Below are 144,179 nucleotides of genomic sequence, written 5' to 3'. Positions count from 1 at the left end.
TTTCTCCATCACTCGCTCCCTCACATTGACGAATTAACACAGAAATTGCGTCACTATGAAATACTATGGGTTCTACGACATCTCCTTCTAAATGGAGTAACACTTCTATGGAAACGACAGGACTTTCTTATGGGATTCGAGTATCACCTTTCCGATGCACTATTCCTTCTTTACTGCATTCCTCGCGCCCTCACATTGACGAATTAACACAGAAATTGCGTCGCTATGAAATACAATGGGTTCTATGGCTTCCCCTTCTAAATCGAGTAACGTTTCTATGAAAACGACAATATTTTCTTTTGGGACACGACTGTCTCCTTTCCGATGCACTATTCCTTCTTTACTGCATCCCTCCCTCCCTCACATTGACGAATTAACACAGAAAATGCGTCGCTATGAAATACTATGGGTTCTATGACATTTCCTTCTAAATGGAGTAACACTGCTATTGAAACGACAGGACTTTCTTATGGGATACGAGTATCTCCTTTCCGATGCACTATTCCTTCTTTACTGCATTCCTCGCGCCCTCATATTGACGAATTAACACAGAAATTACGTCGCTATGAAATACTGTGTGTTTTATGACTTCTCCTTCTAAATCAAGTAACGTTTCTATGAAAACGAAAAGATTTTTCTCTGGGATACGACTATCCCCTTTCCGATGCATTATTCCCTCTTATCTGCATTCCTCGCGCCCTCACATTGAAGAATTAACACAGAAATTGCGAGGCTATGAAATACTATGGGTTCTATGAATCTCCTTCTACAGCGGGTATCGTTTCTATCGAAACGACAGGAATTTCTTTTGGGATACGACTATCTCCTTTCCGATGCACTAATTCTTCTTTACTGCATCCCTCGCTCCCTCACATTGACGAATTAACACAGAAATTGCGTCGCTATGAAATACTATGGGTTCAATAGCTTCTTCTTCAAAAACGAGTAACGTTTCTATGGAAACGACAGGGTTTTCTTTTGGGATACGACTATCTCCTTTACGATGCACTATTCCTTGTTTACTGCATCCCTCACTTCTACACTTTCACGAATTGACACTGAAATTGCGTAGCTATGAAATTCTATGGGTTCTATGACTTCTTCTTCTAAATAGAGTAATGTATCTATGGATACGACTGTATTTTCTTTTGGGATACGAATATCTCCCTTCCGATCTACTATTCCTTCTTTACTGCATCCCTCGCTCCCTCACATTGAAGTATTAACGCAGAAATTAAGTCGCTGTGAGATACAATGGGTTCTATGACATGTCCTTCTAAATCGAGTAACGTTTCTATAAAAACGAAAACTTTTTTTTTGGGATACGACTATCACCTTTCCGATGGACTTCTTTACTGCATCCCTCGCTCCCTCACATTGACGAATTAACACAGAAATTACGTCGCTATGAAATTCCATGAGTTCTATGACTTCTCCTTCTAAATCTAGTAACGATTCTATGGAAACGACAGGATTTTATTTTGGGAACGTGTATCTCCATTCCGATGCACTATTCCTTCTATACTGCTTCCCTCGCCCCCTCACATTGACGAATTAACACAGAAATTGCGTCGCTATGAAATACTATGTGTTCTATGATTTCTCCTTCTAAATCGAGTTCGTTTCAATGGAAACGACAGGATTTTCTTTTGGGTTACGACTGTCTCCTTTCCGATGCACTATTTCTTCTTTACAGCAACCCTCGCTCCCTCACATTGACGAATTAACACAGACATTGCGTCACTATGATAACAATGGGTTCTACTACATCTCCTACTAAATCGAGTATCGATTCTATGGAAACGACAGGATTTTCTTTTGGGACACGACTGTCTCCTTTCCGATGCACTATTCCTTCTTTACTGCATCCCTTGCTCCCTCACATTGGCGAATTAATACAGAAATTGCGTCGCTGCGTAATACTATGGGTTCTATGACTTCTCCATCTAAATCGAGTAACGAGTCTATGGAAACGGCAGGATATTCTTTCGGGATACGAGTACCTCCTTTCCGATGCACTATTCCTTGTTTACTGCATCTCTCGCCCCTCACATTGCCGAATTAACACAGAAATTGCGCCGCTATGAAAAACTATGGGTTCTAGGACTTCTTTTCTAAATCGTGTAACGTTTCAATGGAAGCGACAGGATTTTCTTTTGGGATACGACTGTCTCCCTTCCGATGCACTATTCCGTCTTTACTGCATCCCTCGCACCTTCACATTGAAGAATTAACACAGAAATTGCGTCGCTATGAAATACTACGAGTTCTATTACTCCTCCTACCTAAATCGAGTAACGTTTCTATGGAAATGACAGGATTTACTTTTGGGATACATGTATTTCTTTTCTGATGCACTATTAATTTTTTACTGCATCCCTCGCACCCTCACATTGAAGAATTAACACATAAATTGCGTCGATACGAGAAACTATGGGTTCTATGACTTCTCATTCTAAATCGAGTACGTTTCTATGGAAACGACTGTATTTTCTTTTGGGATACGAGTATCTCATTTCCGATGCACTATTCCTTCTTTACTGCAACCCTCGCTCCCTCACATGTACGAATTTACACAGAAATTGCGTCGCTATGAAGTACTGTGGGTTCCATGTCATCTCCTTCTAAAACGAGAACGATTCTGTGGAAACGATTGCATTTTCTTTTGGGATACGAGTATCTCCATCTAAAACGAGGACGTTTCTGTGGAAACGATTGCATTTTGTTTTGGGGTACGAGTGTCTCCTTCTTTACTGCATCCCTCGCTCCCTCACATTGACGAATTAACACAGAAATTACGCCGCTATGAAATTCCGTGAGTTCTATGACTTCTCCTTCTAAATCTAGTAGCGATTCTATGGAAACGACAGGATTTTCTTTTGGGATACGAGTATCCCCTTTCTGATGCACTATTCCTTCCATACTGCATCCCTCGCCCCCTCACATTGACGAATTAACACAGAAAATGCGTCGCTATGAAATACTATGGGTTCTATGACATATCCCTCTAAATCGAGTAACGTTTCTATGGAAACGAAAGGTTTTTCGTTTGGGATACGACTATCTCGTTTCCGATGCGTTATTCCTTCTTTACTGCATTCCTCGCACCCTCACATTGACGAATAACAAGAGAAATTGCGTCGCTTAGAAACATCGTGGGTTCTATGACTTCTGCTTGTAAAGCGGGTAACGTTTCAATGTAAACGACAAAATTTTCTTTTGGGATTCGACTATCACCTTTCCGATGCACTATTCCTTCTTTACTGCATCCCTCGCACCCTCACATTGTCGAATAAACACAGAAATTGCGTCGCTATGAAATACTATGGGTTCAATGGCTTCTCCTTCTAAATCGAGTAACGTTTCTATGGAAACGAAAGGATTTTGTATTGGGATACGACTACCTCCTTTACGCTGCACTATTCCATCCTTACTGGATCCCTCGCTCCCTCACATATACGAATTTACACAGAAATTGCGTCGCTGTGAAGTACTATGGGTACTATGACATCTTCTTCTAAATCGAGGACGATTCTATGGAAACGACTGTACTTTCTTTTGGGATACGAGTATCTCCTTTCCGATGCACTATTCCTCCTTTACTGATTCCCTCGCTCCCTCACATTGAAGTATTAACGCAGAAATTGCGTCGCTGTGGGATTCAATGGGTTCTATGACATGTCCTTCTAAATCGAGTAACGTTTCTTAGGAAACGACAGGATTTTCTTTTGGGATACGACTATCACCTTTCCGATGCACTATTCCTTCTTTACTGCATTTATTCGCTCCCTCACACTGACCAATTAACAAAGAAATTGCGTCGCTATGAAGTACTATAGGTACTATGACCTCCGCTTCTAAATCGAGTAATGTTTTTATGAAACGGCAGGATTCTCTTTTGGGATACGAGAATCTCAATTCCGATGCACTATTCCTTCTTTACTGCATCCCTCGCTCCCTCACATTGACGAATTAACACAGAAATTGCGTCGCTATGAAATACTATGGGTCCTATGACGTCCCCTTCTAAATCGAGTAACGAATTTATGGAAACGACAGGATTTTCTTTTGGGATACGACTATCTCCTATCTGATGCACTATACGTTCTTGACTGTCCTTCACACCCTCACATTGACGAAATAACACTGAAATTGCGTAGCTACGGTTTACTTTGGGTTCTATGACATCTCCCTCTAAAGCAATTAACGTTTCTATGGAAACGACTGGATTTTCCATTGGGATACGACTATCACCTTTACGATGCACTATTCCTTCCTTACTGCATCCCTCCCTCCCTCAAATTGACGAATTAACACAGAAATTACGTAGCTATGAAATACTATGGTGTCAATTACATCACCTTCTAAATCGAGTGACGTTTCTATGGAAACGACAGGATTTTCTTTTGGGATACGACTATCTCCTTTCCGATGCACTATTCCTTCTATACTGCATCCCTCGCCCCCTCACATTGACGAATTAGCACTGAAATTGTGTTGCTATGAAGTACAATAGGTACTATGACTTCTCCTTCGAAATCGAGTAACGTTTCTATGGAAACGACAAGATTTTCTTTTGGGATGCGACTGTCTCCTTTCCGATGCACTATTCCATTTTTACTGCATCCCTCGCTCCCTCACAATGACGAATTAACACAGTAATTGTGTAGCTACGATATACTTTGTGTTCTATCACATCTCCCTCTAAAGCAATAACGTTTCTATGGAAACGACAGGATTTTCTCTTGGGATACGACTATCTCCTTTCCGATGCACTATTCCTTCTTTACTGCATCCCTCGCTCCCTCACATTGACGAATTAACAGAGTAATTGCGTCGCTGTGAAGTACTATGGGTTCTATGACATCTCCCTCTAAATCGAGTAACGTTACTATGGAAACGACAGGTTTTTCGTTTGGGATACGACTATCTCCTTTACGATGCACTATTCCTTCTTTACTGCATCCCTCACTTCCTCACATTTACGAATTAACACTGAAATTGCGTAGCTATGAAATTCTATGGGTTCTATGACTTCTTCTTCTAAATCGAGTAATGTTTCTATGGATACGACTGTATTTTCTTTTCGGATACGAGTATCTCCTTTCCGATGCACTATTCCTTCTTTACTGCATCCTTCGCTCCCTCACAATGAAGTATTAACGCAGAAATTACGTCGCTATGAAATACTGTGTGTTTTATGACTTCTCCTTCTAAATCAAGTAACGTTTCTATGAAAACGAAAAGATTTTTCTCTGGGATACGACTATCCCCTTTCCGATGCATTATTCCCTCTTATCTGCATTCCTCGCGCCCTCACATTGAAGAATTAACACAGAAATTGCGTCGCTATGAACTACTATGGGTTCTATGAATCTCCTTCTACAGCGGGTATCGTTTCTATCGAAACGACAGGAATTTCTTTTGGGATACGACTATCTCCTTTCCGATGCACTAATTCTTCTTTACTGCATCCCTCGCTCCCTCACATTGACGAATTAACACAGAAATTGCGTCGCTATGAAGTACTATGAGTTCAATGGCTTCTTCTTCAAAATCGTGTAACGTTTCTATGGAAACGACAGGGTTTTCTTTTGGGATACGACTATCTCCTTTACGATGCACTATTCCTTGTTTACTGCATCCCTCACTTCCTCACTTTTACGAATTGACACCGAAATTGCGTAGCTATGAAATTCTATGGGTTCTATGACTTCTTCTTCTAAATCGAGTAAAGTTTGTATGGAAACGACAGGATTCTCTTTTGGGATACGACTATCTCCTTTACGATGCACTATTCCTTGTTTACTGCATCCCTCACATCCTCACTTTTACGAATTGACACTGAAATTGCGTAGCTATGAAATTCTATGGGTTCTATGACTTCTTCTTCTAAATCGAGTAATGTATCTATGGATACGACTTTATTTTCTTTTGGGATACGAATATCTCCCTTCCGATCTACTATTACTTCTTTACTGCATCCCTCGCTCCCTCACATTGAAGTATTAACGCAGAAATTATGTCGCTGTGAGATACAATGGGTTCTATGACATGTCCTTCTAAATCGAGTAACGTTTCTATGGAAACGAAAAATTTTTTTTTTTTGGGATACGCTTATCACCTTTCCGATGCACTTCTTTACTGCATCCCTCGCTCCCTCACATTGACGAATTAACACAGATATTGCGTCGCTATGATATACTATGGGTTCTATGACATCTCCCTCTATATCGAGTAACGTTTCTATGGAAACGACTGTATTTTCTTTTGGGATACGAGTATCTCCTTTCCGATGCCCTATTGCTTCTTTACTGCATCCCTCGCTCCCTCACATTTACGAATTAACACAGAAATTACGTCGCTATGAAATTCCATGAGTTCTATGACTTCTCCTCCTAAATCTAGTAACGATTCTATGGAAACGACAGGATTTTATTTTGGGAACGTGTATCCCCATTCCGATGCACTATTCCTTCTATACTGCTTCCCTCGCCCCCTCACATTGACGAATTAACACAGAAATTGCGTCGCTATGAAATACTATGTGTTCTATGATTTCTCCTTCTAAATCGAGTTACGTTTCAATGGAAACGACAGGATTTTCTTTTGGGTTACGACTGTCTCTTTTCCGATGCACTATTTCTTCTTTACAGCAACCCTCGCTCCCTCACATTGACGAATTAACACAGAAATTGCGTCACTATGATAACAATGGGTTCTACTGCATCTCCTACTAAATTGAGTATCGATTCTATGGAAATGACAGGATTTTCTTTTGGGACACGACTGTCTCCTTTCCGATGCACTATTCCTTCTTTACTGCATCCCTTGCTCCCTCACATTGGCGAATTAATACAGAAATTGCGTCGCTACGTAATACTATGGGTTCCATGACTTCTCCATCTAAATCGAGTAACGAGTCTATGGAAACGGCAGGATATTCTTTCGGGATACGAGTACCTCCTTTCCGATGCACTATTCCTTCTTTACTGCATCTCTCGCCCCCTCACATTGCCGAATTAACACAGAAATTGCGCCGCTATGAAAAACTATGGGTTCTAGGACTTCTTTTCTAAATCGAGTAACGTTTCAATGGAAGCGACAGGATTTTCTTTTGGGATACGACTGTCTCCCTTCCGATGCACTATTCCGTCTTTGCTGCATCCCTCGCTCCCTCACATTGACGAATTACAACAGAAATTGCGGGGCTATTAAATACTATGGGTTCTATGGCTTCTCCTACTAAATCGAGTACAGTTTCTAGGGAAACGACAGGATTTTCTTTTCGGATACAAGTATTTCTTTTCCGATGCACTATTACTTCTTTACTGCATCCCTCGCACCCTCACATTGACGAATTAACACAGAAATTGCGGATCTATGATATACTATGGGTTCTATGGCTTCTCCTTCTAAATCGAGTAAAGTTTGTATGGAAACGACAGGATTCTCTTTTGGGATACGACTATCTCCTTTACGATGCACTATTCCTTGTTTACTGCATCCCTCACATCCTCACTTTTACGAATTGACACTGAAATTGCGTAGCTATGAAATTCTATGGGTTCTATGACTTCTTCTTCTAAATCGAGTAATGTATCTATGGATACGACTTTATTTTCTTTTGGGATACGAATATCTCCCTTCCGATCTACTATTACTTCTTTACTGCATCCCTCGCTCCCTCACATTGAAGTATTAACGCAGAAATTATGTCGCTGTGAGATACAATGGGTTCTATGACATGTCCTTCTAAATCGAGTAACGTTTCTATGGAAACGAAAAATTTTTTTTTTTTGGGATACGCTTATCACCTTTCCGATGCACTTCTTTACTGCATCCCTCGCTCCCTCACATTGACGAATTAACACAGATATTGCGTCGCTATGATATACTATGGGTTCTATGACATCTCCCTCTATATCGAGTAACGTTTCTATGGAAACGACTGTATTTTCTTTTGGGATACGAGTATCTCCTTTCCGATGCCCTATTGCTTCTTTACTGCATCCCTCGCTCCCTCACATTTACGAATTAACACAGAAATTACGTCGCTATGAAATTCCATGAGTTCTATGACTTCTCCTCCTAAATCTAGTAACGATTCTATGGAAACGACAGGATTTTATTTTGGGAACGTGTATCCCCATTCCGATGCACTATTCCTTCTATACTGCTTCCCTCGCCCCCTCACATTGACGAATTAACACAGAAATTGCGTCGCTATGAAATACTATGTGTTCTATGATTTCTCCTTCTAAATCGAGTTACGTTTCAATGGAAACGACAGGATTTTCTTTTGGGTTACGACTGTCTCTTTTCCGATGCACTATTTCTTCTTTACAGCAACCCTCGCTCCCTCACATTGACGAATTAACACAGAAATTGCGTCACTATGATAACAATGGGTTCTACTGCATCTCCTACTAAATTGAGTATCGATTCTATGGAAATGACAGGATTTTCTTTTGGGACACGACTGTCTCCTTTCCGATGCACTATTCCTTCTTTACTGCATCCCTTGCACCCTCACATTGGCGAATTAATACAGAAATTGCGTCGCTACGTAATACTATGGGTTCCATGACTTCTCCATCTAAATCGAGTAACGAGTCTATGGAAACGGCAGGATATTCTTTCGGGATACGAGTACCTCCTTTCCGATGCACTATTCCTTCTTTACTGCATCTCTCGCCCCCTCACATTGCCGAATTAACACAGAAATTGCGCCGCTATGAAAAACTATGGGTTCTAGGACTTCTTTTCTAAATCGAGTAACGTTTCAATGGAAGCGACAGGATTTTCTTTTGGGATACGACTGTCTCCCTTCCGATGCACTATTCCGTCTTTGCTGCATCCCTCGCTCCCTCACATTGACGAATTACAACAGAAATTGCGGGGCTATTAAATACTATGGGTTCTATGGCTTCTCCTACTAAATCGAGTACAGTTTCTAGGGAAACGACAGGATTTTCTTTTCGGATACAAGTATTTCTTTTCCGATGCACTATTACTTCTTTACTGCATCCCTCGCACCCTCACATTGACGAATTAACACAGAAATTGCGGATCTATGATATACTATGGGTTCTATGGCTTCTCCTTCTAAATCGAGTAAAGTTTGTATGGAAACGACAGGATTCTCTTTTGGGATACATGCTTTTTTTTCCGATCCACTATTTCTTCTTTACTGCATCCCTCGCTCCCTCACATTGACGAATTAACACAGAAACTGTCCTTCGAAATAGGGTAACGTTTCTATGGAAACGAGAAGATTTTCTTTTGGGATACGACCATCTCCTTTCCGAAGCAATATTCCTTCTTTACTGCATCCCTCGCACCCTCACATTGAAGAATTAACACAGAAATTGCGTCGCTATGAAATACTATGGGTTCTATGACTTCTCAATCTAAACCGAGTAACGTTTCTATGGAAACGACAGGATTTTCTTTTGGATTACGACTGTCTCCTTTCCGATGCACCATTTCTTCTTTACTGCATCCCTCGCTCCCTCACATTGACGAATTATCACAGATATTGCGTCGCTATGATATACTTTGGATTCTATGACCTTTCCTTCGAAATCGAGTAACATTTCTATAGAAACGAGAAGATTTTCTTTTGTGATACGACCGTCTCCTTTCCGATGCACTATTCCTTCTTTACTGCATCCCTCACTCCCTCACATTGACTAATTGACACAGAAATTGCGTCGCTATGAAATACTGTGGTTCTATGACATCTCCTTCTAAATCGAGTAACGTTTCTATGGGAGCGACAGGATTTTTTTTGGGATACGACTGTGGCCTCTCCGATGCACTATTCCTCCTTTTCTTCATCGCTCGCTCCCTAACATTGACGAATTAACAGAGATTTTGTGTCGCTATGAAATACTATGGGTTCTATGACTACTCCTCCTAAGTCGAGTGACGTTTCTATGGAGATGACAGGATTTTCTTTTGGGATAGGACTATCTCCTATACAATGCACTATTCCTTCTTTACTGCATCCCTCGAACCCTCACATTGAAGAACTAACACAGAAATTGCGTCGCTATGAAATACTATGGGTTCTATGAATTCTCCTTCTAAATCGAGCAACGTTTCTATGGAAACGAACGGATTTTCTTTTGGGATACGACTGTGTCCTCTCCGATGCACTATTCCTTCTTTTCTCCATCACTCGCTCCCTCACATTGACGAATTAACACAGAAATTGCGTCACTATGATAACAATGGGTTCTACTGCATCTCCTACTAAATCGAGTATCGATTCTATGGAAATGACAGGATTTTCTTTTGGGACACGACTGTCTCCTTTCCGATGCACTATTCCTTCTTTACTGCATCCCTTGCTCCCTCACATTGGCGAATTAATACAGAAATTGCGTCGCTACGTAATACTATGGGTTCCATGACTTCTCCATCTAAATCGAGTAACGAGTCTATGGAAACGGCAGGATATTCTTTCGGGATACGAGTACCTCCTTTCCGATGCACTATTCCTTCTTTACTGCATCTCTCGCCCCCTCACATTGCCGAATTAACACAGAAATTGCGCCGCTATGAAAAACTATGGGTTCTAGGACTTCTTTTCTAAATCGAGTAACGTTTCAATGGAAGCGACAGGATTTTCTTTTGGGATACGACTGTCTCCCTTCCGATGCACTATTCCGTCTTTGCTGCATCCCTCGCTCCCTCACATTGACGAATTACAACAGAAATTGCGGGGCTATTAAATACTATGGGTTCTATGGCTTCTCCTACTAAATCGAGTACAGTTTCTAGGGAAACGACAGGATTTTCTTTTCGGATACAAGTATTTCTTTTCCGATGCACTATTACTTCTTTACTGCATCCCTCGCACCCTCACATTGACGAATTAACACAGAAATTGCGGATCTATGATATACTATGGGTTCTATGGCTTCTCCTTCTAAATCGAGTAAAGTTTGTATGGAAACGACAGGATTCTCTTTTGGGATACATGCTTTTTTTTCCGATGCACTATTTCTTCTTTACTGCATCCCTCGCTCCCTCACATTGACGAATTAACACAGAAACTGTCCTTCGAAATAGGGTAACGTTTCTATGGAAACGAGAAGATTTTCTTTTGGGATACGACCGTCTCCTTTCCGAAGCAATATTCCTTCTTTACTGCATCCCTCGCACCCTCACATTGAAGAATTAACACAGAAATTGCGTCGCTATGAAATACTATGGGTTCTATGACTTCTCAATCTAAACCGAGTAACGTTTCTATGGAAACGACAGGATTTTCTTTTGGATTACGACTGTCTCCTTTCCGATGCACCATTTCTTCTTTACTGCATCCCTCGCTCCCTCACATTGACGAATTATCACAGATATTGCGTCGCTATGATATACTTTGGATTCTATGACCTTTCCTTCGAAATCGAGTAACATTTCTATAGAAACGAGAAGATTTTCTTTTGTGATACGACCGTCTCCTTTCCGATGCACTATTCCTTCTTTACTGCATCCCTCACTCCCTCACATTGACTAATTGACACAGAAATTGCGTCGCTATGAAATACTGTGGTTCTATGACATCTCCTTCTAAATCGAGTAACGTTTCTATGGGAGCGACAGGATTTTTTTTGGGATACGACTGTGGCCTCTCCGATGCACTATTCCTCCTTTTCTTCATCGCTCGCTCCCTAACATTGACGAATTAACAGAGATTTTGTGTCGCTATGAAATACTATGGGTTCTATGACTACTCCTCCTAAGTCGAGTGACGTTTCTATGGAGATGACAGGATTTTCTTTTGGGATAGGACTATCTCCTATACAATGCACTATTCCTTCTTTACTGCATCCCTCGAACCCTCACATTGAAGAACTAACACAGAAATTGCGTCGCTATGAAATACTATGGGTTCTATGAATTCTCCTTCTAAATCGAGCAACGTTTCTATGGAAACGAACGGATTTTCGTTTGGGATACGACTGTGTCCTCTCCGATGCACTATTCCTTCTTTTCTCCATCACTCGCTCCCTCACATTGACGAATTAACACAGAAATTGCGTCACTATGAAATACTATGGGTTCTACGACATCTCCTTCTAAATGGAGTAACACTTCTATGGAAACGACAGGACTTTCTTATGGGATTCGAGTATCACCTTTCCGATGCACTATTCCTTCTTTACTGCATTCCTCGCGCCCTCACATTGACGAATTAACACAGAAATTGCGTCGCTATGAAAAACTATGGGTTCTATGACTTCTCATTCTAAATCGAGTAACGTTTCAATGGAGAAGACAGTATTTTCTTTTGGGATACTACTGTCTCCTTTCCGATGCACAATTCCGTCTTTACTGCATCCCTTCGCTCCCTCACATTGACAAATTAACACAGAAATTGCGGGGCTAGGAAACACTATGGGTTCTATGGCTTCTCCTTCTAAATCGAGCAAAGTTTCTATGAAAACGACAGGATTTTCTTTTGGGATCCAAGTTTTTCTTCTCCGATGCACTATCACTTCTTTACTGCATCCCTCGCACCCTTACATTGAAGAATTAACACAGAAATTGTGTCGCTATGAAATACTATGGGTTCAATGGCTTCTCCTTCAAAATCGAGTAACGTTTTTATGGAAACGACAGGATTTTCATTTGGGATACGACTGTCTCCTTTACGATGCACTATTCCTCCTTTACTGCACCCCTCACTTCCTCACATTTACGAATTAACACAGAAACTGCGACGCTATGATATACTATGGTGTCTATGACCTGTCCTTCGAAATCGAGTACCGTTTCTATGGAAACGAGAAGATTTTCTTTTGGGATACGAGTATTCCCTTTCCGATGCACTATTCCTTCTCTACTGTATCCCTCGCTCCCTCACATTTACGAATTAAAACAGAAATTACGTCGCTATGAAATTCCATGACTTCTATGACTTCTCCCTCTACATCTAGTAACGATTCTATGGAAACTACAGGAGTTTTTTGGGGGGTACGAGTATCTACTTTCCGATGCACTGTTCCTTCTATACTGCACCCCTCGCCTCTCACATTGACGAATTAGCACAGAAATTGCGTCGCTATGAAATACTATGCGTTCTATGACTTCTCCTTCTAAATCGAGTGACGTTTCAATGGAACAGACAGGATTTTCTTTTGGGATACTACTGTCTCCTTTCCGATGCACAATTCCGTCTTTACTGCATCCCTTCGCTCCCTCACATTGACGAATTAACACAGAAATTGCGTCACTATGATAACAATGGGTTCTACTACATCTCCTACTAAATCGAGTATCGATTGTATGGAAACGACAGGATTTTCTTTTTGGACACGACTGTCTCCTTTCCGATGCACTATTCCTTCTTTACTGCATCCCTCGCTCCCTCACATTGACGAGGTAACACAGAAATGGCGTCGCTGTGATATACCATGGGTTCTGTGACATCTCCCGCTATATCGAGTAACGTTGCTATGGAAACGACAGGATTTTCTTGTGGGATACGACTATCTCCTTTACAATGCACTATTCCTCCTTTACTGCATCCCTCGCTCCCTCACATTGGCGAATTAATACAGAAATTGCATCGCTATGAAATACTATGATTTCTATGACTTCTCCCTCTAAATCGAGTAACGACTCTATAGAAACGACAGGACTTTCTTTCGGGATACGAGTATATCATTTCCGATGCACTATTCCTTCTTTACTGCATCCCTCGCCCCCTCGCATTGCCGAATTAACACAGAAATTGCGTCGCTACGAAAAACTATGGGTTCTATGACTTCTCATTCTAAATCGAGTAACGTTTCAATGGAACAGACAGGATTTTCTTTTGGGATACTACTGTCTCCTTTCCGATGCACAATTCCGTCTTTACTGCATCCCTTCGCTCCCTCACATTGACGAATTAACACAGAAATTGCGTCACTATGATAACAATGGGTTCTACTACATCTCCTACTAAATCGAGTATCGATTGTATGGAAACGACAGGATTTTCTTTTTGGACACGACTGTCTCCTTTCCGATGCACTATGCCTTCTTTACTGCATCCCTTGCTCCCTCACATTGGCGAATTAATACAGAAATTGCGTCGCTACGTAATACTATGGGTTCTATGACTTCTCCATCTAAATCGAGTAACGAGTCTATGGAAACGGCAGGATATTCTTTCGGGATACGAGTACCTCCTTTCCGATGCACTATTCCTTGTTTACTGCATCTCTCGCCCCCCACATTGCCGAATTAACACAGAAATTGCGCCGCTATGAAAAACTATGGGTTCTGGGACTTCTTTTCTAAATCGAGTAACGTTTCAATGGAAGCGACAGGATTTTCTTTTGGGATACGACTGTCTCCCTTCCGATGCACTATTCCGTCTTTGCTGCATCCCTCGCTCCCTCACATTGACGAATTAACACAAAAATTGCGGGGCTATTAAATACGATGGGCACTATGGCTTCTCCAACTAAATCGAGTACAGTTTCTAGGGAAACGACAGGATTTTCTTTTCGGATACAAGTATTTCTTTTCCGATGCACTATTACTTCTTTACTGCATCCCTCGCACCCTCACATTGACGAATTAACACAGAAATTGCGGATCTATGATATACTATGGGTTCTATTGCTTCTCCTTCTAAATCGAGCAAAGTTTGTATGGAAGCGACAGGATTCTCTTTTGGGGAAACATGCTTTTTTTACCGATGCACTATTTCTTCTTTACTGCATCCCTCGCTCCCTCACATTGACGATTTAACACAGAAACTGTCCTTCGAAATCGGGTAACGTTTCTATGGAAACGAGAAGATTTTCTTTTGGGATACGACCGTCTCCTTTCCGATGCACCATTCCTTCTTTACTGCATCCCTCACTCCCTCACATTGACGAATTGACACAGAAATTGCGTCGCTATGAAATGCTGGGGTTCTATGACATCTCCTTCTAAATCGAGTAACGTTTCTATGGGAGCGACAGGATTTTTTTTGGGATACGACTGTGTCCTCTCCGATGCACTATTCCTCCTTTTCTTCATCGCTCGCTCCCGAACATTGACGAATTAACACAGAATTTGTGTCGCTATGAAATACTATATGTTCTATGACTTCTCCTTCTAAGTCGAGTGACGTTTCTATGGAGATGACAGGATTTTGTTTTGGGTCAGGACTATCTCCTATACAATGCACTATTCCTTCTTTACTGCATCCCTCGCTCCCTCACATGGACGAATTAACGCAGAAATTGCGGGGCTTATGAAATACTACTGGATCTATGACTTCTCCTTCTAAATCGAGTAACTTTTCTATGGAAACGACAGGATAATCTTTTGGGATACAAGTATTTCTTTTCCGATGCAATATTCCATCTTTAATGCATCCCTCGCTCCCTCACATTGACGAATTAACACAGAAACTGCGTCGCTATGAAATACCATGAGTTCTATGACTTTTCCTTCTAATTCTAGTAACGATACTATGGAAACGACAGGACTTTCTTTTGGGATACGAGTATCTCCTTTCCGATGCACTATTCCTTTCTTAATGCATCTCTCGCCCCCTCACATTGACGAATTAACTCAGGAATTGCGTCGCTATGAAATACTATGGGTTCTTTGACTTCTCCTTCTACATCGAGTAACGTTTCTATGGAAACGAGAGAATTTTCTTTTGGTTTACAAGTATTTCTTTTCGATGCACTATTACTTCTTTACTGCATCCCTCGAACCCTCACATTGACGAATTAACACAGAAATTGCGTCGCTATGAAATACTATGGGTTCTATGAATTCTCCTTCTAAATCGAGTAACGTTTCTATGGAAACGAACGGATTTTCTTTTGGGATACCACTGTGTCCTCTCCGATGCACTATTCCTTCTTTTCTTCATCACTCGCTCCCTCACATTGACGAATTAACACAGAAATAGTGTCGCTATGAAATACTATGGGCTCTATGACTTCTCCTTCTAAATCGAGTAACGTTTTTATGGAAACGACAGGATTTTCCTTTGGGTTACAAGTATTTCTTTTCCAATGCACTATTACTTGTTTACTGCATCCCTCGCACGATCACATTGAACAATTAACACAGAAATTGCGTCGCTATGAAATACTATGGGTTCTATGACATATCCTTCTAAATCGATTAACGTTTCTATTGAAACGAAAGGATTTTCTTTTGGGTTACGACTGTCTCTTTTCCGATGCATTATTACTTCTTGACTGTATCCCTCGCTCCCCCACATTGACGAAATAACACAGAAATTGCGTCGCTATGAAATACCATGAGTTCTATGACTTTTCCTTCTAATTCTAGTAACGATACTATGGAAACGACAGGACTTTCTTTTGGGATGCGAGTATCTCCATTGCGATGCACTATTCCTTTCTTAATGCATCTCTCGCCCCCTCACATTGACGAATTAACTCAGGAATTGCGTCGCTATGAAATACTATGGGTTCTATGAATTCTCCTTCTAAATCGAGTAACGTTTCTATGGAAACGACAGGATTTTCTTTTCGGATACAAGTATTTCTTTTCCGATGCACTATTACTTCTTTACTTCATCTCTCGCACCCTCACATTGAAGAATTAACACAGAAATTGCGTCGCTATGAAATACTATGGGTTCAATGACATATCCTTCTAAATCGGGTAACGTCTTTCTGGAAACGACAGGATTTGCTTTTGGGTTACGACTGTCTCCTTTCCGATGCACTATTTCATTTTTACTGCATCCCTCGCTCCCTCACATTGGTGAATTAACACCGATATTGCGTCGCTATGATATTCTATGGGTTCTATGACCTTTCCTTCGAAATCGAGTAACGTTTCTATGGAAACGAGTAATTTTTCTTTTGGGATACGACTATCTCCTCTACGATGCACTGTTCCTTCTTTACTGCATCCCTTGCTCCCTCACATTGTCGAATTAACACATACATTGCGGGGCTATGAAATACTATGAGATCTATGACTTCTCCTTCTAAATCGAGTAACGTTTCTATGGAAACGGCAGGATTATCTTTTGGGATACAAGTATTTCTTTTCCGATGCACTGTTCAATCTTTACTGCATCCCTCGCTCCCTCACATTGACGAATTAACACAGAAACTGCGTCGCCATGAAATAGTGTGGGTTCTATGACATCTCCTTCTAAATCGAGTAACGTTTCTATGGAAGCGACAGGATTTTCTTTTGGGATACGACTGTGTCCTCTCCGATGCACTATTCTTTCTTGTCTTCATCCCTCGCTCCCTCACATTGACAAAATAACACTGAAATTGTGTCGCTATCAAATACTATGTGTTCTATGACTTCTCATTCTAAATCGAGTAACGTTTCTATGGAGACGACAGGATTATCTTTTGGGATACAAGTATCTCTTTTCCGATGCACTATTCCATTTTTACTGCATCCCTCGCTCCTTCACATAGACGAATTAACACAGAGACTGCGTCGCCATGAAATAGTGTGGGTTCTATGACATCTCCTTCTGAATCGTGTGTCGTTTCTGTGGAAACGACATGATTTTCATTTGGGATACTACTGTGTCCTCTCCGATGCACTATTCCTTCTTTTCCTCATCCCTCGCTCCCTCACATTGACGAATTGTGTCGCTATAAATTACTATAGGTTCTATGACTTCTCCTTCTAAGTCAAGTAACGTTTCTATGGAAACGACAGTATTTTTAATTGGGATACAAGTATCTTTTTTCCAATGCACTATTTCTACTTAACTGCATCCCTCGCACCTTCACATTGAAGAAGTAACACAGAAATTGCGTTGCTATGAAATCCAATGGGTTCTATGACGTATCCTTCTAAATCGAATAACGTTTCTTTGGAAACGATAGGATTTTCTTTTGGGTTACGACTGTCTCCTTTCCGATACACTATTTCTTCTTTACTGCATTCCTCACTCCCGCACATTGACGAATTAACACAGAAATTGCGTCGCTATGATATACTATGGGTTCTATGACCTTTCCTTCGAAATCGAGGAACGTTTCTATGGAAACGAGAAGATTTTCTTTTGGGATACGACCGTCTCCTTTCCGATGCACTATTCTTTCTTTACTGCATCCCTCGCTCCGTCTCATTGACGAATTAACACAGAAAGTGCGTCGCTATGATATACTATGGGTTCTATTACATCTCCTTCTAAATCGAGTAACGTTTCTATGGAAACGACAGGATTTTCATTTTGGATACGACTGTCTCCTTTCCGATGCACTATTCCTACTTTACGGCATCCCTCGCTCCCTCACATTGACGAAGTAACACAGAAATGGCGTCGCTATGATATACTTTCGGTTCTCTGAAATCTCCTTCTAAATCGAGTAACGTTTCATTGGAAGCGACAGGATTTTCTTTTGGGATACGACTGTCTCCTCTCCGATGCACTATTCCTTCTTTACGTCATCCTCGCTCCCTCACATTGACGAATTAACACAGATATTGCGTTGCAATGATATACTATAGGTTCTATGTTTTCTCCTTCTAAATCGAGTAACGTTTCAATGGATTAGACAAGAATTTCTTTTGGGATACAAGTATTTCTTTTCCGTTGCACCATTACTTCTTTACTGCATCCCTGGCACCTTCACATTGAAGAATTAACACAGAAATTGCGTCGCTATGAAATACTATGGGTTCTACGACTTCTCCTTCTAAATCGAGTAACGTTTCAATTTGAACGACAGGATTTTCTTTTGGGATACAAGTATTTATTTTCCGATGCACTATTACTTCTTTACTGCATCCCTCGCACACTAATATTGAAGAATTAACACCGAAATTTCGTCGTTGTGAAATACTATGGGTTCTACGACATACACTTCTAAATCGAGTAACGTATCTATGGAAACGACAGGATTTTCTTTTGGGATACGACTATCTCCTCTACGATGCACTATTCCTTCTTTACTGCATCCCTTGCTCCCTCACATTGTCGAATTAACACAGAAATTGCGGGGCTATGAAATACTATGAGATCTATGACTTCTCCTTCTAAATCGAGTAACGTTTCTATGGAAACGGCAGGATTATCTTTTGGGATACAAGTATTTCTTTTCCGATGCACTATTCCATCTTTACTGCATCCCTCGCTCCCTCACATTGACGAATTAACACAGAAACTGCGTCGCCATGAAATAGTGTAGGTTCTATGACATCTCCTTCTAAATCGAGTAACGTTTCTATGGAAGCGACAGGATTTTCTTTTGGGATACGACTGTGTCCTTTCCGACGCACTATTCCTTCTTTCCATCATCCCTCACTCCCTCACATTGAAGAATTAAGAAAGAAGTTGCGGTGCTATGAAATACTATGGGTTCTAAGACTTCTCCTTCTAAATCGAGTAATGTTTCTATGGAAACGACAGAATTTTCTTTTGGGATACACGTATTTCTTTTCCGATGCACTATTACTACTTTACTGCATCCCTCGCACCCTCACATTGAAGAAATAACACAGAAATGGCGCCGCTATGAAATACTATGGGTTCTATGACATCTCCTTCTAAATCGAGTAACGTTTCCATGGAAACGACAGGATTTACTCTTGTAATACGAGTATCTCGTTTCCGATGCACTATCACAACTTTGCTGCATCCCTCGCTCCCTCACTTTGACGAATTAACACAGAAATTGCGTCGCTATGAAATACTATGAGTTCCATGACATCTCCTACTAAATCGATTAACGTTTCTATGAAAACGAATGGATTTTCTTTTGGGATACGAGTATCACCTTTCCGATGCACTATTCCTCCTTTACTGCATCCCTCGCTCCCTCACATGGACGAATTAATACAGAAATTGCGTCGCTATGAAATACTGTGTGCTCTATGACAGCTCTTTCTAAATCGAGTGACGTTTCAATGGAAACAACTGGATTTTCTTTTGGGACACGAGTATCTCCTTTCCGATGCACTATATCTTCTTTACTGCGTTCCTCGCTAACTCACATTGACGAATTAACACAGAAATGGCGTCGCTATGAAATACCATGTGTTCAATGACATCCCCTTCTAAATCGAGTAACGTTTCTATGAAAATGACAGGATTTTCTTTTGGGATACGACTGCCTCCTTTCCGATGCATTATTCCTTCTTTACTGCATCCCTCGCTCCCTCACATTGACGAATTAACACAGATATTGCCGGGCTATGAAATACTATGGGTTCTATGACTTTTCCTTCTCAATCGAGTAACGTTTCAATGGAAACGACAAGATTTACTTTTGGGATACAACTATTTCTTCTCCGACGCACTATTCTTTCTATATTGCATCACACGCTCCCTCACATTGACGAATTATTACAGAAATTGCGTCGCTATGAAATACTATGGGTTCTATGACATCTCCTTCTAAATCGAGTTACGTTTCTATGGAAACTAAAGGATATTCTTTTGGGGTACGACTGTCTCCTTTCCGATGCACTATTCAATCTTTACTGCATCCTTCGCCCCCTCACATTCACAAATTAACACTGACATTGTGGCGCTATGATATACTATATGATCTATGCCTTCTCCGTCTAAATCGAGTAACGTATCTATGGATGCGACAGGATTTTATTTTAGGATACGAGTATCTCCTTTCCGATGCACTATTCCATCTTTACTGCATCCCTTGCTGCCTCACATTGACTAATTAACACAGGAATTGCGTCGCTATGAAATACTATGGGTTTTATGACTACTCCTTCTACATCAAGTAACGTTTCCATGGAAACGACAGGTTATTCTTTGGGATACGACTTTCGCCTTTCAGATGCACTAGTCCCTCTTTAGTGCATCCCTCGCTCCCTCACATTGACGAATTAACACAGTAATTGCGTTGCTATGAAATTCTGTGGTTTCTATGTCATCTCCTTCTAAATCGAGTAACGTTTCTATGGATACGACAGGATTTTCTGTTGGGATACGGTTGTTTCCTTTCCGATGAACTATTCCTTTTTTACTGCATCCCTCGCTCCCTCACATTGACGAATTAACACTGAGATTGTGTCGCTATGATATACTATGGGTTCTATGACTTCTCCTTCTAAATCGAGTAATCTTTTTATGGAAACGAAAGGATATTCTTTTGGGATACGACTGTCTCCTTTCAGATGCATTATTCCTTCTTTACTGCATCCCACGCTCCCTCACATTGACGAATGTACACAGAAATTGCGTCTCTATCATATACAATGTTTTCTATGACTACTCCTTCTAAATCGAGTAAGGTTTCTATGGAAACGACAGGATTTTCTTTTGGGATACGAGTATCTCATTTCCGGTGCACTATTCCATCTTTACTGCATCCTTCGCTCCCTCACATTGACGAATTAACACAGAAAATGCGTCGCTATGAAATACAATGGGCCCTATGACTACTCCTTCTAAATCGAGTAACGATTCTGTGGAAACGACAGAAATTTCTTTTGGGATACCACTGTCTCCTTTCCGATGCACTAAACCTTCTTTACTGCATCTCTCGCTCCCTCACATTGATAAATTGACATTGAAATTGTGTCGCTCTGAAATGCTATGGGTTCTATGACATCTCATTCTAAATCGAGTAACGTTTCTATGGAAACGACTGGATTATCTTTTGGGATTCGAGTAACTCTTTCCGATGCACTATTCCTTCTTTACAGCATCACTCGATCCCTCAGATTGACGAATTAACACAGAAATTGCGTCGCTATGAAATATTATGCGTTCTATGACATCTCCTTCTAAATTGTGTAACGTTTCTATGGAAACGACTGAATTATCTTTTGGGATACGACTGTCTCCTTTCCGATGCACTATTCCTTCTTTGTTGCATCCCTCGCTCCCACACATTGACGAATTAACGCAGAAACTCCGTCGCTGTTATGTACCATGTGTTCAATGACATCTCCTTCTAAATCGAGTATCGTTTCTATGGAAACGACTTTATCTTCTTTTGGGATACGACTATCTCCTTTACGATGTATTATTCCTCCTTTAATGCATCCCTCGCTCCCTCACATTGACGAATTAACACAGAAAATGCGACGCTATGAAATGCTATTGTATCTATGACAACTCCTTCTAAATCGAAAATCGTTTCTATGGAAACGACACGATTTTCTTTGGGATACGAGTATCTCCTTTCCGATGCACTATTCCTTCTTTACTGCATCCCTCGCTCCCTCACCTCGTCGAATTAACACAGAAATTGCGTCGCTATGAAATACTACGGGTTCAAGAATACTCCTTCCAAATCGAGTAACGTATCTATGGATACGACAGGGATTTATTTTAGGATACGAGTATCTCCTTTCCGATGAACTATTCCTTCTTTAATGCGTCCCTCGCTCCCTCATATTAACGAACTAACACTGAAATTGCGTCGCTTTGGAGTAATATGGGTTCTATGACTTCTCCTTCTAATTCGAGTAACGTTTCTATGGAAACGACAGGATTTTCATTTGGGAGTCGAGTATCTCCTTTCCGATGCAGTATTCCTTCTTTACTGCATCCCTCGCTCCCTCACATTGAAGAATTAACACAGAAATTTTGTCGCTATGAAATACTATGTGTTCCATGACATCTCATTCTAAATCGAGTAACGTATCTATGGAAACGACTGGATTTTCATTTGGGACTCGAGTAACTCCTTTCCGATGCACCATTCCTACTTTACAGCATCACTCGCTCCCGCAGATTGACGAATTAACACAGAAAATGCGTCGCTATGAAATATTGTGCGTTCTATGATATCTCCTTCTAAATTGAGTAACGTTTCTATGGAAACGACTGAATTATATTTTGGAATACGAGTATCTCCTTACCGATGCACTATTCCTTCTTAACTGCATCCCTCGCTCACTCACATTGACGAATTAACACAGAAATTGCATCGCTATGAAATACTATGGGTTCCATGACAACCCATTCGAAATCGAGTCACGTTTCTATGGAAACGACAGGATTTTTTTTTTTTTTTGGGATACAAGTATTTCTTTTCCTATGCACTATTCCTTCTTTACTGCATTCCTCGCACCCTCACATTGACGAATTAACACAGAAATTGCGTCGCTATGAAATACAATTGGTTCTATGACGTCTCCTTCTAAACCGAGTAACGTTTCTATGGAAACGTCAGGAATTTCTTATTGGATACGACTGTCTCCTTTCCGATGCACTATTCCTTCTTTACTGCATCCCTCGCTCCCTCACATTGACGAGTTAACACAGAAATTGCGGCGTTATGAAATAGTATGGTTTCTATGACTTCTCCTTCTAAATCGAGTAACGTTTCTGTGGAAACGACAGGATTTTCTTTTGGGATACAAGTATTTCATTTCCGAAGGACTATTCCTTCTTTACTGCATCCTTCGCTCCCTCACATTGACGAATTAACACAGAAAATGCGTCGCTATGAAATACAATGGGCCCTATGACTACTCCTTCTAAATCGAGTAACGATTCTGTGGAAACGACAGAAATTTCTTTTGGGATACCACTGTCTCCTTTCCGATGCACTAAACCTTCTTTACTGCATCTCTCGCTCCCTCACATTGATGAATTGACATTGAAATTGTGTCGCTCTGAAATGCTATGGGTTCTATGACATCTCATTCTAAATCGAGTAACGTTTCTATGGAAACGACTGGATTATCTTTTGGGATTCGAGTAACTCTTTCCGATGCACTATTCCTTCTTTACAGCATCACTCGATCCCTCAGATTGACGAATTAACACAGAAATTGCGTCGCTATGAAATATTATGCGTTCTATGACATCTCCTTCTAAATTGTGTAACGTTTCTATGGAAACGACTGAATTATCTTTTGGGATACGACTGTCTCCTTTCCGATGCACTATTCCTTCTTTGTTGCATCCCTCGCTCCCACACATTGACGAATTAACGCAGAAACTCCGTCGCTGTTATGTACCATGTGTTCAATGACATCTCCTTCTAAATCGAGTATCGTTTCTATGGAAACGACTTTATCTTCTTTTGGGATACGACTATCTCCTTTACGATGTATTATTCCTCGTTTAATGCATCCCTCGCTCCCTCACATTGACGAATTAACACAGAAAATGCGACGCTATGAAATGCTATTGTATCTATGACAACTCCTTCTAAATCGAAAATCGTTTCTATGGAAACGACACGATTTTCTTTGGGATACGAGTATCTCCTTTCCGATGCACTATTCCTTCTTTACTGCATCCCTCGCTCCCTCACCTCGTCGAATTAACACAGAAATTGCGTCGCTATGAAATACTACGGGTTCAAGAATACTCCTTCCAAATCGAGTAACGTATCTATGAATACGACAGGGATTTATTTTAGGATACGAGTATCTCCTTTCCGATGAACTATTCCTTCTTTAATGCGTCCCTCGCTCCCTCATATTAACGAACTAACGCTGAAATTGCGTCGCTTTGGAGTAATATGGGTTCTATGACTTCTCCTTCTAATTCGAGTAACGTTTCTATGGAAACGACAGGATTTTCATTTGGGAGTCGAGTATCTCCTTTCCGATGCAGTATTCCTTCTTTACTGCATCCCTCGCTCCCTCACATTGAAGAATTAACACAGAAATTTTGTCGCTATGAAATACTATGTGTTCCATGACATCTCATTCTAAATCGAGTAACGTATCTATGGAAACGACTGGATTTTCATTTGGGACTCGAGTAACTCCTTTCCGATGCACCATTCCTACTTTACAGCATCACTCGCTCCCGCAGATTGACGAATTAACACAGAAAATGCGTCGCTATGAAATATTGTGCGTTCTATGATATCTCCTTCTAAATTGAGTAACGTTTCTATGGAAACGACTGAATTATATTTTGGAATACGAGTATCTCCTTACCGATGCACTATTCCTTCTTAACTGCATCCCTCGCTCACTCACATTGACGAATTAACACAGAAATTGCATCGCTATGAAATACTATGGGTTCCATGACAACCCATTCGAAATCGAGTCACGTTTCTATGGAAACGACAGGATTTTTTTTTTTTTTTGGGATACAAGTATTTCTTTTCCTATGCACTATTCCTTCTTTACTGCATTCCTCGCACCCTCACATTGACGAATTAACACAGAAATTGCGTCGCTATGAAATACAATTGGTTCTATGACGTCTCCTTCTAAACCGAGTAACGTTTCTATGGAAACGTCAGGAATTTCTTATTGGATACGACTGTCTCCTTTCCGATGCACTATTCCTTCTTTACTGCATCCCTCGCTCCCTCACATTGACGAGTTAACACAGAAATTGCGGCGTTATGAAATAGTATGGTTTCTATGACTTCTCCTTCTAAATCGAGTAACGTTTCTGTGGAAACGACAGGATTTTCTTTTGGGATACAAGTATTTCATTTCCGAAGGACTATTCCTTCTTTACTGCATCCCTCGCCCCCTTATATTGACGAATTAACACAGATATTGCGTGTCTATGAAATACTACGGGTTCTATGACTACTCGTTCAAAATCGAGTATCGTTTCTATGGCAACGACATCATTTTCTTTTGGGATACGTTTATCTCCTTTCCGATGCACTAGTCCTTCTTTAGTGCATCCCTCGCTCCCTCACAATGACGAATTAACACAGAAATTGCGTCGCTATGATATACCATGGGCTAAATGACATCTCCTTCTAAATCCGGTTACATTTCTATGGAAACGACAGGATTTTCTTTTGGGATACAAGTATTTCTTTTCCGATGCACTATTCCTTCTTTACTGCATCCCTCGCCCCTCACATTGACGAATTAACACAGAAATTGCGTCGCTATGAAATACTATGGGTTCTATGACATCTCCTTCAAAACTGAGTAATGTTTCTATGGCAACAACGGGATTTTCTTGTTTAATACGACTATCTCTTTCCGATGCACTATTTCCCCTTTACATCATCCCTCGCTCTTTCACATCGACGAATTGACACAGAAATTGCGTCGCTATGAAATACTATGGGTTCTATGACATCTCCCTCTAATTCGAGTAACGTTTCTATGGAAACGTCTGGATTTTCGTTTGGGATACGAGTATCTCCTTTCCGATGCACTATTCCTTCTTTACTGTAACCCTCGCTCCTTCACACTGACGAATTAAGATAGAAATTGCGTCGCTATGAAATACTGTGGGTTCTATGACATCTCCTTCTAAATCGACTAACGTTTTTTTGGAAACGCCAGGATTTTCATATTGGATACGACTGACTCCTTTCCAATGCACTATTCCTTCGTTACTGCATCACTCGCTCTCTCACATTGACGAATTAACACAGAAATTGCGGGGCTATGAAATACTATGGGTTCCAAGACTTCTCCTTCTAAGTCGAGTAAAGTTCCCATGGAGACAACAGGATTTTCTTTAGGGATACATGGCCCGCATCTCGTGGTCGTGCGGTAGCGTTCTCGCTTCCCACGCCCGGGTTCCCGGGTTCGATTCCCGGCGGGGTCAGAGATTTTCTCTGCCTCGTGATGGCTGGGTGTTGTGTGCTGTCCTTAGGTTAGTTAGGTTTAAGTAGTTCTAAGTTCTAGGGGACTTATGACCACAGCAGTTGAGTCCCATAGTGCTCAGAGCCATTTTAGGGATACATGTATTTCTTTTCCGAAGCACTATTCCTTCTTTACTGCATCACTCGCTCGCTTACATTGACGAATTAACACAGAAATTGCGTCGCTATGAAATACCATGGGCTCTATGACATCTCTTTCTAAATCGAGTAACGTTTCTATGGAAACGACAGGATTTTCTTTTGGACTCCGACGGTCTCCTCTCGGATGCACTATTCCTTATTTACAGCATCACTCTCTCCCTGACATTGACGAATTAACACAGTATGTGCGTCGCTATGATATACTTTGGGCCCTGTGACATCTCCTCCTAAATCGAGTAACGTTCCTACGGAAACGACAGGATTTTCTTTTGGGATACGACTCTCTCCCCTCCGATGCACTATTCCTTCATTACTTCATCCATCGCTACCTCACATTGACGAATTAACACAGAAGTTGCGTCGCTATGATATACTACGGTTTCTATGATTTCACCTTCTAAATCGAGTATCGTTTCTATGGAAACGATGGGATTTTCGTTTGGGATACGACTATCTCCATTATGATGCACAGTTCCTACTATACTGCATCCCTCGCTCCCTCACGTTGACGAATTAACACAGATATTGCGTCGCTACGAAATTCTGTGCGTTCTATGACATCTCCTTCTAAATCGGGTACGTTTCTTTGGAAACGACTGGATTTTCTTTTGGGATACGAGTATCTCCTTTTCGATGCACTATTCCTTCTTTACTGTAACCCTCGCTCCCTCACATTGACGAATTAACACAGAAATTGCGTCGTTGTGAAATACTATGAGTTACATGACATCTCCGTCTACATTGTGTAACGTTTCTGTGGATACGACGCGATTTTCTTTTTTGATACAACTATCTCCTTTGCGATGCACTATTCCCTCTTTACTGCATCCCTCGCGCCCTCACATTGACGAATTAACACAGAAATTGCGTCGCTATGAAATTCTATGGGTTCTATGACATCTCCTTCTCAATCGGGTACGTTTCTACGGAAAAGACTGGATTTTCGTTTGGGATACGAGATTCTCCTTTCCGAAGCACTATTCCTTCTTTACTGCATCCCTCGCTGCCTCACGTTGAGGAATTAAGACAGATATTGCGGCGCTATGAAATACTATGGGTTCTGTGACATCTCCTTCTAAATCGGGTAGCGTTTCTGTGGAAACGACTGGATTTTCTTTTGGGATACGAGTAACTCCATTCCGATGCACTATTCCTTCATTACTGCATCCCACGCTCCCTCACATTAATGAATTAACACAGAAATTGCGTCGCTATGAAATTCTATGGGTTCTATGATTTCTCCTTCTCAATCGGGTACGTTTCTATGGAAAAGACTGGATTTTCTTTTGGGATTCGAGTATCTCCTTTCCGTTGCACTATTCCGTCATTACTGCATCCATCGCTCCTTCACATTGACGAATTAACACAGAAATTGCGTTGCTATGAAATACTATGGGTTATATGACATCTCCTTCTAAATCGAGTGACGTTTCTATCGAAACGACGGGATTGTCTTTTTTGAAACAACTGTCTCCTTTTCGATGCTTTATTTTATCTTTACTTCATCCCTCGCTTCCTCGCATTGACGATTTAACACAGAAATGGCGTTGCTATGAAATACTAAGGGTTCTATGACATCTTTTTCTAAATCGAGTGACGGTTCTATGGATAGGAAAGGATTTTCTTTTGGGATACGACTGTCTCCTTTCCGATGCAGTATTCCTTCTTTACTGCATCCCTCTCTCCCTCACATTGACGAATTAATACAGAAATTGTGTCGCTATGAAATATTATGTGTTCCATGACGTCTCCGTCTACATCGAGTAACGTTTCTATACAAGCTACATGATTTGCTTTTGGGATACAAGTATTTCTTTTCCGATGCACTATTCCTTCTTTACTGCATCCCTCGCTTCCTCACATAGACGAATTAACACAGAAATTGCGTCGCTATAAAATCCAATGTGTTCTATGACGTCTCCTTCTAAAACGAGTAACGTTTGTATAGAAACGCAAGGATTTTCTTATTGGATACGACAGTCTCCTTTCCGATGCAATATTCCTTCTTTACTGCATCCCTTGATCCCTCACATTGACAAATTAACACAGAAATTGCGGGGCTATGAAATATTATGGGTTCTATGACTTCTCCTTCTAAATCGAGTAACGTTTCTATGGAAACGACAGGATTTTCTTTTGGGATACAAGTATTTCTTTTCCGATGCACTATTCCTTCTTTACTGCATCCCTCGCCCCTCACATTGACGAATTAACACAGAAATTGCGTCGCTATGAAATACTATGGGTTCTATGACATCTCCTTCAAAACTGAGTAATGTTTCTATGGCAACAACGGGATTTTCTTGTTTAATACGACTATCTCCTTTCCGATGCACTATTTCCCCTTTACATCATCCCTCGCTCTTTCACATCGACGAATTGACACAGAAATTGCGTCGCTATGAAATACTATGGGTTCTATGACATCTCCCTCTAATTCGAGTAACGTTTCTATGGAAACGTCTGGATTTTCGTTTGGGATACGAGTATCTCCTTTCCGATGCACTATTCCTTCTTTACTGTAACCCTCGCTCCTTCACACTGACGAATTAAGATAGAAATTGCGTCGCTATGAAATACTGTGGGTTCTATGACATCTCCTTCTAAATCGACTAACGTTTTTTTGGAAACGCCAGGATTTTCATATTGGATACGACTGACTCCTTTCCAATGCACTATTCCTTCGTTACTGCATCACTCGCTCTCTCACATTGACGAATTAACACAGAAATTGCGGGGCTATGAAATACTATGGGTTCCAAGACTTCTCCTTCTAAGTCGAGTAAAGTTCCCATGGAGACAACAGGATTTTCTTTAGGGATACATGGCCCGCATCTCGTGGTCGTGCGGTAGCGTTCTCGCTTCCCACGCCCGGGTTCCCGGGTTCGATTCCCGGCGGGGTCAGAGATTTTCTCTGCCTCGTGATGGCTGGGTGTTGTGTGCTGTCCTTAGGTTAGTTAGGTTTAAGTAGTTCTAAGTTCTAGGGGACTTATGACCACAGCAGTTGAGTCCCATAGTGCTCAGTGCCATTTTAGGGATACATGTATTTCTTTTCCGAAGCACTATTCCTTCTTTACTGCATCACTCGCTCGCTTACATTGACGAATTAACACAGAAATTGCGTCGCTATGAAATACCATGGGCTCTATGACATCTCTTTCTAAATCGAGTAACGTTTCTATGGAAACGACAGGATTTTCTTTTGGACTCCGACGGTCTCCTCTCGGATGCACTATTCCTTATTTACAGCATCACTCTCTCCCTGACATTGACGAATTAACACAGTATGTGCGTCGCTATGATATACTTTGGGCCCTGTGACATCTCCTCCTAAATCGAGTAACGTTCCTACGGAAACGACAGGATTTTCTTTTGGGATACGACTCTCTCCCCTCCGATGCACTATTCCTTCATTACTTCATCCATCGCTCCCTCACATTGACGAATTAACACAGAAGTTGCGTCGCTATGATATACTACGGTTTCTATGATTTCACCTTCTAAATCGAGTATCGTTTCTATGGAAACGATGGGATTTTCGTTTGGGATACGACTATCTCCATTATGATGCACAGTTCCTACTATACTGCATCCCTCGCTCCCTCACGTTGACGAATTAACACAGATATTGCGTCGCTACGAAATTCTGTGCGTTCTATGACATCTCCTTCTAAATCGGGTACGTTTCTTTGGAAACGACTGGATTTTCTTTTGGGATACGAGTATCTCCTTTTCGATGCACTATTCCTTCTTTACTGTAACCCTCGCTCCCTCACATTGACGAATTAACACAGAAATTGCGTCGTTGTGAAATACTATGAGTTACATGACATCTCCGTCTACATTGTGTAACGTTTCTGTGGATACGACGCGATTTTCTTTTTTGATACAACTATCTCCTTTGCGATGCACTATTCCCTCTTTACTGCATCCCTCGCGCCCTCACATTGACGAATTAACACAGAAATTGCGTCGCTATGAAATTCTATGGGTTCTATGACATCTCCTTCTCAATCGGGTACGTTTCTACGGAAAAGACTGGATTTTCGTTTGGGATACGAGATTCTCCTTTCCGAAGCACTATTCCTTCTTTACTGCATCCCTCGCTGCCTCACGTTGAGGAATTAACACAGATATTGCGGCGCTATGAAATACTATGGGTTCTGTGACATCTCCTTCTAAATCGGGTAGCGTTTCTGTGGAAACGACTGGATTTTCTTTTGGGATACGAGTAACTCCATTCCGATGCACTATTCCTTCATTACTGCATCCCACGCTCCCTCACATTAATGAATTAACACAGAAATTGCGTCGCTATGAAATTCTATGGGTTATATGATTTCTCCTTCTCAATCGGGTACGTTTCTATGGAAAAGACTGGATTTTCTTTTGGGATTCGAGTATCTCCTTTCCGTTGCACTATTCCGTCATTACTGCATCCATCGCTCCTTCACATTGACGAATTAACACAGAAATTGCGTTGCTATGAAATACTATGGGTTATATGACATCTCCTTCCAAATCAAGTGACGTTTCTATCGAAACGACGGGATTGTCTTTTTTGAAACAACTGTCTCCTTTTCGATGCTTTATTTTATCTTTACTTCATCCCTCGCTTCCTCGCATTGACGATTTAACACAGAAATGGCGTTGCTATGAAATACTAAGGGTTCTATGACATCTTTTTCTAAATCGAGTGACGGTTCTATGGATAGGAAAGGATTTTCTTTTGGGATACGACTGTCTCCTTTCCGATGCAGTATTCCCTCTTTACTGCATCCCTCTCTCCCTCACATTGACGAATTAATACAGAAATTGTGTCGCTATCAAATATTATGTGTTCCATGACGTCTCCGTCTACATCGAGTAACGTTTCTATACAAGCTACATGATTTGCTTTTGGGATACAAGTATTTCTTTTCCGATGCACTATTCCTTCTTTACTGCATCCCTCGCTTCCTCACATAGACGAATTAACAAGAAATTGCGTCGCTATAAAATACAATGTGTTCTATGACGTCTCCTTCTAAAACGAGTAACGTTTCTATAGAAACGCAAGGATTTTCTTATTGGATACGACAGTCTCCTTTCCGATGCAATATTCCTTCTTTACTGCATCCCTTGATCCCTCACATTGACAAATTAACACAGAAATTGCGGGGCTATGAAATATTATGGGTTCTATGACTTCTCCTTCTAAATCGAGTAACGTTTCTATGGAAACGACAGAACTTTCTTTTGGTATACAAGTATTTCTTTTCCGATGCACAATTCCTCCTTTACTGCATCCCTCGCTCCCTTATATTGACGAATTAACACAGATATTGCGTGTCTATGAAATACTACGGGTTCTATGACCACTCGTTCAAAATCGAGTAACGTTTCTATGGCAACGACAGCATTTTCTTTTGGGATACGACTATCTCCTTATCCGATGCACTAGTCCTTGTTTAGTGCATCTCTCGCTCCCTCACAATGACGAATTAACACAGAAATTGCGTCGCTATGATATACCATGGGCTCAATGGCATCTCCTCCTAAATCGAGTTACATTTCTATGGAAACAACAGGATTTTCTTTTGGGTACGACTCTCTCCTCTCCTATGCACTATTATTTCTTTACTGCATCCCTCGCTCCCTCACATTGACGAATTAACACAGAAATTACGTCGCAACGAAATACTATGGTTTCTATGATTTCTCCTTCTAAATCGAGTAACGTTTCTATGGAAACGCCAGGATTTTCTTTTGGGATACGACTATCTCCTTTCCGATGCACAATTCCTTCATTATTGCATCCCTCGCTCCCTCACTTTGACGAATTAACACAGAAATTGCGTCGCTATGATATACTATGGGTTCTATAACATCTCCTTCAAAATTGAGTATCGTTTCTACGGAAACGGCGGGATTTCTTTTTTTTTTTTTGATGCGACTATCTCCTTTCCGATGCACTATTTCCCCTTAACTTCATCCCTCGCTCCCTCACATCGACGAATTAACACAGATATTGCGTCGCTGTGAAATACTATGTGTTACATGACATCTCCTTCTACATTGAGTAATGTTTCTGTGGATACGACGAGATTTTCTTTTTTGATACAACTATCTCTTTGCGATGCACTATTCCTTCTTTACTGCATCCCTCGCTCCCTCACATTGACGAATTAACACAGAAATTGCGTCGCTATGAAATTCTATGGGTTCCATGACATCCCATTCTAAATCGAGTCACGTTTCTATGGAAACGACAGGATTTTGTTTTGGGATACAAGTATTTCTTTTCCGATGCACTATTCCGTCTTTACTGCATTCCTCGCTCCCTCACATTGACGAATTAATACTGATATTGCGTCGCTATGATATACTATGTGTTCTATGACATGTAACGTTTCTATGGAAACGACATGATTTTCTTTTGGGATACAAGTATTTCATTTCCGATGCACTATTCAGTCTTTCCTGCACTGCTCGCTCCCTCTTATTGACCAGTTAACACAGAAATTGCGTCGCTATGAAATACAATGGATTCTATGACATCTCCTTCTAAATCGAGTAACATTTCTATGGAAACGTCAGGAATTTCTTATTGGATACGACTGTCTCCTTTCCGATGCACTATTCCTTCTTAACTGCATCCCTCGCTCCCTCACATTAAAAAATTAAACAGAATTTTCGTCGCTATGAAATACTATGGGTTCTAGGACTTCTGCTTCTAAATCGAGTAACTTTTCTATGGAAACGACTGGATTTTCTTTTAGGATACGAGTATGTTATACCGAAGCACTATTCCTTCTTTACAGCATCACTCGCTCCCTCACATTGACGAATTAACACAGAAATTGCGTCGCTATGAAATTCTATGGGTTCTATGACATCTCCTTCCAAAACTAGTAACGTTTCTATGGAAGCGACTGGATTTTCTTTTGGGATACGACTGGCTACTTTCCGATGCACTATTCCTTCTTTACTTCATCCCTCGCTCCCTCAAATTGACGTATTAACACAGAAATTGCGTCGCATTGAAATACTATGTGTTCTATGACATCTCCTTCTAAATCGAGTAACGTTTCTATGAAATGGTATGGGTTCTATGACATCTCCTTCTAAATCGAGTAGCGTTTCTATGGAAACTACAGGATTTTCTATTTTCTTTTGGGATACGAGTATCTCCTTTCCGATCCACTATTCCTTCTTTACTGCATCCCTCGCTCCCTCACATTGGCGATTTAACACCAATATTGTGTCCCTATGAAATACTATGGATTCAATGACATCTCCTTCAAAGTCGAGTAACGTTTCTATGAAATGACAGGATATTTCTTTTTTTTTTTGGCATAAGAATATCACCTTTCCGATGCACTATTCCTTCTTTATTACATCACTGGCTCCCTCACATTGACGAATTAACACTGAAATTGCGTCGCTTTGAAATACTATGGGTTCTATGACATCTCCTTCTAAATCAAGTAACGTTTCTATGGAAACGACAGGATTTTCTTTTGGATTACGAGTATCTCCTCTTCGATGCACTATTCCTTCTTTACTGCATCCCTCGCTCCCTCACATTGACGAATCAACACAGAAATTGCCACGCTATAAAAATACTATGGTTTCTATGACATCTCCTTCTCAATCGAGTAACGTTTCTATGGAAACGTCAGTATTTTCTCTTGGGATACGAGTATCTCCTTTCCGATGACCTATTCCTTCCTTACTGCAACCCTCGCTCCTTCACATTGCCGTGTTAACACAGAAATAGCGTCGCTATGAAATACTATGGGTTCTATGTCATTTCCTCCTAAATGGAGTAACTTTTCTATGGAAACGACAGGAATTTCTTTTGGGATTTGAGTATCTCCTTTCCGATGCACTCTTCCTTCTTTACTGTATCCCTCGCTCCCACACATTGACGAAATAACAAATGAAGTTCATCGCTATGTATTACTATGTGTTCTATGCCATCTCCCTCAAAATCGAGGAACGTTTCAATGGAAACTACAGGATTTTCTTATCGGAAACGACGATCTCCTTTCCGATGCCCTATTCGTTCATTACTGCATCCCTCGCTTTCTCACATTGACGAATAAAATCAGAAATTGCGTCGCTATGTAATACTATGGGTTCTAAGACAGCTCCTTCTAAATCGAGAAACGTTTCGATGGAAACGACAGTATTTTCTTTTGGAATACGACTATCTCCTTTCCGATGCACTCTTCCTTCTTTACTGCATCCCTCGCTCCCTCACATTGACGAATTAACACATAAAGTTCGTCGCTATGAATTACTATGTGTTCTATGCCATCTCCTTCTAAATTGAGTAACGTTTCTACGGAAACTAAAAGATTTTCTTATCGGAAATGAGGATCTCCTTTCCGATGCACTCTTCCTTCTTTACTGCATCCCTCGGCCCCTCATATTGACGAATTAACACAGAAATTGCGTCGGTTTGAATTACTATGGGTTCTATGACAGCTCCTTTTAAATCGAGTAACGTTTCGATGGAAACGACAGGAGTTTCTTTGGGATACGAGTATCTCCTCTCCGATGCACTATTCCTTCTTTTCTGCATCCCTCGCTCCCTCACATTGACGAATTAACACAGAAATTTCATCACCATGAAATACTATGGGTTCTATGACATCTCCTTCTAAATTGAGTAACGTTTCTATGGAGAAGACAGGATATTCTTTTGGGATACCACTTGTAACGCTACCGCCCTGCTCGGACGTACGTTAGCTCTATAAAGCCTGTACTGCAATAAGTTCACGAGCTTATAAACAAGGATTTTAGTACATTAATTGACCGCGTGTACCTAATAGAAGCAAGATCGGACTTATACTCAGTCAGTAACTACAGTGATGCATCAAGCAAAAGTAAAGTATAATTACTCTTTCGCATGGACTAGAAGTACACACAGTAGATGCTACCTATAATTAATAATTCGGTCGCCAGCCTACTTAGGCAATGACTGAGTTTTTCGTTGTACAAGTGGGTGCATGTACCAGCATAGCAACACGTAGTAATGATGTGTTATATGGCAAAGTTTGGAACCAGAAAAATCCACTGAACTAAAGTTTTCTCTTTTTGTACTAGTTTGGGCGAGCTAAATTTACACAACACCACACAGCAATGATTACTACGAACTGCATTTTGTATATTGATCAGACTGAAATCGGCCGTAGAATGCCCTAGCATCGACAATCTTGAAAGTAAACACACAATGTCACTATTAAGGATGGAAAAACACTAATACACTTAGGATTAATATAGAATTTAGCTTTACTGGTCAAGTCTGATCAGCACATTTCAAGGTTTGAAAAAATGGACAAAAGAAGGGGGGGGGCCTGAAACTGTTATGGTCGTTATACTGAAACTATTAACTTCTGAAGGCAAATTAACACTCAAAATTATCAATCTATGGATAACTACTCTTTTGTCTTACTTCTGAATAATTTAACTGTCATTATTTCTGTCTCAAATTAATTAAATAACATCGCTAACTCAATCCAAAGAAAAACCTCTCTTCCAATTTAGTCATACTTTTGTTCTTTACCAACAATTGTAATATCACACAGAACTGTAAACTTCTTAATAGCAAAGGTTTGACTGCTGATTAATCTTATTGACACTAATTTTAAACTTTTAGTTCAGGATACTCGGGTTGCACAATACGAGGTAAGGATCCTGTCTAGGTCAGTGGTCAGGATAAGTCACGGCTAAGGCAATTCTGGTAAAAGTCACGTTATTATTGAACAGTTAGCAACAGTTTCGACATTGGTCCACACAGATACACTTCTAAAGATGAAATAAATGTTTGACCTGTGCTAGTCGGTGTGGCGGTTGGCGGGCATCGAGATAGCGGGCAGCACGGCGCACATACAAGCACGGCTAATGCTCACACTACATCGGCACTTTCCATCTTCTTAGCGTCGTAATCATTCCAATTTTGTGCCTCAGAATATAGCCATGCCAAGTAGTCGTTGGAATCGGTTCATCCGAGGCTCAATGGAATCCACTTTTCCTGGATAGCCGCCTCGGTAAAGTACGTGTTCCTCTGACCGATTCCCAACTCCGACTGTTGCTCGCCTCCGACTGTTATACTGAGCCCGTCGTGCCGAACCGCGCCCAGTGTGCGTTTTCCCGCCTCGCCTGCCTCCACCTGCTCCCGCTCCCCTACAGGTAGGGTATTCACCACAGGTTTTCTACTACACATATCCTACTGCATTACCTACGTATGGACCAAGTGTATAAATTACAATTTTCACATCTTACAATAGTTTTAACATTAAGTACTCTTAATTTTGATTATCACATTGCTTGAAATCTAACATAAATAACAACATTCATTTTCAAAAGTTGCTCACAGTTTCTTTAACATAACGATACGAACCGAAGAAGATGTTCAAAACATTGCTTACATTAATTTATCTAAATACATAAAGAAAAAAAAATTTTTTATATGTACAGTTGTCGTTACACATTATGTCCATTCCGATGCTCTACTCCTTCCTTACTGCATCCGTCGCTCCCGCACATTTACGAGTTAACACATAAATTGCGTCGCTGTGATATACTATGGGTTCTATGACTTCTCCATCTGAATCGAGTAACGTTTCTATGGAAACGAAGGATTTTCTTTTGCGGTACGAGTACCTCCTTTCCGATGCACTAATTCTTCTTTACTGCATTCCTCGCTCCCTCACATTGACGAATTAACACAGAAATCGCGTCGGTATGAAATACTATGGGTTCTATGACATCTCCTTCTAATTCGAGTAACGTTTCTATGGAAACGACAGGATTTTCAATTGGGTTACGTCTATCTCTTTTCCGAGGCATTATTCCTTCTTTACTGCATCTCCTTTACGATGCACTACTGCTCGTCTCTGCAGCCCTCGCTCCCTCACATTCACGAATTAACACAGAATTTGCGTCGCTATGAAATACTATGGGTTCTGTGACATCTCCTTCTAAATCGAGTAACGTTTCTATGGAAACGACCGGATTTTCTTTTGGGATACGAGTATCTCCTTTCCGATGCACTATTCCTTCAGTACTATATCCCTCGCACCCTCATATTGACGAATTAACACAGATATTGCGCCGCTATGAAATACTATGTGTTCTATGACATCTCGTTCTAAATCGAGTAACGTTTCTATGGAAACGATAGGATTTTCTTTTGGGATAGGGCTACCTCCTTTCCGATGCACTATCCTTTCTTTACTGCAGCCCTCGCTCCCTCACATTGAGGAATTAACACAGAAATTGCTTCGCTATGAAATACTATGGGTTCTATGTCATCTCCTTCTAAATCGAGTAACGTTTCTATGGAAACGACACGATTTTGTTTTGGGATACGACTAACTCCGTTCCGATGCACTATTCCTTCTTTACAGCAATCCCAAAGAAAGCAGGTGTTGACAGATGTGAAAATTACCGAACTATCAGTTTAATAAGTCACATCTGCAAAATACTAACGGGAATTCTTTACAGACGAATGGAAAAACTGGTAGAAGCGGACCTCGGGGAAGATCAGTTTGGATTCCGTAGAAATGTTGGAACACGTGAGGCAATACTGACCTTACGACTTATCTTAGAGAAAGATTAAAAAAAGTCAAACCTACGTGTCTAGCATTTGTAGACTTAGAGAAAGCTTTTGACAATGTTAACTGGAATACTCTCTTTCAAACTCTGAAGGTGGCTGGGGTAAAATACAGGGAGCGAAAGGCTATATACAATTTGTACAGAAACCAGATGGCCGTTATAGGAGTCGAGGGGCATGACAGGGATGCGGTGGTTGGGAAAGGAGTGAGACAGGGTTGTAGCCTGTCCCCGATGTTATTCAATCTGTATATTGAGCAAGCAGTAAAGGAAATAAAAGAAAAATTCGGAGTAGGTATTAAAATTCATGGAGAAGAAGTAAAAACTTTGAGGTTCGCCAATGACATTGTAATTCTGTCGGAGGCAGCAAGGGACTTGGAAGAGCAGTTGAACGGAATGGACATTGTCTTGAAAGGAGGATATAAGATGAACATCAAAAAAGGAAACGAGTATAATGGAATGTAGTCGAGTTAAGTCGGGTGATGCTGAGGGAATTAGTTTAGGAAATAAGACACTTAAAGTAGTAAAAGGAGTTTTGCTATTTAGGGAGTAAAATAACCGATGATGGTCGAAGTAGAGCGGATATAACATGTAGACTGACAATGGCAAGGAAAGCATTTATCAAGTAGAGATATTTGTTATCATCGAGTATGGATTTCAGTGTCAGGAAGTCGTTTCTGAAAGTATTTGTATGGAGTGTAGCCATGTGTGGAAGTGAAACATGGAAAATAACTAGTTTGGACAAGAAGAGAATAGAAGCTTTCGAAATGTGGTGCTACAGAAGAATGCTGAGGACAAGGTGGGTAGATCATGTAACTAATGAGGAGGAATTGAATAGGTTTGGGGAGAAGAGATGTTTGTGGAACAACATACCTAGAAGAAGGGATCGGTTGGTAGGACTTGTTTTGCGGCATCATGGGATCACAAATTTGGTATTGGAGAGCAGCGTGGGGGGTAAAAATCGTAGAGGGAGACCAAGTGATGAATACACTAAGCATATTCAGAAGGATGTAAGTTGCAGTAGGTACTGGGAGATAAAGAAGCTTGCTCAGGATAGAGCAGCATGGTGAGCTGCATCAAACCAGTCTCAGGACTGAAGACCACAACAACAACAACATGAAATACTATGGATTCTATGACTTCTCCATGTAAATCGAGTAACGCTTCTACGAAAACGACAGGATTTTTTTTTTGGGATACGAGTATTTCCTTTCCGATGAACTATGCCTTCTTTACTGCATCCCTCGCTCCCTCACATTGACGAATTAACACTGAAATTGCGTCGCTATGAAATACTGTGGGTTCTATGACTTCTCCTTCTAAATCGAGTAACGTTTCTATGGAAACGACAGGATTTTCTTTTGTGATCCGAAAATCTCCTTACCGATGCCCTATTCCTTCTTTACTGCATCCCACGCTCCCTCACTTTGACGAATTAACACAGAAATTGCGGGGCGATGAAATACTATGAGTTCTATTACTTCTCCCTCTAAATCGAGTAACGTTTCTATGGAAACGACAGAATTTCCTTTGGGACACGACTATCTCCTTTCCGATGCACTATTCCCTCTTTACTGCATTCCCTCGCTCCCTCACATTGACAAATTACCATAGAAATTGCGCTGCTGTGAAATACTATGGGTTCTATGACATTTCCTTCTAAATCGAGTAACGTTTCTATGGATACGACAGGTTTTTCTTTTGGGATACGAGTATCTCCTTTCTGATGCACTATGCCTTCTTTACTGCATCCCTCGCTCTCTCTCATTGACGAATTAACACTGAAATAGCGTCGCTATGAAATACTGTGGGTTCTATGACATCTCCATCTAAATCGAATGACGTTTCAATGGAAACGACAGGATTTTCTATTGGGATACGACTATCTCCTTTCCGATGGACTATTCCTTCTTGACTGCATCCCCCGCTCTCTCACATTGACGAATTATCACAGAAATAGCGTCGCTATGAAGTACTATTAGTTCTATGACATCTCCTTCTAAATCGAGTAACGTATCTATGGAAACGACAGGATTTCCTTTTGGGATACGAGTATCTCCTTTCCGATGCACTATTCCTTCATTACTGCATCCCTCGCTCCCTCACCTTGACGAATTAACACAGAAATTGCGGGGCTATGAAATACTATGGGTTCAATTACTTCTCCATCTAAATCGAGTTACGTTTCTATGGAAACGACAGGATTTTCTTTCCGGATACTACTATCTCCTTTCCGATTCACTATTCCTTCTTTACTCCATCCCTCGCTCCCTCACATTGACGAATTATACTGAATGTTGCGTCAGTATGAAAAACTATGGTTTCTATGACATCTCCTTCTAAATCGAGTAACGTTTCTATGGAAACGACAGGATTCTGTTTTGGGATACGACTATCTCCTTTGCGATGCAGTATTCCAACTCTACTGCATCCCTCGCTCCCTCACATTGAAGAATTAACACAGATATTGCGTCGCTATGAAATAATTTGGGTTAAATGACATCTCCTTCTAAAGCGAGTAACGTTTCTATGGAAACGACAGGATTTTCTCTTGGGATATGGCTATGTCCTTTCCGATGCACTATTCCTTCTTTACTGTATCCCTCGGTTCCTTACATTGACGAAATAAAAAAGTAAGTGCGGTTCTATGAAATAGTTTGGGTTCTATGACTTCTCCATCTTCATCGAGTAACGTTTTCATGGAGACGACAGGATTTTCTTTTGGGAAAACACTATCTCATTTCCGATGCACTATTCCTTGTTTACTGCATCCCCCGCTCCCTCACATTGACGAATTAACAGAGACATTGCGTCACTATGAATAACTATGGGTTCTATGACATCTCCTTCTAAATCGAGTAACGCTTCTATGAAATGAGATGCTATTTTTTTTTTTTTTTTTTTTTTTTTGGAATACGAATATCACCTTTCCGATGCACTATTTCTTCTTTACTACATACTCGCTCCCTCACATTTACGAATTAACACAGGAATAGCGTGGCGATGAAATATTATGGATTCTATGACATCTCATCCTAAATCGACTAACGTTTCAATTGAAACGAGAGGATTTTCTTTTGGGATACGTGTATTTCCTTTCCGATGCACTATTCCTTCTTTAGTGCATCCCTCGGTCCCTCACATTGACGAATTAACACAGAAACTGCGTCGCTATGAAATACTATGGGTTCTATGACATCTCCTTCTAAATCGAGTAACGTTTCTATGGAAACGACAGGATATTCCTTTGGGATACGAGTATCTCCTTTCCGATGCACTATTCCTTCTTTACTGCATCCCTCGCTCCCTCACATTGACGAATTAACACAGAAATTGCGTCGCCATGACGTACTATGGGTTCTATGACATTTCCTTCTAAATCGAATAACGTTTCAATGGAAACGACAGGATTGTCTTTTGGAACGCGATTACCTCCTTTCCGATGCACTGTTCCTTCTTTTTTGCATCCCTCGCTCCCCCACATTGACGAATTAACACAGGAATTGTGTCGCTAAGAAATACTATGGGTTCTATGACTTCTCCAACTAAATCGAATAACGTTTCTATGGAACCTACAAAATTTTCTTTTGGGATACGGCTATCTCCTTTCCAATGCACTATTCCTTCTTTACTGCATTCCTCGCTCCCTCACATTGTCGAATTAACACAGAAAATGCGTCGTTATGAAATACTATGGGTTCTATGACATCTCCTTCTAAATTGAGTAACGTTTATATGGACACGACAGGGTTTACCTTTGGGATACGAGTATCTCCATTCCGATGCACTATTCCCTCGTTTCTGCATCCCTCGCTCCCTCACATTGACGAATTAACACAGAAATTGCGTCGCTATGATATACTATGGTTTATATGACATCTCCTTCCAAATCGAGTAACGTTTCCATGGAAACGACAGGATTTTCTTTTGGGATACGAGTATCTCCTCTCCGATGCACTATTCCGTCTTTACTGCTTCCCTCGCTTCAGCACATTGACGAATTAGCACAGAAATTGCGTCGCTATGGAATGCTATGGGTTCAATGACATCTCCTTCTACATCGAGAAACGATTCGATGGAACGACAGGATTTTCTTTTGGGACACGACTATCTCCTTTCCGATGCACTCTTCCTTCTTCACTGCATCCCTCGCTCCCTCACATTGACGAATTTATACTGAAATTGCGACGCTATGAAATACTATGGGTTCTACGACATCTCCTTCACAATCGAGTAACGTTTCTATGGAAACGACAGGAATTTCTTTTGGGAAACGAGTATCTCTTTTCCGATGCACTATGCCTTCTTTACTGCATCCCTCGCTCCCTCACATTGACGAATTAACTCAGATATTGTGTTGCTATGATATACTATGACATCTCCTTCTAAATCGAGTAACGTTTCTATGGAATCGACAGGATTTTCTTTCGGGAGACGACTATCTCCTTTCCGATGCCCAATTCCTACCTTACTGCATCCCTCTCTCCCTCACATTGACGAATGAACACAGAAATTGCGTCGCTATTAAATACTATGGGTTCTATGGTATTTCCTTTTTTTGGGATACGTCTATCTCCTTTCCGATGCACTATTCCTTTTTTACTGCATCCCTCGCTCCCCCACATTGACGAATGAACACAGTAATTGCTTCCCTATGAAATACTATGTGTTCAATGACATCTCCTTCTAAATAGAGTAACGTTTCAATAAAAACGATATGAATTTTTTTTTGTGATACGAGTATCTCCTATGCGATGCACAATTCATTCTTTACTGCAACCCTCGCTCTCTCACCTTGAGGAATCGACACTGAAGTTCCGGGGCTATGAAATACTATGGGTTCTATGACTTCTCCATCTAAATCGAGTAACGTTTCTATGGAAACGACAGGACCATCTTTTGGGATAAGACTATCTCCTTTCCGATGCACTATTACATCTTTACTGCATCCCTCGCTCCCTCATATTGACGAATTAACACAGAAATTGCGGCGCCATGAAATACTATGTGTTCTATGACATTGCCTTCTAAATAGAGTAACGTTTCAATGGAAACGACAGTCTTTTGGGAGACGACTATCTCCTCTCCGATGCACAAATCCTTCGGTACTGCAACCCTCGCTCCCTCACACTGAAGAATTAACACAGAAATTGCGTCGCCACGATATCCTATGGGTTCTATGACATCTCCTTCTAAATCGAGAAACGATTCGATGGAAACGACACAATTTTCTTTTGGGAAACGACTATCTCCTTTCCGATGCACTCTTCCTTCTTCACTGCATCCCTCGCTCTATCACATTGACGAATTAATATAGAAATTGCGGCGATATGAAATACTATTGGTTATATGACATCTCCTTCACAATCGAATAACGTTTCTATGGAAACGACAGGATTTTCTTTTGGGACACGACTATCTCCTTTCCGATGCACTCTTCCTTCTTCACTGCATCCCTCGCTCCCTCACATTGACGAATTTATACTGAAATTGCGACGCTATGAAATACTATGGGTTCAATGACATCTCCTTCTAAATCGTGTAACGTTTCTATAAAAACGACAGGATTTTTTTTTTTGGGGGCGGGGGGGGATACGAGTATCTGCTATCCGATGCACAATTCATTCTTTACTGCATCCCTCGCTCCCTCACCTTGACGAATTGACACTGAAATTGCGGGGCTATGAAATACTATGGGTTCTATGACTTCTCCATCTAAATCGATTAACGTTTCTATGGAAACGACAGGATTTTCTTTTGGGATACGAGTATCTCCGTACCGATGCACTATTCCTTCATTACTGCATCCCTCGTTCCTCCACATTGACGAATTAACACAGAAATAGCGTCGCTATGAATTACTATGTGTTCTACGAAATCTCGTTCTAAATCGAGTAACGTTTCTATCGAAACTACTGGATTATCTTTTGGGATACCAGTATCTCCTTTCCGATGCACTATTCCTTCTTTACTGCATCCCTCGCTCCCACACATTGACGAATTAACGAGGAAATTGCGTCGCTATGAAACACTATGTGTTTTATGACTATTCCTACTAAATCAAGTGAAGTTTCTATCTAAGCGACAGGATTTTCTTTTGGGATACGAGTATCTCCTATCCGATGCGCCATTCCTTCTTTACGGCATCCCTCCTTCCCTCACATTGACGAATTAACACAGAAATTGCGTCGCTATGTAATATTATGGGTCAATGACATCTCATCCTAGATCGAGTCTCGTTTCTATGGAGACGACAAAATTTTCTTTTTGGATACGACTAACTCCATTCCGATTCACTATTCCTTCTTTTCTGCAACTTTCGCTCCCTCACATTGACGAAACAACACAGTATTTGCGTCGCTATAAAATACTATGGGATCTGTGACATCTCTTTCTAAATCGAGTAACGTTTGTATGGAAACGGGAGGATTTTCTTTTGGGATACGAGTATCTCCTCTCCGATGCAGAATTCCTTCTTTACTGCATCCCTCGCTCCCTCACATTGACGAATAAACACAGAAATTGCGTCGCTATGATATACTATGGGTTCTATGACATCACCTTCTAAATCGAGAAACGTGTCGATGGCAACGACTGGAATTTCTTGTGGGATACGACTAGCTCTTTCTGATGCACTCTTCCTTCTTTACTGCATCCCTCGTTCCTTCACATTGACGAATTAACACAGAAATTGCGTCGCTATGTTATACTATGGGTTCTATGACATCTCCTTCTAAATCGAGTAACGTTCCTATGGAACGACAGAATTATCTTTTAAGATACGGCTATCTCCTTTCCGATGCACTATTCCTTCGTTACTGCATCCCTCGCTCCCTCACATTGACGAATTAGCACAGAAAATGCATCGTTAAGAAATACAATTGGTTCTATGACATCTCCTCCTAAATAGAGCAACATTTCTATGGAAACGAAAGGATTTTCTTTTGGTATTCGACTATCTCCTTTCCGATGCACTATCACTTCTTTTACGGCATCCCTCGCTCCCTCACATTGACAAATTAACACAGTAATTGCGTCGCTATGAAATGCAATGGGTTCTATGACATCTCCTTCAAAATCGAGTTACGTATCAATGGAAACGAAAGGATTTTCTTTTGGGATTCAACTACCTCCTTTCCGATGCACTATTCCTTCTTTACTGCATCCCTCGCTTCCTCACATTGACGAATTAACAAAGAAATTGCGTCGCTATGAAATATTATGTGTCCTATGACTTCTCCTCCTAAATCGTTTGAAGTTTCAATGGAAGCGACAGGATTTACTTTTGGGATACGAGTATCGCCTATCCGATGCGCTATTCCTTCTTTACTGCATCCCTCGCTCCCTCAAATAGCAGCGTTAACACAGAAATTTGGTCGTAATGAAATACTAAGTGTTCTATGACGTCTCCTTCTAAATCGGGTAACGTTTTTATGCAAGCGACAGGATTTTCTTTTGGGATACGACTGTCTCCTTTCCTATGCACTATTCATTCCTTACTGCATCCCTCCTTCCCTCACATTGACGAATTAACACAGAAATTGCGTCGCTATGAAATACTATGGGTTCTATGACATCTCTTTCTAGATCAATTAACGTTTCTATGGAAACGACAAAATTTTCTTTTGGGATACGACTAACTCCTTTCCGATTCACTATTCCTTCTTTTCTGCATCCCTCGCTCCCTCACACTGACGAATTAACACAGAAATTGCGTCGCTATGAAATACTATGGGATCTATGACATCTCCCACTAAATCGAGTAACGTTTCTATGGAAACGACAGGATTTTCTTTTAGGATACGACTATCTCGTTTCCGATGCACTATTCCATCGTTACTGCATCTTTTGCTACCTCACATTGACGAATTATCACAGATATCGCGGGGCTAATAAATACTATGGGTTCTATGACTTCTCCATCTAAATCGAGTAACGTTTCTATGGAAACGACAGGATCTTCTTTTGGGATACGACTGTCTCCTTTCCGATGCACTATTCCTTCTTTACTGCATCCCTCGCTCCCTCCCATTGACGAATTAACACAGAAATTGCGTCGCTATGAAATACTGTGCGTTCCGTGACATCACCTTTTAAATCGAGAAACGTGTCGATGGAAACAACTGGATTTTCTTGTGGGATACGACTATCTCCTCTCCGATGCACTCTTCCTTCTTTACTGCATCCCTCGTTCCTTCACTTCGACGAATTAACACATAAATGGCGTCGCTGTGAATTACTATGGGTTCTATGACATCTACTTGTAAATCGAGTAACGTTCGTATGGAAACTACAGGATTTTCTTTTGGGTTACGATTATCTCATTATCCCCTATCCGATGCACTATTCCTTCTTTACTGCATCCCTCGCTCCCTCACATTGACGAATTAACATAGAAATTAAGTTGCTATAAAATAATATGGGTTCTATGACTTCTCCTCCTAAATCGTGTGACGTTTCTATGGAAACGAGAAAATTTTCTTTTTCGTTACCTCTAACTCCTTTCCGATTCACTATTCCTTCTTTTCTGCATCCCTCTCTCCCTCACATTGCCGAATTAACACACAAAATGGCGGTGCTATGAAATACTATGGGATCTATGACATCTCCTTCTAAATCGAGTAACGTTTCTACGGAAACGACAGGATTTTCTTCTGGGATACGAGTATCTCCTCTCCGATGCACAATTTGTTCTTTACTGCATCCCTCGCTCCCTCACATTGTCGAATTAACACAAAAATTGCGTCGCTATGAAATACTATGGGTTCTAGGACATCACTTCTAAATCGAGAAACGTGTTGATGGAAACGTCTGGATTTTCTTGTGGGATACGACTATCTCGTTTCCGATTGACTCTTCCTTCTTTACTGCGTCCCTCGTTAATTCACATTGACGAATTTACACAGAAATTGCGTCGCTGTGAATTACTATGGGTTCTATGACATCCACTTGTAAATCGAGTAACGTTTGTATGGAAACTACAGAATTCTCTTTTGTGTTACGATTATCTCATTATCTCCCATCCGATGCTCTATTCCTTCTTTACTGCATCCCTCGCTCCCTCATATTGACGAATTACACAGAAGTAGCGTCGCTATGAATTACTATGGGTTCTATGACATCTCCTTCTTAATCGAGTAACGTTTCTATGGAAACTACAGGATTTCCTTTTGGGATGCGAGTATCTACTTACCAATGCACTATTAAATCTTTACTGAAACCCTCGCTATCTCACATTGACGAATTAACACAGATATCGCGGGTGTAAGAAATACTATGGGTTCTATGACTTCTCCATCTAAATCGATTAACGTTTCTATGGATACGAAAGGACTTTCTTGTGGGATACGACTATCTCCTTTCCGATGCACTATTCCTTCTTTACTGCTTCCCTCGCTCCCTCAGATTGACGATTTAACACAGAAATTACGTCGCTATGAATTACTATGGGTTCTATGACATCTCCTTCAACAACGAGTAACGTTTCTATGGAAACGACAGGATTTTCCTTGGGGATACGAGTATCTCCTTTCCGATGTACCATTCCTTCATTACTGCATCCCTCGCTCCCCCACATTGACGAAATAACACAGAAACTGCGTCGCTATGAGATACTATAGGTTGTATGACATCTCCTTCTAAATCGAGTAACGTTTTTATGGAAAATACTGGATTTTCTTTTGGGTTACGAGTATCTCCTCTCCGATGCAAAGTTCCTTCTTTACTGCATCCCTCGCTCCCTCACATTGACGAATTAACACAGAAATTGCGTCGCTATGAAATACTATTGGTTCTATGACATCACCTTCTATATCGAGAAACGTGTCGATGGAAACGACTGGATTTTCTTGTGGGATACGACTATCTCCTTTCCGATGCACTCTTCTTTCTTTACTGCATCTCTCTTTCCTTCACTTTGACGAATTAACCCATAAATTGCGTCGCTGTAAATTACTATGGGTTCTGTGACATCTACTTGTAAATCGAGTAACGTTTGTATGGAAACTACAGGATTTCCTTTTGGGTTACGATTATCTCATTATCCCCTATCCGATGCACTATTCCTGCTTTACTGCATCCCTCGCTCCCTCACATTGACGAATTAACACAAAAATTGGGTCGATATGGAATACTATGGGTTCTATGACATCTCCTTCTACATCGAGTAACGTTTCTATCGAAACTACAGAATTTTCTTTTGGGATACAAGGATCTCCTCTCCGAAGCACAATTACTTCTTTACTGCACCCTTCGCTCCCTCACATTGTTGAATTAACACAGAAATTGCGTCGCTATGAAATACTATTGGTTCTATGACATCACCTTCTCAATCGAGAAACGTGTCGATGGAAACGAAAGGACTTTCTTTTGGGATACGACTATCTCCTTTCCGATGCACTATTCCTTCTTAACTGAATCCCTCGCCCCCACACATTGACGAATTAACACAGATAATGCGTCGCTGTGAAATACTATGGGTTCTATGACATCTCCTCCAGCAACGAGAAACGTTTCTATGGTTACGACAGGATTTTCCTTGGGGATACGAGTATCTCCTTTCCGATGCACTATTCCTTCATTACTGCATCCCTCGCTCCCCAACATTGACGAAATAACACAGAAATTGCGTCGCTATGAGATACTATAGGCTGTATGACATCTCCTTCTAAATCGAGTAACGTTTCTAAGGAAAATACTTGATTTTCTTTTGGGTTACGAGTATCTCCTTTCCGATGCACCATTCCTTCTTTACTGCACCCCTTGCTCCCTCACATTGACGAATTAACACAAAAATTGGGTCGCAATGAAATACCACGGGCTCTATGACATCTCCTTCTAAATCGAGTAACGTTTCCAAGGAAACGACAGGATTTTCATTTGGGAAACGAGTATCTCCTCTCCGATTCACAATTCCCTCTTTACTGCATCCCTCGCTCCCTCACATTGACGAATTAACACAGAAATTGCGTCGCTAGGAATTACTATGGGTTCTATGTTTTCTCCTTCTAAATCGAGTAACGTTTCTATGGAATTGACAGGATTTTCTTTTCGGATACGAGTATCTCCACCCCGATGCAAAATTCCTTCGTTACTGCATCTTTTGCTACCTCACATTGACGATTTATCACAGATATCGCGGGGCTAAGAAATACTATGGGTTTCATGACTTCTCCCTCTAAATCGAGTAACGTTTCTATGGAAACGACAGGATTTTCCCTGGGGATACGAGTATCTCCTTTCCGATGCACTATTCCTTCATTACTGCATCCCTCGCTCCCCCACATTGACGAAATAACACAGAAATTGCGTCGCTATGAGATACTATAGGTTGTATGACATCTCCTTCTAAATAGAGTAACGTTTCTATGGAAAATACAGGATTTTCTTTTGGGCCACGATTATCTCTTTATGCCCTATCCGATGCACTATTCCTACTTTACTGCATCCCTCGCTCCCTCACATTGACGAATTAACACAAATTTTGTGTCGCTATGATATACCACGGGCTCTATGACATCTCCTTCTAAATCGAGTAACGTTTCTTTGGAAACGACAGGATTTCCTTTGGGGAGACGAGTATCCCGTCTCCGATGCACAATTCCTTCTTTACTGCTTCCCTCGTTCCCTCACATTGTCGAATTAACACAGATATTGCGTCGCTATGAAATACTATGTTTTCTACGACATCACTTCCTAAATCAAGAAACGTGACGATGGAAACGACTGGATTTTGTTGTGGGGTACGACTATCTCCTTTCCGATGCACTCTTCCTTCTTTACTGCATTACTCGTTCCTTACCTTTGACGATTTAACACATAAATTGCGTCGCTGTGTATTACTATGGGTTCTATGACATCTACTTGCAAATCGAGTAACGTTTATATGGATACTACAGGATTTTCTTTTGGGTGACGATTATCTCATTATCTCCTATCCGATGCACTATTCCTTCTTTACTGCATCCCTCGATCCCTCACATTGACGAATTAACACAGAAATTGCGTCGCTATGAAATACTGTGGGATCTATGACATCGCCTTTTAAATCGAGTAACATTTCTATGGAAACGACAGGATTTTCTTTTGGGATACAAATATCTCCTTTCCGATGCACTATTCCTTCGTTACTGCATCTTTTGCTACCTCAAATTGATGAATTAACAAAGAAATTGCGTCGTTATGAAATACTATGTGTTCTATGACTTCTCCTCCTAAATCGTGTGAAGTTTCTATGGAAGCGCCAAGATTTTGTTTTGGGATACGACTATCTCCTTTCCGATGCACTAATCCATCTTTACTGCATCCCTCATTCCCTCACATTGACGAATTAACACAGAAATTGCGTCGCTATCAATTACTATGTGCTCTATGACATGTCTTTCTAGATCGAGTAACGTTTCTATGGAAACGACAAAATTTTCTTTTGGGATACCTCTAACTCCTTTCCGATTCACTATTCCTTCTTTTCTGCATCCCTCGCTCCCTCACATTGACGAATTAACACAGAAATTGCGTCGCTATAAAATACTAAGGGATCTATGACATCACCTTATAAATCGAGAAACGTATCGATGGCAACGACTAAATTTTCTTGTGGGAAACGACTATCTCGTTTCCGATGCACTCTTCCTTCTTTACTGCATCATTCGTTCCTTCACATTGACGAATTAACCCAGAAATTGCATCGCTGTGAATGACTATGGGTTCTATGACATCTACTTGTAAATCGAGTAACGTTTGTATGGAAACTACAGGATTTTCTTTTGGGTTACGTTTATCTCATTTTCTCCTATCCGATGCACTAATCCTTCTTTACTGCTTCCCTCGCTCCCTCATATTGACGAATTTACACACAAATGGCGTCACTATGAAATACTATGGGTTCTATGACATCTTCTTCTAAATCGAGTAAGGTTTCTATGGAAACGACAGGATTTTCTTTTGGGGTACGAATATCTCCTTTCCGATGCACTATTCCTTCCTTGCTGCATCTTTTGCTACCTCACATTGACAAATTATCACAGATATCGCGGGGCTAAGAAATACTATGGGTTCTATGCCTTCTCCATCTAAATCGAGTAACGTTTCTATGGAAACGAAAGGACTGTCTTTTGGGATACGGCTATCTCCTTTCCGATGCCCTATTCCTTCTTTGCTGCATCCCATGCTCCCTCACATATACGAATTATAACAGCAATTGCGGCGCTTTTAAGTACTATGGGTTCTATGACTTCTCCTTCTAAATCGAGTAACGTTTCTATGGAAACGAAAGGACTGTCTTTTGGGATACGGCTATCTCCTTTACGATGCCCTATTCCTTCTTTGCTGCATCCCTTGCTCCCTCACATTTACGAATTATAACAGCAATTGCGTCGCTTTTAAATACTATGGGTTCTATGACTTCTCCTTCTAAATCGAATAACGTTTCTATGGAAACGACAGGATTTTCCTTGGGGATACGGGTATGTCCTTTCCGATGCACTATTCCTTCATTACTGCATTCCTCGCTCCCCCAGCTTGACGAAATAACACAGATATTGCGTCGCTATGAGATACTATAGGTTGTATGACATCTCCTTCTAAATCGAGTAACGTTTCTATGGAAAATACGGGATTTTCTTTCGGGTTACGATTATCTCATTATCTCCTATCCGATGCACTATTCCTTCTTTACTGCATCCCTCGATCCCTCACATTGACGAATTAACACAGAAATGGCGTCGCTATGAAATACTATGGGTTCTATGACATCTTCTTCTAAATCGAGTAACGTTTCTATGGAAACGACAGGATTTTCTTTTGGGATACGAATATCTCCCTTCCGATGCACTATTCCTTCGTTACTGCATCTTTTGCTACCTCACATTGACAAATTATCACAGATATCGCGGGGCTAAGAAATACTATGGGTTCTACGACATCTCCTTCTAAATCGAGTAACGTTTCTATGGATACGACAGGATTTTCTTATGGGTTACGAGTATCTCCTTTCCGATGCACCATTCCTTTTTTACTGCACCACTTGCTCCCTCACATTGACGAATTAACACAAAAATTGGGTCGCTATGAAATACCACGGGCTCTATGACATCTCCTTCTAAATCGTGTAACGTTTCCATGGAAACGACAGGATTTTCATTTGGGATACGAGTATCTCCTCTCCGATACACAATTCCTTCTTTACTGCTTCCATCGCTCCCTCATATTGACGAATTAACACACAAATGGCGTCGCTATGAAATACTATGGGTTCTATGGCATCTTCTTCTAAATCGAGTAACGTTTCTATGGAAACGACAGGATTTTCTTTTGGGATACGAATATCTCCTTTCCGATGCACTATTCCTTCGTTACTGCATCTTTTGCTACCTCACATTGACAAATTATCACAGATATCGAGGGGCTAAGAAATACTATGGGTTCTATGACTTCTCCATCTAAATCGAGTAACGTTTCTATGGAAACGAAAGGACTGTCTTTTGGGATACGGCTATCTCCTTTCCGATGCCCTATTCCTTCTTTGCTGCATCCCTTGCTCCCTCACATTTACGAATTATAACAGCAATTGCGTCGCTTTTAAATACTATGCGTTCTATGACTTCTCCTTCTACATCGAGTAACGTTTCTATGGAAACGACACGATTTTCCTAGGGGATACGAGCATGTCCTTTCCGATGCACTATTCCTTCATTACTGCATCCCTCGCTCCCCCAGCTTGACGAAATAACACAGAAATGGCGTCGCTATGAGATACTATAGGTTGTATGACATCTCCTTCTAAATCGAGTAACGTTTCTATGGAAAATACAGGATTTTCGTTTGGGTTACGATTATCTCATTATCACCTATCCGATGCACTATTCCTTCTTTACTGCATCTCTCGCTCCCTCAGATTGACGAAATAACACAAAAATTGGGTCGCTATGATGTACCACGGGCTCTATGACATCTCCTTCTAAATCGAGTAACGTTTCAATGGGAGCGACAGGATATCCTTTGGCGAGACCAGTATCCCCTCTCCGATGCACAATTCCTTCTTTACTGCTTCCCTCGTTCCCTCACATTGTCGAGTTAACACAGAAATTGCGTCGCTATGAAATACTCTGGGATCTATGACATCGCCTTTTAAATCGAGTAACATTTCTATGGAAACGACAGGATTTTCTCTTCGGATACGAGTGACTCCTCCCGATGCACTATTCCATCTTTACTGCATCCCTCGCTCACTCACATTGAAGAATTAACACAGAAATTGCGTCGCTATGAAATACTATGTGTTCTATGACATCACCTCCTAAATCGAGAAACGTGTCGATGGAAACGACTGGATTTTCTTGTGGGGTTCGACTATCTCCTTTCCGATGCACTCTTCCTTCTTTACTGCATTACTCGTTCCTTACCTTTGACGATTTAACACATAAATTGCGTCGCTGTGTATTACTATGGGTTCTATGACATCTACTTGTAAATCGAGTAACGTTTATATGGAAACTACAGGATTTTCTTTCGGGTTACGATTATCTCATTATCTCCTATCCGATGCACTATTCCTTCTTTACTGCATCCCTCGATCCCTCACATTGACGAATTAACACAGAAATTGCGTCGCTATGAAATACTCTGGGGTCTATGACATCGCCTTTTAAATCGAGTAACATTTCTATGGAGACGACAGGATTTTCTCTTCGGATACGAGTTTCTCCTCCCGATGCACTATTCCATCTTTACTGCATCCCTCGCTCACTCACATTGAAGAATTAACACAGAAATTGGGTCGCTATGAAATACTATGGGTTCTATGACATCTCCTTCTAAATCGAGAAACGTTTCGACGGAAACGATGGGATTTTCTTTTGGGATACGAGTATCTCCTTTCCGATGCACTATTCCTTCTATACAGCATCCCTCGCTCCCTCACATTGGCGAATTAACGAAGAAATTGCGTCGTTATGAAATACTATGTGTTCTATGACTTGTCCTCCTAAATCGTGTGAAGTTTCTATGGAAGCGACAAGATTTTGTTTTGGGGTACGACTATCTCCTTTCCGATGCACTAATCCATCTTTACTGTATCCCTCCTTCCCTCACATTAACGAATTAACACAGAAATTGCGTCGCTATCAAGTACTATGGGCTCTATGACATGTCTTTCTAGATCGAGTAACGTTTCTATGGAAACGACAAAATTTTCTTTTGGGATACCTCTAACTCCTTTCCGATTCACTATTCCTTCTTCTCTGCATCCCTCGCTCCCTCACATTGACGAATTAACACAAAAATTGGGTCGCTATGAAATACCACGGGCTCTATGACATCTCCTTCTAAATCGAGTAACGATTCCATGGAAACGACAGAACTTTCATTTGGGATACGAGTATCTCCTCTCCGATACACAATTCCTTCTTTACTGCTTCCCTCGCTCCCTCATATTGACGAATTAACACACAAATGGCGTCGCTATGAAATACTATGGGTTCTATGACATCTTCTTCTAAATCTAGTAACGTTTCTATGGAAACGATAGGACTAACTTTTGGGATACGACTATCTCCTTTCCGATGCCCTTTTCCTTCTTTGCTGCATCCCTCGCTCCCACACATTTACGAATTATAACAGCAATTGTGTCGCTTGTAAATACTATAGGTTCTATGACTTCTCCCTTTAAATCGAGTAACGTTTCTATGGATACGACAGGATTTTCTTATGGGTTACGAGTATCTCCTTTCCGATGCACCATTCCTATTTTACTGCACCCCTTGCTCCCTCACATTGACGAATTAACACAAAAATTGGGTCGCTATGAAATACCCCGGGCTCTATGACAACTCTTTCTAAATCGAGTAACGTTTCAATTGAAACGACAGGATTTTCATTTGGGATACGAGTATCTCCTCTCCGATACACAATTCCTTCTTTACTGCATCCCTCGCTCCCTCACATTGACGAATTAACACAGAAATTGCGTCGCTATGAAATACTATGGGTTCTATGTTTTCTCCTTCTAAATCGAGTAACGTTTCTATGGAAACGTCAGGATTTTCCTTTCGGATACGAGTATCTCCACCCCGATGCAAAATTCCTTCGTTACTGCAACTTTTGCTACCTCACATTGACGAATTATCACAGATATCGCAGGGGCTAAGATATACTATGGGTTCTATGACTTCTCCTTCTAAATCGGGTAACGTTTCTATGGAAACGACAGGATTTTCCTTGGGGATACGGGTATGTCCTTTCCGATGCACTATTCCTTCATTACTGCATCCGTCGCTCCCCCACATTGACGAAATAACACAGAAATTGCATCGCCATGAGATACTATAGGTTGTATCACATCTCCTTCTAAATCGAGTAACGTTTCTATGGAAAATACAGGATTTTCTTTTGGGTTACGATTATCTCATTATCACCTATCCGATGCACTATTCCTTCTTTACTGCATCCCTCGCTCCCTCAGATTGACGAATTAACACAAAAATTGGGTCGCTATGATATACCACGGGCGCTATGACATCTCCTTCTAAATCGAGTAACGTTTCTATGGGAGCGACAGGATATCCTTTGGGGAGACGAGTATCCCCTCTCCGATGCACAATTCCTTCTTTACTGCTTCCCTCGTTCCCTCACATTGTCGAATTAACTCAGAAATTGCGTCGCTATGAAATACTATGTGTTCTATGACATCACCTCCTAAATCGAGAAACGTGTCGATGGAAACGACTGGATTTTCTTGTGGGGTACGTCTATCTCCTTTCCGATGCACTCTTCCTTCTTTACTGCATTACTCGTTACTTACCTTTGACGATTTAGTACATAAATTGCGTCGCTGTGTATTACTATGGGTTCTATGACATCTACTTGCAAATCGAGTAACGTTTATATGGAAACTACAGGATTTTCTTTTGGGTTACGATTATCTCATTATCTCCTATCCGATGCACTATTCCTTCTTTACTGCATCCCTCGATCCCTCACATTGACGAATTACCACAGAAATTGCGTCGCTATGAAATACTGTGGGATCTATGACAACGCCTTTTAAATCGAGTAACATTTCTATGGAAACGACAGGATTTTCTTTTGGGATACAAATATCTCCTTTCCGATGCACTATTCCTTCGTTACTGCATCTTTTGCTACCTCAAATTGATGAATTAACAAAGAAATTGCGTCGTTATGAAATACTATGTGTTCTATGACTTCTCCTCCTAAATCGTGTGAAGTTTCTATGGAAGCGCCAAGATTTTGTTTTGGGATACGACTATCTCCTTTCCGATACACTAATCCATCTTTACTGCATCCCTCATTCCCTCACATTGACGAATTAACACAGAAATTGCGTCGCTATCAAGTACTATGGGCTCTATGACATCACCTTATAAACCGAGAAACGTATCGATGGCAACGACTAAATTTTCTTGTGGGATACGACTATCTCGTTTCCGATGCACTCTTCCTTCTTTACTGCATCATTCGTTCCTTCACATTGACGAATTAACCCAGAAATTGCATCGCTGTGAATTACTATGGGTTCTATGACATCTACTTGTAAATTGAGTAACGTTTGTATGGAAACTACAGGATTTTCTTTTGGGTTACGTTTATCTCATTTTCTCCTATCCGATGCACTAATCCTTCTTTACTGCTTCCCTCGCTCCCTCATATTGACGAATTTACACACAAATGGCGTCGCTATGAAATACTGTGGGTTCTATGACATCTTCTTCTAAATCGAGTAAGGTTTCTATGGAAACGACAGGATTTTCTTTTGGGATACGAATATCTCCTTTCCGATGCACTATTCCTTCCTTACTGCATCTTTTGCTACCTCACATTGACAAATTATCACAGATATCGCGGGGCTAAGAAATACTATGGGTTCTATGCCTTCTCCATCTAAATCGAGTAACGTTTCTATGGAAACGAAAGGACTGTCTTTTGGGGTTACGGCTATCTCCTTTCCGATGCCCTATTCCTTCTTTGCTGCATCCCTTGCTCCCTCACATATACGAATTATAACAGCAATTGCGGCGCTTTTAAGTACTATGGGTTCTATGACTTCTCCTTCTAAATCGAGTAACGTTTCTATGGAAACGAAAGGACTGTCTTATGGGATACGGCTATCTCCTTTCCGATGCCCTATTCCTTCTTTGCTGCATCCCTTGCTCCCTCACATTTACGAATTATAACAGCAATTGCGTCGCTTTTAAATACTATGGGTTCTATGACTTCTCCTTCTAAATCGAGTAACGTTTCTATGGAAACGACAGGATTTTCCTTGGGGATACGGGTATGTCCTTTCCGATGCACTATTCCTTCATTACTGCATTCCTCGCTCCCCCAGCTTGACGAAATAACACAGATATTGCGTCGCTATGAGATACTATAGGTTGTATGACATCTCCTTCTAAATCGAGTAACGTTTCTATGGAAAATACAGGATTTTCTTTCGGGTTACGATTATCTCACTATCTCCTATCCGATGCACTATTCCTTCTTTACTGCATCCCTCGATCCCTCACATTGACGAATTAACACAGAAATGGCGTCGCTATGAAATACTACGGGTTCTATGACATCTTCTTCTAAATCGAGTAACGTTTCTATGGAAACGACAGGATTTTCTTTTGGGATACGAATATCTCCTTTCCGATGCACTATTCCTTCGTTACTGCATCTTTTGCTACTTCACATTGACAAATTATCACAGATATCGCGGGGCTAAGAAATACTATGGGTTCTATGACTTCTCCTTCTAAATCGAGTAACTTTTCTATGGATACGACAGGATTTTCTTATGGGTTACGAGTATCTCCTTTCCGATGCACCATTCCTTTTTTACTGCACCACTTGCTCCCTCACATTGACGAATTAACACAAAAATTGGGTCGCTATGAAATACCACGGGCTCTATGACATCTCCTTCTAGATCGAGTAACGTTTCCATGGAAACGACAGGATTTTCATTTGGGATACGAGTATCTCCTCTCCGATACACAATTCCTTCTTTACTGCTTCCCTCGCTCCCTCATATTGACGAATTAACACACAAATGGCGTCGCTATGAAATACTATGGGTTCTATGGCATCTTCTTCTAAATCGAGTAACGTTTCTATGGAAACGACAGGATTTTCTTTTGGGATACGAATATCTCCTTTCCGATGCACTATTCCTTCGTTACTGCATCTTTTGCTACCTCACATTGACAAATTATCACAGATATCGAGGGGCTAAGAAATACTATGGGTTCTATGACTTCTACATCTAAATCGAGTAACGTTTCTATGGAAACGAAAGGACTGTCTTTTGGGATACGGCTATCTCCTTTCCGATGCCCTATTCCTTCTTTGCTGCATCCCTTGCTCCCTCACATTTACGAATTATAACAGCAATTGCGTCGCTTTTAAATACTATGGGTTCTATGACTTCTCCTTCTAAATCGAGTAACGTTTCTATGGAAACGACACGATTTTCCTAGGGGATACGAGCATGTCCTTTCCGATGCACTATTCCTTCATTACTGCATCCCTCGCTACCCCAGCTTGACGAAATAACACAGAAATTGCGTCGCTATGAGATACTATAGGTTGTATGACATCTCCTTCTAAATCGAGTAACGTTTCTATGGAAAATACAGGATTTTCGTTTGGGTTACGATTATCTCATTATCACCTATCCGATGCACTATTCCTTCTTTACTGCATCTCTCGCTCCCTCAGATTGGCGAAATAACACAAAAATTGGGTCGCTATGATGTACCACTGGCTCTATGACATCTCCTTCTAAATCGAGTAACGTTTCTACAGGATATCCTTTGGGGAGACGAGTATCCCCTCTCCGATGCACAATTCCTTCTTTACTGCTTCCCTCGTTCCCTCACATTGTCGAATTAACACAGAAATTGCGTCGCTATGAAGTACTATGTGTTCTATGACATCACCTCCTAAATCGAGAAACGTGTCGATGGAAACTACTGGATTTTCTTGTGGGGTTCGACTATCTCCTTTCCGATGCACTCTTCCTTCTTTACTGCATTACTCGTTCCTTACCTTTGACGATTTAACACATAAATTGCGTCGCTGTGTATTACTATGGGTTCTATGACATCTACTTGTAAATCGAGTAACGTTTATATGGAAACTACAGGATTTTCTTTCGGGTTACGATTATCTCATTATCTCCTATCCGATGCACTATTCCTTCTTTACTGCATCCCTCGATCCCTCACATTGACGAATTAACACAGAAATTGCGTCGCTACGAAATACTCTGGGATCTATGACATCGCCTTTTAAATCGAGTAACATTTCTATGGAAACGACAGGATTTTCTCTTCGGATACGAGTGACTCCTCCCGATGCACTATTCCATCTTTACTGCATCCCTCGCTCACTCACATTGAAGAATTAACACAGAAATTGCGTCGCTATGAAATACTATGTGTTCTATGACATCACCTCCTAAATCAAGAAACGTGTCGATGGAAACGACTGGATTTTCTTGTGGGGTTCGACTATCTCCTTTCCGATGCACTCTTCCTTCTTTACTGCATTACTCGTTCCTTACCTTTGACGATTTAACACATAAATTGCGTCGCTGTGTATTACTATGGGTTCTATGACATCTACTTGTAAATCGAGTAACGTTTATATGGAAACTACAGGATTCTCTTTCGGGTTACGATTATCTCATTATCTCCTATCCGATGCACTATTCCTTCTTTACTGCATCCCTCGATCCCTCACATTGACGAATTAACACAGAAATTGCGTCGCTATGAAATACTCTGGGATCTATGACATCGCCTTTTAAATCGAGTAACATTTCTATGGAAACGACAGGATTTTCTCTTCGGATACGAGTTTCTCCTCTCGATGCACTATTCCATCTTTACTGCATCCCTCGCTCACTCACATTGAAGAATTAACACAGAAATTGGGTCGCTATGAAATACTATGGGTTCTATGACATCTCCTTCTAAATCGAGAAACGTTTCGACGGAAACGATGGGATTTTCTTTTGGGATACGAGTATCTCCTTTCCGATGCACTATTCCTTCTATACAGCATCCCTCGCTCCCTCACATTGGCGAATTAACGAAGAAATTGCGTCGTTATGAAATACTATGTGTTCTATGACTTGTCCTCCTAAATCGTGTGAAGTTTCTATGGAAGCGACAAGATTTTGTTTTGGGGTACGACTATCTCCTTTCCGATGCACTAATCCATCTTTACTGCATCCCTCCTTCCCTCACATTAACGAATTAACACAGAAATTGCGTCGCTATCAAGTACTATGGGCTCTATGACATGTCTTTCTAGATCGAGTAACGTTTCTATGCAAACGACAAAATTTTCTTTTGGGATACCTCTAACTCCTTTCCGATTCACTATTCTTCTTCTCTGCATCCCTCGCTCACTCACATTGACGAATTAACACAAAAATTGGGTCGCTATGAAATACCACGGGCTCTCTTGACATCTCCTTCTAAATCGAGTAACGATTCCATGGAAACGACAGGACTTTCATTTGGGATACGAGTATCTCCTCTCCGATACACAATTCCTTCTTTACTGCTTCCCTCGCTCCCTCATATTGACGAATTAACACACAAATGGCGTCGCTATGAAATACTATGGGTTCTATGACATCTTCTTCTAAATCGAGTAACGTTTCTATGGAAACGACAGGATTGTCCTTGGGGATACGAGTATGTCCTTTCCGATGCACTATTCCTTCATTACTGCATCCCTCGCTCCCCCACATTGACGAAATAACACAGAAATTGCGTCGCTATGAGATACTATAGGTTGTATGACATCTCCTTCTAAATCGAGTAACGTTTCTATGGAAAATACAGGATTTTCTTTTGGGTTACGATTATCTCATTATCACCTATCCGATGCACTATTCCTTCTTTACTGCATCCCTCGCTCCCTCAGATTGACGAATTAACACAAAAATTGGGTCGCTATGATATACCACGGGCTCTATGACATCTCCTTCTAAATCGAGTAACGTCTCTGTGGGAGCGACAGGATATCCTTTGGGGAGACGAGTATCCCCTCTCCGATGCACAATTCCTTCTTTACTGCTTCCCTCGTTCCCTCACATTGTCGAATTAACACAGAAATTGCGTCGCTATGAAATACAATGTGTTCTATGACATCACCTCCTAAATCGAGAAACGTGTCGACGGAAACGACAGGATTTTCTTTTGTGATACGAGTATCTCGTTTCCGATGCACTCTTCCTTCTTTACTGCATCATTCGTTCCTTCACATTGATGAATGAACACACAAATGGCGTCGCTATGAAATACTATGGGTTCTATGACATCTTCTTCTAAATCGAGTAACGTTTCTATGGAAACGACAGGATTTTCTTTTGGGATACGAATATCTCCGTTCCGATGAACTATTCCTTCGTTACTGAATCTTTTGCTACCTCACATTGACAAATTATCACAGATATCGCGGGGCTAAGAAATACTATGGGTTCTATGACTTCTCCATCTAAATCGAGTAACGTTTCTACGGAAACGAAAGGACTGTCTTTTGGGATACGGCTATCTCCTTTCCGATGCCCTATTCCTTCTTTGCTGCATCCTTTGCTCCCTCACATTTACGAATTATAACAGCAATTGCGGCGCTTTTAAATACTATGGGTTCTATGACTTCTCCTTCTAAATCGAGTAACGTTTCTATGGAAACGAAAGGACTGTCTTTTGGGATACGGCTATCTCCTTTCCGATGCCCTATTCCTTCTTTGCTGCATCCCTTGCTCCCTCACATTTACGAATTATAACAGCAATTGCGGCGCTTTTAAGTACTATTGGTTCTATGACATCTCCTTCTAAATCGAGAAACGTTTCGACGGAAACGACAGGATTTTCTTTTGGGATACGTGTATCTCCTTTCCGATGCACTATTCCTTCTATACTGCATCCCTCGGTCCCTCACATTGACAAATTAACACAGAAATTGCTTCGCTACGAAATACTATGGTTTCTATGGCTTCTCCATCTAAATCGAGTATCGTACCTATGGAAACGACAGGACTTTCTTTCGGGATACGAGCATCTTGTTTCCGATGAACTATTCCTTCGTTACTGCATTCCTCGCTCCCTCACATCGTCGAATTCACACAGAAATTGGGTCGCTATGAGATACTATGGGTTCTATGACTTCACCTTCTAAATTGAGTAACATTTCTGTGGAAACAACAGGATTTTCTTTTGGGATACGAGTATCTCCTTTCCGATGAAGTATTCCTTCTTTACTGCATCCCTCGCTCCCTCTCATTGACGAATTAACTCAGAAATTGATCGCTACCATATACTATGGTTTCTATGACTTATCATTCTGAATCGAGTAACGTTTCTATGGAAACGACAGAATTTTCTTTTGGGATACGAGTATTTCCTTTCCGATGCACTATTCGTTCTTTACTGCATGATTCGTTCCTTCACATTGACGAATGAACACACAAATGGCGTCGCTATGAAATACTATGGGTTCTATGACATCTTCTTCTAAATCGAGTAACGTTTCGACGGAAACGACAGGATTTTCTTTTGGGATACGTGTATCTCCTTTCCGATGCACTATTCCTTCTATACTGCATCCCTCGGTCCCTCACATTGACAAATTAACACAGAAATTGCGTCGCTATGAGATACTATGGTTTCTATGACTTCTCCATCTAAATCGAGTATCGTACCTATGGAAACGACATCTCTTTCTTTTGGGATACGAGTATCTTGTTTCCGATGAACTATTCCTTCGTTACTGCATTCCTCGCTCCTTCACATCGTCGAATTCACACAGAAATTGCGTCGCTATGAAATACTTTGGGTTCTATTACTTCACCTTCTAAATTGAGTAACATCCCTATGGAAACGACAGGATTTTCTTTTGGGATACGACTATCTCCTTTCCGATGCACTATTCCTTCATTACTGCATCCCTCGCTCCGTCACATTGATGAATGAACACAGAAATTGGGTAGCTATGAAATAGTATGGGTTCCATGACATCTCCTTCTAAATCGAGTAACGTTACAATGGCAACGACGGGAAATTGTTTTGGGATTCGAGTATCTCCATTCCGGTGCACCATTCCAACTTTACTGCACAACTCTCTCCCTCCCATTGACGAATTACCACAGAATTTCTTCGCTATGAAAAACGATCGGTTCTATGTCTCCCCCTGCTAAATCGCGTTACGTTTCTATGGAAACTAGAGGATTTTCGTTTGATATACGAGTATCTCCTTTCCGATGCACTATTCCTTCATTACTGCATCCCTCGGTCCCTCACATTGACAAATTAACACAGAAATTGCTTCGCTATGAAATACTATGGTTTCTATGACTTCTCCTTCTAAATCGAGTATCGTTTCTATGGAAACGACAGGATCTTGTTTTGGGATACGAGTATCTCCTTTCCGATGTACTATTCCTTCTTTACTGCATCCCTCCCTCACATTGACTATTTAACGCAGATATTGCCTCGCTATGAAATACTATGTGTTCTATGACTTCTCCTTCTAAATCGAGTAACGTTTCTATGGAAACGACAGGAGTTTCTTTAGGGATACGAGTATCTCCTTTCCGATGCACTATTCCTTCTTTACTGCATCCCTGGCCTTCTCACACTCACGAACCAACACAAAAATTGCGTCGCTATGAAATACAATAGGCTCTGTGACTTCTCCTTCTAAATCGAGTAACGTTTCTATGGAAACGACAGGATCTTCTTTTGGGATACGAGTATCTCATTTCCGATACACTATTCCTTCTTTACTGCATCCCTCGCTCCCTAACACTGTCGAATTAACACAGAAATTGCGTCGCTAAGAAATACTATCGGTTCTATGGCCTCTCCTTCTAAATCGAGTAACGTTTCTACGGAAACGACAGGATTTTCGTTTAGGATACGAGTATCTCCTTTCCGATGCACTATTCCATCTTTACTGCATCACTCGCTCCCTCACATTGACGAATTAACACAGAAATTGCGTCGCAATGAAATACTATGTGTTCTAAGACTTCTCCTTCTACAAAGAGTAACGTTTCTATGGAAACGTCAGGATTTTCTTTTGGGATACGAGTATCTCCTTTCCGATGCACTATTCCTTCTTTACTGCATCCCTCCCTCACATTGACTATTTAACACAGATATTGCGTCGCTATGAAATACTATGTGTTCTATGACTTCTCCTTCTAAATCGAGTAACGTTTCTATGGAATCGACAGGATTCTCTTTTGGGATACAAGTATGTCCTTTCCGATGCACTATTCCTTCTTTACTGCATCCCTCGCTTTCTCACACTGACGAATCAACACAAAATGCGTCGCTATGAAATACAATGGGCTCTGTGACTGCTCCTTCTGAATCAAGTAACGTTTTTATGGAAACGACAGGATCTTCTTTTGGGATACGAGTATCTCATTTCCGATGCACTATTCCTTCTTTACTGCATCCCTCGCTCCCTCACACTGGCGAATTAACACAGTAATTGCGTCGCTATGAAATACTATCAGTTCTATGGCTTCTCCTTCTAAATCGAGTAACGTTTCTATGGAAACGACAGGAGTTTCTTTAGGGATACGAGTATCTCCTTTCCGATGCACTATTCCTTCTTTACTGCATCCCTCGCTTTCTCACTCTGACGAATCAACACAAAAATAGCGTCGCTATGATATACAATGGGCTATGTGACTTCTCCTCCTAAATCGAGTAGCGTTTCTATGGAAACGACAGGATCTTCTTTTGGGATACGAGTATCTCATTTCCGATGCACTATTCCTTCTTTACTGCATCCCTCGCTCCCTCACACTGGCGAATTAACACAGTAATTGCGTCGCTATGAAATACTATCAGTTCTATGGCTTCTCCTTCTAAATCGAGTAACGTTTCTATGGAAACGACAGGAGTTTCTTTAGGGATACGAGTATCTCCTTTCCGATGCACTATTCCTTCTTTACTGCATCCCTCGCTCCCTCACATTGACGATTTAACACAGATATTGCGTCGCTATGAAATACTATGTGTTCTATGTCTTCTGCTTCTAAATCGAGTTACGTTACAATGGAAACGACAGGATTTTCTTTTGGGATACGAGTATCTACTTTCCGATGCACTACTCCTTCTTTACTGCGTCCCTCGCTTTCTCACACTGACGAAACAACACAAAAATTGCGTCGCTATGAAATACAATGGGCTCTGTGACTTCTCCTTTTAAATCTAGTAACGTTTCTATGGAAACGACAGGACCTTCTTTTGGGATACGAGTATCTCCTTTCCGATACACTATTCCTTCTTTACTGCATCCCTCCCTCACATTGACTATTTAACACAGATATTGCGTCGCTATGAAATACTATGTGTTCTATGACTTCTCCTTCTAAATCGAGTAACGTTTCTATGGAAACGACAGGATTCTCTTTTGGGATACAAGTATCTGCTATCCGATGCACTATTCCTTCTTTACTGCATCCCTCGCTCTCTCGCACTGACGAATCAACACAAGATTGCGTCGCTATGAAATACAATGGGCTCTGTGACTTCTTCTTCTAAATCGAGTAACGTTTCTATGGAAACGACAGGATTCTTTTTGGGATACAAGTATCTCCTTTCCGATGCACTATTCCTTCTTTACGGCATCCCTCGCTCCCTAACACTGTTGAATTAACACAGAAATTGCGTCGCTAAGAAATACTATCAGTTCTATGGCCTCTCCTTCTAAATCGAGTAACGTTTCTATGGAAACGATAGGATTTTCGTTTGGGATACGAGTATCTCCATTCCGATGCACTATTCCATCTTTACTGCATCACTCGCTCCCTCACATTGACGAATTAACACAGAAATTGCGTCGCTATGAAATACTCTGTGTTCTAAGACTTCTCCTTCTACAAAGAGTAACGTTTCTATGGAAACGTCAGGATTTTCTTTTGGGATACGAGTATCTCCTTTCCGATGCCCTATTCCTTCTTTACTGCGTCCCTCGCTCCCTCACATTGACGATTTAACACAGATATTGCGTCGCTATGAAATACTATGTGTTCTATGACTTCTCCTTCTAAATCGAGTAATGTTTCTATGGAAACGACAGGATTCTCTTTTGGGATACAAGTATCTCCTTTGCGACGCACTATTCCTTCTTTACTGCATCCCTAGCTTTCCCACACTGACGAATCAACACTAAAATTGCGTCGCTATGAAATACAATGGGCTCTGTGACTTCTCCTTCTGAATCGAGTAACGTTTCAATGGAAACGACAGGATCTTCTTTTGGGATACGAGTATCTCATTTCCGATGCATTATTACTTCATTACTGCATCCCTCGCTCCCTCACACTGGCGAATTAACACAGAAATTGCGTCGCTATGAAATACTATCAGTTCTATGGCTTCTCCTTCTAAATCGAGTAACGTTTCTATGGAAACGACAGGAGTTTCTTTTGGGATACGAGTATCTCCTTTCCGATGCACTATTCCTTCTTTACTGCATCCCTCCCTCACATTGACGAATTAACACAGAAATTGATCGCTATGAAATACTATGTGTTCTATGACTTCTCCTTCTAAATTGAGTAACGATTCTATGGAAACGACAGGATTCTCTTTTGCGATACAAGTATCTCCTTTGCGATGCACTATTCCTTCTTTACTGCATCCCTAGCATTCCCACACTGACGAATCAACACAAAAATTGCGTCGCTATGAAATACAATGGGCTCTGTGACTTCTCCTTCTGAATCGAGTAACGTTTCAATGGAAACGACAGGATCTTCTTTTGGGATTCGAGTGTCTCATTTCCGAAGCACTATTACTTCTTTACTGCATCCCTCGCTGTCTCACACTGACGAATCAACACAAAAATTGTGCCGGTATGAAATACAATGGGCTCTGTGACATCTCCTTCTAAATCGAGTAACGTGTCTATGGAAACGACGGGATCTTCTTTTGGGATACGAGTATCTAATTCCGATGCACTATTCCTTCTTTACTGCATCCCTCCCTCACATTGACTATTTAACACAGATATTGCGTCGCTATGAAATAACATGTGTTCTATGACATCTCCTTCTAAATTGAGTAACGTTTCTATGGAAGCGACAGGACTCTCTTTTGGGATACAAGTATTTCCTTTCCGATGCACTATTCCTACTTTACTGCATCCCTCGCTTTCTCACACTGACGAATCAATACAAAATTGCGTCGCTATGAAATACAATGGGCTCTGTGACTTCTCCTTCTGAATCAAGTAACGTTTCTATGGAAACGACAGGATCTTCATTTGGGATACGAGTATCTCATTTCCGATGCACTATTCCTTCTTTACTGCATCCCTCGCTCCCTCACACTGGCGAATTAACACAGTAATTGCGTCGCTATGAAATACTGTCAGTTCTATGGCTTCTCCTTCTAAATCGAGTAACGTTTCTATGGAAACGACAGGAGTTTCTTTAGGGATACGAGTATCTCCTTTCCGATGCACTATTCCTTCTTTACTGCATCCCTCGCTCCCTCACATTGAGGATTTAACACAGATATTGCGTCGCTATGAAATACTATGTATTCTATGACATCTCCTTCTAAATCGAGTTACGTTTCAATGGAAACGACAGGATTTTCTTTTGGGATACGAGTATCTACTTTCCGATGCACTACTCCTTCTTTCCTGCATCCCTCGCTTTCTCACACTGACGAAACAACACAACAATTGCGTCGCTATGAAATACAATGGGCTCTGTGACTTATCCTTCTGAATCAAGTAACGTTTCTATGGAAACGACAGGATCTTCTTTTGGGATACGAGTATCTCATTTCCGATGCACTATTCCTTCTTTACTGCATCCCTCGCTCCCTCACACTGGCGAATTAACACAGTAATTGCGTCGCTATGAAATACTATCACTTCTATGGCTTCTCCTTCTAAATCGAGTAACGTTTCTATGGAAATGACAGGAGTTTCTTTAGGGATACGAGTATCTCCTTTCCGATGCACTATTCCTTCTTTACTGCATCCCTCGCTCCCTCACATTGACGATTTAACACAGATATTGCGTCGCTATGAAATACTATGTGTTCTATGACTTCTCCTTCTAAATCGAGTAACGTTACTATGTAAACGACAGGATTTTGTTTTGGGATACGAGTATCTCCTTTCCGTAGCACTATTCCTTCTTTACTGCATACCTCGCTTTCTCACACTGACGAACCAACAAAAAATTGCGTCGCTATGAAATACAATGGACTCTGTGACTTCTCCTTCTAAATCGAATAACGTTTCTATGGATACGACACGATCTTCTTTTGGGATACGAGTATCTCATTTCCGATGCACTATTCCTTCTTTACTGCATCCCTCGCCCCTTCACACTGGTGAATTAACACAGAAATTGCGTCGCTATGAAATACTATCAGTTTTATGGCTTTTTCTTCTAAATCGAGTAACGTTTCTATGGAAACGACAGGATTTTCTTTTGGGATACGAATATCTCCTTTCCGATGCACTACTCCTTCTTTACTGCATCCCTCGCTCCCTCACATTGACGATATAACACAGATATTGTGTCGCTATGAAATACTATGGGTTCTAAGACTTCTCCTTCTATAAAGAGTAACGTTTCTATGGAAACGTCAGGACTTTCATTTGGGATAAGAGTATCTCCTTTCCGATGCACTATTCCTTCTTTACTGCATCCATCGCTCCCTCACATTGACGATTTAACACAGATACTGCGACGCTTTGAAATACTATGTGTTCTATGACTTCTCCTTCTAAATCGAGTAACGTTTCTACGGAAACGACAGGATTTTCTTTTGGGATACGAGTATCTCCTTTCCGATGCACTATTTCTTCCTCACTGCATCCCTCTTTCCGTTACACTGACGTAATAACACAGAAATTGCGTCGCTATGAAATACTATGTGTTCTATGACTTCACCTTCTAAATATAGTAACATTTCTATGGAAACGACAGGATTTTCTTTTGGGATACGAGTCTCTCCTTTTCGAAGCTCTATTCCTTCTTTTCTGCATCCCTCGCTCTCTCAAATTGACGAATTAACACTGAAATTTTTTGCTACGATATACTATGGGTTCTATGTCTTCTCCTTCTAAATCGAGTAACGTTTCTATGGTAACGACAGAATTTTCTTTTGGGATACGAGTATTTCCTTTCCGACGCACTATTCGTTCTTTACTGCATCCCTCGCTCCCTCACATAGACGAATGAACACAGAAATTGCGTTGCTATGATATAGTATGGGTTCTATGACGTCTCCTTCCAGCTCGAATAACGTTTCTATCGAAACAACAGGATTTCCTTTTGGGATGCGACGATCTCCTTTCCAATGCTCTATTCCTTCTTTACTACATCCCTGGCTCTCTCACGTAGACGAATTAACACAGAAATTGATCGCTATGAGATACTATGGGTTCTCTGTCATCTCCTTCCAACTCTAGTAACGTTTCTATGGAAACGACAGGATTTTTTTTTGCGATACGAGTATCTCCTTTCCGATGCACTACTCCTTCCTTACTGCATCCCTCGCTGACTCGCATTGACGAATTATCACAGAGATTGCATCGCTAAGAGATTCTATGGGTTCTATGACATCTCCTTCTAAATCGAGTAACGTTTCTATGGATGCGACAGGATTTTCTTTTGGGATACGAATATCTCCTTTCCGAAGTACTATTCCATCTTTACTGCATCACTCGTTCCCTCACATTGACGAATTAACACAGAAATTGCGTCGCTGTGAGATACTAAGGGTTCTATGACTTCTCCTTCTAAATGGAGTAACGTTGCTATGGAAACGACAGGATTTTCTTTGGGGATACGAATATCTTCTTTCCGCTGCACTATTCCTTCATTACTGCAAACCTCGCTACCTTACATTGACGAAATAACGCCGAAATTGCGTCGCTATGAAATACTATGTGTTCTATGACATCTCCTTCTTAATCGAGTAACGTGTCAATTGAAAGGACTGGAGTTTCTTTCGGGATACATCTAACACCTTTCCGATGCTCTATTCTTTTTTTACTGCATCCCTCGCTCCTTCAAATAGACGGATTAACACAGAAATTGATCGCTATGAAATACGATGGGTTCTATGATTTCTCCTTCAAAATCGAGTAACGTTTCAATGGAAACGACAGGATTTTCTTTTGTGATACGAGAATCTCTTCTCCGATGCACTATTCCTTCTTTACTGCATCCCTCGCTCGCTCACATTGTCGCATTAACACATAAATTGCGTTGCTATGAATTACTATGGGTTCTATGACATCTCATTCCAACTCGAGTAACATTTCTATGGAAGCGACAGGATTTTCTTTTGGGATACGACTATCTCCTTACCGATGCACTAGTCCTTCTTTACTGCATCTCTCACTCCCGCACATTGACGAATTAACACAGAAATTGCGTCGTTTTGAAATACTATGGGTTTTATGACTTCTATTTCTAAATCGATTAACGTTTCTATGGAAACGACAGGATTTTCTTTTGGGATACGAGTATTTCCTTTGCAATGCACTATTCGTTCTTTACTGCATCACTCGCTCCCTCACATTGACGAATGAACACAGAAAATGCGTTTATGTGAAATGCTATGGTTTCTATGACAACTCCTTCCAACTCGAGTGACGTTTCTATGGAAACGACTGGTCTTTCTTTTGGGATACGACTAATTCCTTTCCGATGCACTATTTCTTCTTTACCGCATCCCTCGCTGTCTCACACTGACGAATCAACACAAAAATTGCGTCGCTATAAAATACAATGGGCTCTGTGACTTCTCCTTCTAAATCGAGTAGCGTTTCTATGGAAAAGACAGGATTTTTTTTTTGGGATACGACTATCTACTTTCCGATGCACTATTCCTTCTTTACTGCGTCCCTCGAGCCCTCACATTGACGAATAAACACATAAATTGATCGCTATGATACACTATGGGTTCTAAGACTTCTCACTCTAAATCGAGTAACGTTTCTATGGAAACGACAGAATTTTCTTTTGGGATCCAATTTTTTTTTTCCGATTCTCTATTCGTTCTTTACTGCATCCCTCGCTCCATCACATTGTCGAATTAAACCATACATTGCGTCGCTATGAAATGCTATGGGTTCTACGATTTCTCTTTCTATATCGAGGAACGTACCTATGGAAACGACAGGATTTTCTTTTGTGATATTAATATCATCTTTCCGATGCACTGTTCCTTCTTTACTTCATCCCACGCTCCCTCACATTGACGAATTAACACCGAAATTGCGTCGCAATGAAATACTATGGATTCTATGACATCTCCTTCTAAATCGAGTAACGTTTCAATGGAAAGGACTGGATTTTCTTTTGGGATACGACTATCTCCTTTCCGATGCTCTATTCCTTCTTTACTGCATCCCTCGCTCCCTCACATTGACGAATTAACACAGAAAATGCGTGGCTATGAAGTACTATGGGCTCTATAACTTCTCCTTCTAAATCGAGCAAGGTTTCTATGATAACGACAGGATTTTCTTTTGAGATACGACTATCTCCTTTCCGATGTACTATTCCTTCTTCACTGCATCCCTCGCTCCCTCACATTGACGAATTAACACAGAAATTGCGTGGCTATATACTACTATGGGTTCTATGACTTCTCCTTCTAAATCGAGCAAGGTTTCTATCATAACGACAAGATTTTCTTTTGAGATACGACTATATCCTTTCCGATGCACTATTCCTTCTTCACTGCATCCCTCGCTCCCTCACATTGACGAATTAACACAGATATAGCTTAGCTATGAAATACTATGGGTTCGGTGACTTCTCCTTCTAAACCGAGTATCGTTTCTATGGAAACGACAAGATTTTCTTATGGGATACGACTATCTCTTTTCCGATGCACTATTCCTTCTTTACTATATCCCTCGCCCCTCACATTGACGAATGAACACCGAAATTGCGTCGCAATGAAATACTATGGGTTCTATGACTACTCCTTCTAGATTGAGTAACGTTTCTATGGAAGCGACAGGATTTTCTTGTGGGACACGAGTATCTCCTTTCCGATGAACTATTCCTTCTTTATTGCATCCCTCATTCCCTCACATTGTTAAATTAAACCAGACATTGCGTCGCTATGAAATGCTATGGGTTCTACGACTTCTCTTTCTATATCGAGGAACGTTTCTAAGGAAACGACAGGATTTTCTTTTGTGTTATTAATATCACCTTTCCGATGCACTGTTCCTTTTCTACTTCATCCCACGTTAGCTCACATAGACGAATTAACACCGAAATTGCGTCGCAATTAAATACTATGGGTTCTATGACTTCTCCTTCTAAATCGAGTATCGTTTCTATGGAAACGACAGGATTTTCCTTTAGGATACGACTATCTCTTTTCCGATGCACTATTCCTTCTTTACAGGATCCCTCGCTCTCTCACATTGACGAATGAACACAGAAATTGCGTCGCTATGAATTACTATGGGTTCTATGACATATACATGTAATTCGAGTAACGTTTCTGTGGAATCGATAGGATTTTCTATTTGGGATACGACTATGTCCTTTCCGATGTACTATTCCTTTTTTACTGCATTCCTCGCTCCCTCACATTTTCGAATTAACAGAGAAATTGCGTCGTTATGAAATTCTATGGGTTCTACGACTTCTCTTTCTAAATCGAGTAACGTTTCTATGGAAACGACAGGATTTTCTTTTGTGATATTAATATCACCTTTCCGATGCACTGTTCCTTCTTTACTTCATCCCACGCTACCTCACATTGACGAATTAACACCGAAATTGCGTCGCAATGAAATGCTATGGGTTCTATGACATCTCCTTCTAAATCGAGTAACGTTTCAATGGAAAGGCCTGGATTTTCTTTTGGGATACGACTATCTCCTTTCCGATGCTCTATTCCTTCTTTACTGCATCCCTCGCCCCCTCACATTGACGATTTAACACAGAAATTGCGTCGCTATGAAATACTATGGGTTCTATGACTACTCCTTCTAAATCGAGTAAGGTTTCAATGGAAACGAAAGGATTTTCCTTAGGGATACGAGTATCTCCTTTCCGATGCACTATTCCATCTTTCCTGCATCCCTCGCTCCCTCATATTGACGAATTAACACAGAAATTGCACCGCTATGAAATACTACGGGTTCTACGACTTCTCTTTCTAAATCGAGTACCGTTTCTATGGAAAGGACTGGATTTTCTTTTGGGATACGACTATCTCTTTTCCGATGCACTATTCAATGTTTACAGGATCACTCGCTCTCTCACATTGACGAATTAACACAGAAATAGCGTGGAGATGAAATACTATGGGTTCTATGACAAATACATCTAATTCGAGTAACGTTTCTATGGAATCGATAGGATTTTCTTTTGGGATACGAGCATCTCCGTTCCTTTGAACTATACATTCTTTACTGTATCCCTCGCTCCCTCAAATTGACGAATTAACACAGATATTAGGTCGCTATGAGATACTAAGTGTTCTATGACTACTTCTTCTAAATCGAGTAACGTTTCTATGGAAACGATAGGATTTTCTTTTGGGAAACGAGTATCTTTATTCCGATGCACTATTCCTGCTTTACTGCATCTCTTGCTCCCTCACATTGACGAGTTAACACAGATATTGTGCCGCTATGAAATACTTTGGTTCTTATGACATCTCCTTCTAAATCGAGTAACGTTTCTATGGAAACGACAGGATTTTCTTTTGTGATACGAGTATCCCCTTTCCGGTGCACCATTCCTCCTTTACTGCATCCCTAGCTCCCTCACACTGATGAATTAAAACAGAAATTGCGTTGCTATGAAATACTATGTGTTCTATGACTTCTCCTTCTAAATCGAGTAACGTTTCTATGGGAACGACAGGATTTTCTTTTGGGATACGACCATCTCTTTTCCGATGCACTATTCCTTCTTTACTGCATCCCTCGCTCCTTCACATTGACGAATTAACACAGAAATTGCATGGCTATGAAATACTATGGGTTTTATAAGTTCTCCTTCTAAATCGAGTAACGTTTCAATGGAAACGACAGGACTTTCTTTTGGGATACGACTATCTCCTTTCCGATGCACTATTCCATCTTTACTGCATCCCTCGTCCCTCACATTGACGAATTATCACAGAAATTGCGTCGCTATGAAATACTATGGGTTCTATGAGTTCTCCTTCTAAATCGAGTATCGTTTCTATGGTAACGACAGGATTTTCTTATGGGATACGACTATCTCTTTTCCGATGCACTATTCCTTTTTTACTACATCCCTCGCCCCTCACATTGACGATTTATCACAGACATTGCCTCGCTATGAAATACTATGGGATCGATGACTTCTCCTCCTAGACTGAGTAACGTTTCTATGGAAACGACAGGATTATCTATTGGGTAACGAGTATCTCCGTTCCTATGTACTAAAACTACTTTCCTGATCCCTCGCTAACTCACATTGTAGAATTAACACATAAATTACGTCGCTATGAGTTACTATGGTTTCTTAGACTACTCCTTCTAAATTGAGTAAAGTTTCTATGGAAACGACAGGATTTTCTTGTGGGATACGACTATTGCCTTTCCGAATAACTATTCCTTCTTTACTGCATCCCTCGCTCCCTCAAATTGACGAATTAACACAGTCATTGCGTCGCTATGAAATACTATGGGTTCTACGACTTCTCTTTCTAAATCGAGTAACTTTTCTATGGAAACGAGAGGATTTTCGTTTGGGATACGAATATCACCTTTCCGATGCACTGTTCCTTCTTTACTGCATCCCTCGGTCCATCACATTGACGATTTAACACAGAAATTACGTCGCTATGAAATACTATGGGTTCTATGACTTCTCCTTCTAATTCGAGTATCGTTTCTATGGAAACGAAAGGCTTTTCTTTTGGGATACGACTATCTCCTTTCCGATGCACTATTCCTTCTTTACTGCATCCCTCGCCCCCTAACATTGACGAATTAACGCAGATATTCCGTCGCTATGAAATGCTTTGGGTTCTATGACTTCTCCTTCTAATTCAAGTAACGATTCTATGGAGACGACAGGATTTTCTTTTGGGATACGACTTTCTCCTTACCGATGCACAATTCCTTCTTTACTGCAACCCTCGCTCCCTCACATTGACAAATTAACACATAAATGCGTCGCTATGAAATTCTATGGGTTCTATGACATCACCTTCTAAATCGAGTAACGTTTCAATGGAAACGACAGGATTTAGTTTTGGGATACGAGTATCTCCTTTCCGATGCACTTTTCCTTCTTTACTGCATCCCTCGCTCCCTCACATTGTCGAATTAACACAGAAATTGCGTCGCCATCAAAAACAATGGGTTCTATGTCTTCTCCTTCTAAAACGAGTAACGTTTCTATAGATACGACAGGATTTTCTTTTGGGATACGACTAAATCCTTTCCGATGCACTTTTCCTTCTTTACTGCTACCCTCGCTCCCCCACATTGACAAATTAACACAAAAATGCGTCGCTATGAAATTCTATGGGTTCTATGACATCACCTTCTAAATCGAGTAACGTTTGAATGGAAACGACAGGAGTTAGTTTTGGGATACGAGTATCTCCTTTCCGATGCACTTTTCCTTCTTTACTGCATCCCTCCCCCAATCACATTGTCGAATTAACACAGAAATTGCGTCGCTATGAAATACTATGTGTCCCATGACTGCTCCTTCTAAATCGAGTTACGTTTTTATGGAAACGACGGGATTTCCTTTTGGGTTACGAGTATCGACATTCCGATGGTCTATTCCTTCTTTACTGCATCCCTCGCTCCCTCACATTGACGGATTAACACAGAAATTGCGTCGCTATGAAATAGTATGGGTTGTACGACTTCTCCTTCTAAATCGAGTAACGTTGCTATGGCACCGACAGGATTTTCATTTGGGATACGAGTAACTCCGTTCCGATGCACTATTCCTTCTTTACTAAATCCCTCCTTCCCTCACATTGACAAATTAACATAGAAATTGCGTCGCTATGAAATACTATGCGTTCTATAACATCTCCTTCGACATCGAGTAACGTTTCTATGGAGACGACAGGATTTTCTTTTGGGATACGACTTTCTCCTTACCGAAGCAATATTCCTTCTTTACTGCACCTCTCGAACCCTCACTTTGACAAATTAACACAGAAATTGGGTCGCTGTGAAATACTGTGGGTTCTATGACTCCTCCTTCTAAATCGAGTAACGTTCCCATGGAAACGACAGGATTTTCTTTTGGGATACGAGTATCACCTTTCCGATGCACTATTCCCTCTTTACTGCATCCCTCGCTCCCTCACATTGACGAATTACCACAGATAATGCGTCGCTATGAAAAACTATGGGTTCTATGGCGTCTCCTTCTAAATCGAGTAACGTTTCTATGGTAAAAACAGGATTTTCTTTTCGGATACGACTATCTCCTTTCCGGCGCACTATTCCTTCCTTACTGCATTTCTCGCTCCCTAACATTGACGAATTAACACAGAAAATGCGTCGCTATGAAATACTATGTGTACTATGACTTCTCCTCCTAAATCGAGTAACGTTTCTATGGAAACGACGGGATTTTCTTTGCGATACGACTAAATCCTTTCCGATGCACTATTCCTTCTTTACTGCATCCCTCGCGCCCTCAAATTGACGAATTGACACAGAAATTGCGTCGCTATGATATACTATGGGTTCTATGACTTCTCCTTCTAAACCGTGTATAATTTCTCTGGAAACAACAGGATTTTCTTTTGGGATACGACTTTCTCCTTACCGATGCACTATTCTTTCATTGCTGCATAACTCGCTCCCTCACATTTACAAATTAACACAGATTTTTGCGTCGCTATGATATACTATGGGTTCTATGACTTCTCCTTCTAAGGCGAGTAACGTTTCTATGTAAACGACTGGATTTTCTTTTGGGATACGAGTATCTCCTTTCCGATGCACTATTCCTTCTTCACTGCATCCCACGCTCCCTCTCATTGACGAATTAACACAGATATTGCGTCTCTATGAACAACTATGTGTTCTATGGCCTCTCCTTCAAAATCGGTAACCTTTCTATTTAATCGACAGGATTCTCGTTTGGGATACGAGTAACTCCTTTCCGATGCACTACTTCTTCTTAGCTGCCTCGCTCGCTCCCTCACACTGACGAATTAACACAGAAATTGCGTTGTTATGAAATGCTATGGGTTCTATGACATCTCCTTCTTACTCCAGTAACGTTTATGGTAACGACAGGTTTTTCTTTTGGGATACGATTATCTCCTTACCGATGCACCATTCCTTCTTTACTGCATCCCTCGCTCCCTCACATTGACGAATTAACACCGAAATTCCGTCGCTATGAAATACTATGGGTTCTATGACATCTCCTTCTACATCGAGTAACGTTTCTATGGAGACGACAGGATTTTCTTTTGGGAGACGACTTTCTCCTTACCGAAGCACTATTCCTTCTTTACTGCATCTCTCGCCCCTTCACTTTGACAAATTAACACAGAAATTGCGTCGCTATGAAATACTATGTGTTCTATGACTCCTCCTCCTAAATCGAGTAACGTTCCCATGGAAACGACAGGATTTTCTTTTGGGATACGAGTATCTCCTTTCCGATGCACTATTCCCTCTTTGCTGCATTCCTCGCTCCCTCACATTGACGAATTACCACAGATAATGCGTCGCTATGAAAAACTATGGGTTCTATGGCGTCTCCTTCGAAATCGAGTAACGTTTCCATGGAAAAAACATGATTTTCTATTGGGATACGACTATCGCCTTTCCGATGCACTATTCCTTCTTTACTGCATTTCTCGCTCCCTAACACTGATGAATTAACACATAAAAGGCGTCGGTATGAAATACTATGGGTTCTTTGCCTTTTCCTACTAAATCGAGTAGCGATTCTATAGAAAGGACAGGATTTTATTTTGGGATGCGAATTTCTCCTTTCTGATGCACTACTCCTTCTTAACTGCATCCATCGCTCCCTTACACTGACGAATTAACACAGAAATTGCGTCGCTATGAAGTGCTATAGGTACTGTGACAACTCCTTCTAATCGAGTAACGTTTCAATGGATACGACAGGATTTTCTTTTGGGATACGACTATCTCCTTACCGATGCACTATTCTTTCTTTACTGCATAACTCGCTCTCTCACCTTTACAAATTAACACAGATTTTTGCGTCGCTATGATATTCTATGGGTTCTATGACTTCTCCTACTAAATCGAGTTACGTTTCAATGGAATCGACAGGATTTTGATTTGGGATACGAGTATCACCTTTCCGATGCACTATTCCTTCTTTACTGCATCCCTCGCTCCGTCACATTGACGAATTAACACAGAGATTGCGTCGGTATGAAAAACAATGGGTTCTATGACAACTCCTTCTAAATCGAGTAACGTTTCTATGGAAACGACGGGATATTCTTTGGGATACGACTAAATCCTTTCCGATGCACTATTCCTTCTTTACTGCATCCCTCGCGCCCTCACATTGACGAATTAACACAGAAATTGCGTCGCTATGATATACTGTGGGTTCTATGACTTCTCCTTCTAAACCGGGTATCATTTCTATGGTAACAATAGGATTTTCTATTGGGATACGACTATCTTCTTTCCGATGCACTATGCCTTCCTGACTGCATCCCTCGCTCCATCACATTGACGAATTAACATAGAAATTCCGTCGCTATGAAATACTATTGGTTCTATGACTTCTCCTTCTAAACTGAGTAACGTTTCTACGGAAACGACATTATTTTCATTTGGGATGCGGGTTTCTCCTTTTCGATGCACTATTCCTTCTTTACTGCATCCCTCGCCCCCTCATTTTGACGAATTAACACAGAAATTAATCGCTATAAAATACTATGGGTTCTATGACCTCTCCTTCTAAATCGAGTAATGTTTCTATGGAAACAACAGGACTTTCTTTTGGGATGCGAGTATTTCCTTTCCGATGCACTATTCCTTCTTTACTGCATCCCTCGCTCCCTCACATTGTCGAATTAACACAGAAATTGCGTCGCTATCAAAAACAATGGGTTCCATGTCTTCTCCTTCTAAATCGAGTAACGTTTCTATAGATACGACATGATTTTCTTTTGGGATACGACTAAATCCTTTCCGATGCACTATTCCTTCTTTACTGCATCCCTCGCTCCCTCACATTGACGAACTAACACAGAAATTGCGTCGCTATGATATATTATGGGTTCTATGACATCTCCTTCTAAACCGGGTATCATTTCTATGGAAACGACAGGATTTTCTATTGGGATACGACTATCTTCTTTCCGATGCACTATTCCTTCCTTACTGCATCCCTCGCTCACTCACATTGACGAATTAACATAGAAATTCCGTCGCTATGAAATACTATTGGTTCCATGACTTCTCCTTCTAAATCGAGTAACGTTTCTATGGAAATGACATTACTTTCATTTGGGATACGGGTTTCTCCTTTTCGATGCACTATTAATTCTTTACTGCATCCCTCGCCCCCTCACATTGACGAATTAACACAGAAATTAATCGCTATGAAATACTATGGGTTCTTTGACCTCTCCTTCTAAATCGAGTAACGTTACTATGGAAACGACAGGATATTCTTTTGGGTTACGAGTATCTCCTTTCCGATGCACTATTCCTTCTTTACTGCATCCCTCGCCCAATCACATTGACGAATTAATACAGAAATTGCGTCGTTATGAAATACTATGTGTTCCGAGACTGCTCCTTTTAAATCGAGTTACGTTTCTACGGAAACGACGGGATTTCCTTTAGGTTACGAGTTTGACATTCCGATGCCTTATTCTGTCTTTACTGCATCCCTCGCTCCCTCACATTGACGAATTAACACAGACATTGCGTCGCTATAAAATACTATGGGATCTATGAATTCCCCTTCTTCATCGAGTATCGCTTCTATAGAAAGGAATGGAATTTCTTTTGGGATTCGACTATCTACTTTCCGATGCACTATTCCTTCTTTACTGCATCCCTCGCGCCCTCACATTGACGAATTAACACAGAAATTGGGTCGCTATGGAATACTATGGGTTCTATGACTTGTCCTACTAAATCGAGTAATGTTTCTATGGAAACGACAGGATATTCTTTTGGGATACGAGTATCTCCTTTCCGATGCACTATTCCTTCTTTACTGCATTCTTCGCCCCCTCACATTGACTAATAAGCACAGAAATTGCGTCGCTATGAAATGCTATGGGTTCTATGACTTCTCCTTCTAAAGCGAGTAACGTTTCTATGGAAACGACAGTATTTTCTTTTGGGATACGAGTATCTCCTTTCCGATGCACTATTCCTTCTTCACTGCATCCCTCGCTCCCTCACATTGACGAATTAACACAGAAATTGCGTCGCTATGAACTACTATGAGTTCTATGACTTCCCCTTCCAAATCGAGTAACGTTTCTATGGAAACGTCAGGACTTTCTTTTGGGATACGAGTATCTCCTTTCGGATGCGCTATTCTGCGTCGCTGTGAAATACTGTGTGTTCTATGACATCTCCTTCTTAATCGAGTGACGTTGCTATGGCACCGACAGGATTTAGATTTGGGATACGAGTATCTCCATTCCGATGCACTATTCCTTCTTTACTAAATCCCTCCTTCCCTCACATTGACGAATTAACATAGAAATTGCGTCGCTATGAAATACTATGCGTTCTATGACACCACCTTCTAAATCGAGTAACGTTTCAATGGAAAGGACAGGATTTTGTTTTGGGATACGAGTATCTCCTTTCCGATGCACTTATCCTTCTTTACTGCATCCCTCGCTCCCTCACATTGTCGAATTAACACAGAAATTGCTTCGCTATCAAAAACAATGGGTTCTATGTCTACTCTTTCTAAATCAAGTAACGTTTCTATGGAGACGACAGGATTTTCTTTCGGGATACGACAATCTCCTTTCCGATGTACCAACCCTTCTTTACTGCATGCCTCACTCACTCACATTGACGAATTAACTCAGATATTGCGTTGCTATGAAAAACTATGGGTTCTATGGCTTCTCCATCTAAATCGAGTCACATTTCTATGGAAACGACAGGATTTTGTTTTGGGATACGACTATCTTCTTTCCGATGCACTATTCCTTCCTTACTGCATCCCTCGCTCACTCACATTGACGAATTAACATAGAAATTCCGTCGCTATGAAATACTATTGGTTCCATGACTTCTCCTTCTAAATCGAGTAACGTTTCTATGGAAATGACATTACTTTCATTTGGGATACGGGTTTCTCCTTTTCGATGCACTATTCCTTCTTTACTGCATCCCTCGCCCCCTCACATTGACGAATTAACACAGAAATTAATCGCTATGAAATACTATGGGTTCTTTGACCTCTCCTTCTAAATCGAGTAACGTTACTATGGAAACGACAGGATATTCTTTTGGGTTACGAGTATCTCCTTTCCGATGCACTATTCCTTCTTTACTGCATCCCTCGCCCAATCACATTGACGAATTAATACAGAAATTGCGTCGCTATGAAATACTATGTGTTCCAAGACTGCTCCTTTTAAATCGAGTTACGTTTCTACGGAAACGACGGGATTTCCTTTAGGTTACGAGTTTGACATTCCGATGCCTTATTCCTTCTTTACTGCATCCCTCGCCCCCTCACATTGACGAATTAACGCAGATATTGCGTCGCTATGAAATATTTTGGGTTCTATGACTTCTCCTTCTAAATCGAGTAACGTTTCAATGGAAACGACAGGATTTGGTTTTGGGATACGAGTATCTCCTTTCCGATGCACTTTTCCCTCTTTACTGCATCCCTCGCTCCCTCACATGACGAATTAACACAGAAATTGCGTCGCTATGTTATACTATGGGTTCTAAGACTTCTCCTTCTAAACCGGGTATCATTTCTATGGAAACCACAGGATTTTCTTTTGGGATACGACTATCATCTTTCCGATGCACTATTCCTGCCTGACTGCATCCCTTGCTCCCTCACATTGACGAATTAACATAGAAATTCCGACGCTATGAAATACTATTGGTTCTATGACTAATCCTTCTAAATCGAGTAACGTTTCTATGGAAACGACAGGACTTTCTTTTGGGATACGAGTATTTCCTTTCCGATGCACTATTCCTTTTTTACTGCATCCCTCGCTCCCTCACATTGACGAATTAACACAGAAATTGCGTCGCTATGGAATACTATGGGTTCTGTGACTTGTCCTTCCAAATCGAGTAATGTTTCTATGGAAACGACAGGATATTCTTTTGGGATACGAGTATCTCCTTTCCGATGCACTATTCCTTCTTTACTGCATCCTTCGACCCCTCACATTGACTAATAAGCACAGAAATTGCGTCGCTAAGAAATACTATGGGTTTATGACGTCTCCCTCTAAATCGAATAACGTTTCTATGGAAACGAGAGGATATTCTTTTGGGAAACGAGTATCCCCTTTCCGATGCACTACTCCTTTTGTACTGCTTCCCTCACTGCCTCACATTGACGAATTAACTCAAAAATTGCGTCGCTATGAAAAACTATGAGTTTTATGACTTCTCCTTCTAAATCGAGTATCGTTTCTATGGAAAGGACTGGATTTTCTTTTGAAATACGACTATCTCCTTTCCGATGCACTATTTCTTCTTTACTGCATCCCTCACCCCCACACATTGACGAATTAACGCAGATATTGCGTCGCTATGAAATACTTTGGGTTCTGTGACTTCTCCTTCTAAACCGAGCAAGGTTTCTATGGAAACGACTGGATTTTCTTTTGGGATTCGAGCATCTCCTTTCCGATGCACTATTCCTTCATTACTGCTTCCTTCGCTCCCACACATTGTCTAAGAAACCCAGAAATTGCGTCGCTCTGAAATACTATGGGTTCTATGACTTCTCCTTCTAAAGCGAGTAACGTTTCTATGGAAACGACAGTATTTTCTTTTGGGATACGAGTATCTCCTTTCCGATGCACTATTCCTTCTTCACTGCATCCCTCGCTCCCTCACATTGACGAATTAACACAGAAATTGCGTCGCTATGAACTACTATGAGTTCTATGACTTCCCCTTCCAAATCGAGTAACGTTTCTATGGAAACGTCAGGACTTTCTTTTGGGATACGAGTATCTCCTTTCGGATGCGCTATTCTGTCTTTACTGCATCCCTCGCTCCCTCACATTGACGAATTAACACAGACATTGCGTCGCTATAAAATACTATGGGATCTATGAATTCCCCTTCTTAATCGAGTATCGTTTCTATAGAAAGGAATGGAATTTCTTTTGGGATTCGACTATCTACTTTCCGATGCACTATTCCTTCTTTACTGCATCCCTCGCGCCCTCACATTGACGAATTGACACATAAATTGCGTCTCTATGATATACTATGGGTTCTGTGACTTCTCCTTCTAAACCGGCTATCATTTCTCTGGAAACAACAGGATTTTCTTTTGGGATACGACTATCTTCTTTCCGATGCACTATTCCTTCCTGACTGCATCCCTCGCTCCCTCACATTGACGAATTAACATAGAAATTCCGTCGCTATGAAATACTATTGGTTCTATGACTTCTCCTTCTAAATCGAGTAACGTTTCTATAGCAACGACATTATTTTCATTTGGGATACGGGTTTCTCTTTTTCGATGCACTATTCCGTCTTTACTGCATCCCTCGCTCCGTCACATTGACGAATTAACACAGAAATTGCGTCGGTATGAAAAACAATGGGTTCTATGATCTCTCCTTCTAAATTCTAGTAACGTTTCCTTGGGAAACGACAGGACTTTCTTTTGGGTTGCGAGTATTTCCTTTCCGATGCACTATTCCCTCTTTACTGCATCCCTCGCTCCCTCACATTGACGAATTAACACAGAAATTGGGTCGCTATGGAATACTATGGGTTCTATGACTTGTCCTACGAAGTCGAGTAATGTTTCTATGGAAACGACAGGATATTCTTTTCGGATACGAGTATCTCCTTTCCGATGCACTATTCCTTCTTTACTGCATCCTTCGCCCCCTCACATTGACTAATAAGCACAGAAATTGCGTCGCTATGAAATGCTATGGGTTCTATGACTTCTACCCTCTAAATCGAGTAACGTTTCAATGGAAACGTCAGGACTTTCTTTTGGGATACGAGTATCTCCTTTCGGATGCGCTATTCTGTCTTTACTGCATCCCTCGCTCCCTCACATTGACGAATAAACACAGAAATTGCGTCGCTGTGAAATACTGTGTGTTCTATGACATCTCCTTCTTAATCGAGTGACGTTGCTATGGCACCGACAGGATTTAGATTTGGGATACGAGTATCTCCATTCCGTTGCACTATTCCTTCTTTACTAAATCCCTCCTTCCCTCACATTGACGAATTAACATAGAAATTGCGTCGCTATGAAATACTATGCGTTCTATGACACCACCTTCTAAATCGAGTAACGTTTCAATGGAAACGACAGGATTTTGTTTTGGGATACGAGTATCTCCTTTCCGATGCACTTTTCCTTCTTTACTGCATCCCTCGCTCCCTCACATTGTCGAATTAACACAGAAATTGCTTCGCTATCAAAAACAATGGGTTCTATGTCTACTCTTTCTAAATCAAGTAACGTTTCTATGGAGACGACAGGATTTTCTTTCGGGATACGACAATCTATTTTCCGATGTACTAACCCTTCTTTACTGCATGCCTCACTCACTCACATTGACGAATTAACTCAGATATTGCGTTGCTATGTAAAACTATGGGTTCTATGGCTTCTCCATCTAAATCGAGTCACATTTCTATGGAAACGACAGGATTCTCTTTTGGGATACGAGTAACTCCTTTCCGATGCACTATTCCTTCATTACTGCAACCTTCGCTCCCTCACATTGACAAATTAACACAGAAATGCGTCACTATGAAATGCTATGGGTGTTATGACATCACCTTCTAAATCGAGTAACGTTTCATTGGAAACGACAGGATTTTCTTTTCGGATACGTGTATCTCCTTTCCGATGCAGTATTCCCTCTTTACTGCATCCCACGCTCCCTCTCATTGACGAATTAACGCAGATATTGCGTCGCTATGAAAAACTATGGGTTCTATGGCTTCTCCTTCTAAATCGAGCTTCATTTCAATGGAAACGACAGGATTTTCTTTTGGGATACGAGTAACTCCTTTCCGATGCACTGTTCCTTCTTAGCTGCATCGCTCACTCCCTCACACTGACGAATTAACACAGAAATTGCGTCGCTATTAAATTCTATGCGTTCTATGACATCTCCTTCTAAATCGAGTAACGTTTATGGTAACTACAGGTTCTTCTTTTGGGATACGACTATCTCCTTACCGATGCACTATTCCTTCTTTATTGCTACTCTCGCTTCCTCACATTGACAAATTAACACAAAAATGGCGTCGCTATGAAATACTATGGGTTCTATGACAACTCTTTCCGACTCGAGTAACGTTTCTATGGAAACGACAGGAATTTCTTTTTGGATACGAGTATCTCCTTTCCGATGCTCTTTTCCTTCTTTACTGCGTCCCTCGCTCCCTCACATTGACGAATTAACACAGAAATTGCGTTGCTATGAAATGCTATGGGTTCTATGACATCTCCTTCTAAATCGAGTAACGTTTCTATGGAATCGACGGGATTATCATTTGGGATACGAGTATCGCCTTTCCGATGCACTACACCTTCTTAACTGCATCCCTCGCTCCCTCACACTAACGAATTAACACAGAATTTGCGTCGCTATGAAATACTATGGGTTCTATGACTCCTCCTTCTAAATCGAGTAACGTTGCCATGGAAACGACAGGTTTTTCTTTTGAAATACGAGTATCTCCTTTCCGATGCGCTATTCCTTCTTTACTGCATTTCTCGCTCCCTAACATTGACGAATTAACACAGAAAATGCGTCGCTATGAAATACTATGGGTTCTTTGCCTTTTCATACTAAATCGAGTAGCTATTCTATGGAAACGGCAGGATTTTGTTTTGGGATGCGAGTTTCTCCTTTCCGATGCAGTACTCCTTCCTAACTGCGTCCCTCGCTCCCTCACACTGACGAATTAACACAGAAATTGCGTCGCTATGAAGTACTATGAGTACTGTGACAACTCCTTCTAATCGAGTAACGTTTCAATGGATACGACAGGATTTTCTTTTGGGATACGACTATCTCCTTACCGATGCACTATTCCTTCTTTACTGCATAACTCGCTCCCTCACATTTACAACTTTACACAGATTTTGGCGTCCCTATGATATTCAATGGGCTCTATGACTTCTCCTTCTAAATCGTGTTACGTTTAAATGGAAACGACAGGATTTTGAATTGGGATACGTGTATCTCCTTTCCGATGCACTATTCCTTTTTTACTGCATCCCTCGCTCCATCACATTGACGAATTAATACAGAAATTGCGTCGGTATGAAAAACAATGGGTTCTATGACTTCTCCTTCTAAACCGGGTATCATTTCTATGGAAACGACAGGATTTTCTTTTGGGTACGACTATCTTCTTTCCGATGCACTATTCCTTCCTGACTCCATCCCTCGCTCCCTCACATTGACGAATTAACATAGAAATTCCGACGCTATGAACTACTATTGGTTCTATGACTTCTCCTTCTAAATCGAGTAACGTTTCTATGGAAACGACAGGATATTCTTTTGGGATACGAGTATCTCCTTTCGGATTCACTATTCCTTCTTTACTGCATCCCTCGCTCCCTCACATTGACGAATTATCTCAGATATTGCGTTGCTATTAAATGCAGTGTGTTCTATTACATCTTCATCCAACTCGAGTAACGTTTCTATGGAAACGACAGGATTTTCTTTTGGGATACAGCTATCTCTTTTCGGATGCACTATTCGTTCCTTACTACATCACTAGCTCCCTCGCATTGACGAATTAACGCAGGAATTGCGTCGCTATGAAATACAATGTGTTCTATGACTTCTCCTTCGAACTCGATTAACGTGTCTATGGAAACGACCGGATTTTATTTTGGGATACGAGTATCTCCTCTCCGATGCACTATTCCTTCTTAACTGCATCCCTCGCTCCCTCACACTAACGAATTAACACAGAAATTGCGTCGCTATGAACTTCCATGGGTTCTATGACTTCCCCTTCTAAATCGAGTAACGTTTCCATGGAAACGACAGGATTTCTTTTGGGATACGGATATCTATTTCGGATGCGCTATTCCGTATTTACTGCATCCCTCGCTCCCTCACATTGGCGAATTATCACAGAAATTGCGTCGCTATGAAATAGTATGGGTTCTATGGCTTCTCCTTCTAAATAGAGTATCGTTTCTATGGAAACGACAGGATTTTCATTTGGGATAGGAGTATATCCTATATGATGCACTATTCCTTCCTTACTGCATCCTTCGCTCCCTCACATTGACGAATAAACACAGAAATGGCGTCGCTGTGAGATACTGTGTGTTCTATGACATCTCCTTCCAAATCAAGTAACGCTTCTATGGAAACTACAGGATTTTCTTTTGGGATACGAGTAACGCCTTTCCGATGCACTATTCTGTTTACTGCATCCCTCGCTCCCACACATCGACGGATTAACACAGAAATTGCGTCGCTATGAAATAGTATGGGTTCTATGACTTCTCCATCTAAATCTAGTAACGTTGCTATGGCTCCGACAGGATTTTCATTTGGGATACGAGTATCTCCTTTCCGATGCACTATTCCTTCTTTACTAAATCCCTCCTTCACTCACATTGACGAATAAACACAGAAATTGCGTCGCTATGAAATACTATGCGTTCTATGAAATCTCATTCTAAATAGAGTAACGTTTCTATGGGAACGACAGGATTCTCTTTTGGGATAGGACAATCTCCTTTCCGATGCACTATTCCTTCTTTACTGCATCCCTCACTCAGTCACATTGACGAATTAACTCAGAAATTGCGTCGCTATGAAAAGCTATATGTTCTATGGCCTCTCTTTCTAAATCGAGTATCGTTTCTATGGAGAGGACTGGATTTTCATTTGGAATACGACTATCTCCTTTCCTATGCACTTTTCCTTCTTTACTGCATCCCTCGCCCCCTCACATTGACGAATTAACGCAGATATAGCGTCGCTATGATATACTTTGGGTTCTATGACTTCTCCTTCTAAATCGAGTAACGTTTTATGGAGACGACAGGATTTTTATGTGGGATACGACTTTCTCCTTACCGATGCACAATTCCTTCTTTACTGCATCCCTCGCTCCCTCACTTTGACAAATTAACACAGATATTACGTCGCTTTGAAATACTATGGGTTCTATGACTCATCCTTCTACATCGAGTAACGTTCCCATGGAAACGACAGGATTTTCTTTTGGGATACGAGTATCGCCTTTCCGATGCAGTATTCCCTCTTTACTGCATCCCACGCTCCCTCTCATTGACGAATTAACACAGATATTTCGTCGCTATGAAAAACTATGGGTTCTATGTCTTCTCCTTCTAAATCGAATAACGTTTCTACAGATACGACAGGATTTTCTTTTGGGATACTAGTATCTCCTTTCCGATGCACTATTCCTTCCTGACTGCATCCCTCGCTCCCTCACATTGACGAATTAACACAGAAATTGCGTCGTTATGGAATACTATGAATTCTATGACTTGTCCATCTAAATCGAGTAACGTTTCTATGGAAACGACAGGATATTCTTTTGGGATACGAGTATCTCCTTTCCGATGCACTATTCCTTCTTTACTGCATCCTTCGCCCCCTCACATCGACTAATAAGCACAGAAATTGCGTCGCTATGAAATACTATGGGTTCTATGACTTCTCCCTCTAAATGTAGTGACGTTTCTATGGAAACGAGAGGACTTTCTTTTGGGATACGAGTATTTCCTTTCCGATGCACTATTCCTTCTTTACTGTATCCCTCGCTCCCTCACATTGACGAATTAACACAGAAAATGCGTCGCTATGGAATACTATGGGTTCTATGACTTGTCCTTCTAAATCGAATAACGTTTCTATGGAAACGACAGGATTTTCTTTTGGGATACGAGTATTTCCTTTCCTATGCACTATTCCTTCTTTACTAAATCCCTCCTTCCCTCACATTGACGAATTAACATAGAGATTACGCCGCAATGAAATGCTATGCCATCTATGACATCTCCTTCTAAATCGAGTTACGTATCTATGGAAACGACAGGATTTTCTTTTGGGATACGAGTATCTCCTTTCCGATGCACTATTCCTTCTTTACTGCATCCTTCGCCCCCTCACATTGACTAATAAGCACAGAAATTGCGTCGCTATGAAATACTATGGGTTCTATGACTTCTCCCTCTAAATGTAGTGACGTTTCTATGGAAACGAGAGGACTTTCTTTTGGGATACGAGTATTTCCTTTCCGATGCACTATTCCTTCTTTACTGCATCCCACGCTCCCTCTCATTGACGAATTAACACAGATATTTCGTCCCTATGAAAAACTATGGGTTCTATGTCTTCTCCTTCTAAATCGAGTAACGTTTCTACAGATACGACAGGATTTTCTTTTGGGATACTAGTATCTCCTTTCCGATGCACTATTCCTTCCTGACTGCATCCCTCGCTCCCTCACATTGACGAATTAACACAGAAATTGCGTCGTTATGGAATACTATGAATTCTATGACTTGTCCATCTAAATCGAGTAACGTTTCTATGGAGACGACAGGATATTCTTTTGGGATACGAGTATTTCCTTTCCGATGCACTATTCCTTCTTTACTGTATCCCTCACTCCCTCACATTGACGAATTAACTCCAAAATTGCGTCGCTATGGAAAACTAGGAGTTTTATGACTTCTCCTTCTAAATCGAGTATCGTTTCTATGGAAAGGACTGGATTTTCTTTTGGATTACGACAATCTCCTTTCCGCTGCACTATTCCTTCTTTACTGCATCCCTCGCTCCCTCACATTGACGAATTAACACAGAAATTGCGTCGCTATGAAATACTATGGGCTCTACTACTTCTCCCTCTAAATCGAGTAACGTTTCTATGGAAACGACAGGATTTTCTTTTGGGATACGAGTATATCCTTTCCGATGCACTATTCCTTCCTTACTGCATCCTTCGCTCCCTCACATTGACGAATAAACACAGAAATTGCGTCGCTGTGAATTACTGTGTGTTCCATGACATCTCCTTCTAAATCGAGTAACGTTTCTATGGAAACGACCGGATTTTCTTTTGGGAAACGAGTATTTCCTTTCAGATGCACTATTCCTTCTTTACTAAATCCCTCCTTCCCTCACATTGACGAATTAACATAGAGATTACGCCGCAATGAAATGCTATGCGATCTATGACATCTCCTTCTAAATCGAGTTACGTATCTATGGAAACGACAGGATTTACTTTTGGGATACGACAATCTCCCCTCCGATGCACTATTCCTTCTTTACTGCATCCCCAACTCAGTCACATTGACGAATTAACTCAGAAATTGCGTCGCTATGAAAAGCTATATGTTCTATGGCTTCTCCTTCTAAATCGAGTATCGTTTTTGTGGAAAGGACTGGATTTTCTTTTGGAATACGACTATCTCCTTTCCGATGCACTATTCCTTCTTTACTGCATCCCTCGCCCCCTCACATTGACGAATTAACACAGAAATTGCGTCGCTATGAATTACTATGTGTTCCATGACTGCTCCTTCTAAATCGAGTTACATTTCTATGGAAACGACTGGATTTCCTTTTGGGTTACGAGTATCGCCATTCCGATGCCATATTCCTTCTTTACTGCATCCCTCGCTCCCTCACATTGACAAATTAACACAGAAATGCGTCGCTATGAAATACTATGGGTTCTATGACATCACCTTCAAAATCGATTAACGTTTCAATGGAAACGAAAGGATTTTGTTTTGGGATACGAGTATCTCCTTTCCGATGCACTTTAACCTCTTTACTGCATCACTCGCTCCCTCACATTGTCGAATTAACACAGAAATTGCGTCGCTATCAAAATCAATGGGTTCTATGTCTTCTCCTTCTAAATCGAGTAACGTTTCTATAGGTACGACAGGATTTTCTTTTGGCATACGACTAAATCCTTTCCGATTCACTATTCCTTCTTTACTGCATCCCTCGCTCCCTCACTTTGACGAATTAACACAGAAATTGCGTCGCTATGATATATTATGGGTTCTATTACTTCTCCTTCTAAACCGGGTATCATTTCTATGGAAACGACAGGATTTTCTTTTGGGATTCGAGTATCTCCTTTCCGATGCACTATTCCTTCTTTACTGCATCCTCCGCCCTCTCACATTGACTAATAAGCACAGAAATTGCGTCGCTATGAAATATTATGGGTTCTTCGAATTCTCCTTCTAAATCGAGTAACGTTTCTATGGAAACGACAGGATTTTCTTTTGGGATACAGCTATCTCTTTTCGGATGCACTATTCCTTCCTTACTACATCCCTAGCTCCATCGCATTGACGAATTAACACAGGAATTGCGTCGCTATGAAATACAATGTGTTCTATGACTTCTCCTTCTAACTCGAGTAACGTGTCTATGGAAACGACCGGATTTTCTTTTGGGATACGGGTATCTCCTCTCCGATGCACTATTCCCTCTTTACTGCTTCCCTCGCTCCCTCACATTGACGAGTTACTACAGAAATTGCGTCGCTATGAACTACTATGGGTTCTATGACTTCTCCTTCTAAATCGAGTAACATTTCAATGGAAACGACAGGATTTCTTTTGGAATACAAGTATCTCCTTTCGGATGCGCTATTCCGTCTTTACTGCATCCCTCGCTCCCTCACATTGACGAATTAACACAGAAATTGCGTCGCTATGAAATACTATGGGTTCTATGGCTTCTCCTTCTAAATCGAGTATCGTTTGTATGGAAAGGACAGGAATTTCTTTTGGGATTCGACTATCTCCTTTCCGATGCACTATTCCTACTTTACTGCATCTCTCGCTCCCTCACATAGACGATTTAACACAGAAATTCCGTGCCTATGAAATACTATGAGGTCTGTGATTTCTCCTACTAAGTTGAGTAACGTTTCTATGGAAACTACAGGATTTTCTTTTGGGATACGAGTACCTCCTCTCCGATGCACTATTCCTTCTTTACTGCTTCCCTCGCTCCCTCACATTGACGAATTAACACAGAAATTGCGTCGCTATGAACTACTATGGGTTCTATGACTTTTCCTTCTACATCGAGTAACGTTTCTATGGAAACGACAGGATTTTCTTTTGGGATTCGAGTTTGGAGTATTTCCTTTCCGATGCACTATTCCTTATTTACTGCATCCCTCGCTCCCTCACATTAACGAATTAACACAGAAATTTCGGCGCTATGCGATACTATGGGATCTGTGATTTCTCCTTTTAACTTGAGTAGCGTTTCTTTGGAAACGACAGGATCTTCTCTTGGGATACTTTTTTTTTTTTTCACTTGCCGCCCTGATTTTACGACCCACCACCTAAGTGCTTAAGGTGGGTCTATTTTGACCACTTGGCCGCTACGACCGGTGTGCGGACACTGATGTAGTTGATGAAACTCACACCAGTTCCCGCATCCGGTCGCACCGTTGCCCGTGTCCCGCCACGTGGAGGCGGGTCTGTGCTTTTTTTTTTTTTCTTTTTTTTTTCTTTACTTTGGCAGCTTTCCCAAAACCGATTTAACAAAAATTTTACAAAAATTAATTTTGAATTGTAAGAAGGAAATACAAGGAATAGTTTAGTCTGAAGAGGAGAAAAGACGATAGGAAAGGAAGAGATGATAGTCCCACCACCGTAGGGGACTGAGGATGAGCGTCTTGGGATTTATCTTCAAGCCTCTGATCCTCAGTCCCCTAACCTTAGCCTAGGAAGTTCTATTCTATTCTAGTTGTGGCGTTTGATATCTCTATTTATGTTCTATCTGGTTACTTGTATACAGGTTTAGAGTGCCGTGGTAGCTGATGGCAATTGCGACGGTGCGTCGACACTGTTTATGTCTAATTTTATACATTAATGTATTGTCAGTTTTAGGTCTACTTATGTAAGTCTATTGCATGTCAGTTGTTTTATATTGAGACTTAGTTTAGTTCTTCCACACTATGGTGTCTGTCTGGGTGCTGCATATAGGTTTATTGTCTGTGTGGTCTTCTGTTCCTGTACTCTTTGTGGCATTCGTCAGAAATTTTGTCTGTTAGTGCGTTCAGTATGTCCCAAAGTTCAGGTGTTCTGATCGCGTCGGATATGTGTTCCTCTGTCTGTAAGTGTTGTATCCCAGGTGTGTTCCTGTGCTGTCTGTATTTCCCGCAGAATAGGATTGTGTGTTCGGGGGTTCCCATACCTCCACATGTACACGTTGATGTGTCTCTAAGACTCACGCGATTTAAGTTCGTGGGATAAGGTCCGTGGCCAGTCAAGAAATGCACCATGCCGCGGCTAGGATCGGCATGTTTCATTCTTAATCTTTCCGTAATGTTCGGAAAAAATGTATAGACTCTCCGTCCCTTATCACTTGTGCCCCATTCCTGTTGCCATGTGTCGATTTTCCATTTATTGAGGTCCTGCTTATTGTTCAGCGGGGAACCAGTCAATATGTTGACCTGGTCTAGTCTACCCATCTTTAACCAGTACAGAGCGGCCCGATATTTGATTGTGATATCTATCGGGAAGATTCCTAGCACGACACACAGTGCTTCAACTGATGTAGTGCCGAAGTCTCCCGATAGTCGCAGAAGGACGCTTCTCTGCCCTCGCCTAACCGCTGTTCTGTTTGTGACGAGGTTGAGTCTGTGCGCCCATGTACTGGCGGCAAAGCTTAGCACTGATTCGAAGAGTGCGCAGTGGTAAGTTCGTGTGACTGACAGAGGAAGTCTGTATTGTCCTGAATTAATCCTTGCCAGTTTATGTAGTAATTTTTCTGCCTTGTTTGTTGTTATTCTGATATGTTCATGGAAGTTCAGCTTCTCATCTATGTATACGCCCAAGTAGCGGGTTACCGTCATTCTCTTTATGTTGTTGTTCTGTATTTTAATAGATGGATTGCGTCTGAGTTGCCCTTTGAGCAGTGTGTATGTTGTTTTGTTGCCCGCTATCTTGAGTTTGTTTGTGTTGCACCATTGTGTTATTGTCTGCAGTGTGCCACTCGCCTTCTCCTCTAGCTGGGCTCTTGTATTTGCTGAGATGACCACCAGTAGGTCATCTGCATAGGCGACAGCACCGTCTGTCCTCATATCCTCCTCCAGCAGTTGCAGGAGAGGTTCAAAAATTATGTCCCAGAAGATGGGTCCACAGATCGATCCCTGCGGACATCCCTTGGTAATTTTCCTTATTACCTTCCGGTTGCCCACGCGCCATTCCACTATTCTGTCTCTGCAGTAGTCTAAAAGATTGTTGAATAGGGCTGCGGGTACTTCCATCTGGCGTAACCTCAGAAACAGTGCTGGCCACCACAGGTTGTCAAATGCTCCTGCGATGTCTATCATGATTGCCAAGGAGTATGTTTTATCTGTGTTTCGTGTAATTTCTAAAGCTCTGTTTATTGCATCATCGATGCTTTTCCCTTTCCGAAATCCAAACTGGTGGGGATTCATTCCAAGTAGGGTTCTGTGAGCCTGCAAGCGGTCACACAGTAGCCTCTCTTGGATTTTTGCCATGGTGTTTATGAGGCATATTGGTCTGTAGGATTTCGGATCTGATTGGTCTCTGTCTGATGATTTTCGTATGATGACTGCATTTGAGGTTTTCCAGACTGTCGGTACACGGCCTAGCCTTAAGGCGTCGTTTAGTAGTTCTGTTAAGTGTGGGGTGATCTGTGGTGCTAGCCTCTTAAGCACTTCTGCATGGATCCTGTCGGGTCCAGGTGCTTTTTTATTCTTTAGCTCTCTTATCGCTACCGCAACTTCCTCGTGCGCAAAGGGACAGGTGACGGCGTCGGTGTTATACTGTTCATGAAGTTCTTGTCTGAGTGTGATCTGTTCCTGTGTGTCTGAGTCTGTGCCATCTTCCGGGAGGAGTTTGTTCAGCAGATATTGTGCTGTGTTTCTCCATCCCACTGTCATTGTGCCGTCTTCCTGCCGTAGCGTGCTTAATGCCAATGGGGTCTTTATTTTTTCTGTCAGGATCTTGTATTGTTCCCCCCAGATATTCTGTTGTGTGTGTGTGGTCAAGTAGCTCTCCCAATGTTGTTTCCTGGTCTGAAATAATGTCTTTTTGAAGAGTTCTTTGGCTTCTCTATATGCAGCTAGTCTTAGTAGTTTGTCTCTTTGTATCCATGTCCTCTGGTATAGTTTTCGTTTCCTTGTCATGTCACGTTTGAGTCTGGTTAATTCGTCTGACCATGGTGTTTCCCGTTGTTTGCTGTGTGTGTGCGTAGGTATTGCTGTTTCTTGTGCTGTTTGGATGATTTGTGTCAGTTTGTGTGCTCTGTAGTCCACGCTTCCCTGTATGTTGTATATATTCTCATTTTGAACAATTTGTTGTAGTCTGTCCCAATTCGCTCTTTTAAAGTTGAAGTGTGTTGTATTGTGTGTGGTGCGATAATTGTTTGTTGTGAGACTTATTTCTATTATGTTGTGATCACTTGTGGTCAGAGAGTCGTGTATGGTCCATCTTTGCAGTCGTCCTAATGTTCTGTCATTCGCCAGAGTAATATCGATTTTGGTGGCAGATCCGCCTGGACCTCTGTATGTAGGTGTAGGTCCGTCTTCATTTATAATATGTAGTTGTGTCTCCTGTATGACGTCGTTGACTTTCCGTCCTCTGTCGTCCGTTCTGTCCGAGTGCCATAGTGTGGATTTAGCGTTGATATCTGCACATATAATTAGGTTCTTGTTTCTAGAGTATTCAGCAATGTCTTGTATCATATGTAGGTATGGCTCTATGTCGTCACTGTACTGTGCGTATAGTGATGAGACCACCCATGTGTCTCGACCCTTAGTTATTTCTGCTGTGGCCAGGTGACTGTTACATAGCTGCGTAATCTTAGTGATATTTAAAGTTTTGTTGAGGACAACTATGGCAGCCTTGCAGTTTCGTCTGTCTGAGATTGTGACAGCGTCCCAGGGTAGGTTAGTTAGGTTTCCCTGGGTTGTCACATAAGGTTCTTGCAGGCAAAGAATATCCGCCTGCAAGTCCAGAGCTACTCGCGGCAGTTCTGCACTAACGAGTGTGCTTCTATTAGCATTAAGTTGTATTATTTTCATGGGTGTTTCACATGAAGGTAGAATTTGTGTCCTGTTTGCGAGTAGTCAAAGTCAGTTCTGCCATGTGCCCTCACTTGGTCCTTGTACACTTGGTGTGGGTTATATGTTTCCCCCCTCCGACTACACGCTAGTATGACTAATTTTTCTAGCTCTGCTGGGTCTGTAGGTATGTTTGCGGTCTTTAAAGTCATTCTGTCAGATTGTTCAGTGGTCGGGAAGCATATATAGCTGCCTAGTGGGTGAAGTAGTCTGGTTAGCAGTCTTTGTGCTGTGATGAAAGTATCCTTAAATTCTAGCCTACTTAGTCTTAAGTTTAGTTCTACATTGTTGTAGTCAGTATGCCATGGTGTTTGGCCGACTTTTCTCTTCTGCTCTTTTTCTACATATGGGATGATTCCGCTATATTTATCTCGAAGTGCAGATGTCACCGGTGTGGTGTCTTGTTCCGTCTTCAATGGCGGTGAGGCTGATGAGCTGTTACCTGCGGCTCTTCTTCTTTCACCTTTACTTTTTCTTATGTTTACACTACCTATTGCACTGTCGTCACCTTTCTTTTTGCTATCACTATCTGTACACTCATCGTCACTATCGTGATTACCCGTAAGTAGGTTTGTGTCAAGGACTACTACCTTTTTCTTATATGTCTCGTTACATCCGGTCATCTGTTGTGTTTCATTATGTTGTTGAGGTGTTATGCGTTGTTGTGTATGATCTGCAGGTTTAATTATCCCTCCAGATACAAAATTCACTGGTTTTATATGTCCTATACATCTTTTTGTATTATATCTTTTTGGTGTGTTGTCATTTATTCTTTCTTCGCTGCTAGCTTTGGCATAGTCAGGTGTTGCGTGAGATTTCTGTGTATTGTCCATTTGTTCGTTTTCCGTGTGTTTGTTTAGGTTTACAGACTTGTCTGTGTTCGTGTTTGTTTGTGTGCTATTGTTTTGTATTCGATCGGTGTTGCTGTGTGCATTGTACAGCACTTCAAATTCCAGCTCGTCAATTCTTGCCTGCAGTGATTGCTGGTAGCTGACCCAGTATTGCATCTGTTTTTTAAGTTGTTTGGCTATATTATAATGTATAGCTCCATTAAGTACCATGTCGTCGATGAAGTCCATGGTATTTATATAACTGTCATGTAATGCGTGCATGCCTTGAAGAGATGGGATATCGTCTGTGTGTGTGGGGTGAGTGGGAAGCAGTCCCATCTGCCTGCGCCAGCTTATAGCTCTTTGGTGGTTTCGATTAATGGTCGATGGTGATTTATTGTTCGTTTTTTGCATTCTTGATTGGGGCAGTGTTGGGCTGCTTTCATTCTCCATAATCGAAGCTCTGTAGCAGTCGATCTTGGAGGAATTTATGTGTTTGACAATCAAGACCTCTTCGTCTGGCACACAATTTGCCTCGGATTCTGCAGGGGATGCAGATGTCTTGTTCTGCTAGTTTGCACTGATTTCTTATGTGGCCCTTCCCTTTGCAATTGGAGCACGTGATTTAGGTGTCTTTACACTGCTTTGTGGTGTGTCCAATACGAGTATCTCCTTCCCGATGCGCTATTCCCTCATCACTGCATTCCTCGCTCCCTCACATTGGCGAATTAACGCATAAATTGCTTCGCTATGAAAAACTATGGGTTCTATGACTTTTCCTCCTAAATCGACTAACGTTTCTATGAAAACGACAGGATTTTCTTTTGGGATACGAGTATCTCCTTTCGGATGCACTATTCCTTCTTTACTGCATCCCTCGCTACCTCACATTGTCGAATTATCTCAGATATTGCGTTGCTATGAAATACTATGGGTTCTATGACTTCTCCTTCTAAATCGAGTAACGTTTCAATCGAAACGACAGGATTTCTTTTGGGATACGAGTATCTCCTTTCGGATGCGATATTCCGTCTTTACTGCATCCCTCGCTCCCTCACATTGACGAATTAACACAGAAATTGCGTCGCTATGAAATACTATTGGTTCCAAGACTTCTCCTTCTAAATCGAGTAACGTTTCTATGGAAACGACATTATTTTCATTTGGAATACGGGTTTCTCTATTTCGATGCACTATTCCTTCTTTACTGCATCCCTCGCCCCCTCACATAGACGAATTAACACAGAAATTAATCGCTATGAAATACTATGGGTTCTATGACCTTTCCTTCCAACTCGAGTAACGTTTCTATGGAAACGACAGGATTTTCATTTGGGATACAGCTATCTCTTTTCGGATGCACTATTCGTTCCTTACTACATCCCTAGCTCCATCGCATTGACGAATTAACACAGGAATTGCGTCGCTATGAAATACAATGTGTTCTATGACTTCTCCTTCTAACTCGAGTAACGTGTCTATGGAAACGACCGGATTTTCTTTTGGGATACGAGTATCTCCTTTCCGATGCACTATTCCTTCTTTACTGCTTCCCTCGCTTCCTCACATTGACGAATTAATACAGAAATTGCGTCGCTATGAACTACTGTGAGTTCTATGACTTCTCCTTCTAAATCGAGTAACGTTTCTATGGAAACGAGAGGATTTTCTTATGGGATACGACTATCTCCTTTCCGATGCAATATTCGTTCTTTACTGCTTCCCTCGCTCAATCACATTGACGAATTAACACAGATATTGCGTCGCTATGAAATACTATGGGTTCTATGTCTTTTCCTTCTAAATCGAGTAACGTTTCTATGGAAACGACAGTATTTTCATTTGGGTTTCGAGCATTTCCTTTCCGATGCACTATTCGTGCTTTACTGCATCCCTCGCTCTCTCATATAGGCGAATTAACACAGGAATTGCGTTGCTATGAAATGCTACGGGTTCAATAACATCTCCTTCCAACTCGAGTAACGACTCTATGGAAACGACAGGATTTTCTTGTAGGTTACGAATATCTCCTTTCCGACGTACTAATCCTTCATTACAGCATCCCTCGCTCCCTCACACTGACGAATTAACACAGAAATTCCGGCGGTATTGGATACTAGGGGTTCTATGATTTCTCCTTCTAAATTGAGTAGCGTTTCTTTGGAAACGACAGGATTTACTTTTGGGACACGAGTACCTCCTTCCCGATGCACTATTCCTTCTTCACTGCATACCTCGCTCCCTCACATTGGCGAATTAACACAGAAATTGCGTCGCTATGGAATACTATGGGTTCTACGACTTCTCCTTCTCAATCGAGTAACGTTTCTATGGAAACGACAGGTTTTTCTTTTGGGATACGACTATCTCCTTTCTGATGCACTATTCCTTCTTTCCTGCATCCCTAGCTCCCTTGCATTGACGAATTAACACAGGAATTGCGTCCCTATGAAATACAATGTGTTCTATCACTTCACTTTCTAACTCGAGTAACGTTTCTTTCGAAACGACTGGATTTTCTTTTAGGATACGAGTATCTCCTTTTCTAAGCACTATTCCTTTTTTACTGCATCCCTCGCTCCCTCACATTGACGAATTAACACAGAAATTCCGTCGCTATGAACTACAATGGGTTCTATGACTTCTCCTTCGAAATCGAGTAACGTTTCTATGGAAAAACAGGATTTTCTTTTGGGATACGAGTATCTCTTGTCCGATGCACTATTCCTTCTTTACTGCATCCCTCGCTCCGTAACATCGACAAATAAACACAGAAATTGCGTCGCTATGAAATAGTACGGGTTCTATGACTTCTCCTTCTAAATCGAGTAACGTGTCTATGGAGACGACAGTATTTTCTTTTTGGGATACGGGTATCTCCTTTCCGATGCACTATTCCGTCTTTACTGCATCCCTCGCTCCATCGCTTTGACGAATAAACACAGAAAGTGCGTCGCTATGAAATACTATGGGTTCTATGACTTCTCCCTCTAAATCGAGCAACTTTCCAATGGAAACGACAGGATTGATGTGTGCGCTGCTATGAAATGCCATGCGTTCATGACATCTCCTTCCAACTCAAGTAACGTTTCTATGGAATCGACAGGATTTTCTTTTGGGACACGACTATCTCCTTTCTGATGCACTATTCCTTCTTTCCTGCATCCCTCGCTCCCTCACATTGACGAATTAGCACAGAAATTCCGTCGCTATGAATTACTGTGGGTTCTATGACTTTTCCTTCTAAATCGAGTAACGTTTCTATGGAAACGACAGGATTTTCTTTTGGGATACGACTATCTCCTTTTCGATGCACTATTCGTTCTTTACAACATCCCTCGCTCCCTCACATTGTTGAATTAACACAGAAATTGCGTTGCTATGAAATACTATGGGTTCTTTTACATGTCCTTCCAACTCGAGTAACGTTTCTATGGAAACGACAGGATTTTCTTTTGGGATACGGGTAACTCCTTTCCGATGCACTATTCCTTCTTTACTTCATCCCTCGCTCCCTCACACTGACGAATTAACACAGATATTGCATCGCTATGAAATACTATGGGCTCTATGACTTCTCCTTCTCAATCGAGTAACGTTTCTATGGAAACGACAGGATTTTCTTTTGGGATACGAGTATCTCCTTTCGGATGCACTATTCCTTCTTTACTGCATCCCTCGCTCCCACACATTGACGAATTAACTCAGAAATCGCGTTGCTATGAAATACTATGGGTTCTATTACATATCCCTCAAACTCGAGTAACGTTTCTATGTAAACGACAGGATTTTCTTTTGGGATACAACTATCTCTTTTCGGATGCACTATTCCTTCCTTACTGCATCCCTAGCTCCATCGCATTGACGAATTAACACAGAAATTGCGTCGCCATGAAATACTATGGGTTCTGTGACTTCTCCTACTAACTCGAGTAACGTTTCTATAAAAACGACAGGATTTTCTTTTGGGATACGACTATCTCCTTTCCGATGCACTATTCCTTCTTAACTGCATCCCTCGCTCCCTCACATTGACGAATTAACAGATAATTTGCGTCGCTATGAGATACTATGGGTTCTATGTCTTCTCCTTCTAAATCGAGTAACGTTACTATAGAAACGACGGGATTTTCTTGTGGTATACGAGTTTCTCTTTTTCGATGCACTATTCCTTCTTTATAGCATCTCTGGCTCCCTCACATTGATGACATAACACAGAAATTGCGTCGCTATGAAATACTATGGGATCCATTACATCTCCATACAAATCGAGTAACGTTTCTATGGAAACGACGGGAATTTCTTTTGGAATACGAGTATCTCCTTTCCGATGCACTATTCATTCCCTACTGCATCCCTCGCTCCATCACATTGACGAATTAACACAGAAATTGCGTTGCTATGAAATACAATGAGTTCTAAGACTTCTCCATGTATCTCGAGTAACGTTTCTATGGAAATGACAGGAATATCTTTTAGTATAGGAATAACTCCTTTCCGATGCACTATCCCTTTTTTACTGCTTCCCTCGCTCCCTCACATTGACGAATTAACACTGAAATTGCGTCGCTATGAACTACTATGGGATCTATGCCTCCTCCTTCTAAATCGAATAACGACTCTCTGGATACGACAGTATTTTCTTTTGGGATACGACTATCTCCTTTCCGATGCATTATTCCATCCTTACTGAATTCGTCGCTCCTTCACATTGACGAATTAACACAGAATTTGCGTCGCTATGATATACAATTTGTTCTATGATTTCTATTTCTAAGTCGAGTAACGTTTCTATGGAAACGACTGGATTATCTATTGGGATACGAGTATCTCCTTTCCGATGCACTACTCCATCTTTACTGCTTCCCCCGCTCCTTCACATTGACGAATTACTACAGAAATTGCGTCGCTATGAAATACTATGAGTTCTATGACTTCTCCATCTAAATCGAGCAACGTTTCTATGGAAACGACAGGATTCTCTTTTGGTATACGAGTATATCCAGTCCGATGTACTATTCCTTCTTAACAGCATCCCTCGATCCCTCACATTGACGAATTAACACAGAAGTTGCGTGCTATGGATTATAAAGGGTTCTGCGACTTCTAGTTCTAAATGCAGTAACGTTTCTATGGAAACGACGGTATTTTCTTTTGGGATACGAGTTTCTCCTTTCGATTCACTATTCCTTTTTTACTGCATCCCTCGATCCCTCACATTGACGAATTAATACGGAATCTGCGTCGCTATGAAATACTATGGGTTCCATGACTTCTCCTTCTAAATCGAGTAACGTTTCTATGGAAAGGACAGGATTTTCTTTTGGGATACGACTATCTCGTTTCCAATGCATTATTTCTTGTTCACTGCATCCCTTGCTCCATCACACTGACGAATTAACACAGAAAATGCGTCGCCATGAAATACTATGGGTTATATGACATCTCTTTCGAAATGGAGTAACGTTTCTGTGGAAAGGAGAGGTTTTTCTTTTGGGATACGAGTATCTCCTCTCCGATGCACTACTCCATATTTACTGCTTCCCTCGCTCCCTCACATTGACGAATTAATACGGATACTGCGTCGCTATGAAATACTATGAGTTCTATGACTTCTCCATCTAAATCGAGGAACGTTTCTATGGAAACGACAGCATTCTCTTTTGGGATACGAGTATCTCCTGTCCGATGCACTAATCCATCTTAACCGCATCCCTCGCTCCCTCACATTGACGAATTAACACAGAAATTGCGTCGCTATGAAATACTATGGGTTCTAAGGCTTCTCCCTCTAAATCGAGTAACGTTTCTATTGAAACTACCGGATTTTCTTTTGGGATACGACTATCTCCTTTCACATGCACTATTCCTTCTTTACTGCATTCCTCGCTCTCTCACATTGACGAATTAACACAGAAATCGATTGCTATGAAAAACTATGGGATCTAAAACTTTTCCTTCTAATTGGAGTAACGTTTCTATGGAAACGAAAGGATTTTCTTGTGGGATACGAGTATTTCCATTCCGATGTACTACTCCATCTTTACTGCATTCCTCGCTCCCTGACATCGTCGAATTAACACAGAAATAGCGTGCTACGGAATATTATGGGTTCTGCGTCTCCTCCTTATAATCGAGTAACGTTTCTATGGAAGCGACAGTATTTTCTTTTGGGATACGGCTATCGCCTTTCCGATGCACTATTCCTTCTTTACTGCATCCCTCGATCCCTCACACTGACGAATTTACACAGAAATTGCGTCGCTATGAAATCCTATGTGTTCTATAGGTTCTCCTTCTAAATCGAGTTACGTTTCTATGGAAACGATAGTATTTTCTTTTGGGATACGAGTATCTCCTTTCGATACACTATTCCTTTTTAACTGCATCCCTGGATCCCTCACTCTGACGAATGCACACAGAAGTTGCGTCGCTATGAAATACTATGGGTTCCATGACTTCTCCTTCTAAATCGAGTAACGTTTCTATGGAAAGGACAGGATTTTCTTTTGGGATACTACTATCTCCTTTCCGATGCATTATTCCTTCTTTACTGCATCCCTCGATTACTCACACTGACGAATTAACACAGAAATGGCGACGCTATGAAATACTATGGGTTATATGACATCTCCTTCTAAATCGAGTAACTATTCTATGGAATCGACAGTATTTTTTTTTGGGATACGACTATCTACTTTCCGATGCACAATTCCTTCTTTACTGCATGTCTCGATCCCACACTTTGACGAATTCACACAGAAATTGCGTCGCTATGATATACTATCGGTTCTAAGACTTCTCCTTCTAAATTGAGTAACGTTTCTATAGAAACTACACGATTTTCTTTTGGGATACGACTATCTCCTTTCCGATGCATTAATCCTTCCTTACTGCATTCGTCGCTCCATCACTAGACGAATTAACACAGAAATTACGACGCTATGAAATACAATGGGTTCTATGACTTCTATATCTAAATCGAGTAACGTATCTATGGAAACGACAGGATTTTGTTTTGGGATACGGATATCTACTTTCCGATGCACAATTACTTCCTTACTGCATCCCTCGCTCCCTCACATTGACGAATTAACATAGAAAATGCGTCGATATGAAATACTTTTGGTACTATGACTTCTCCTTCTATCTCGAGTAACGTTTCTATGGAAACGACAGGAATTTCTTTTAGGACAGGAGTATCTCTTTTCCGATGCACTATTCTTTCTTTACTGCATCCCTCGCTCCGTAACATCGACAAATAAACAATGAAATTGCGTACCTATGAAATACTATGGGATCTATGCCTTCTCCTTCTAAATCGAATAACGATTCAATGGATACGACAGTATTTTCTTTTGGGATACAACTATCTCCTTTCCGATGCATTATTCCTTCCTCACTGCATTCGTCGCTCCTTCACATTGACGAATTAACACAGAAATTGCGTCACAATGAAGTACAATGGGTTCCACGACTTCTATTTCTAAATCGTGTAACGTTTCAATGGAAACGCCCGGATTTTCTTTTGGGATACGACTATCTCCTTTCCGATGCACAATTCCTTCTTTACTGCCTCCCTCGCTCCCTCACATTGACGATTGAACACAGAAATTGCGTTGCTATGAAATACAATGAGTTCTATGACTTCTCCTTCTATCTCGAATAACGTTTCTATGGAAACGACAGGAATTTCATTTAGGATAGGAGTATCTCCTTTCCAATGCACTATTCCTTTTTTAATGCATCCCTCGCTCCTTCACATTGACGAATTAACACTGAAAATGCGTCATTATGAATTACTTTGGGGTTCTATGACTTCTCCTTCTAAATCGAGTAACGTTTCTATGGAAACGACGGGAAATTCTTTTGGAATACGAGTATCTCCTTTCCGATCCACTATTCATTCCCTTGCTCCCTCACATTGACGAATCAACACAGAAATTGCGTGCTATGGAATGTTATGGGTTCTGCGACTTCTCCTTCTAAATGCAGTAACGTTTCTATGGAAACGACAGTATTTTCTTTTGGGATACGAGTTTCTCCTTTCGATTCACTATTCCTTTTTTACTGCATCCCTCGATCCCCCACATTGACGAATTAACACAGAAGTTGCGTCGCTATGAAATACTATGGGTTCTATGACTTCTCCTTCTAAATCGAGTGCCGGCCGAAGTGGCCGTGCGGTTAAAGGCGCTGCAGTCTGGAACCGCAAGACCACTACGGTCACAGTTTCGAATCCTGCCTCGGGCATGGATGTTTGTGATGTCCTTAGGTTAGTTAGGTTTAACTAGTTCTAAGTTCTAGGGGACTAATAACCTCAGCAATTTAGTCCCATAGTGCTCAGAGCCACTTTTTTTTTCTAAATCGAGTAACGTTTCTATGGAAGCTACAGGATTTACTTTTGGGATACGACTATGGCCTTTCCGATGCATTATTTCTTGTTCTCTGCATCCCTCGCTCCCTCACGCTGACGAATTAACACAGAAATTGCGTCGCTATGATATACTATGGGTTATATGACATCTCCTTCTAAATCGAATAACGTTTCTATGGAAACGAGAGGTTTTTCTTTTGGGATACGAGTATCTCCTTTCCGATGCAGTTCTCCATCTTTACTGCTTCCCTCGCGCCCTCACATTGACGAATTAATACAGAAATTGCATCGCTATGAAATACTATGAGTTCTATGACTTCTCCTTCTAAGTCGAGTAACGTTTCTATGGAAGCTACAGGATTTTCTTTTGGGATACGACTATTTCCTTTCCAATGCATTATTCCTCGTTCACTGCATCCCTCGCTCCCTCACACTGACGAATTAACACAGAAATTGCGTCGCTATGAAATACTATGGGTTATATGACATCTCCTTCTAAATCGAGCAACGTTTCTATGGAAATGACAGGATTTTCTTTTGGGATACGAGTATCTCATGTCCGATGTACTATTCCTTCTTTACTGCATCCCTCGCTCCCTCACATTAACGAAATAACACAGAAATTCCGTCGCAGTGGAATACTATGGTTTGTATGACTTCGCCCTCTAAATCGAGTAACTTTTTTACGGAAACGGCAGGATTTTCTTTTTTGATACGAGTATCTCCTTTCCGATGCACTACTCATCTTTACTGCTTCCCTCGCTTCCTCACATTGACGAATTACAACAGAAATTGCGTCGCTATGAAGTACTATGTGTTCTAAGGCTTCTCCTTCTAATTCGAGTAACGTTTCTATGGAAACTACCGGATTTTCTTTTCGGATACGACTATCTCACTTCAGATGCACTATTCCTTCTTTACTGCATCCCTCGCTCCCTCACATTGAAGAATTAACACAGAAATTGCGTTGCTATGAAATACATTTAGTTCTATGACTTCTCCTTCTGAATCTAGTAACGTTACTTTGAAACGATATTATTTTCTTTTGGTATACGGGTACCTCCGTTCCGATGCACTATTCCTTCTTTACTGCATACCTCGCTCCCTCACATTAACAAATTAACACAGAAATTGCTCCACCATGAAATACTATGGGTTCTATGACATCTAAATCGAGTAACGTTTCAGTGGAAACTACAGGATTTCCTTTTCGAATGCGTGTATCACCTTTCCGATGCACAATACCTTCTTTACTGCATCCCTCGCTCCCTCACATTGACGAATTAACACAGAAATTGCGTGCTATGAAATATTATGGGTTCTGCGACTTCTCCTTCTACATCGAGTAACGTTTCTATGGAAACGACAGTATTTTCTTTTGGGGATACGAATATTTCCTTTCCGATGCATTATTCCTTGTTCACTGCATCCCTCGCTCCCTCACACTGACGAATTAACATAGAAATAGCGTCGCTATGAAATACTGTGGGTTATATGACATCTCCTTCTAAATCGAGTAACGTTTCTATGGAAACGAGAGGTTTTTCTTTTGGGATACGAGTATCTCCTGTCCGGTGCACTATTCCTTCTTAACTGCATCCCTCGCTACCTCACATTGACGAATTAACACAGAAATTGCGTCGCTATGAAATACTATGGGTTCTAAGACTTCTTCTAAATCGAGCAACGTTTCTATGGAAACTACCGGATTTTCTTTTGGGATACGACTATCGCCTTTCAGATGCACCATTCCTTCTTTACTGCCTCCCTCGCTCCCTCACATTGACGAATTAACACAGAAATTGCGTTGCTATGAAATACAATGAGTTCTATGACTTCTTCATCTATCTCGAATAACGTTTCTACGGAAACGACAGGAATTTCATTTAGGATAGGAGTATCTCCTTTCCGATGCACTATTCCTTTTTTAATGCATCCCTCGCTCCCTCACATTGACGAATTAACACTGAAAGTGCGTCGTTAAGAATTACTTTGGGGTTCTATGACTTCTCCTTCTAAATCGAGTAACGTTTCTATGGAAACGACGGGAAATTCTTTTGGAATACGAGTATCTCCTTTCCGATCCACTATTCATTCCCTACTGCATCCCTTGCTCCCTCACATTGACGAATTAACACAGAAATTGCGTGCTATGGAATATTATGGGTTCTGCGACTTCTCCTTCTAAATGCAGTAACGTTTCTATGGAAACGACAGTATTTTCTTTTGGGATACGAGTTTCTCCTTTCGATTCACTATTCCTTTTTTACTGCATCCCTCGATCCCCCACATTGACGAATTAACACAGAAGTTGCGTCGCTATGAAATACTATGGGTTCTATGACTTCTCCTTCTGAATCGAGTAACGTTTCTATGGAAGCTACAGGATTTTCTTTTGGGATACGACTATCGCCTTTCCGATGCATTATTCCTTGTTCTCTGCATCCCTCGCTCCCTCACACTGACGAATTAACACAGAAATTGCGTCGCTATGATATACTATGGGTTATATGACATCTCCTTCTAAATTGAATAACGTTTCTATGGAAACGAGAGGTTTTTCTTTTGGGATACGAGTATCTCCTTTCCGATGCAGTTCTCCATCTTTACTGCTTCCCTCGCGCCCTTACATTGACGAATTAGTACAGAAATTGCGTCCCTATGAAATACTATGAGTTCTATGACTTCTCCTTCTAAATCGAGTAACGTTTCTATGGAAGCTACATGATTTTCTTTTGGGATACGACTATTTCCTTTCCAATGCATTATTCCTTGTTCACTGCATCCCTCGCTCCCTCACACTGACGAATTAACACAGAAATTGCGTCTTTATGAAATAATATGGGTTATATGACATCTCCTTCTAAATCGAGCAACGTTTCTATGGAAACGACAGGATTTTCTTTTGGGATACGAGTATCTCATGTCCGATGTACTATTCCTTCTTTACTGCATCCCTTGCTCCCTCACATTGACGAATTAACACAGAAATTGCGTGCTATGAAATATTATGGGTTCTGCGACTTCTCCTTCTACATCGAGTAACGTTTCTATGGAAACGACAGTATTTTCTTTTGGGGATACGAATATCTCCTTTCCGATGCATTATTCCTTATTCACTGCATCCCTCGCTCCCTCACACTGACGAATTAACACAGAAATTGCGTCGCTATGAAATACTGTGGGTTATATGACATCTCCTTCTAAATCGAGTAACGTTTCTATGGAAACGAGAGGTTTTTCTTTTGGGATACGAGTATCTCCTGTCCGATGCACTATTCCTTCTTAACTGCATGCCTCGCTCCCTCACATTGACGAAATAACACAGAAATTGCGTCGCTATGAAATACTATGGGTTCTAAGACTTCTTCTAAATCGAGCAACGTTTCTATGGAAACTACCGGATTTTCTTTTGGGATACGACTATCTCCTTTCAGATGCACCATTCCTTCTTTACTGCATCCCTCGCTCCCTCACATTGAAGAATTAACACAGAAATTTCGTCGCTATGAAATACATTTAGTTCTATGACTTCTCCATCTAAATCGAGTAACGATTCTATTGAAACGACATTACTTTCTTTTGGTATACGGGTATCTCCGTTCCGATGCACAGTTCCTTCTTTACTGCCTCCCTCGCTCCCTCACATTGACGAATTAACACAGAAATTGCGTTGCTATGAAATACAATGAGTTCTATGACTTCTCCTTCTATCTCGAATAACGTTTCTATGGAAACGACAGGAATTTCATTTAGGATAGGAGTGTCTTCTTTCCGATGCACTATCCCTTTTTTAATGCATCCCTCGCTCCCTCACATTGACGAATTAACACTGAAAATGCGTCGTTATGAATTACTTTGGGGTTCTTTGACTTCTTCTTCTAAATCGAGTAACGTATCTATGGAAACGACGGGAAATTCTTTTGGAATACGAGTATCTCCTTTCCGATCCACTATTCATTCCCTACTGCATCCCTCTCTCCCTCACACTGACGAATTAACATAGAAATTGCGTCGCTATGAAATACTATGGGTTATATGACATATCCTTCTAAATCGAATAACGTTTCTATGGAAACGAGAGGTTTTTCTTTTGGGATACGAGTATCTCCTTTCCGATGCAGTTCTCCATCTTTACTGCTTCCCTCGCGCCCTCACATTGACGAATTAATACAGAAATTGCGTCGCTATGAAATACTATGAGTTCTATGACTTCTCCTTCTAAATCGAGTAACGTTTCTATGGAAGCTACAGGATTTTCTTTTGGGATACGACTATTTCCTTTCCAATGCATTATTCCTTGTTCATTGCATCCCTCGCTCCCTCACACTGACGAATTAACACAGAAATTGCGTCGCTATGAAATACTATGGGTTGTATGACATCTCCTTCTAAATCGAGCAACGTTTCTATGGAAACGACAGGATTTTCTTTTGGGATACGAGTATGTCATGTCAGATGTACTATCCCGGCTTTACTGCATCCCTCGCTCCCTCACATTAACGAAATAACACAGAAATTCCGTCGCAGTGGAATACTATGGTTTGTATGACTTCTCCCTCTACATCGAGTAACTTTTTTACGGAAACGGCAGGATTTTCTTTTTTGATACGAGTATCTCCTTTCCGACGCACTACTCATCTTTACTGCTTCCCTCGCTTCCTTACATTGACGAAATAATACAGAAATTGCGTCGCTATGAAATACTATGAGTTCTATGACTTCTCCATCTAAGTCGAGCAATGTTGCTATGGAAACGACAGGATTATCTCTTGGGATACGAGTATCTCCTGTCCGATGCACTATTCCTTCTTAACTGCATCCCTCACTCCCTCACATTGACGAATTAACACAGAAATTGCGTCGCTATGAAGTACTATGTGTTCTAAGGCTTCTCCTTCTAATTCGAGTAACGTTTCAATGGAAACTACCGGATTTTCTTTTGGGATACGACTATCTCACTTCAGATGCACTATTCCTTCTTTACTGCATCCCTCGCTCCCTCACATTGAAGAATTAACACAGAAATTGCGTTGCTATGAAATACATTTAGTACTATGACTTCTCCTTCTAAATCTAGTAACGTTACTATTGAAACGACATTATTTTCTTTTGGTATACGGGTACCTCCGTTCCGATGCACCATTCCTTCTTTACTGCATACCTCGCTCCCTCACATTAACAAATTAACACAGAAATTGCTCCACCATGAAATACTATGGGTTCTATGTCTTCTAAATCGAGTAACGTTTCATTGGAAACGACAGGATTTCCTTTTCGAATGCGTGTATCACCTTTCCGATGCACAATACCTTCTTTACTGCATCCCTCGCTCCCTCACATTGATGAATTAACACAGAAATTTCGTCGCTATGAAATACATTTAGTTCTATGACTTCTCCATCTAAATCGAGTAACGATTCTATTGAAACGACATTACTTTCTTTTGGTATACGGGTATCTCCGTTCCGATGCACAGTTCCTCCTTTACTGCCTCCCTCGCTCCCTCACATTGACGAATTAACACAGAAATTGCGTTGCTATGAAATACAATGAGTTCTATGACTTCTCCTTCTATCTCGAATAACGTTTCTATGGAAACGACAGGAATTTCATTTAGGATAGGAGTGTCTCCTTTCCGATGCACTATCCCTTTTTTAATGCATCCCTCGCTCCCTCACATTGACGAATTAACACAGAAATTGCGTGCTATGAAATATTATGGGTTCTGCGACTTCTCTTTCTACATCGAGTAACGTTTCTATGGAAACGACAGTATTTTCTTTTGGGGATACGAATATCTCCTTTCCGATGCATTATTCCTTGTTCACTGCATCCCTCGCTCCCTCACACTGACGAATTAACACAGAAATTGCGTCGCTATAAAATACTGTGGGTTATATGACATCTCCTTCTAAATCGAGTAACGTCTCTATGGAAACGAGAGGTTTTTCTTTTGGGATAGGAGTATCTCCTGTCCGATGCACTATTCCTTCTTAACTGCATCCCTCGCTCCCTCACATTGACGAATTAACACAGAAATTGCGTCGCTATGAGGTACTATGTGTCCTAAGGCTTCTCCTTCTACTTCGAGTAACGTTTCTATGGAAACTACCGGATTTTCTTTTGGGATACGACTATCTCACTTCAGATGCACTATTCCTTCTTTACTGCATCCCTCGCTCCCCTCACATTGAAGAATTAACACAGAAATTGCGTTGCTATGAAATACATTTAGTACTATGACTTCTCCTTCTAAATCTAGTAACGTTACTATTGAAACAACATTATTTTCTTTTGGTATACGGGTACCTCCGTTCCGATGCACTATTCCTTCTTTACTGCATACCTCGCTCCCTCACATTAACAAATTAACACAGAAATTGCTCCACCATGAAATACTATGGGTTCTATGACTTCTAAATCGAGTAACGTTTCAGTGGAAACGACAGGATTTCCTTTTCGAATGCGTGTATCACCTTTCCGATGCACAATACCTTCTTTACTGCATCCCTCACTCCCTCACATTGACGAATTAACACAGCAATTGCGTCACAATGAAGTACAATGGGTTCCACGACTTCTATTTCTAAATCGTGTAACGTTTCAATGGAAACGACTGGATTTTCTTTTGGGATACGACTATCTCCTTTCCGATGCACAATTCCTTCTTTACTGCCTCCCTCGCTCCCTCACATTGACGATTTAACACAGAAATTGCGTTGCTATGAAATACAATGAGTTCTATGACTTCTCCTTCTATCTCGAATAACGTTTCTATGGAAACGACAGGAATTTCATTTAGGATAGGAGTATCTCCTTTCCGATGCACTATTCCTATTTTAATGCATCCCTCGCTCCCTCACAATGACGAATTAACACTGAAAATGCGTCATTATGATTTACTTTGGGGTTCTTTGACTTCTCCTTCTAAATCGAGTAACGTTTCTATGGAAACTACGGGAAATTCTTTTGGAATACGACTATCTCCTTTCCGCTCCACTATTCATTCCCTACTGCATCCCTTGCTCCCTCACATTGACGAATCAACACAGAAATTGCGTGCTATGGAATATTATGGGTTCTGGGACTTCTCCTTCTAAATGCAGTAACGTTTCTATGGAAACGACAGTATTTTCTTTTGGGATACGAGTATCTCCTTTCCGATGCAGTTCTCCATCTTTACTGCTTCCCTCGCGCCCTCACATTGACGAATTAATACAGAAATTGCGTCGCTATGAAATACTATGAGTTCTATGACTTCTCCTTCTAAATCGAGTAACGTTTCTATGGAAGCTACAGGATTTTCTTTTGGGATACGACTATTTCCTTTCCAATGCATTATTCCTTGTTCACTGCATCCCTCGCTCCCTCACACTGACAAATTAACACAGAAATTGCGTCGCTATGAAATACTATGGGTTATATGACATCTCCTTCTAAATCGAGCAACGTTTCTATGGAAACGACCGGATTATCTTTTGGGATTCGAGTATCTCACTTCAGATGCACTATTCCTTCTTTACTGCATACCTCGCTCCCTCACATAACAAATTAACACAGAAATTGCTCCACCATGAAATACTATGGGTTCTATGACTTCTAAATCGAGTAACGTTACAGTGGAAACGACAGGATTTCCTTTTCGAATGCGTGTATCACCTTTCCGATGCACAATACCTTCTTAACTGCAACCCTCGCTCCCTCACATTGACGAATTAACACAGAAATTGCGTCGCTATGAAATACTATGGGTTCTAAGACTTCTTCTAAATCGAGTAACGTTTCTATGGAAACTACCGGATTTTCTTTTGGGATACGACTATCTCCTTTCAGATGCACCATTCCTTCTTTACTGCATCCCTCGCTCCCTCACATTGAAGAATTAACACAGAAATTGCGTCGCTATGAAATACATTTAGTTCTGTGACTTCTCCAACTAAATCGAGTAACAATTCTATTGAAACGACATTACTTTCTTTTGGTATACGGGTATCTCCGTTCCGATGCACAATTCCTTCTTTACTGCCTCCCTCGCTCCCTCACATTGACGAATTAACACAGAAATTGCGTTGCTATTAAATACAATGAGTTCTATGACTTCTCCTTCTATCTCGAATAACGTTTCTATGGAAACGACAGGAATTTCATTTAGGATAGGAGTATCTCCTTTCCGATGCACTATTCCTTTTTTAATGCATCCCTCGCTCCCTCACATTGACGAATTAACACTGAAAATGCGTCGTTATGAATTACTTTGGGGTTCCATGACTTCTCCTTCTAAATCGAGTAACGTTTCTATGGAAACGACAGGAAATTCTTTTGGAATACGAGTATCTCCTTTCCGATCCACTATTCATTCCCTACTGCATCCCTTGCTCCCTCACATTGACGAATTAACACAGAAATTGCGTGCTATGGAATATTATGGGTTCTGCGACTTCTCCTTCTAAATGCAGTAACGTTTCTATCGAAACGACAGTATTTTCTTTTGGGATACGAGTTTCTCCTTTCGATTCACTATTCCTTTTTTACTGCATCCCTCGATCCCCCACATTGACGAATTAACACAGAAGTTGCGTCGCTATGAAATACTATGGGTTCTATGACTTCTCCTTCTAAATCGAGTAACGTTTCTATGGAAGCTACAGGATTTTCTTTTGGGATACGACTATCGCCTTTCCGATGCATTATTCCTTGTTCTCTGCATCCCTCGCTCCCTCACACTGACGAATTAACACAGAAATTGCGTCGCTATGATATACTATGGGTTATATGACATCTCCTTCTAAATCGTATAACGTTTCTATGGAAACGAGAGGTTTTTCTTTTGGGATACGAGTATCTCCTTTCCGATGCAGTTCTCCATCTTTACTGCTTCCCTCGCGCCCTCACATTGACGAATTAGTACAGAAATTGCGTCACTATGAAATACTATGAGTTCTATGACTTCTCCTTCTAAATCGAGTAACGTTTCTATGGAAGCTACAGGATTTTCTTTTGGGATACGACTATTTCCTTTCCAATGCATTATTCCTTGTTCACTGCATCCCTCGCCCCCTCACATTGACGAATTAACACAGAAATTGCGTCGCTATGAAATACTATGGGTTATATGACATCTCCTTCTAAATCGAGCAACGTTCTATGGAAACGACAGGATTTTCTTTTGGGATACGAGTATCTCATGTCCGATGTACTATTCCTTCTTTACTGCATCCCTCGCTCCCTCACATTGACGAATTAACACAGAAATTGATTGCTATGAAAAACTATAGATTCTAAAACTACTCCTTCTAAATGGAGTAACGTTTATATGGAAACGACAGGATTTTCTTTTGGGATACGAGTATTTCCTTTCCGATGCACTACCCGGCTTTACTGCATCCCTCGCTCCCTCACATTAACGAAATAACACAGAAATTCCGTCGCAGTGGAATACTATGGTTTGTATGACTTCGCCCTCTAAATCAAGTAACTTTTTTACGGAAACGGCAGGATTTTCTTTTTTGATACGAGTATCTCCTTTCCGATGCACTACTCATCTTTACTGCTTCCCTCGCTTCCTCACATTGACGAATTAATACAGAAATTGCGTCGCTATGAAGTACTATGTGTTCTAAGGCTTCTCCTTCTAATTCGAGTAACGTTTCTATGGAAACTACCGGATTATCTTTTGGGATACGACTATCTCACTTCAGATGCACTATTCCTTCTTTACTGCATCCCTCGCTCCCTCACATTGAAGAATTAACACAGAAATTGCGTTGCTATGAAATACATTTAGTTCTATGACTTCTCCTTCTAAATCTAGTAACGTTACTATTGAAACGACATTATTTTCTTTTGGTATACGGGTACCTCCGTTCCGATGCACTATACCTTCTTTACTGCATACCTCGCTCCCTCACATTAACAAATTAACACAGAAATTGCTCCACCATGAAATACTATGGGTTCTATGACTTCTAAATCGAGTAACGTTTCAGTGGAAACGACAGGATTTCCTTTTCGAATGCGTGTATCACCTTTCCGATGCACAATACCTTCTTTACTGCATCCCTCGCTCCCTCACATTGACGAATTAACACAGAAATTGCGCCACAATGAAGTACAATGGGTTCCACGACTTCTATTTCTAAATCGTGTAACGTTTCAATGGAAACGACTGGATTTTCTTTTGGGATACGACTATCTCCTTTCCGATGCACAATTCCTTCTTTACTGCCTCCCTCGCTCCCTCACATTGACGATTTAACGCAGAAATTGCGTTGCTATGAAATACAATGAGTTCTATGACTTCTCCTTCTATCTCGAATAACGTTTCTATGGAAACGACAGGAATTTCATTTAGGATAGGAGTATCTCCTTTCCGATGCACTATTCCTTTTTTAATGCATCCCCCGCTCCCTCACATTGACGAATTAACACTGAAAACGCGTCGTTATGAATTACTTTGGGGTTCTATGACTCCTTCTAAATGGAGTAACGTTTCTATCGAAACGACAGGATTTTCTTTTGGTATACGAGTATTTCCTTTCCGATGCACTATCCCGGTTTTACTGCATCCCTCGCTCCCTCATATTAACGAAATAACACAGAAATTGCGTCGCTATGAAGTACTATGTGTTCTAAGGCTTCTCCTTCTAATTCGAGTAACGTTTCTATGGAAACTACCGGATTTTCTTTTGGGATACGACTATCTCACTTCAGATGCACTATTCCTTCTTTACTGCATTCCTCGCTCCCTCACATTGAAGAATTAACGCAGAAATTGCGTTGCTATGAAATACATTTGGTACTGTGACTTCTCCTTCTAAATCTAGTAACGTTACTATTGAAACGACATTATTTTCTTTTGGTATACGGGTACCTCCGTTCCGATGCACTATTCCTTCTTTACTGCATACCTCGCTCCCTCACATTAACAAATTAACACAGAAATTGCTCCACCATGAAATACTATGGGTTCTCTGACTTCTAAATCGAGTAACGTTTCAGTGGAAACGACAGGATTTCCTTTTCGAATGCGTGTATCACCTTTCCGATGCACAATACCTTCTTTACTGCATCCCTCGCTCCCTCACATTGACGAATTAACACAGAAATTGCGCCACAATGAAGTACATTGGGTTCCACGACTTCTATTTCTAAATCGTGTAACGTTTCAATGGAAACGACTGGATTTTCTTTTGGGATACGACTATCTCCTTTCCGATGCACTATTCCTTCTTTACTGCATCCCTCGCTGCCTCACATTGACGAATTAACACAGAAATTGATTGCTATGAAAAACTATGGTTACTAAAACTTCTCCTTCTAAATGGAGTAGCGTTTCTATGGAAACGACAGGATTTTCTTTTGGGATACGAGTATTTCCTTTCCGATGCACTATCCCGGCTTTACTGCATCCCTCGCTCCCTCACATTAACAAAATAACACAGAAATTACGTCGCAGTGGAATACTATGGTTTGTATGACTTCTCCCTCTAAATCGAGTAACTTTTTTACGGAAACGGCAGGATTTTCTTTTTTGATACGAGTATCTCCTTTCCGATGCACTACTATTCTTAACTGCTTCCCTCGCTTCCTCACATTGACGAATTAATACAGAAATTGCGTCGCTATGAAATACTATGAGTTCTATGACTTCTCCATCTAAGTCGAACAATGTTTCTATGGAAACGACAGGATTATCTTTTGGGACACGGGTATCTCCTGTACGATGCACTATTCCTTCTTAACTGCATCCCTCGCTCCCTCACATTGACGAATTAACACAGAAATTGCGTCGCTATGAAATACTATGGGTTCTAAGACTTCTTCTAAATCGAGTAACGTTTCTATGGAAACTACCGGATTTTCTTCTGGGATACGACTATCTCCTTTTAGATGCACCATTCCTTCTTTACTGCATCCCTCGCTCCCTCACATTGAAGAATTAACACAGAAATTGCGTCGCTATGAAATACATTTAGTTCTATGACTTCTCCATCTAAATCGAGTAACGATTCTATTGAAATGACAATACTTTCTTTTGGTATACGGGTATCTCCGTTCCGATGCACTATTCCTTCTTTACTGCATCCCTCGCTCCCTCACATTGACGAATTAACACAGAAATTGATTGCTATGAAAAACTATGGTTACTAAAACTTCTCCTTCTAAATGGAGTAACGTTTCTATGGAAACGACAGGATTTTCTTTTGGGATAAGAGTATTTCCTTTCCCATGCTCTATTCCTTCTGTACTGCATCCCTCGCTCCCTCACATTAACGAAATAACACAGAAAATCCTTCGCAATGGAATACTATGGTTTCTATGACTTCTCCCTCTAAATCGAGTAACTTTTTTACGGAAACGACAGGATTTTTTTTTTGGGATATGAATATCTCCCTTCCGAAGCACTATTCCTTCTGTAGGGCATCTCTCGCTACCTAACATAGACGAATTAACACAGAAATTGCGTCGCTATGAAATACTATGGGTTCTTTGTCATCTCCATCTAAAACGAGTAACGTTTCTATGGAAACGACATGATTTTCTTTTGGGATACGAGTATCACCTTTCCGATGCACTATTCCTTCTTTACTGCAGCCATCACTCCCGCACATTGACAAATTAACACAGAAATTGCGTCGCCATGAAATACTATGCGTTCTATGTTTTCTAAATCGAGTAACGTCTCAATGGAACCGACAGGATTTCCTTTTCGAATGCGTGTATCTCATTTCCGATGCCCTATTCCTTCTTTATTGCATCCCTCGCTCCCTCACATTGACAAATTAACACAGAAATTGCGTGCTATGTAATATTATGGGTTCTGCGACTTCTCCTTCTAAATCGAGTAACGTTTCTATAGAAGCGACAGTATTTTCTTTTGGGATACGACTATCGATTTTCCGATGCACTATTTCATCTTTACTGCATCCCTCGCTCCCTCACATTGAGGATTAAACACAGAAATTGCGTCGCTATGAAATCCTATGGGTTCTATGAGTTCTCCTTCTAAATCGAGTAACGTTTCTATGGAAACGACAGTATTTTCTTTTGGGATACGAGTATCTCCTTTCGATACACGATTCCTTTCTTACTGAATCCCTCGATCCCTCACTTTGACGAATTCACACAGAAGTTGCGTCGCTACGAAATACTATGGCTTCCATGACTACTCCTTTTAAATCGAGTAACGTTTCTATGGAAACTACAGGATTTTCATTTGGGATACGAGTATCTCCTTTCCGAAGCACTATTCTTTCTTTACTGCATCCCTCGCTCCCTCACATTGGCGAATTAACACAGAAATTGCGTGCTATGGAATATTGTGGTTTCTGCGACTTCTCCTTCTACATCGAGTAACGTTTCTATGGAAACGACAGTATTTTCTTTTGGGATACGAATAGCTCCTTTCCGATGCACAATTACTTGTTTACTGCATCCCTCGCTCCCTAACATAGACGAGTTAACACAGAAATTGCGTCGCCATGAAATACTATGGGTTCTATGACTTCTAAATCGAGTAACGTTTCAATGGAAACGACAGGATTTCCTTTTGGAATGCGTGTATCTCCTTTCCGATGCACTATTCCTTCTTTACTGCTTCCCTCGCTCCGTCATATTGACGAATTAACACAGAAATTGCGTGCTATGGAATATTATGGTTTCTGCGACTTCTCCTTCTACATCGAGTAACGTTTCTATGGGAACGACAGTATTTTCTTTTGGGATACGACTATCTCCTCTCCGATGCACAATTCCATCCCTCGCTCCCTCACATTGACGAATTAACACAGAAATTTCGTCGCTATGAAATCCTATGTGTTCTATGACTTCTCCTTCTAAATCGAGTAACGTATCTATGGAGACGACAGTATTTTCTTTTGGGATACGAGTATCTCCTTTCGATGCACTACTCCATGTATACTGCTACCCTCGCTCCCTCGGATTGACGAATTAATACAGAAAATGCGTCTCTATGAAATACTATGAGTTCTATGACTTCCCCATCTAAATCGAGCAACATTTCTATGGAAACGACGGAATTTTCTTTTGGGATACGAGTATCTCCTGTCCGATGCAACATTCCTTCTTAACTGCATCCCTCGCTCCCTCACATTGACGAATTAACACAGAAATTGCGTCGCTATGAAATACACTCCTGGAAATGGAAAAAGAACACTTTGACACCGGTGTGTCAGACCCACCATACTTGCTCCGGACACTGCGAGAGGGCTGTACAAGCAATGATCACACGCACGGCACAGCGGACACACCAGGAACCGCGGTGTTGGCCGTCGAATGGCGCTAGCTGCGCAGCATTTGTGCACCGCCGCCGTCAGTGTCAGCCAGTTTGCCGTGGCATACGGTGCTCCATCGCAGTCTTTAACACTGGTAGCATGCCGCGACAGCGTGGACGTGAACCGTATGTGCAGTTGACGGACTTTGAGCGAGGGCGTATAGTGGGCATGCGGGAGGCCGGGTGGACGTACCGCCGAATTGCTCAACACGTGGGGCGTGAGGTCTCCACAGTACATCGATGTTGTCGCCAGTGGTCGGCGGAAGGTGCACGTGCCCGTCGACCTGGTACCGGACCGCAGCGACGCACGGATGCACGCCAAGACCGTAGGATCCTACGCAGTGCCGTAGGGGACCGCACCGCCACTTCCCAGCAAATTAGGGACACTGTTGCTCCTGGAGTATCGGCGAGGACCATTCGCAACCGTCTCCATGAAACTGGGCTACGGTCCCGCACACCGTTAGGCCGTCTTCCGCTCACGCCCCAACATCGTGCAGCCCGCCTCCAGTGGTGTCGCGACAGGCGTGAATGGAGGGACGAATGGAGACGTGTCGTCTTCAGCGATGAGAGTCGCTTCTGCCTTGGTGCCAATGATGGTCGTATGCGTGTTTGGCGCCGTGCAGGTGAGCGCCACAATCAGGACTGCATACGACCGAGGCACACAGGGCCAACACCCGGCATCATGGTGTGGGGAGCGATCTCCTACACTGGCCGTACACCACTGGTGATCGTCGAGGGGACACTGAATAGTGCACGGTACATCCAAACCGTCATCGAATCCATCTTTCTACCATTCCAAGACGGGCAAGGGAACTTGCTGTTCCAACAGGACAATGCACGTCCGCATGTATCCCGTGCCACCCAACGTGCTCTAGAAGATGTAAGTCAACTACCCTGGCCAGCAAGATCTCCGGATCTGTCCCCCATCGAGCATGTTTGGGACTGGATGAATCGTTGTCTCACGCGGTCTGCACGTCCAGCACGAACGCTGGTCCAACTGAGGCGCCAGGTGGAAATGGCATGGCAAGCCGTTCCACAGGACTACATCCAGCATCTCTACGATCGTCTCCATGGGAGAATAGCAGCCTGCATTGCTGCGAAAGGTGGATATACACTGTACTCGTGCCGACATTGTGCATGCTCTATTTCCTGTGTCTATGTGCCTGTGGTTCTGTCAGTGTGATCATGTGATGTATCTGACCCCAGGAATGTGTCAATAAAGTTTCCCCTTCCTGGGACAATGAATTCACGGTGTTCTTATTTCAATTTCCAGGAGTGTACTATGGGTTCTAAGACTTCTTCTAAATCGAGTAACGTTTCTATGGAAACTACCGGATTTTCTTTTGGGATACGACTATCTCCTTTCAGATGCACCATTCCTTCCTTACTGCATCCCTCGCTCCCTCACATTGAAGAATTAACACAGAAATTGCGTCGCTATGAAATACATTTAGTTCTAATACTTCTCCTTCTAAATCGAGTAACGTTTCTATTGAAACGACATTACTTTCTTTTGGTATACGGGTATCTCCTTTCCCATGCACTATTCCTTCTTTACTGCATCCCTCGCTCCCTCACATTAACGAAATAACACAGAAAATCCGTCGCAATGGAATTCTATGGTTTCTATGACTTCTCCCTCTAAATCGAGTAACTTTCTTACGGAAACGACAGGATTTTTTTTTTGGGATACGAATATCTCCTTTCCGATGCACTATTCCTTCTGTACTGCACCTCTCGCTACCTAACATAGACGAATTAACGCAGAAATTGCGTCGCTATGAAATACTATGGGTTCTATGACTTCTAAATCGAGTAACGTTTCAATGGCAACGACAGGATTTCCTTTTGGAATGCGTGTATCTCCTTTCCGATGCACTATTCCTTCTTTACTGCATCCCTCGCTCCGTCATATTGACGAGTTAACACAGAAATTGCGTGCTATGGAATATTATGGGTTCTGCGACTTCTCCTTTTAAATTTAGTAACGTTTCTATGGAAGCGACAGTATTTTCTTTTGGGAACGTCTATCTCCTTTCCGATGTACTGTTCCTTCTTTACTGCATCCCACGATCCCTCACATTGACGAATTATCAAAGAAGTTGCGTCGCTATGAAATACTATGGGTTCTATGACTTCTAAATCGAGTAACGTTTCAATGGAAACGACAGGATTTCCTTTTGGAATGCGTGTATCTCCTTTCAGATGCACTATTCCTCCTTTACTGCATCCCTCGCTCCCTCACATTGGCGAATTAACACAGAAATTGCGTGCTATGGAATATTGTGGTTTCTGCGACTTCTCCGTCTACATCGAGTAACGTTTCTCTAAAAACGACAGTATTTTCTTTTGGGATACGAATAGCTCCTTTCCGATGCACAATTCCTTCTTTACTGCATCCCTCGCTCCCTCACATTGACGAATTAACACAGAAATTGCGTCGCTATGAAATCCTATGGGTTCTATGACTTTTCCTTCCAAATCGAGTAACGTATCTATGGAAACGACAGTTTTTTCTTTTGGCATACGAGTATCTCCTTTCGATACACTATTCCTTTTTTACTGCATCCCTCGATCCCTTACTTTGACGAATTCACACAGAAGTTGCGTCGCTATGAAATACTATGGGTTCTATGACTTCTCCTTGTAAATCGAGTAACGTTTCTATGGAAACTACGGGATTTTCTTTTGGGATACCACTATGTCCTTTCAGATGCACTATTCCTTCTTTACTGCATACCTCGCTCCCTCACATTGAAGAATTAACACAGAAATTGGGTCGCTATGAAATACATTTGGTTCTATGACTTCTCTCTCTAATTCGAGTAACGTTTCTATTGAAACGACATTATTTTCTTATGGTATACGGGTATCTCTGTTCCGATGCACTATTCCTTTTTTACTGCACCCCTGGCTCCATCACATTTACGAATTAACACAGAAAAAAGCGTCGCTATGAAATCCTATCGGTTCTATGAGTTCTCCTTCTAAATCTAGTAACGTTTCTATGGGAACGACAGTATTTTCTTTTGGGATACGAGTATCTCCTTTCGATACACTATCCCTTTTTTACTGCATCCCTCGGTATCTCACTTTGACGAATTCAGACAGAAGTTGCGTCGCTATGAAATACTATGGGTTCTACGACATCTCCTTCTAAATCGCGTAACGTTTCTATGGATACGACCGGATTTTCTTTTGGGATTCGAGCATCTCCTTTCCGATGCTCTATTCCTTCTTTACTCCTTCCCTCGCTCCCTCACATTGACAAATTAACACAGAAATTGCGTCGCCATGAAATACTATGTGTTCTATGACTTCTAAATCGAGTAACGTTTCAATGGAAACGACAAGATTTCCATTTGGAACATGTGTATCTCCTTTCCGATGCACTATTCCTTCTTTACTGCATCACTCGATCCCTCACATTGGCGAATTAACACAGAAATTGCCTGGTATGGAAATAATATGGTTTCTGCGACTTCTCCGTCTTCATCGAGTAACGTTTCTATGGGAACGACAGTATTTTCTTTTGGGATACGACTATCTCCTCTCCGATGCACAATTCAATTTTTACTACATCCCTCGCTCCCTCACATTGACGAATTAACACAGAAATTTCGTCGCTATGAAATCCTATGGGTTCTATGACTTCTCCTTCTAAATCGAGTAACGTATCTATGGAGACGACAGTATTTTCTTTTGGGATACGAGTATCTCCTTTCGATACACTATTCCTTTTTTACCGCATCCCTCGATCCCTCACTTTGACGAATTCACACAGAAGTTGCGTCGCTATGAAATACTATGGGTTCTATGACTTCTCCTTCTAAATCGAGTAACGTTTCTATGGAAACTACCGGATTATCTTTTGGGATACGACTATCTCCTTTCAGATGCACTATTCCATCTTTACTGCATCCCTCGCTCCCTCACATTAAAGAAATAACACAGAAATTGTGTCGCTATGAAATACATTTAGTTCTATGACTTCTCCTTCCAAATCGAGTAACGTTTCTATTGAAACGACATTATTTTCTTGTGGTATACGGGTATCTCCGTTCCTATGCACTAGTCCTTCTTTACTGCATCCCTCGCTCCCTCACATTGACGAATTAACAAAGAAATGGATTCCTATGAAAAACTATGGGTCCTAAAACTTCTCCTTCTAAATGGAGTAACGTTTCTATGGAAAGGAAAGGATTTTCTTTTGGGATACGAGTATTTCCTTACCGATGCACTATTTCTTCTTTACTGCATCCCTCGCTCCTTCACATTAACGAAATAACACAGAAATTCCGTCGCAATGGAATTCTATGGTTTCTATGACTTCTTCCTCTAAATCGAGTAACTTTTTCACGGAAACGACAGGATTTTTTTTTGAGATACGAATTTCTCCTTTCTGATGCACTAGTCCTTCTTTACTGCATCCCTCGCTTTCTCACACTGACGAATTAACACAGAAATTGCGTGCTATGGTATAATATGGGTTCTGCGACTTCTCCTTCCAAATGCAGTAACGTTTCTATGGAAACAACAGTATTTTCTTTTGGGATACGAGTTTCTCCTTTCGATTCACTATTCCTTTTTTACTGCATCCCTCGATCCCTCACACTGACGAATTAACACAGAAGTTGCGTCGCTATGAAATTCTATGGGTTCTATGACTTCTCTTTCTAAATCGAGTAACGTTTCTATGGAAACGAGAGGTTTTTCTTTTGGGATACGAGTATCTCCTTTCCGATGCACTACCCCATCATTACATCTACATCTACATCCATACTCCGCGAGCCACCTTACGGTGTGTGGCGGAGGGTACTTATTGTACCACTATCTGATCCCCCCTTCCCAGTTCCATTTACGAATTGTGCGTGGGAAGAACGACTGCTTGTAAGTCTCCGTATTTGCTCTAATTTCTCGGATCTTTTCGTTGTGATCATTACGCGAGATATATGTGGGCGGTAGTAATATGTTGCCCATCTCTTCCCGGAATGTGCTCTCTCGTAATTTCGATAATAAACCTCTCCGTATTGCGTAACGCCTTTCTTGAAGTGTCCGCCACTGGAGCTTGTTCAGCATCTCCGTAACGCTCTCGCGCTGACTAAATGTCCCCATGACGAATCGCGCTGCTTTTCGCTGGATCATGTCTATCTCTTCTATTAATCCAACCTGGTAAGGGTCCCATACTGATGAGCAATACTCAAGAATCGGACGAACAAGCGTTTTGTAAGCTACTTCTTTCGTCGATGAGTCACATTTTCTTAGAATTCTTCCTATGAATCTCAACCTGGCGCCTGCTTTTCCCACTATTTGTTTATGTGATCATTCCACTTCAGATCGCTCCGGATAGTAACTCCTAAGTATTTTACGGTCGTTACCGCTTCCAATGATTTACCACCTATGGCATAATCGTACTGGAATGGATTTCCGCCCCTATGTATGCGGATTATATTACATTTATCTACGTTTAGGGAAAGCTGCCAGCTGTCGCACCATGCATTAATCCTCTGCAGGTCCTCCTGGAGTACGTACGAGTCTTCTGATGTTGCTACTATCTTGTAGACAACCGTGTCATCTGCAAATAGCCTCACGGAGCTACCGATGTTGTCAACTAAGTCATTTATGTATATTGTAAACAATAAAGGTCCTATCACGCTTCCCTGCGGTACTCTCGAAATTACGTATATTGTAAACAATAAAGGTCCTAAACCGCTTCCCTGCGGTACTCCCGAAATTACCTCTACATCTGCAGATTTTGAACCGTTAAGAATGACATGTTGTGTTCTTTCTTCTAGGAAATCCTGATCCAATCACAAACCTGGTCCGATATTCCGTAAGCTCGTATTTTTTTCACTAAACGTAAGTGCGGAACCGTATCAAATGCCTTCCTGAAGTCCAGGAATACGGCATCAATCTGCTCGCCAGTGTCTACGGCACTGTGAATTTCTTGGGCAAATAGGGCTTCCCTCGCTCCCACACATTGACGAATTAATACAGAAATTGCGTCGCTATGAAATACTATGAGTTCTATGACATCTCCATCTAAATCGAGCAACGTTTCTATGGAAACGACAGGATTTTCTTTTGGGATACGAATATCACCTTTCCGATGCACTATTCCTTCTGTACTGCATCCCTCGGTACCTAACATAGACGAATTAACACAGAAATTGCGTCGCCATTAAATACTATGGGTTCTATGACTTCTAAATCGAGTGACGTTTCAATGGAAACAACCGGATTTACTTTTGGAATACGTGTATCTCCTATCCGATGCACTATTCCTTCTTTACTGCATCCCTCGCCCCCTCACACTGACGAATTAACACAGAAATTGCGTGCTATGGTATATTATGGGTTCTGCGACTTCTCCTTCCAAATGCAGTAACGTTTCTATGGAAGCGATAGTATTTTCTCTTGGGATACGACTATCTCCTTTCCGATGCACTATTCCTTCTTTACTGCATCCCTCGCTTCCTCACATTGACGAATTAACACAGAAATTGCGTCGCTATGAAATCCTATGGGTTCTATGAGTTCTCCTTCTAAATCGAGTAACGTTTCTATGGAAACGACAGTATTTTCGTTTGGGATACGAGTATCTCCTTTCGATTCTCTATTCCTTTTTACTGCATGCCTCGATCCCTCACTTTGACGAATTCACACAGTACTTGCGTCGCTATGAAATACTATGGGTTCTATGACTTCTCCTTCTAAAACGAGTAACGTTTCTATGGAAACTGCAGGATTTTCTTTTGGGATACGACTATCTCCTTTCCGATGCATTATTCCTTCTTTACTGCATCCATCGCTCCCTCACACTGACGAATTAACACAGTAATGGCGTAGCTATGAAATACCATGGGTTCAATGACATCTCCTTCTAAATCGAGTAACGTTTCTATGGAGACGACAGGATTTTCTTTTGGGTTACGACTATCTCCTTTCCGATGCGCTATTCCTTCTTTACTGCATCCCTCGCTCCCTCACATTGACGAATACTACAGAAATTGCGACGCTATGATATACAAAGGGTTCTATGACTTCTCCTTCCAAATTGAGTAACGTTTCTATTGAAACGACAGGATTTTCTTTTGGGATACTACTATCTTCTTTTCGATGCACTATGCCGTCTTTACTGCATCCCTCGCTCCCGCACATTAACGAATTAACACAGAAATTGCGTCGCTATGATATACTGTGGGTTCTATCACATCTCCTTCTAAGACTAGTAACGATTCAATGGAAACAACTGGATTTTCTTTTGGGATACGAATATCTCCTTTCCGATGCACTATTCCTCCTTTACTGCATACCTCGCAGCCACACATCGACAAATTAACACAGATATAGCGTTGCTATGAATACTATGGGTTCTATGACTTCTCCATCTAAATCGAGTAACATTTCAATCGAAACGACAGGACTTTCTTTTTGGATACGGGTATCTCCTTTCCGATGCGCTTTTCTTCTTTAATGCATCCCTCGCTCCATCACTTTGACGTATTAACACAGAAATTGCGTCGCTATGAAATACTATGTGTTCTATGAGTTCTCCTTCTACATCGAGTAACGTTCCTATGGAAAAGACAGGATTTTCTTTTAAGATACCACTATCTCCTTTCCGATGGAATATTCCTCCTTTACTGCATCCCACGCTCCCTCACATTGACGAATTAACTCAGAAATGGCGTCGCTATGAAATACTATGCGGTCTATGACTTCTCCTTCTATATAGAGCAATTTTTGTATGGAAACGGTATGATTTTCATTTGGGATACGAGTATCTCCTTTCCGATGCACTATTCCTTCTTTACTGCATCCTTGGCTCCCTCACATTGACGAATGGACACAGAAATTGCGTCGATATCAAATACTATGGATTCTATGACTTCTCCTTCTAAATCGAGCAACGTTTCTATGGAAACGACAGGATATTCTTTTGGGATAAGACTATCTCCTTTCCGATGCACTATTCCTTCTTTACTGCATTCTTCGCTCCCTCAAATTGACGAATAAACACAGAAATTGCGTCGCTATGAAATACTATGGGTTCTATCACAACTCCTTCTAAATCGAGTAACGTTTCTATGGAAACAAAAGGATTTTCTTTTGAGATACGAGTATCTACTTTCCGATGCACTATTCCTTCTTTACTCCATCACTCGCTCCCTAACACCGGCAATATAACACAGAAATTGAGTAGCGATGAAATACTGTGGGTTCTACGACTTCTCCTTCTAAATCGAGTAACGTTTCTATGGAAACGACAGGATTTTCTATTGAGATACGACTATCTTCGTTCCGATGCACTATTCCTTTTTCACTGCATCCCTCTCTCCCTCACATCGACAAGTTAACACAGAAATTTCGTTGCTATGAAATACTACAGGTATTCTCCTTCTAAATCGAGGAACGTTTCTATGGAAACGACACGATTTTCTTTTCGGATAATTGTATCTGCTTTCCGATGCACTATTGCTTGTTTACTGCATCCCTTGCACCATCATTTTGGGGAATTATCTCAGAAAGTTCGTCGCTATGAAATACTATGGGTTCTATGACCTCTCCTTCTAAATCGAGTAACGTTTCTATGGAAACGACAGGATTTTCTTTTGGGATATGAGTATCTACATTCCGATGCAGTATTCCTTCTTTACTGCATCCCTCGCTCCATCACAGTAACGAATTAACACAGAAATTACGTCGCTGTGAAATACCATGGGTCCTATGACTTCTCCTTCTACATCGTGTAACGTTTCTATGGAAACGACAGGATTTTCTTTTGGGATACTACTGTCATCTTTCCGATGTACTATGCCGTCTTTACTGCATTCCTCGCTCCCTCACATTGACGAATTAGCACAGAAATTGTGTCACTATGAAATACTATGGGTTCCATCACATCTCCTTCTAAATATAGTAACGTTTCTATGGAAACGACACGATTTTCTTTTGGGACACGAGTATCTACTTTCGATGCACCCTTCCTTCTTTACTGCATCCCTCGCTCCCTCACACTGACGGATTAACACAGAAATTGCGTAGCTATGAAATACTCTGGGTTCTATGACTTCTCCTTCAAAATGGAATAACGTTTCTATTGAGACGACAGGATTTTCTTTTGCGATACGAGTATCTCCCTTCCGATGCACTATTCCTTCTTTACACCATTTCTCGCTCCCTCGATTTGAAGAATTAACACAGAAATTGCGTCGTTATGATATACTACGGGATCTATGACATCTCCTTCCAACTCGAGTAACGTTTCTATTGAAACGACAGGATTTTCTTTTGGGATGCGAGTATCTCCTTTCCGAAGCACCATTCCTTCTTTACTCCATCCCTCGCTCCCTAACACCGGCAAATTAACACAGAAATTGAGTCGCGATGAAACACTGTGGGTTCTACGACTTCTCCTCCTAAATCGAGTAACGTTTCTATGAAAACGACAGGATTTTCTTTTGGGATAGGACTTTCTTCGTTCCGATGCACTATTCCTTTTTCACTGCATCCCTCTCTCCCTCACATCGACATGCTAACACAGAAATTTCGTCGCTATGAAATACTACGGGTATTCTCCTTCTAAATCGAGTAACGTTTCCATGGAAACGACACGATTTTCTTTTGCGATGAGTAAATCTGTTTTCCGATGCACTATTGCTTGTTTACTGCATCCCTCGCACCATCATTTTGGGGAATTATCTCAGAAAGTTCGTCGCTATGAAATACTATGGGTTCTATGACCTCTCCTTCTAAATCGAGTAACGTTTCTATGGAAACGACAGGATTTTCTTTTGGGATACGAGTATCTACATTCCGATGCAGTATTCCTTTTTTACTGCATCCCGCGCTCCATCACAGTAACGAATTAACACAGAAATTGCGTCGCTGTGAAATACCATGGGTCCTATGACTTCTCCTTCTAAATCGTGTAACGTTTCTATGGAAACGACAGGATTTCCTTTTGGGATACTACTGTCATCTTTCCGATGCACTATGCCGTCTTTACTGCATTCCTCGCTCCCGCACATTGACGAATTAGCACAGAAATTGCGTCACTATGAAATACTATGGGTTCCATCACATCTCCTTCTAAATATAGTAACGTTTCTATGGAAACGACACGATTTTCTTTTGGGATACGAATACCTCCATTCCGATGCACTATTCCTCCTTTACTGCATACCTCGCAGCCACACATCGACAAATTAACACAGAAATAGCGTTGCTATAAATACTATGGGTTCTATGACTTCTCTATCTAAATCGAGTAACATTTCAATCGAAACGACAGGACTTTCTATTTGGATACGGGTATCTCCTTTCCGATGCGCTTTTTCTTCTTAAATGCATCCCTCGCTCCATCACTTTGACGTATTAACACAGAAATTGCGTCGCTATGAAATACTATGCGTTCTATGACTTCTCCTTCAAAATGGAGTAACGTTTCTATGGAAACAACAGGATTTTCTTTTGGGATACGACTATCTCCTTTCCGATGCACTATTCCTTCTTTACAGCAATCCTCGCTCCCTCACATTGACGAATTAACACAGAAATGGCGTCGTGATGAAATACTATGGGTTCTATGACATCTTAATGCAACTCGAGTAAGGTTTCTATGGAAGAGACAGGATTTTCTTTTGGGATACCACTATATCCTTTCCGATGTAATATTCCTCCTTTACTGCATCCCACGCTCCCTCACATTGTCGAATTAACACAGAAATTTCGTCGCTATGAAATACCACCGGTATTCTCCTTCTAAATCGAGTAACGTTTCTATGGAAACGACACGATTTTCTTTTGGGATACGAATATTTGCTTTCCGATGCACTATTCCTTCTTTACTGCATCCCTCGCACCTTCACTTTGGCGAATTATCACAGAAAGTGAGTCGCTATGAAATACTACGTGTTCTATGACTTCTCCTTCTAAATCGAGTAACGTTTCTATGGAGACGACAGGATTTTCTTTCGGGATACGGCTATCTCCTTTCCGATGCGCTATTCCTTCTTTAGTGCATCCCTCGCTCCCTCACATTGATGAATTAACACAGAAATTGCGACGCTATGAAATACAAAGTGTTCTATGACATCTCCTTCCAAATTGAGTAACGTTTCTATTGAAACGACACGATTTTCTTTTGCGATACGAGTATCTCCCTTCCGATTCACTGTTCCTTCTTTACTGCATCACTCGCTCCGTAACACCGGCTAATTAACACAGAAATTGCGTCGCTGGGTAATACTATGGGTTCTACGACTTCTCCTTATAAATCGAGTAACGTTTCTATGGAAACGACAGGATTTTCTTTTGGGATACGAGTATCTCCTTTCCGATGCACTATTCCTTCTTTATTGCATCCCTCGCTCCCTCACATTGACGAATTAACTAAGAAATTGCGTCGCTATGAAATACTATGCGATCAATGACTTCTCCTTATATATCGAGCAACTTTTCTATGGAAACGATATGATTTTCATTTGGGATACGAGTATCTCCTTTCCGATGCACTATTCCCTCTTAACTGCATCCTTGGCTCCCTCACATTGACGAATAGACACAGAAATTGCGTCGCTATGAAGTACTATGGGTTCTATGACTACTCCGCCCAGCACGAGTAAGGTTTCTTGGAAAAGACAGGATTTTCTTTTGGGATACCACTATCTCCTTTCCGATGCAATATTCCTCCTTTACTGCATCTCACGCTCTCTCACATTGAATAATTAACAGAGAAATTGCGTCGCTATGAAATACTATGCGATCAATGACTACTCCTTATATATCGAGCAACTTTTCTATGGAAACGATATGATTTTCATTTGGGATACGAGTATCTCCTTTCCGATGCACTATTCCCTCTTTACTGCATCCTTGGCTCCCTCACATTGACGAATAGACACAGAAATTGCGTCGCTATGAAATACTATGGGTTCTATGACATCTCCTTCTAAATCGAGTAACGTTTCTATGGAAACGACAGGATTTTTTTTTTTGGATACGACTATCTCCTTTCCGATGCACTTTTCATTCTTTACTGCATCCCTCGCTTTCTCACATTGACGAATTATCACAGAAATTGCGTCGCTTTGAAATACTATCGGTTCTATGACTTCTCCTTCTAAATCGACTAACATTTATATGGAATCGACAGGATTTTCTTTTGGGATACGAGTATTTCCTTTCCGATGCACTATTCCTTCCTTACAGCGTTTCTCGCTCCCTCACATTGACAAATTAAGACAGAAATCGCGTCGTTATGAAATACTATGGGTTCTATGACATCTCCTTCCAACACGAGTATGGTTTCTATGGAAACGACAGGATTTTCTTTTGGGATACCACTAACTCCTTTCCTATGCAATATTCCTCCTTTACTGCATCCCACGCTCCCCCAGATTGACGAATAAACACAGAAATTGCGTCGCTATGAAATACTACGGGTTATATGACTACTCCTCCTAAATCGAGCAACGTTTCTATGGAAACGAAAGGATTTTCTTTTGAGATACGAGTATTTCCATTCCGATGCACTATCCCCACATCACTGCATCCCTCACTCCCTCACATAGACGAATTTACACAGAAATTGCGTCGCTATGAAAAACTATGTGTTCTATGATTTCTCCTTCTAAATCGAGTAATGTTTCTATGGAAACGACAGGATTTTCATTTGAAATACGACTATCTCCAACCCGATGCAGTATTCCTTCTTTACTGCATCCCTCGCTCCATCACATTAACGAATTAACACAGATATTGCGTCGCTGTGAATTACCATGGGTTCTATGACTTCTCCTTCTAAATCGCGTAACGTTTCTATGGAAACGACAGCATTTTCTTTTGGGGTACTACTATCTTCTTTCCGATGCACTATGCCGTCTTTACTGCATCCCTCGCTCCCGCACATCGACGGATTAACACAAAATTTGCGTAGCTATGAAAAACTATGGGTTCCATGACTTCTCCTTCTAAATCGAGTAACGTTTCTATAGAAACGCCAGGCTTTTCTTTTGGGATACGAGTATTTCCTTTCCGATGCACTATTCCTTCTCTACCGCATCCTTCGGTCCCTCACATTGCGAATAAATACAGAAATAGCGTCGCTATGAAATAAAACGTGTTCTATGACTTCTCCTGCAAGTCGAGTAACGCTTGTATTGAAACGAAAGGATTTTCTTTTGGGATACGAGTATCTCCGTTCCGCTGCACTGTTCCTTCTTTCCTGCATCCCTCGCTCCCTAACACCTACTGATTAACACAGAACTTGCGTCGCAGTGTAATACTACGGGATCTATGACTTCTCCTTATAAATCGAGTAACGTTCTATGGAAACGACAGGAATTTATTTTGGGATACGAGTATCTCCTTTCGATGCACTATTCCTTCTTTACTGCATCCCTCGCTCCCTCACATTGACGGATTAACACAGATATTGCGTAGCTATGAAATACTATGGGTTCTATGACTGCTCCTTCAAAATGGAATAACGTTTCTATGGAAACAACAGGATGTTCTTTTGGGATACGACTATCTCCTTTCCGATGCACTATTTCTTCTTTACAGCATTTCTCGCTGACTCACATTGACGAATTAACACAGAAATTGCGTCGTTATAAAATACTGTGGGTTCTATGACATCTCCTTCCAACTCGAGTAAGGTTTCTATGGAAACGACAGGATTTTCTTTTGGGATACCACTAACTGATTTCCGATGCAATATTCCTCCTTTACTGCATCCCACGCTCCCTCACATTGACGAATTAACACAGAAATTGCGTCGCTATGAAATACTATGGGATCTATGACTTCTCCTTCTCTATCGAGGAACGTTACTATGGAAACGATATGATTTTCAGTTGGGATACTAGTGTCTCCTTTCCGATGCACTATTCCTTCTTTACTGCATCCTTGGCTCCCCCACATTGACGAATAAACACAGATATTGCGTCGCTATGAATTACTATGGGTTCTATGACTACTCCTTCTAAATCGAGTATTGTTTCTATGGAAACGACAGGATTTTCTTTTGGAATACGAGTCTCTCCTTCCCGATGCACTGTTCCTCCTTCACTGCATCCCTCGCTCCCTGACACCGACTAATTAGCAGAGAAATTGCGTCGCTATGAAATACTATGTGTTCTATGACTTCTCCTTATATATCTAGTAACGTTTCTATTGAACCGACAGGAATTTCTTTTGGGATACGAGTATCTTCTTTCCAAAGCACTATTCCTCCTTTACTGCTTCCTTCGCTCCCTCAGATTGACGAATAAAAACAGAAATTGCGTCGCTATGAAACACTATGGGTTCTATGACTTCTCCTTCTAAATCAAGCACCGTTGCTATGGAAACGACAGGATTTTCTTTTGGGATACGACTATCTCAATTCCGATGCACTATTCCTTCTTTACTGCATCCCTCGCTCCCTCACATTGACGGATTAACACAGAAATTGCGTAGCTATGAAATACTATGGGTTCTATGACTTCTCCTTCAAAATGGAAATACGTCTCTATGGAAACAACAGGATTTTCTTTTGGGATGCGAGTATCTCCTTTCCGATGCACTATTTCTTCTTTACAGCATTTCTTGTTCCCTCACATTGACGAATTAACACAGAAATTGCATCGTTATGAAATACTGTGGGTTCTATGACATCTCCTCCCAACTCGAGTAAGGTTTCTATGGAAAAGACAGGATTATCTTTTGGGATACCACTAACTGATTTCCGATGCAATATTTTTCCTTTACTGCATCCCACGCTCCCTCACATAGACGAATTAACACAGAAATTGCGTCGCTATGAAATACTATGGAATCTATGACTTCTCCTTCTAAATCGAGTAACGCTTCTGTGGAATGACAGGATTTTCTTTTGGGATACGAGCATCTCCTTTCCGATGTACTATTCCTTCTTTACTGCATCCCTCGCTTCCTCACCTTGACGAATTAATACAGAAATTGCGTCGCAATGAAATACTATGGGTGCCATGACTTCTCTATTTAAATCGAGTAACGGTTCTATGGAAACGACAGTATTTTCTTTTGGGATACGAGTATCTCCTTTCCGATGTACTATTCCTTCTTTACAGCATCCCTCGCTGACTCACATTGACGAATTGGCACAGAAATTGCGTCGCTATTAAATACTATGGGATCTATGACTTGTCTTTCTATATCGAGTAACGATTCTATGGAAACGATATGATTTTCATTTGGGATATGAGTATCTCCATTACGATGCACTATTCCTTCTTTACCGCATCACTCGCTCCCTCGCATTCACGAATTAACACAGAAATTGATCGCTATGATATTCAATGGGTTCTATGACTTCTCCTTCTAAATCGAGTAACGTGTCTATGGAGACGACAGGATTTTCTTTTGGGATACGACTATCTCCTTTCCGATGTACTATTCCTTCTTTACTGCATCCCTCCCTCCCTCACATGGACGAATTAACACAGAAAATGCGTCGCCATGATATACTATGGGTTCAATGAATTCTCCGACTGAATCAAGTAACGTATCTATGGAAAAGACTGGTTTTTTTTTTGGGATACGTCATCCTTTTTTCCGATGCACTTATCCGTCTCTACTGCACCACTCGCTCCCTCACAATGACTAATTAACACAGAAATTGCGTCGCTATGAAATACTATGGGTTCTATGATTTCTCGTTCTACATCGAGAAGCGTTTCTATGGACACGACAGGATGTTCTTTTGGGATTTGCGTATGTCCTTTAAGATGCACTATTCCTTCTTTACTGCAGCCCTCGCTCCCCCACATTGACGAATTAACACAGACATTGCGTCGCTATGAAAAACTATGGGTTCTATGACTTCTCCGTCTAAATCGAGTAACGTTTCTATGGAATGACAGGATTTTCTTTTGGGATACGAGCATCTCCTTTCCGATGCACTATTCCTTCTTTACAGCATCCCTCGCTGACTCACATTGACGAATTGGCACAGAAATTGCGTCGCTATTAAATACTATGGGATCTATGACTTCTCTTTCTATATCGAGTAACGATTCTATGGAAACGATATGATTTTCATTTGGGATATGAGTATCTAAATTACGATGCACTATTCCTTCTTTACCGCATCACTCGCTCCCTCGCATTCACGAATTAACACAGAAATTGGTCGCTATGAAATTCAGTGGGTTCTATGAATTCTCCTTCTAAATCGAATAATGTTTCTATGGAATCGACAGACTGGATTTACCTTTGGGAGACGAGGGTATCCTTTCCGATGCAATATTCCTCCTCTACTGCAGCCCACGCTCCCTCACATTGACGAATTAACACAGAAATTGCGTCGCTATGAAATACTATGGGTTCTATGACTCCTCCTTCTCTATCGAGTAACGTTTGTATGGAAACGTCAGGATTTTCTTTTGGGAAAACGAGTATCTCTTTTCCGATGCACTATTAGTTCTTTACGGCATCCCTCGCTCCCTGACACCGACTAATTAACACAGAAATTGCGTCGCTATGAAATACTAAGGGTTCTATGACTTATCCTTCTAAATCGAGTAATGTTTCTATGGAAACGACAGATAGGATTTTCTTTTTTCTGAAACGAGTATCTCATTTCCGATGCACTATTCCTTCTTTACCGCATCCCTGGCTCCCTCGCAATGACGAATTAACACAGAAATTGATCGCTATGAAATTCAATGTGTTCTATGACTTCTCCTTCTAAATCGAGTAACGTGTCTATGGAGACGACAGGATTTTCTTTTGGGATACGACTATCTCCTTTCCGATGTACTAATCCTTCTTTGCTGCATCCCTCGCTCCCTCACATGGACGAATTAACACAGAAAATGCGTCGCCATGAAATACTATGGGTTCAATGAATTCTCCTCCTGAATCGAGTAACGTATCTATGGAAACGACTGGATTTTCTTTTGGGATACGACATTCTTTCTTCCGATGCACTATTCCGTCTCTACTGCATCCCTCGCTCCCTCACATTGACGCAGTAACACAGAAATTGCTTCGCTAAGAGATACTATGGGTTCTATCACATTTCCTGCTAAATCGAGTAACGTTTCTATGGAAACGAAAGGATTTACTTTTGAGATGCGAGTATCTCCTTTCCGATGCACAATTCCTTCTTTACTGCATCCCGCGCCCCACACATTGACAAATTGATAGATATTGCGTCGCTATGAAATACTATGGGTTCTACCGCATCTCCTTCTAAATCGAGTAAAGTTTCCATGGCAACTGCAGTAATATCTTTTAGGAAACGAGTATCTTCTTTAAGATGCACTATTCGTTCTTTACTGCATCATTCGGTCCTTCACATTGACGAATTAACACAGCAATTGCGTCGCTATGAAATGCTATGGGTTCTATGACATCTCCTTCTAAACCGAGTAACGTTTCTGTGGAAACGACAGGATTTACTTTAGAGATACGACAGTCTCCTATCCGATGCACTATTCCTTCATTACTGCATCCCTCGCTCCCTCACACTGACGAATTAACACAGAAATAGCGTCGCTATGAAATACTAAGGGTTCCATGACATCTCCTTCTAAGTCGAGAAACGTTTCAATGGAAACTACAGGATTTTCCTTTGGGATACTACTATCTCCTTTCCGATGCAGTTTTCCTTCACTACTGCATCCCTCGCTCCCTCACATTGACGAATTAACACAGATATTGCGTCGCTATGAAATACTGTGGATTCTATCACATCTCCTTCTAAGTCGAGAAACGTGTCAATGGAAACTACAGGATTTTCCTTTGGGATACGACTATCTCCTTTCCGATGCACTATTTCTTCTTTACAGCATCCCTCGCTCCCTCATTCTGACGAATTAACACAGAAATAGCGTCGCTATGAAATACTATGGGTTCTACCACATCTCCTTCTAAATCGAGTAACGTTTCTATGGGCACTACAGGATTTTCTTTTGGGAAACGAGCATCTTCTTTCCGATGCACTATTACTTCTTTACTGCATCTCTCGCTCCCTCACATTGACGAATTAACACAGAAATTGCGCCGCTATGAAATACTATGGGTTCCATGACATCTCCTTCTAAATCGAGTAACGTTTCTATAGAAATGACAGGCTTTTCTTTTGGGATACAGGTATCTCCTGTCCAATGCACTATACCTTCTCTACTGCATTCCTCGCTCCCTCACACTTACGAATTAACAAAGAGATTGCGTCGCTATGAAATACTATGGGTTCTATCGTATCTCCTTCTAACTCAAGTAACGTTTCTATGGAAACGAAAGGATTTTCTTTTGAGATAAGAGTATTTCCTTCCCAATGCGCTATTCCTTCTTTACTGCATACCTCGCTCCCTCACATTGACGAATTAACACAGAAATTGCGTCGCTATGAAATACTATGGGTTCTATGACTTTGTCTTCTAAATCGAGTAACGTTTCTATGAGCACTACAGGATTTTCTTTTGGGAAACGAGTATCTTCTTTCCGATGCACTATTACTTCTTTACTGCATCTCTCGCTCCCTCACATTGACGAATTAACACAGAAATTGCGCCGCTATGAAATACTATGGGTTCCATGACATCTCCTTCTAAATGGAGTAACGTTTCTATGGAAACGAGAAGATGTACATTTGAGATACGAGTATCTCCTTTCCGATGAACTATTCCTTCCTTACTGCATCCCTCACACTGACGAATTAACACAGAAATTGCGTCGCCATGATATACTATGGGTTTTATGACATCTCATAAATCGAGTAACGTTTCAATGGAAACGACAGGATTTTCTTTTGGGATTCGACTATCTCCTTTCCGATGCACTACTCCTTCCTTTCTGCATCCCTCGCTCCCTCACATTGTCGAATTAACACAGAAATTGCGTCGCTGTGAAATACTATGGGTTCTATGACCTCTCCTTCTATATCGAGTAATGTTTCTATGGAAACGACAGGATTTTGTTTTGGGAAACGAGTATCTCCTTTCCGATGCCCTAGTCCGTCTTTACTGCATCCCTCGCTCCCTTACATTGTCGAATTAACACAATAATTGCGCCGCTATGAAATACTATAGGTTGTATGACTTCTCCTTCTAAATCGAGTAACGTATCTGTAAAAACTACAGGATTTTCTTTTGGTAGACGAGTATCTTCTTTCCGATGCACTATTCCTTCATTACTGCATCCCTCGCTCCCTCACATTGACGAATTAAGGCAGAAATCGCGTCGCTATGAAAACTATGCGTTCTATGGCATCTCTTTCTAAATCGAGTAACGTTTCTATGGAAACGACTGGATTTACTTTTGAGATATGACTATCTCCTTTCCGATGCACTATTCCTTCTTTACAGCATCCCTCGCTCCCTCACACTGAGGAATTAACACTGAAATTGCGTCGCTATGAAATACTATGGGTTCTATTACATCTCCTTCTAAATCGAGTAACGTTTCAATCGAAACGACAGGATTTTCTTTTGGGATACGACTATCTCCCCTCCGATACACTATTCCTTCATTACTGCATCCCTCGCTCCCTCACATTGACGAATTAACAAAGATTTTTGCGTCGCTATGACATACTATTGGTTCCATCACATATCATTCTAATTCGAGTAACGTTTCTATGGCAACTACAGGATTATCTTTTAGGAAACGAGTATCTTCTTTCCGATGCACTATTCCTTCGTTACTGCATCATTCGCACCCTCACATTGACGAATTATCACAGCAATTGCGTCGCTATGAAATACTCTGGGTTCTACGACATCTCCTTCTAAATCGAGTAACGTTGCTATGGAAACGACAGGATTTACTTTTGAGATACGACTGTATCCTTTCCGATGCACTATTCCTTCATTACTGCAACCCTCGCTCCCTCACATGGACGAATGAACACAGAAATAGCGTCGCCATGAAATACTATGGGTTCCATGACATCTACTTCTAAATCGAGTAACGTTTCAATGGAAACTACAGGATTTTTTTTTGGGATACGACTATCTCCTTTCCGATGCAGTATTCCTTCTTTACTGCATCCCTCGCTCCCTCACATTGTCGAATTAACACAGAAATTGCGTCGCTATGAAATACTATGGTTTCTATGACTTCTCCTTCTAAATCGAGGAACGTTAGAATGGAAACGACAGGATTTTCTTTTGGGATACGAGTATCACCTTTCCGATGCACTATTCCTTCTTTACTGCATCCCTCGCTCAGTCACATTGACGAATTAACACAGATATTGCGTTGCTATGAAATACTAAGGGTTCTATGACATCTCCTTCTAAATCGCGTAATGTTTCTATGGAAACGACAGGATTTTCTTTTGGGACACGACTATCTCCTTTCTGATGCACTATTAGGTCTTTACTGCATCCCTCGCTCCCTCCCGTTGACGAATTATCACTTAAATTAATCGCTATGAAACACTATGGGTTCTATGACATCTCCTTCTAAATCGAGTAACGTTTTTATAGAATGGACAGGATTTTCTTTTGGCATACGAGTATCTTTTTTCCAATGCACTTTTCCTTCTCTACTGCATCCCTCGCTCCCTCACATTGACGAATTAACAAAGAGATTGCGTCGCTATGAAATACTATGGGTCCTGTTACTTCTAATTCTAAATCGTTGAACGTTTCTATGGAAACGACAGGATTTTCTTTTGGGATACGAGTATCACCTTTCCGATGCACTATTCCTTCTTTACTGCATCCCTCGCTCAGTCACATTGACGAATTAACACAGATATTGACTTGCTATGAAATACTAAGGGTTCTATGACATCTCCTTCTAAATCGCGTAACATTTATATGGAAACGACAGGAGTTTCTTTTGGGATACGACTATCTCCTTTCTGATGCACTATTAGGTCTTTACTGCATCCCTCGCTCCCTCACGTTGACGAATTAACACTAAAATTTATCGCTATGAAACACTATGGGTTCTATGACTTCTCCTTCTAAATCGAGTAACGTGTCTATATAAAGGACAAGATTTTCTTTTGGGATACGACTATCACCTTTCCGATGCACTATTCCTTCTTCACTGCATACCTCGCTCCCTCACATTGACGAATTAACACAGATATTGCGTCGCTATGAAACACTATGGGTTCTATGACTTCTCCTTCTAAATCGAGTAACGTGTCTATATAAAGGACAAGATTTTCTTTTGGGATACGACTATCTCCTTTCCGATGCACCATTCCTTCTTTACTGCATCCCTCGCTCCCTCACATTGACAAATTAACACATACATAGGGCGCGCACTATCTCTGACGCAGAGAGTCTATCCCAGGAATTGGAACATCTGAGAACTGTATTTCGAAAAAATTCGAAAAAAAAAATGGGTACTCAGAGTGGCAGATTCAACGTGCTCTCCGCCCAACCACTGCAGCACAACCTGTCGAGATGGATGAAGTCACTCGACACTCGACTGATGTATCCGAGCAAGTCGGCGGTCGCTGAACATTGTTTGTCGGAAAATCACGCCATGGAGTATGACCGCACGAGGATTCTGGTACAGACGTCGAGATACTGGGACAGCGTTGTTAGAGAGGCCATCGAAATTCGCACCAATGACGACCTCATAAACCGTGACCGTGGCTATAATCTTAGCAAGGCTTGGGAACCAGCGATCGGGTTAGTCAAGAGTAAATCGAGCAGACGTATAGTTGTGACGACCACGGCGGACAGAGCCATCACACCGACGTCATCTCAGACGCCGTCGCAATCTGTTCCACCGCACGACCGTGGCGCTGGGCGCGGACGGCGGAGGGTGCGCGCCGAGGGCGGAGGGTATTTAAATCGGCCGCCGCCGCGACCGAACCCAGTTCCCTCTGAGCAGCCATAGCGTACTGATCTCCGTGCCGGCACGTTCACAGGAGCTCAGTCCGTCAGTTCACCTGATGATGGCGACATGTTTGATCGCCGAAATATTGTGCCCGTTGGACACTATAGACCGGCAGCATACCCGTGGATATTTTGAGTAACACTGAAATTGATCGCTGTGAAAAATTATAAGTTCTATGTCTTCTCCTTCTAAATCGTGTAACGTTTCTATAGAAAGGACAGGAATTTCTTTTGGGATACGAGTATCTCCAGTCCAATGCACTATACCTTCTCTACTGCATTCCTCGCTCCCTCACATTGACGAATTAACAAAGAGATTGCGTCGCTGTGAAATACTATGGGTTTTATTACTTCTCCTTCTATATCGTGTAACGTTTCTAAGGAAACGACCGGATTTTCTTTTGGGATACGAGTACCTCCTTTCCTGATGCACTATTCCTTCTTACTACATCCCTCACTCCCTCACATTGACGAATTAACACAGAAATAGCGTCACTATGAAATACTATGGATTCTATCACATCTCCTCCTAAATCGAGTAACGTTTCTATTGAAACGAATGGATTTTCTCTTGAGATACGAGTATCTCCTTTCCGATGCACTATTCCTTCTTTACTGCATCCCTCGCTTCCACACATTGACGAATTAACACAGAAATTGCGTCGCTATGAAATACTATGGGTTCTATCACATCTCCTTCTAAATCAAGTAACGTTTCTATGGAAACGAAAGGATTTTTTTTTTTTTTTTTTTTTTTTTGAGATACGAATATTTCCTTCCCAATGCGCTATTCCTTCTCTACTGCATACATCGCTCCCTCACATTGACGAATTAACACAGAAATTGCGTCGCTATGAAACACTATGGGTTCTATGACTTTGCCTTCTAAATCGAGTAACGTATCTGTGGACACTACAGGATTTTCTTTTGGGAAACGAGTATCTTCTTCTCCGATGCACTATTTCTTCTGTACTGCATCCCTCGCTCCCTCACATTGGCGAATTAACACAGCATTTGCGACGCTATGAAATACTATGGGTTCTACGACATCTCCTTCTAAATCGAGTAACGTTTCTATTTAAACGACAGGATTTACTTTTGAGATACGACTATCTCCTTTCCGATGCACTATTCCTTCTTTACTGCATCCCTCGCTCCCTCACACTGACGAATTAACACAGAAATATCGTCACTATGAAATACTATGTGTTCCATGACATCTCCTACTAAATCGAGTAACGTTTCAATGGAAACGACAAGAATTTCTTTTGGGATACGAGTATCTTTTATCCAATGCACTATTCCTTCTCTACTGCATCCCTCGCTCCCTCACATTGACGAATTAACAAAGAGATTGCGTCGCTATGCAATACTATGGGTCCTATTACTTCTCCACCTAAATCGTGTAACGTTTCTATGGATACGACAGGGTTTTCTATTGGGATACGAGTATCTCCTTTCCCGATGCACCATTCCTTCATTCTACATCCCTCGCTCCCTCACAATGACGAATTAACACAGAAATTGCGTCGCTAAGAAATATTATGGGTTCTATGACTTCTCTTTCTATATCGAGTAACGTGTCTATTTAAAGGACAGGATTTTCTTATGGGATACGACTATCTCATTTCCGATGCACTATTCCTTCTTCACTGCATCCCTCGCTCCCTCACATTGACGAATTAACACAGAAATTGCGTCGCGATGAAATACTCCGGGTTCTATGACTTCTCCTTCTAAATCGAGTAACGTTTCTATGGAAACGAAAGGATTTTCTTTTGAGATGCGAGTATCTCCTTTCCGATGCACTATTCCGTCTTTACTGCATCCCTCGCATACTCACATTGACAAATTAACAGAAATTGCGACGCTATGAAATACTATGGGTTCTATGGCTTCTCCTTCTAAATCGAGTAACGTGTCTATGGAAAGGACAAGATTTTCTTTTGGGATACGACTATCTCCTTTCCGATGCATTATTCCTTTTTTACTGCATCCCTCGCTTCCTCACAATGACGAATTAACGGCGAAACTGCGTTGCTATGAAATACTATGTGTTCTATGACATTTCTTTCCAACTTGAGTAACGTTTTTATGTAAACGACAGGAATTTCTTATGGGAAACGTCTATCTCCTTTCCGTTGCATCATTCCTTCTTTACTGCAACCCTCGCTCCCACACATTGACGAATAAACA

This window comes from Schistocerca serialis, chromosome 5, assembly GCF_023864345.2.
Source record: "Schistocerca serialis cubense isolate TAMUIC-IGC-003099 chromosome 5, iqSchSeri2.2, whole genome shotgun sequence".
Lineage (NCBI taxonomy): Eukaryota > Metazoa > Arthropoda > Insecta > Orthoptera > Acrididae > Schistocerca > Schistocerca serialis.
Note: the sequence above shows the minus strand (reverse complement) of the source record.